This window comes from Furipterus horrens, unplaced genomic scaffold (genome assembly GCF_987537825.1).
Source record: "Furipterus horrens unplaced genomic scaffold, mFurHor1.1.pri manual_scaffold_7, whole genome shotgun sequence".
NCBI classification, from domain to species: domain Eukaryota; kingdom Metazoa; phylum Chordata; class Mammalia; order Chiroptera; family Furipteridae; genus Furipterus; species Furipterus horrens.
The window spans coordinates 136,294,606-136,412,280 of NW_028327177.1; the positions used below are offsets into that span (position 1 = coordinate 136,294,606).

At 48.0% G+C, this 117,675-nt stretch overlaps 4 protein-coding genes across 7 annotated transcripts; 3 read left to right on the forward strand and 1 right to left on the reverse strand.

The window, feature by feature from the left end:
• Positions 1-485: 485 nt before the first annotated feature.
• On the forward strand, positions 486-31,201 carry VIPR1 (vasoactive intestinal peptide receptor 1). Its single transcript, XM_090284572.1, has 13 exons — positions 486-658; positions 13,179-13,287; positions 17,782-17,889; positions 20,612-20,718; positions 22,109-22,212; positions 22,665-22,797; positions 25,043-25,196; positions 25,714-25,774; positions 25,974-26,052; positions 26,428-26,519; positions 28,558-28,687; positions 28,931-28,972; positions 29,641-31,201. The coding sequence occupies exons 1-13, from the start codon at positions 581-583 to the stop codon at positions 29,830-29,832; spliced, it is 1,389 nt and encodes a 462-aa protein (XP_090140698.1). The 5' UTR covers positions 486-580; the 3' UTR covers positions 29,833-31,201.
• Positions 31,202-43,769: 12,568 nt separating this feature from the next.
• Positions 43,770-62,954, reverse strand: SEC22C (SEC22 homolog C, vesicle trafficking protein). 4 transcript variants are annotated; one of them, XM_090284573.1, is made up of 7 exons: positions 62,697-62,954; positions 56,723-56,931; positions 53,328-53,491; positions 51,184-51,363; positions 48,812-48,930; positions 47,575-47,640; positions 43,770-45,515 (listed from the first exon to the last, which is right to left on the reverse strand). In XM_090284573.1, the coding sequence occupies exons 2-7, from the start codon at positions 56,902-56,904 to the stop codon at positions 45,315-45,317; spliced, it is 912 nt and encodes a 303-aa protein (XP_090140699.1). In that variant the 5' UTR covers positions 56,905-56,931; positions 62,697-62,954; the 3' UTR covers positions 43,770-45,314. The 4 variants fall into 4 exon arrangements, with proteins under 4 accessions (XP_090140699.1, XP_090140700.1, XP_090140703.1 ...); XM_090284574.1 differs by lacking the exon at positions 62,697-62,954 and adding an exon at positions 62,360-62,486; XM_090284577.1 differs by lacking the exon at positions 62,697-62,954 and adding an exon at positions 62,055-62,116.
• Positions 62,955-64,302: 1,348 nt separating this feature from the next.
• On the forward strand, positions 64,303-67,417 carry SS18L2 (SS18 like 2). Its single transcript, XM_090283054.1, has 3 exons — positions 64,303-64,505; positions 64,751-64,827; positions 67,145-67,417. The coding sequence occupies exons 1-3, from the start codon at positions 64,437-64,439 to the stop codon at positions 67,251-67,253; spliced, it is 255 nt and encodes an 84-aa protein (XP_090139180.1). The 5' UTR covers positions 64,303-64,436; the 3' UTR covers positions 67,254-67,417.
• Positions 67,418-74,348: 6,931 nt separating this feature from the next.
• NKTR (natural killer cell triggering receptor) lies at positions 74,349-116,370 on the forward strand. Its single transcript, XM_090284578.1, has 17 exons — positions 74,349-74,448; positions 74,621-74,701; positions 85,622-85,696; positions 87,212-87,319; positions 87,798-87,842; positions 89,571-89,658; positions 98,332-98,361; positions 98,842-98,987; positions 99,926-100,148; positions 100,588-100,743; positions 105,128-105,215; positions 105,723-105,868; positions 107,126-110,023; positions 112,908-113,003; positions 114,010-114,066; positions 114,585-114,686; positions 116,161-116,370. The coding sequence occupies exons 2-17, from the start codon at positions 74,644-74,646 to the stop codon at positions 116,246-116,248; spliced, it is 4,404 nt and encodes a 1,467-aa protein (XP_090140704.1). The 5' UTR covers positions 74,349-74,448; positions 74,621-74,643; the 3' UTR covers positions 116,249-116,370.
• Positions 116,371-117,675: the final 1,305 nt, after the last annotated feature.

Sequence of the window (117,675 nt, forward strand, 5' to 3'; positions counted from 1 at the left end):
GGGGAATAAGAAGAGTCCAGTCCTGTATCGGGGTCCGGCCCGCCCGCACCAGCCCTCCGAGGCGCACAAGTGGGAAATGGGGAGGCTGGCTAAGAGGCCTCCGGGAGGTGGCTCGGAAGGTGGACAGGCAAAGCGCCCTGGGGTGGGACTGTGGGGGCGAGCCGGAGGGGAGATGGCAGCCAGGCGCTTGGAAACGGCGTGAGCCAAACAAAGATGAATGAGGCGTTAGGGTCTAGAGACTCCCGGGATGCAGTCGAGGGGGCGACGGCCTGTCAATGCCAGGGGAGGGGTACTGACGTATGGGATAGACGGAGGGAACCCGGGGACTCCCTACTCGCGGGGTGCTCCCCAGCCCCGCCCACACCTGCGCTGAGGCCCCGCCCCTGCCTATCCATTGGCTGGACCCGCCGCCCTTCAGACGAGCCCCCGGGGCCCGCCCCTAACCCCGTTCTGTGTCTCTTAGCGCTGGGGCCACCGCAGCAGCTCCACTGTGCCAGGCTTCCCGCCGTCGACCGCGCGGTGCGCCGTCCGCCCGCCGATTGCTGGCGTGGGGCCGCCCGGCGCTGGCTCAGGGCGGACCATGCGCCCGCCGAGCCCGCTGCGGGTCCGCTGGCTCTGCCTGCTGGCCGGCGCCCTCGCCTACGCCCTCCGCCCCGCGGTGAGTGTTCGCCGGGCCACCTAGATTCCCGGCAACTGGGGTAGAGTAGGGGCGGTGGGAGAACGGCTGTCTGTGCGCACGCCTTTGTGAAGGGAATAAGGGCACGGAACACCCGGTCTCGCCTCCCCGCTCCGCCTCGGACCGGATCTAGACCCGAGGGGAGGGGTCTCGGTCGCGCCTAGTTCCTCCCAGCACAGCCTGGAGCCCGCTCGGCGGGGCGGTCTGGAACACCGGTGGGGGTCTTGGGGGGGGGGGAGCGGTGGATGCGGAAGGGCTCCGCACTTGCCTTCCGTGTTGTGGCTGCGGGTGTGCGTGAGGCGGCGAGGTCAGCAGGTGCAGGATTAGGGACTGTGGTTGATTGAAATAGACGGTCTGGTAGACAGTGGGCGGGAGGAAGCATGTGAGGATCATCCTTGTGTGCTGTGACAGTTTAGAGGTATTTGTGGGGCGTTGTGTGTTACGTAGAAGAGTAACGTCTCAGCGGCAGAACCAGCACTGGGGACCCCCAGGACCTGGGAAGGGACTTCGGGGATCAGGTGAATGATAAGCAGGCCCTTCCTGTGCCGTCTCCCTGAGCAGAGGTGGAAAATGGGGAGCCCAAGGTGGAAGGTGGTAGGCAATAAGGGCAATTAGGGGTGTTTAGCAGGAAGGGACAGCCACTAGCATAGGGAAGGCTGACAAGGAGCAAACAGCCAACAAGCAGTGGCCCCCTCTTCCTCAGCCTTCTGCTTCATCCCTGCATGGGTATGTGTATGCCCCTGACCAGTGCCAGCATGCCCCACGTGTGGGTGTGCCTGTGTGTGTCTGTGTATGGCTTACCGAGGCTGCAGGGCAGATCCCAGTTGAGGCAGGAGATGCATGGATAACCTCCCTCTGAGATCAGGGAAGAACTCAAGACTCACTGCGTCTACCCATTTTACAGATGGGCAAAGTGAGGCCCAACAACACTGGAGCCACACCTGTCCCCTACCAATCAGACCTGGACTGAGGTTGACTTTCTCTCTGGCCCTACCCCAGGGCTTGAGGAATCGGGGATTGCTGCTTGTGCAGAGCCTAAACCCCAGGTGGGCTCCAGCTCCAAGTTGGCTGGTGGGAGGGCGGACTATATTGATCTAATCTCCTCTACCTCCCTTACTGTCATCCCCACCAGGGCAGGGATCTGTGTTTCCATCTACTGATACCTTGCACGCCCTGGGAATGGGGAGCTCATTGCCTGTCCTGGGAGCAGAGCTTATAACCATTCACAAGAGCTTCCCCTCCTTTTGTTGCTATCCATGAGACCCACCTCCTGAGCACTCAAAGCCCTACCAAGTTCAGGACCCAAGGCCACAGCTCGGACACCACTTACAGCCACTTCGGTATCATGGAGCCTCCAGGCTTCACCAGCAATCCTCTGGCTCTCCCAACCGTGGTCTCCGGCCACTCGAATTCTCCTTGCCTGGGCCAGGTACCTTGGGACCACCACTGTCACCCCATTCCCCAACCCCTGGAGGCTTTTCGGCCCAAGTGAAGAGCAGTTTTAGCAAGGCCTCCTATCGTGCTAGATCACATGTGTCCCCACCTCTAGGGACAGTCCAAGTCTGGCTCCTCCAATGCCTATCCTGCCCTGTCTTTCCACACCTTATTCACTTTTTACGCAACACCAGCTCCTCCTATGGAGAGCCTTCCCTGATTGCTCCAGCCCACTCAGCCCTCTTTCCTCTGACACCTCCCTTCAGGCCTGCTCACCTCCCAGCCTGGGCACTTCTGACCATCCCATGGGATCAAGGGCTGAGGTCTCTCCCCATCCATGTCCCCCACAGCCCAGTGCAGGGCTGCGCCCCCAGAGGGAGGAGAAGGGACTCAGCCAGGACTGGGTGAGGGCAGGCTGGAGAGAGGGGCCCTGGTTCCCTCTACTTCTCCCCACCAACCACTTGCTCCCCCTATTAATGAACATCAGGCAATCCTGTTCCAGCCGGACTCAAGGTGGGGGGTTGGGGGGGGGCGGTTGCTGAGTTATCAGAGTCATAAAATGGCAGCTGCAAAGTTCAGTTTGAAGGCCCAAGGCCTTATCACTCCTGTTTATGGTGCCCTGACCTCAGCCTGGAACGGGAAAAATCTCTAAACAGGGAAGCAAAAGAAAAGGGAAGAAAACCTCCAGTGTCTCAAAGAGGAAGTCCGCCCCAAGGCCACCCGTCAGGCCTTCCACTGCTCCTACCCCCTGGACAGCAGGCACAGGGGCTCCTCACTGGTGGCAGAACTGCTCTGGGCAATGCCCAGCCCAATGGTGGGGGGAGGGGTGTCACAGAGGAGGGGCAGACTCAAGCCTGCCCTAGGCAGATTCTTAGGCTGGTAGGGAAGTGCAGAGCCAGTGACCCAGGTGAAGAAGAGCCCAGATGTGGGGTGCAGCCTCCCAGAAGCGGGTCTCTGAGAGGAGCAGTCAGGGAAGGCTCCCTGGAGGAGGCAGGACAATGCCCTGAAGAGTTCCACAAAATGGGCCAAACTTCCACTTGAAATCATAAAACAGCCTCTGTTGGCAGGACCAGTGGGCCTGACCTCAGAAGGAGGAGGAAACCCCCAGGTTTCCCCAGAGGCAGCATGGCCCAGGAGTAGGGGGAGGCTGGCTCCTCTAACTCCTCTGTGAGGCAGGTAGCTGACCACCTGTTCCTGAAGGCCTCACCTCGCCACGGGCATCCTGCCCCAGCCATCTGCCTCTGCCTCTCCAGAGGCTGTCCGCAGCTGCGCAGGCCCTCCTGGCCCCCTGTGGGCTTTAGGAAGCATGGCTGAGGCTGGGTCAGGCCTCTTCCTCAAGCAAAGTGACCACCTCAGTGGCCAGCCCAGGACTTGCGGGGCCTGTGCTGGAAGAGCGGGCTCCCGTCCGACATTCCCACTCTCCCATCCTGGTGCGTCAAGTCTCAGCCTTCCGAGACATTTCTGGAGCTTCCTTGAGAAGCCCGAGTCAGGGCCAGGAAACCTGGTCTTCATCCCACTCCATGACCATGGCCAGCTGGCCCTGAGAACTCGTGGGATCTCTGGAAGAACCCCAGTTTCCTCATCACAAAAGGGAGGGTGAGAAGCCTTGGCCCACCGTGCAGGAGAAATGGGCAGGGGCCTGGGCTGGAGGCCAGCTCCACCCCTGAGTGGGACATAATCTTGCCCGTGAGCCTGGGGACTCTGAAACGGGCTTGGTCTTCCAGTCAGAACTCCCGTGACACCTGAAGGAGACAAAGTGCTGAGTGAGCTGTGTGACAGGTCATTCTTTCCTCCTGATCCCCAGCTCAGGAGCCCTGTGGACCCCTATTCAGCCTTCTTTGCCACCATCTGCCCAGGAGTCCCCAGGGTTGGTGGGCATCCTGAGGACAGAGGGTGTACTCATGAAGTGGCCAGAGAATTGGGGCAGGGGTGGGGACCACGGGGGGAAGGCTTCAGGCCCAGAGAAGCTATGGCTCCTCTCACAGAGGCCTTGGTGGTAGGTGGTGGGCTTCCCCACATGGTGGGCAGCCTCCACCCCCCATGGTAGCTCAGCCTGGGTGGGCGGAGCCTGCCACCTGCCTAGGCCCCTCACTGTGGTCCCTCTGGCTATGGATGCAGGAATGGGGCCAGGGGACTAGACGAAGCCCTTTCCTTTCTCCCTGTCCCTTCTCAGCCTCCCAGACCCCAGCCTCCCCTGCATGACTTCCCAACACAAAGCCGCTGGCCGTGCACCCAGGAAAATGTGCAGTATGTGAAAACCCTCACACACCTTAGGTGTATTTCAGAAAAAGTGAAACACAGTTGACTCTCTCCACCACGTTACGGGGTTTATTTATTTGGAAAATTTCAAACATGCCCAAAAAAGTAGAAAATGGTATGATGAACATGGAAATACCCATTGCTTTGGAGTGACATCAGGAAAATGTTAGTATAGGAATTTCTAGTATTCATTCCCTTCCGATTCCTGGTTTTGACAGTTATTAGCCTTTAAAAATTAACATTTGCATCATTTGCTTTTCTGGTTGAAATATTTTAGGAGAAATTCTAGACATCATGACCTTTTACCCCAAAGGATTTTAAGATGAATCTCTAAAACCAAAAGGACAGTCTCCTGTAGAACTATGAGACCATCATCACAACTAACAAACTTAAAAGTGTTCCTTAATATCTAATATTCCAATCTCTTCAGGAAGCATTGAATCAAGCAGATGAGTGGTGATATTAGCAGGGGTTTTGGTCTTATTGCAAAGAGCTGTCCTGCCTGTGTCTTGCTGGGACTGCAGAGCCTCGAGCCGGGCTTCCCTGGCCAGGTCCGTCCTTCTATGCACCCCTGTCATGATGTGAGTCCATATCTCTCAGGAAGTGCCTCTTACTCTCTCCAAAACAAGTTCTTCCTGCGCAGCAGGTCATCAGAGGAGGGAGAGAGGTCACCCACTAACCCCTGTGTTTTGTGGCTCCCTGTTCTGGTACCCAGCCCTCGGCAGGTGTTCCCAACACCGACGCCACCCATGGACACCATGTTTGTAAACTGAGTCCTCTTTCCCTAGAGATGCCCAAGGTGGCTTTCCAGGGGCAGAGGATGTAAAACTGAGTCCCTGCTGACCCTGCTTTGCTGGCCATTCCCACCAGGATCCTCTGCATAGAAATCCTGGAAGACTTCATGCTCCTGAGTAAAACTTGCAAGAAAAGCCCTTAGATGGGACCAGGCTTCACCCCAAGCTGAATGGCTTCTCTGGTAGCAAAAGCCCTTGTCCTGGCACCAGTCTGAGCTATGGGAAGTTCTCTGCCCCAAGCCCACACCTGCACCTCTGTGTCTCCACCTCTTCCTCACTAACCACCTCTGTACACATGCTAGTTCGAATCCCACTCTCCTACCAGCCAGAGCCCCGCCTTCCCCACAGGGAGATGTGGTTGGCGAAATATTGATGTGCAAAGAGGGGAAGATTCAGACTACTGGCGAAAGGATGTAAAAATACAGGGCAAGGAAGAGAAATGACTACAGTATGGAGTGAGGGGGACTCCCAGACTGGAAACCTCTCCTCTGGTGGGCACAGCTGCCACGTGTCAGCAGGCGGGACATTCCCACTGCCTGACCCTATGCAGGGTGTTAGGCTCTGGCTAGACTAGGGTCTGGTGATGACAGGCCAGCCTGGCATGAGCGGCTGGGCTGGGGCTCTGGCAATGACTGCGAACGTCTTAGTAGTCTCCTACTGTACTTCACATGTGACATTTGACACAACCCTGGAAGAGGGTGGTCCTGTCCTTGTGCCCATGTACAGATGAGGTGGGGTAACCTGACCAACGAGGTCACCCATTCCGGAAGTGATAGACAGTCTGATTCCAGACCCTGTGGGCTTAACTAGGTTCCTCTGTCTCTCTAAGTAAGGGGAGCCGCTTCTTCCAAAGTGGCTACGGTATGCCACATGCTGCCCTGGGACTTTTTTTTTTTTTTTAAGTATATTTTATTGATTATGTTGTTACAATACTTCCAGTTTTTTCCCCCTTTGCTCCCCTCTGCCCAATACCCCCCCTTCCCCCAGCAATCCCACCCACCTTAGTTCATGTCCACAGGTCGTACATATAAGTTCTTTGGCTTCACCCTTTCCTATATTATTCTTAACTTCCCCCTGTCTATTTTGTACCAACTGATTATGCTTTGTAATTCCTGCACCATTTCCCCATTTCTTCCCCTCCCCCCTCCCAGCTGATAACCCTCCGAATGATCCCCGTACCTATGGTTCTGTTCCTATTCTGGTTTGCTTAGCTGAATTTTGTTTTTATTTTTTAGATTCAGTTTTTAATAGTTGTGAGTTTGTTGTCATTTTAGTATTCATAGTTTTGATCTTCTTTTTCTTAAATAAGTCCCTTTAACATTTCATATAATAATGGCTTGGTGATGATGAGCTCTTTTAGCTTTATCTTGTCTGGGAAGCACTTCATCTGCCCTTCCATTCTAAATGATAGCTTTGCTGGATAGAGTAATCTTGGTTGTAGGTCCTTGCTTTTCATCACACTGTATACTTCTTTCCACTCCCTTCTTGCCTGCAAAGTTTCTTTTAAGAAATCAGCTGATAGTCTTATAGGCACCCCCTTGTAGGTAACTCTCTGCTTTTCTCTTGCTGCTTTTAAGGTTCTCTCTTTATCTTTCACCTTTGGCATTTTCGTTATGATGTGTCTTGGTGTGGTCCTCCTTGGGTCTAGCTTGTTTGGGACTCTGTGCTTCCTGGACTTGTATGTCTATTTCTGTCGCCAAATTTGGGGAGTTTTCCTTCATTATTTTTCACATAAGCAAGCTTTCAATTTCTTGCTCTTCCTCTTCTTCTGGCACCCCTATGATTCAGATGTTGGCACATTTAAAGTTGTCCCAGATGTTCCTAAGCCTCTCCTCATTTTTTTAAATTCTCGTTTCCTCATTCTGTACTGGCTGACTGTTTTTTTCTTCCTTATGTTCCAAATCATTGATTTGAACCCCGGTTTCCTTCCCTTCACCATTGGTTTTGTGTGGATTTTCTTTCATTTCATTTAACATAGCCTTCACTTCGTGTCTTATTCGTCTGCCATACTTAAGGATATCTGTCAAGCCTGTGAACATCTTTATCACCAGTGTTTTTAATTCTGCATCTGTTAGGCTGGCTATCTCCTCATTGCTCTATTCTCCCACTGGAACCTTGATCCGTTCCCCCTTTTGGGCCATACTTCTCTGTCTTCTCATTCTGACAGACTCCTGTGTTTGTTTGCCTTTGTGTCTTAGGTAGAGTTGTTGCTCTTGCTACGTTGTAAGGGGCAGAGCCTTAGGTATTCATCAGTTCAGGGCAACCTGTTTCACCACGCTGTGGCGCTGTGTGTGTGGGAGGGGTCAGAGAGAGAACAATGCCACTTGTTCAGCATTTGTTCCATTTCCAGGCCCTTCTCCCACTTCCATATGGGCCTGATGCCTCTTTAGCTGTTGCCCTGGCCGTCGTTCCCACAATGGGTGGGTCTGTGGACGTTCTAGGACCATGGGTACCCTTTAAACAAGTGGACTCTGCTGAGAGACTGGCAGTTTCTTCCTCCACCCCAACCCCCACTGGTCTGCACAGTCAGAAGCAATGAGGCTTGATTTTCCCTGGTGCTGGGACCATGGGCTGCGCAGTCTGGTCTGGTACTGGGAGTGCTCCCAGGTGTCCCTCCTGACTTTTTAAAACATGTGACTGCGTTTTCCACCAGCCTGCCACTGCAGCCCCTGCTGCTGCCACCACACTGCGTCCTCTCCACCCTGGCTCTACCCCTCCTGCCTGTCTGGATGAGTATTTCTTCCTTATATCTTTGTTTGTTGGACTTCCATGCAGGTTTATTTTCTGGAACTTCTGGTTGTCTCTAGTTTTGAGGTAGTTGTATTCCTTCTTAGTTGTGGAGGGAGACCCAGCATGTCTGTCTACACCTCCATCTTGGCCGGAAGTCCTTGCCCTGGGACTTTAAAGATAGTTTTTAATGAGTTACATGCACAAATAGGAAGTAACAGCTCAGGGAATTGTCACACATGTGTATTCCTGTGTAGCCATCACCCAGATCTAGTGATTGCAGTTCTTATGACCATCCTCCAGAGTTCCCCTTGTGTCCCTTCCCAATAAGATGAGGTCCGATTTCAACTTCTTTCATGACTTCTGGATTCCATACTCTACCTCACCTTCCCGTGTCCCCCCACTACACTCAGCACCCCTCCTTTCTCCTCTTGCTCCTCTTGCTCCTCTTGCCACTGCCTCCTCTGATGCAAAAATCTCAGCTGCTTACCGACTCCAACACAGAAGTCAAAATGAAGGGAAAGCCAGGGAAACTGGCTTATGGTCCTGTGGGCCATTCTCTCTGGGTCCTCAGTGTCCCCCTGTTATTGCAATCGGCCTGAGCTTAAATAAATTATGGGATAGGAGACAGTAATGGGGAAATGGTAAGTGGGGACACTCCAGAGCCCCCTAGCCTCTTCTTTCCAATCCCAGCCTCCTCCAACCATTCCCAACAGGATAAAGCCCTCTTTTGACAAACCTCAGAAGCACAAATCATCCACGGCGGCTCCCAGTGTTTGGTAATTTGCAGGCAGGAGGTTCTTTCTCCTGTCTCACCTAATCCAGCCTGCTGCATTGTAGACACTTCTGAGGCCAGCTGCTCCTCAGAAGGACTCCTGTTAGCCCGGCACGCTGACTCTGACGCCCTCGGCTCCTCCTGCCACAGTTGCCGGCCCAATGAGACTGGGGTTCTGATTCAAGGCCAGTTGCTGTGCGCTCAGGCTGCCCTTGAGGGCAGTGGGTATGGCCCACAGCATGTGTGCTGGGCCCACCCTATCTTTCCGAGCCCCTTGTATGTAACAGCTTCAAATCCCACATCTTCAGTCTCCCCAGCCTGTGCCCCAAATCTCAGGAACCCCATATGCAGAGGAGAGGCTGTAGGGTTTTCTTCCAAGCCCTTTGCAATGGGGATAGAGAGCAGGGGGCTCAGCTGAGCAGGTGGAATTAACAAACTGGTTAATCCCAAACTTTGGTTGACAGGCTTCTCCTGCCAACCCTCTGTTAGTCACCTCCCACATCCAGCCAACACCATGGCAGGGGACACAGATGACCAAGATTGAAGGGATGCTGTGGACTCCCTCGCTCTTGCCTAGGTCCCTTCTGGGCTCAGGAACTCCTGTCATAGAGAAGGCGTTGGGGACCCAGGATGTCCTGAAACTGTCTAGCCTCAAACCCAACTGTCAGGGCAGGCTGACTTTAAGCCCAGCACAGGAATTGGTGGGGGCTTGGGAGAAAACCCTGCTTTCTCCTCTCCACCTGGGACGTCAGGCAACAAGTTGGGAGATACAGACATTGGTGGGATTAGGAAAGGCCTTGAATGGCAGTTTTGAAGTATGGGCTTTGACTCCCAGGCCATGGGAACCATTAGAGATTTGAGGCAGGAGAATGAGGATGGGGATACACGTTATATAAAGATCCCTCTGGTTGTACGTGTTGGGGCTGAAAGTGACTGTACCAGTCCAGGCAGGAAGTGATGAGGCCTGGCCCTTCTTTGTATCTCCCAGCTTGTCTCCTGATGCCTCTGGGGCCCCTTGCTGCGGCCATAGCAGGCATCTTGCAACCTGGAATGTACTGGGCATTTTCATGCCTTCCTGCTTCTGTACACATGGCTCCTCCTTTCTGGAATGTTCTTACTCCACCTCTAATTGTCCAGCTCCTACCCATCCTCAAAGGCCCTCCCATCTCTGCTACCCATTCTCTATGAAGTCCATGCCCCAGCTATATCCTACCCTGGAACCCTTCCAAGGATCAGCAGGCTTGCCTGTATCCGGCTGGGAATTTTCCAACTTTATGTGTCTGGAGTCCAGAGGGATAATGAGGATGTTTAGAATAGGGAAATAAGTGGAAGAGGAAGTCCAAAGTCTGCCTGAATTCCTCAGTGATAAGGGCTGGAGGGAGCTGCCATAGCCCCAAACCCCAAAGGGCAATGGTTGACCAGATACCCCGAGGCGAGGTGGTGGAGAAGGATTGATGCAGTCCAGACTGGTGATCAGATGTTTTGGTCCCTTCTGGGATCGTGCATTTGCTGGGTGACCTCAGCCCTCCTTGGGTTTCTGTTTTCTCTACCCTTCTCCCGATGGGGCCCAGCACTCAAGTACATTGTGGTGAAGTCAGAGCTCATCTTCCAGACCACCCCCACTTTATTCAGAGACACCCCCAAATCCCAGGATACTCTGGGCACTCCTACCCCCTCTGCAAACTGCCCTTCGGGAAGGGCTATATGACTGTGCTGCTGGGGCACTGGGGGTAGCAGGGCTGGCTAGAGAAGTTGACCCAACGCCCTCCCACTCTGGGATGGCAGACAGAGGTTGCCAGGAATCCTCTGATCGCTCAGGGATCAGAAGAGAAATGTTATTGGTCAAACAGCATGACCACAGCCCTGGCTTAAGAAGGCCCAGCAAGTGAGGGTGTCAGTTGTCCGGTCCTCAGAGCACAAGACTGGACTCTTTTGGTCACGGGGACAGAAAATGCACCTGGCTCAACTGGTAAAGAAAGGTATTGATTCGTGTTGCTGGAAGCAGGGCTGGTTTCAGGCATGGCCGCACTCAGGGGCTCAGAACATGTTAAGCGGACCCAACTTTTCTCCATCCTTCTATGCTGCCATTAGCTGTGTCGCCTTTGTCATTGTGTTCTACTTGGTGACAAGATGATGGTAGTAGCTCTAGAGCCTGCATCCCTTGAGGTTTCCAGTCCAGTGGGGAAAAACAAATCCATTTGCCTAATTGCTTAATTCAGAGTCCCAGGAATGAGCCTCCTGACTCTGAATAGCCTGACCTGGGCCATGTGCCGGACACCATGGACAGGAATGTTCTGACAGGCTCAAGTCTGATCACATGTTGATCCCCTGGAAGAGGGACCATCAGAACCCATGAACTAGGAGTGGGGAAGGAGTTGGCTTGCTAGGTAGAGTTGAGGACATGACACCCGAGGAGGGCAGAGGGTGGTAGACAGCAGCAACAACAGATGTCCACGACCATCCATGTTGTGGAAGGTAAGAGGTGAGAACGGGCAGGAGAGGCAGGAAAGACTGGGAAGGGGCCAGAAGGCAGAATGAACCCTGTTTGCTGGGGGCTGAGGACGGACTTTGGGGGAAAAGCATGCTCCAGGCAAGCAAGATGGTGGGACACAACCTGAAGTGGCCAGTCCCCAGGTTCCTTTTCCAGAGACCGCTTCTGGGATCCATCTGGCCACCCCTCTTCCCGTGCCTGAGCCAGCCACAGATCCCTTCAGACAGAGCATCTGGGGTGTTTCAGTCTGGATGACCCTATGTGCAAGAGAGGAAGCACGTGACCCCTAAGAGGGACCACAGCACATTTCCTTGAGGTCCCACATCCTTTCCTTTCAACAGTTATACAAATAACTATATCCTGTCCATAACAGAGCCATGTTACTTTCAATATACCAAGTGGTAAATGACTTACCAGTTAATGTCTTTACACCAATTGGCTGGTAAAGTTAATGGCCTGAGATGGAAGCCATGGTCCCTGTGTGGTTTCTGGGTCTGTATCTGAAAGACAACCTGGACAAGGAGGCTTTCCCTCGGATCTGGACCCAGTCAGCGGTGGTGCTCAGCTGGGGCAGCTGGGGACCTCCGTGACCATGAGGCTCCACCAAAGCTTTCAACAAGGGATGAGAGAGCTGTTGAGGTGGAAGGGACTCAGCTGTGTGACCCCCGGGCACTGAGTTGTCTGGCTTCCACTTGGACCCCCCTGCCTCTACAGCAGCGGAGAGCTAGCTCACTGGTACCTAGGGTGCTTATCCCTCCGAGGGGTCGACTCACTTAGAACAGTGGTCCAAGTCACACTCTTGGTGCCTACAGGCTAGACGGGGACCCCCTTAAAAGAAGGAAATAAGGGGAAACCCCTCCAATCTATGTCTCCCCATAGCCCCACTATAAGAACGCTTTGAGTCAGCAGGGGAAGTGATCAAGGCTCATTCAGCCTGCAGGGAAACTGAGGCCCCAGGAGGTGAAGACCTTGTCCCAGGGCGGGAAGGACATGCTGGAAGAGACACTGGGAATCTCTGATTCTGGAGCCGTCTTGCTGGTGTCTCCTCCCCCACCTCCCAGCCCTGTTTGGGACTGTGACATTCTCCTGCCAAGGCAGAGATGAGGAAATTGACATGGGGTTGCTGAGGGCAACAGCCACATCCCTAAAGCCAAAGAGACAGACAACAGCTGCCATCAGCCCAGCGGTTCCTCCATGGAGGACATCTCCCACCCTTAGCCACCCAACGGCCCCCAAGACCCGAGTTTTCCTGGGCATCCATCACCCCTACTCACATGTTGGCTCCAGTGCCAGTGTCCCCCTGGCCCACAGAGATGGTCCCAGCTGCAGGGAAGGGGAGGGGAGGAGCTTGAGCTTTCTCATGCCTTCTCCCCACTTCCCAGAGGCAGAGGAGGCCTGGTCGGGTGGCGAGCCAGCCTAGAAGGTCTTCTCCCACTTCCCTAAACCTCTCCTCCTTAGGTCTGATTCAGCTTGAATTATTCAAAAGCTAAGAAGGAGGCAGCTGAGGTCTGGGCAAGGAGGGCTAGTGTGCCCTTCCTAGATGGTGACCCAGGGGACTGAGCAGTTTCCTAGAATGGGGACAGAGGCTGGAAGATGCAGCCAGACTCCTGGATTCCTCCCAAGTCTGGCTCCAACCCCTGTAATGAGGTAGCAGTCGCTGGGCTCCACTTGGCCATAGGGACTGAGGCAGGGACAGAGGACTCCCAGCCCTCCCACCAAGCTGGACAATGGCAGAGTCCCATGGGCCAGCTCTGGGCTCCAAGGAGAGGCCCTCTCAGCTCTCACTTCTGTCCACAAAGAAACAAAGTTGTTATAGTCACCAGACTGTTGGGGGAGCCACCGAGAAACCATGACAGGGTCCTCAAGGCAGACCAAGCTGTGGGGACAATGAACACAATGTGGGTCAGATCCAGGTCAGGGTCGGAGGGTCGGACCTTGCTGGAGCCGTGCTTCTGGAGTCTGCGGACGGCACGTGGGCTCGGACAAGGCTGACCCCACCCCACCCCCGTCTCTGTCCCCCAGAGCGGCTGGGCCGGCGGGCTGCTCTGGGAGGTATGTGACTACATGCAGATGATCGAGGCTGAGCACCAGCGGTGCCTGGAGGAGACCCAGCTGGAGAACGACACGGCAGGTGAGCCCCTCCCCCGTGGGGAACCCCACTTCTCCTCACACGTCAGCCCGTTGCTGGGGGCTGCTCGGTGGTGAGGAGAGGGTGCTGGGAGAGGTCGGGGAGCCAAGCAGAGGGAAGGCCGCAACAGGCCACCGTGTTCCCAGCACCTGCCCCAGGTCTGGGGACCTCCCAGCTGTTTACTTGCAGAAAGCATAAAACTTAGGGTTCAGAAAAGTGAGTGCAGCCAACTGTGCTTTTGGGGGGTCCCTACCACTCTTCTCCAGGAAAAGTGGCCATGATGTCCGTGGTCATCAGCCCACCGGATAAGAGGCCCAGGGTGCTGCATGGTGGGGGCCGGGGACCATGAGAGCTCCGGTCGCAGCCTAATGAAGGGTTGGAGGAGCTCGCTGGTGGGAGCACTTCCAGGTCAGGTTCCTCAGTCCCTGACTTAGTTGGAGCTGAGACAGAGAGAACCGGCCCCAGAACGTCACACTCCAGGACTAAACCATTGTACTATTAGCATCTCAGAGGGAGAGCAGAGGACATTCGGTGACAGTAATGACCGCCGCAGGGACCACATGAAAGCTCAAAGCTGTCTTGGCAATCTAGAGCAAGAAGGGGCATACTGGAATACTCCTCATGGGGTGTGGGGTGGAACCTGTGGCCCTTCCTCCCAGCCCTAGGCTTTGCCAGTTGGCACAACACCCAGACGTCACAACACACGCACAAGCCCCTCGACGTACACACTAAGCTCCCCTTCCCAGCCCACCCTCCGCAGACCAGACGAACCGTCAGCCCGTTACCCTGCTGATTAGACATGTCAAGGTCAGACTCATGGCAGTCCAGCTACTCTTCCGCAGCGGTCTGGGGGGAGGGGGCTCCAGCCTGGCAGGGTAGGTCGATGCTGCCCAGGTGCCCAGACCCAGCAGGGTCATGAGACCAGATGACAGCACCCTCTGCTCTTCACTCCCCCACCCAAGTGCACCACACTTGGCTGAGCAGCCCTGGGGTGAGAATGAGGAAATACAAAGGGCTTCCTTCAAAAGGTGCCACTGAGCCAGACTCCGAGTGGGGGCAGGGCTGGGAGGAGCAGAGGCTGGGAGAGCAGCAGGCCCAGAGACAGGCTGCCCTGGGGAGTGGGCGGTGGTATGGGACCCCAGGCTCACTGAGAGGGAGGGGGAGGGCTGGAGGCAATGGGGTGTCTGGGCCTGCTCTGGGCCTGCCCCGGATCACCTCCCTCATACCCAGCTTAAAGTTCCATAAACACCTTGCTCAAGAGCAGGGAACATTTGGAACGTCTTCCCGGCTCCCCAGTCCCCTGCCGCCTCTGAGGCTGACAGTCGTGGAAGCCCTTCCTGGTCCTTCCTTCCTGGCCCTGGGGCCCAGGCTCTCTGCCTGCAGCACCCGAAGCGAGCACGTGTACCCTTGCCAATGGCCTTTGCCTCCCCCAGCTCTCAAGCAAGGTCTTGGGCCCCTGAGACAGAGGCCCGGGTGGAGGGGTAGCTGGACCTGCCCACTGCCTGTGCACCTGCCAGGATGGCGAGGCAGAACCAGGCCTCAGCAGGCCCCAGGGTGGGATCCGGGGTCATTAACAGCTCAGGGAGGCCCAGACCCCAGACCCTCGGTGCCCCCAACACCCCTCCCAGGCCCTGAGGGCAGGCCACCCTCGTGATCCTGATGAGGTCATTGCTGGCCCAGGGTACCTGTCAGGTGCCAACAAACACCCTGTCACCAGGCAGCCAGCTTGGGATCCGGAGGAGGACAGGTATGGGTCAGTGGGCAGTGAGTCTGCCCATGACCTTGTGAGGCTCTGTTCAGGCACATTCAGGTGTGCACTCCTATGCTGTGTCTGTCTGATTCTGCGTCTGTGCCTCTGGGGTCTGTAGCTCCATGTCTGACTCTGATTGTCTTGGTGTGTGTTTGTTTAGCCTGGACGCACCTAGATGTGTCTGCCTGGTGTGCTATGTCTCTGTTTGGGGTGTGTGTGTGTGTGTGATTTGTGAACGTCTATGACACGCTGTTATGTCTATGCATGTGTGTCTGTCCGTGTGTGTCTCTGAGCCTGTGTTTACTTGTGTTTGGTCTTTTCAGGTCCAAGTAAACATACATGTATGCATGTTTGTATGTTTGTATGTGTGTCTATGCTTCTGTGTGCCTGGGAGTGCTTGTCAGTCAGTGTGTGTGTGTGTCTCTCTCTGGACACACAGGTCTATAAATGATCCAGCACAGGTCCCCACTCTGCCTCACCATTCCCCACCCCAGGCCCGTGGTCGGGCTTTCTTTCCTGTTGAGGTGGCGGCCCCCAGTGGGCACATACAGCCAGCCTGCACCCTGTGTCTCAGTGGGCCTGGTTACACATGTGGCGGGACCTGAGGTCTGTCCCTGGGGTAGACACACAGGCAGTACTCCCAGGGCCCAACCCAGGACATCAGGCCCTCCAGAGGCCCAGCACTTGTGTCTGTGAGTTGTGTACGTCAGCCTCCTCTCTGCTTCCAGACCCTGCTGCCTCCTGCAGGAAGCCTTCCAGACCCATTCCCGGTACTGGCCTCTCTTCCCTGGCTCCCCCGCCCCGCCCACTGGCCTGTGCCCCAGCACAGTTCACAGCACAGTTCACAGCCCAGCCTGGCGGTGCTGAGATTCCTTGAGGCCAAGTATGACCTTCCCAAGGATAGGGCCTGGTCTCCTCCTCTGTGCAGCCTCTGGGAAAACTGAGCTCAGGGTCGGGCACCCAGCTGCAAATCTATTCCTTAGCCTGTGCCGCACCTGGAGACCCAGGGAGCCAAAGTCTGGTGAGGACCCAGACACAGCAGCCTGCCTGCAAAGCCGAGTGTGCCCGGCGCTGTCAGGTCAAAATTGCTGGAGAATCAGCATTGAGCCATTGAGAACAGGAGGGCAAGAAGTTGTGGGAGAGGAAGCATATGAGCAGGCAACACCAGATGCCCCTGGGCTACTGACCCCCTCCCCACCCCCTACTCTGTGCCTCAGTAACTCCTCTGTGAATGGGGAGGGTTAAGTCAGTCATTTACTGAAAGAGGGCGGAACAGTGCCTCCCACTTACAAAGGCTACAGCAGTCTTGGCTGACATCGTTAATGGGCTTGAACAGCTAGCAGGATTTGACTGGCCTGAATGTCCCCTACGTGGCCTCCAGAGAGGCTGGCACAGGAACGAAGGAGGGACTGGGAGCCAGTGATGCCACAGAAGCCTCCGGACAAGGTGGGGCAGAAGTTCTGGGAACCCCAAGGAAGGCAGGCTGTGCTCCCCAGCCAGCCCCTGGGAACCAGGTGTTCTCAGCCCTCCGCCGCAGGTACTGTGTGGCTACTGCAGGCCTGGAAGGTGCCCCTCCCACTGCCGGCCCATTCCAGCACTCAGAGTCCCGAGGCTCTTCCTCGAGTGGGAACATCCTTCCACCTTTTCTTCCCAGGCCCCCTTCTTGGGAACTCACGAACCTTCGGACTTGGGTTGGGCTGGGCTGGGCCCAGCTGGCGTTGACTTTGGCTCAGGGGTTGGGTTTCCTGAGCAAATCTATGGGACTGGCAGGGTTGCAAAGAGACAATTAAACCTCCCTGGGGGGGTGGGGGGTGGGTCCAGAGGAGTTCTAGTCCCCAAGATGCACCCAGACCCTGAATAGGCAAAACCATGGCATTTGCATCTGCTTACAAAGCAGACCCCTAGAGACACCCTGTGCGCCCCTCACCAGCCAGGTCCTCGGGCTAATAGGTGCATGCTGGAGAACCCAGCGTGTGAGGCAGGGTCTTCTCTGAACTCAACCCCCCACCCCAATTCCCAAGTCGGCCCAGTTGAGGGCATCGTGTTGCTTTGTGAGTTGCTGGAAGACACCTCAAAAACTAGCTGGACCCCTGTATATACACCACCTTTTTATAAAATATATTTTCTAATACCTCCTTTGCTATTACGAAATGAAATTCAGGACACACACATGCATTTTTTTTTTTTAATGATCTAAGAAAAATAAAAATGAAAGTAATTATAATCAAATACTGTCTACATATCCAGGCTCAATCACACTCAGATAAGAAGACACAGTCTGAAGGTTGTACCTATAAATATAAGTCCAGGGAATGGGAGAGCAATAGATGTCGGGTGGTATATGCAGTGGTTACACCCTGCGTCAGATGTCACAGACAGTGTCACCGTCGGTAACGTGATTTTCCAAAGCATTAACTCACCAAAACCATCTTCTCTCCCTTTACTCGGTAGTTGCACTCCTGGAAAATGGTGCATGTTAAACGGGCCTTAAGTACCTTGTGTTTGTATGTGAGCTGGAGTAAGAGTCCAGGCTGTGGTCATTGCAAAAGGATTTCACCTACCCAAATGCCCAGTCGCTCATTTGAAAGTCTTGCAGAAGCTCTGTATTTCATCACTGTGCAGGGCTGGGCCAGACCTGGTTCCTGCCCACCAAATGCAGGGTAGGGCCCCAGTCCGCAAAAAGGAGGAGGGGCTGGAGGCACCTGGTGGGCATACTGACCCATGTGTCCCCTGCCTTTACCCCCCAGGCTGTAGCAAGATGTGGGACAACATCACCTGCTGGCCAGCCACTCCTCGGGGCCAGGTGGTGGTCTTGGCCTGCCCCCTCATCTATAACTTCTTCTCCCCGCTTCGAGGTAAGAGCCGTGGGTTGAAGTGAGGGAGCTGGGTGGCACAAGTGGCACCAACTAGAGTGTATACTCACCTCTCATGGAAATGAGAAGAAAGGGAAAGTGTCAAAGGGACCAGAGCAATCAGGTGGACTTCCTGGAAGAGGATGCTCTGGCACTAGGTCTTTGAAGGACTCGTGGGATTTGATTAACTATTTACATAAAGATAACCATGTGGGAGGGGCTCACTAAATATTTGCTCAGCAATTAATAACTGATTAATTGACAGGTACATGATTAAATTATGGCTCCCGTGTTCCTGTTGTCTTGGCCTGCTCATGACTCAGTCTCTCACTGCCTGGAGCTGATGACCTCTCCAGCTCCATGAAACCACTGCATGGCCTTGCTTACACACCTTGTCATGCTCTGCTTAAATGCATATTCATATGTAGGCAAAAAAGAAAAGGGGAGCCTCTTGAAGAGGTGGGCCTTCTTGCTACTGAATCATCAAAGAGGCTTTCAGCATAATGTGGTCCGCCATGAATGGAAATTCAGTGAGTGTTTATTCAGCACATGCTAACATGACAGACACGGGGCTGGACAAGCACAGGGTGATGGGGGGCATAAAACAGCCCCACTGTCTGCCCACCGGGAGCTAACGTTCTAGTGGGAGAGGCATTTAGCAAGAAAACAGGTACACGTGCTCTAAATGGTAAGCAGTGCTGGGAGGGGGTGGGGGTGGAGTATGAGGTGAGGCAGGTGTTCAGGTGCAGGAGGCAGAGACCTGGAGTCAGAGGGAGAGAGCCACCATGCAGAGATCCTGCAGGGGGGACATGGAGAGAGAGAGTCAGCATTCGTGGGAGGAAGAGGGCTGGGGTAGGGAGGACTTGGAGAGGAGCTGGACCTAGATAAGGACTCAGAGGGAGAGCAGAACGGCTCCTGGGCACCTGTCCCGATGGTCTTTTCTCTCTGGGCCTCAGTTTCCCTGTTCGTAAAGCAGTCATAGGAAACAGACCAAATGTTTTGTGGGGGAAAGCCAGTTTCCCCCCCCCCCTCAGTGTTGTGACCTTGGCAGTGAAGGATAGACCCTGCCCGACGCCCTCCCTGAGGAATCTGGGAGCAGTCACAGGGGTGTCCTATTCCCCGGGTGGTGCCCCCCTAGCCCAGCACCCCTGCGGAGGAGCCCAGCATACGGGCAGGTAGAAGATGAGTTTCCAGGGCCACCCCCCAGTGCTCCCATGGGCAGAGCCTGGCAACCGGCCTTCTCTTGGATCCCGGGAAGGGCCTGCTAATTGCGTTCCTCCTGAAGGCTCTTCCTCCTGGCCCCGCTGAGATCACCAAGGTAGCTCGTTCCCTTGTGAGCCTGGACTGCAGCCCACCGTCTGACTAATCCCAAGGCCGCCAGCCTCCAGGGGGCCCGCGCGGGGCCTCCGTGCAGAGGAGGAAAAGGCAGCCCTTCCTCCGGCTGAGTCAGACTCTCTAGAACCTGTCTAAGTGGAGAGCTGGATGTGCAGGAAGCTTCCGCCCCACCCTCCACCAGCCAGGGGCCCCTCGGCCCGGTGGCCGTGCGCCGTGAACAACCTGCTCAGCTCTACATGGTGGCCCTTGTCTCTGAAAACGATGGCACAGGAGAGGAGACAGGGTTAGGGGCTGAAAACGTAAAGGAAATAAATAGGATGCGTTTTCCTGGGCAACTCTAGGGGGAAGCGGGTGGGTAAGGGGCGGGCAGGGGAGGGGTGAGGCCAGCCCCAGCTCATAGGTGCTAGGACTGGGGAAGGAAGACGTGTCCTCCCGAAAGGGTTGGAAGGGACCTGGTTCTGCAGTGAAAGTTGAAGAAACTTTGCAGAAGAGAAAGACTGTGGAGGGTTAGAAAGGAGTCATTTTACTGGGGGTGGGGGGGAGGGGGGGAGCTCATTATTCACCAAAATGTTCCTGGCGGCCTAGTCTTTTAATTTGTCATCTGCATGCCTTTAATCTATGGTGTTTTTTACCTTTAAATATTTGAAGAGATCTTTTTTAGGGTAGCTATTTTGGTAGAGAAAACTCAACAGTCTGTTAACCCAAAATCCCGCAGTGCTGTGGCCCTCGTACGTGCCTCTGCCTGGGCAGGTTCCCCATTTATGAGGAGTACAGATATGCTGCATCGTCAGGTGTCCTCCAGCCGCCACCCACCTCCTGCCTCACCTTTGGTCCCTCTCCAGAAGCACATCTGAGCCCCACCAGGTGTGGGAGGAAACCCAGGCCCATAGGTCAGGCAGGCTGACCCCAGAGGAGTGGGCAGGCCCAGGCACCCCCGCCCCAGCCAGAGGGCTGCTGTCTGGGCCCACAGAAAACATCTGCCACACCAGCCCGCCCCTGTGGCCCTGTGACAAGGGTCAACACGGAGCTCATGGCAAGGGTCAGGGACCATTCAGATAGCCAAGGACCCAGGCTATCTGTCACAAGGATCAGAATTTATATTGCACCTGGGGTCAGGTTCAGACATGACAAGGGGCAGGGCTGAGCCCAGGAATGTCTGCTCAGACTGTCCTCTGTGTCAGAGGGTCCCTTGAAAGCCCTAGAGGGGCTTCTCCCTGCCCCAGGTTCCCCTGCGATGCCCTGGGCATCTGGGTTGGGGCGCAGCTGGAGTCCGACCCAGCAGAGGTTAGTGGGAGCAGGCTGAGGGCAGAGACAGCCAGGCCCTAGCCCACTTCAGGGACCCGCCCTGCTCCTGGCCTCGACCTCTGTCCCCACCTCTGCCATCCCCCAGGCCGCAACGTGAGCCGCAGCTGCACCGAGGAGGGCTGGACACCCCTGGCCCCTGGCCCCTACCCCGCTGCCTGTGGCTTGGATGACAAGGAATCGGATTTGGAAGAGGTGGGCCTCAGCGCACCCCAGCCCCCAACAGAGTGCCTTGGCCTGCCAGGCTCCTTCCATTCTCTCCCACCATGGGGGGAGGTCGCCATCTGTATGGGAACCACGACTTCCGGGGTCTGCCCTCCGCATGCCTTCTTCCTCTCCAGGCCTGTATCTCTGGGGGCTCACCCCCTGGCTCCCCGTGACGTGAGAGTATTTTCACAAGGATGACCCATAGCAGCAAAAGCTGAAGCCTCACGCCCTGGCCAGGCCACCCCATTGCCCGGTGGGAGCCTTGCTCCAGCCCTGGACGTGACAAGGCAGGCAGACATGTCCTCCCTGTTCCGTGCAGAGGGAAAACCAAGGTGCAGATTCTGGAAGGAACCAGCCTTGGAAAACCAACAGCCAATCAGGGACAGGGATGATATTGTCAGTTCCAGTCCCAGGACAGGGACCTGCCCCAGAGCAGGTGAAGGCTAAGTAGTCACCAGCAGAATGCAGGGCCAAGAGCCAGGCAGGGATACTGATGGGGAAGCGGGAGAGTATTTGGAGTCCTCAGCTAGGAGCCCTCACTGCCTTGGTGTGTGGACCCATGTGTGTGTGTGTGTGTGTGTGTGTGTGTGTCTGTGATGACATCTGTCCCACCCCCAGACACCCTTCTCAGACAGGGCTTTCACTCCCTGCGCAAGGGCTGCACATTCCTCAGGGGCCTTCAAAGCCCATTAGGTCCTCAGGCAGGAGTTACATTTCCCAAATCCCTCTTAACTATGTGCCTCTACTGGTGGTGGTGGCAGGTGGTGGGAGTAGGGGGTTGCCCAGTGGCCACGGCTCTGGGTGTGCCACCTTGGGGAGGGCACCAGGTGAGCACTGGCAAGAAGCCTTTGGGATCCAGCTTGTCCCACCTCTGCTAAAGGGCCAGCTGCCCTCATTCTGCTGACCCAGCCCCCGAGAGCCCAAATGTGACATGACCCCCACAGTGTCTTCTTGACCTTCTCCATCCCTGTGTGTCCACATGTGGGGGTCTGAAGGACAAGCAGTCGGGGTTTCCCAGGCTGCCAAGTGCAGAGTGGGCACAGAGGGGGTGCTGGCACATGATTGAAGCGTGTAGGGACAGACAGACCATGTGAGGTCTTCCCCTCTTCCCCTCAGTGACTTTTCCCATGAAGGAGCGGAACGAGGGACTGAATTCAGCCCCCACACTAGGAGGCAGTCCTGTCCCATCTGTGGAAACTGGGGGGTCATGGGGTCTGGGTCCCCAAGGGAGCAGCTCAGTTGCCCTCAGGAGCCCTGGGTTTCAGCCTCCTCATCTGCCAAGGCAGGGTATGTGGGGCACCACACCCCTGCAAACATGCCTCAGGGAGCCCACCCCATGCCACTCCCACCCAAGATCCTCACCTCCTCCCTCTAACAGCAGCAGGTAATGTTCTACGGTTCTGTGAAGACCGGCTACACCATCGGCTACAGCCTGTCCCTCGCCACCCTGCTAGTTGCCACAGCCATCTTGAGCCTTTTCAGGTGAGATTGAGCCCCAGCAACAAGCCTCACAGCAGACCTAGCCAGGCCACTCCCAGGCTCGAGCCCAGCCTGGCTGGGCACGCAGCGCCCCCTCCTCTGTCACCACCCAGGCAGCACACGGGCCCTGCCCAGTCCCCCTGCCTGGCCGGCCTCCCTTTGGGACTAGGCTAGGCTCAGTGTTCCCCCATCCTAGCTGAGTCCCCCACCGGATGGCCTTGCACCTGGGCATAGGGCACCAGAGGGCGGGGCCTGTGCTCTGGACTGAGACGCCTGGAGGCTGGGGCTCACAGTGGGTGGGATACTGGGACAGGGCCCTCCTTTGGGGCAGGGCCAGCACTCAGGGCCACATGCTCCCTCTGTCCTACCTTTGCTCAGAGCACCGGACAGTGTTGGTTTAGGGGTGGGTGGGTCAGAGGCCCCTTCAGCCTCCCAGCTCTGCCCACCCCACCCAGGAAGCTCCACTGCACGCGGAACTACATCCACATGCACCTCTTCATATCCTTCATCCTGAGGGCTGTCTCCGTCTTCATCAAGGACCTGATCCTCTTCGACAACAGCGACTCAGACAGCTGCCCTGTGGCTTCGGTGAGGACCTACCAGGCCCCACCCTGTCTCTCCTCATCTCCTCTCACTACAAAGGTTTCTCCTCCTCCTCCCCTTCCCCCTCCCCCTCCTTCTCTCTCCTTCTCTCTTTCTCTCTCTCTCTCTTTCTCTCTCTCTCCCTCCCTTTCCCCTCTTTCTCTCTCCAAGGATGGCCAGCCCCCTAATCCAACCCTGCCTGGCAGCTCCGTGAATCCCACTCCTTTCCCCACCACAGGAGATGGAGCTCAGCCATCTGGGGGTTCACCGAACTGCCCCTGCTGATGAGAAATGTCTCTCGTTGGTAGGAAACAGGACAATTGATGGCTAGAGCCCACAGCCCCTGTCCCACCTTGGTGGCTAGCTCCCCATGTGACCTTAGGAAACTCCCTGCCTCGATTTCCCTATCTGTGCAAGAACTTCCAAGCTTTCTTCCAACTCTGCCCTCTGCCATTTGCCAACCCAGGGCTCTGCTCCCCATGCCACCTCCCTCCACCCCTCTTGCCGTGTGGATCTTCTGTTCTCCCCTGAGGGGCCTCCTTGAGAAGGGAAATTAAGAGAGCATCTAAGACTTCATTGCCATCACTGAGGGGTCCATCTCCAGATGATTCTGAGCTCAGGATCATCTCCCTGCGTGTCCTCAAGCTAGGACAGAATGCAAGAGCCGCCCTGGCTCCCACCCATTCCTGCCCGTCAGGTGCGACGCAGGGGCAGTGCCTGTTCCGGGGGTCAGCAGTTCCTTCTCCCCAGAGAGTTAACCTCTGATGGCGGAGTCCCAGGCATCTCAACAAGAGGAAGGCAGAGCCCAGGGGAGCCACACTGGCCGCGCCCAGAGCTCCTCAGAGAGTCCAGACACACACAGGTTCAGGACGGTCTGGGGAGCCGCGTGCAGCCTTAACGCTTGTTAGGGGTGATTGCGGAGACTGGCCTCCCGATCTATTAGCAGCAGCTCTGTGCAGCTCTTCCAGGGCTGGGAGAAGCACACACAACCATCCTGTTAAAGAGCTGAGTTAGTCTTGTTGTGAAGCAGATGTGGGAGGGTAGGGAAAGCAGGCATGCCTGTGGCAGGAAGGACCGGCACGTGACCTGAAGGAGGACTTTCCTGCCATAGGGAGAGGAAGGTAGGCTGCTCTTGGAGGATGTCTCAAAGCCAAGGGCACAGGAAGGAAGGATGGGAACCCATGTTCTGGGAGTGCTAGAGGCCTTCCTGAAGGAGGTAGCTTTAAGCTCTGGCTCCCAGGTATCTGGGCTTGATCTGAAATGGAAAACAGAAGACCTTCTCATCAACCCAGGGCCCCTCATTGTCCCACTCAGGGGTCGCCCATAACTCCTTCACTGTCCTCACCTACCTGGGGAACTCATCCTTTCACTGACGCCTCTGGCCCCAGGAGGAATGGCCAGCCCTCCCTTGCCCACGTTTTCCTCATTTCTCCTTCCCTCTCCACGCCCTCTTCTCAGTTCCCATCTCTCCTCAGCACTTGCATCTGGACCCACTGTCCGCAGCCCATCGCCCCCACCCTCACGCATTTTCCCTTGCGCCTCTTCCAGCCACCTTCGATCCTCACTGGAATCAGATGAAGGAGCAGGAGGCGGGGTGGGGGCGTGTAAGTGGGTGGGCAGGTGGATGGATGTCTATGCAGGTGGGAGGAGAGTTGTGTAAAGTAAGAAAAGGTGGATAGATAATGGGTAGAAGGGATGGGTGGGTAGATGGGTGGATGGATGGATGAGCAGACTGATGGACAGGTAGGCAGGTAGATGGGTAGGTAAGGGGTTAGATGTGTGGGTTGGTAGTAGCTGTCTACTAGGTGGGTAGGTAGGTGAGTGGAGAGGTGGGTAGGTGAGTGTGATGGATCGGTAGGTGGAAGGATGAACAGAGAGATGACGGATGGTAGATGGGTAGATGGGTGAGCTGGTAGTAGATGTCTAGTGGGTGAGTGGGTGAATAAATAGATAAATAGGTAGGGAGGAAGATGGATGGTTTGATGGTTAGGTGGGTGGATAAATATATAAATAAAAAGAAGATAAATTAATAGATGGATAATTAAAACCGCAAGCGTAATCTAAAGCATCAGATGATCTCAAATCAGGGATCGTTGGAAAAACACTGAGTACATTTTTAAGAGGATAATGAGGAAAATAACAAAGATTAAGTTGGCTCTACAGCAACTGTGTTTGTCACCCCAGACAGAGATGTGGGCAGGCAAGGACCGCAGCTAGCCCAGTGAGCCCCTCCGTGTCCCCTCCCCTGCAGGTGGGCTGTAAGGCAGCCGTGGTCTTACTGCAATACTGTGTCATGGCCAACTTCTTCTGGCTGCTGGTGGAGGGCCTCTACCTGCACACCCTGCTTGTTGTCTCCTTCTTCTCCGAGCGGAAGTACTTCTGGGGGTACATACTCATCGGCTGGGGTATGGTGCTGGGGAGGGCCACCAGGCTGGGGACAGAGGGAGCAAGGCTGGGGGAGCTCCCTAGGGGCGGATACCAGCACAGCCTGCAGTCTTAGGTCTTGCCGGGCTGCAGTTTGGGCCTGCAATGCCCTGGCCAAGGGTTAATAAAAGTCCCCCAAATGTGTGACCCAGGGCACATGCCCTCAGAGCTGAGCTGTGGGACAGACAGGTCCTCTGAATATCCTTCCACTTCCCCTTCAGCCCTTGAAACACACAGGGCCACTGCTGGTCTGTAAAGTGCCTCTGCCAAAATTAGAAACAGACTCTCCCCTTACATGGGCACAGGCCCTTGGGCATACAGTATCAGCCCCTCCGTGGGGTGCAGTGAACAGCCTATGCTACCCTATGAGGCCACCCTGGTAACCTGCCCTGTTCTCTCTCCCTCCCACTCTGCTTCTTCTGCCTTAATCTCTACCTCGTGCCCCTTCTCCCTGCCCCCCATGCCCGCTCCTCTCTCCCTCTCCTTTGGCCTTGACAGGGGTACCCAGCGTATTCACAGTGGTGTGGACCATTACCAGGATCCATTTTGAAGATCATGGGTGAGCTGCCACCCTGCGCCCTCCTCCTGGCTGCCATCCCTGGGGGCAGATCCCCTGGGTGGGATAAAGGGGACTTGGGAGCAACAGTGTTTGGACCCATGGCCTCTAAAAGGATTGGGGGAAGAGCTGGGGACAACCGGGAAAGCTGCTGACTGTCTCTGTGGCTGAGGACAACCTGTCTCCTTCCCCCCTGCCATCCCCTGCCCAGATGCTGGGACAACATCAACTTCTCGTCGTTGTGGTGGATCCTAAAGGTCCCCATCCTCACATCCATCTTGGTAAGACTTCCTCCCACCACTTAAAGATGAGGAAGGGGAGGCCCAGATTGGGTAGTCAGCTTGCTCCAGGTTGCACAGGAAATTCATGTCTAGGTCAGAACTAAAACCTAGACTTTTCAATGCCTAATGCAGGAACGTCCCCGCCCCTTCCCCCACAGTTCTTCCTGTGGAGTAGAGAAGATGGATTGGGAGACCCTGGCCTCAGGGGTGGGAAGCAGAATTCCCTGATGACTTGCCCAAAGGGGAAAAACTAGGGGACAGCTAAGACAGAGGGGCAGCAGGTCCCTAGGGGACAAGTCAGGCCATCAGCCCAGAGGCTGGACACCCTCTCTTTCCCTCTCTTGCTACTTGACCTTGCCCCCCTCCCCCTACCAGGTGAACTTCATCATGTTTATTCGAATCATCCGAATCCTGGTTCAGAAACTGCAGCCCCCAGATGTCGGGAAGAATGAAAGCAGCCCATACTCGTGAGTGTGACCCCAGTGCCCTGTCTCCTGGTATCCCCGTCCCCGGTCCTCACATCACCCCACATCCCCATGAAGGCCCCCTCCAGCATCACCAGCAAGCCACCTTGCCCCATGACCTGGCTCAGTCCACGAGTGTCCCCTGCCTCCAGCCCCACATGAGTCCCACATCTGCTTCTCCTGCAGTCACCTTACCTAGCACATGATCTGATCCAGGTACGAATCTGCTGCCAAGCCAGGGAGCTCGAGAAGACAGTGGATAACCCATGTCTTGTTCACACTGTGTGCCCAGCCCCTGGCTTGTGCCTGGCACAGAAACGGGGACAAGAAATGCAAGTGATGAATGCCCCGGGGGGGACATATTCAGGACTCAGCAATAATAATAATAAGGGCACCTGCAGTTCACACGCTAGGCGTGCGCTAGGGGTTTCCCTTCATCATCTCACTTCAGCCCCACAGTCCCCTATAAATTGTCCCTTCTTTCCGGGGGAGAAAACTGACTCGAGCTCCCTCTGCTCAAGGAGTATATCACATGGCAGGGGCGGTGGGAGGAGGGGCACTGTGTCCATGGGACAGCGGTCATGCCTCTGGCTTAGACAGGCATGAGGGCCCTTCCCTGTGCTTACGGGGCAGGTCCTCGGGAGAACAGTGGGCTGAAAGACAAAACAAAAGAAACGAGAAACCTGTGGGAGGTGGGAAGGAGTCCACGTGCCCACAGATGGGAACGGCTTATCAGGGCTGCACAGACAAGACAAGCCTGGGCATCCCACAAGGACCTTCTAGTCCTGGGATTCTAGAACGTTCTTCTGGGTCTGACTTCTCTTGAGGGAGTCTGGTTTTAAGGTGCCTGGCTAGAATGGCACGCGTTGACATTGACGGAGTTAGGATTCTATTCTGGAACCTGTGGTGTCTCTGATGAGACTAAGACTGGCACTCCTGGGTGACAGCATTCTCCCTGCGGGCCGTGTAGGCGGAGCTCCACTCCCAGTCTCTGGAGGGAAGGCCCTGCGGGGGTCTACAGTGTGCCAGGGAGTAGGTAGCCTCTCAGGCCTGTGCAGTCCCATCCTCTCCTTTGCCTGGAGGGGCCTTGCTTTTGTCCTTCCCAACATTCAACTACTTAAAAGGGCTTGAAGCTGAGGCCAAGAGAGCTGGTCATTGCCAGGTCCACGTGGGTGAGATGGAAACTGAACAGCTGTTGGTTGGTAGGCGGGGGGCGGGGGGAGGAGGAGATGGGGCTCCTCAAGGAGGGGCTGTCAGCTCCCACTCTCCACCTCCCCCATGAGCCTTCAATTTAAAGAAAGCTTCCATCTGTCAGCCTCAGCGCGTGAGATATGTTTGCAGCCAAGGAGGGGTGGGCAGTGCTCAGGAGCCTGGCATGGCTGGAAACCGGGTCGAGGAAGGAAGGGGAGAGGCAGGGCCCATTTCCCTGCCCTCCAGCTCTCTGTGGGATCCCAGGCTCGGGGCTAGGCTTCCCCGGGGCTAAATGCCAAGGTGGGAGAGGTCAACGCAGAGACCCCTCCACCCCCGAGACCTCTCCCAGTAGAGAACAGACCTCATCTGGATTCATGGCACTTTACAGCATCCAGAGCACTCCGGAGGTTACAGTGGGTCCCCTTCTGTAATTGGACCATGTAGAGCATGGGGAAACTGAGACCAGGAGAGGGGTGACCAGGATCTCATGTTGCCTGAGCACATCTCCCCATTATCTGCCTGAAATACCACGGTTACGTGTCCTCCTCAAGGTCCAGGTCCGACCGTCTTGTATACTCTGAGCTCCAGAAGGATGAGAACAGAGGGCTCCCTCTGTCCCGCATGCTTCCCTCCAGGCTGGGAGAACGGGGGGCAGGGCCCGAGGGCACAGGCTCTGCTGACACGGAACAGGACTAGATGTGGACGTAATCATGACGGGAGCCCAAAGTTCACCAACACGCGCCCTGGGCATCGTCCCCATCCTCTGTGCTTCAGAGGCCCCCAGGTCAGGCCCTCCTGTGTCCCCGTGTATGGACACTCCCACCCACCGCCCGCCCCTGCCTGTCCCCAGGAGGCTGGCCAAGTCCACCCTTCTGCTGATCCCCCTGTTTGGAGTGCACTACATCATGTTCGCCTTCTTCCCCGACAACTTCAAGGCTGAAGTGAAAATGGTCTTCGAGCTGGTCGTGGGGTCTTTCCAGGTATGAATTGTTGGCTGAAGGCTGTGTTCTCCTCTGGATTTTAAGGGAATTCAACCCGGGGCCCCGGCCTCTTGCTGCTGAATTCCAGTCATTTTACTGTAATAAGCATTGATGAAGCACTTGCTGAGTACTTAGTAGCCCTTTGCTTAACCAGGGGAACACAAGGCTGGGGCCCGGAGTGGGACAGGGCTGGGGGCTCCTGTGGTCTGTCTACCTCAGCTCCCCTATTCCCTTTGTCCCCAGGGTTTTGTGGTGGCTGTCCTCTACTGCTTCCTAAATGGCGAGGTGAGTGCCCCCTCACCCTGGACCCTGGAGGCCTGGGGTCTAGAAACCCCAATAGAACATGGGTGGAGTGAGGCTGGGTTAGACCTTGCTAGTCCACGTGAGGTCCTCAGACTAGTAAATCAGTGATGGCATCTAAGACCTGGTTAAGAATGGTGATTTCTTGGCCCACTCCAGACCTGCTGACTTAGAATCTGCATTTTAAGTACCACACCCCACCCCCACCCCAGGGGGCTCATGTGCTCCTCAGAGTTTGAGAAGTGTCTGGTACGTGGCTGTGTGCAGAGGGAGCGGGCCGGATGGGGACAACCAGTGAAGGTTGAGTTTGAGCGAAACTGTGGTTACAAAGCACAGAAATCCGCTCAGAGGAGGTCCAGTGAGCTGGAAGGCAGGGATGGGGAGAATGGGGATACAGCCACCCCAGGGAGCATCCCTCTCCATGCCCAACTGCACTCTCTGATCTTCTCTGCCTTCCACCTCCCCTACCCCAAGGCCTTGATGTGACCCCAGCTTCTAAGCATCCCAATTCTGCTGCCCCCATGGGAGCATCCAGGTCTCTCAGTTCAGGCTCCCCAAGCGAACATGTCGGCTGGCTCAGCAGCCGAGCTGGAGAACAGCCCGATCCGCGGTGAAGGAGGCTTTGTAGGTGTGACCACCCTCCGTTCTCCCAGGTGCAGGCAGAGCTTCGGCGGAAGTGGCGGCGCTGGAACCTGCAGGGCGTCCTGGGCTGGGGCCCCAGATACCAGCACCCGTCAGGAGGCAGCAACGGGGCCACGTGCAGCACCCAAGTCTCCTTGCTGACCCGCGTCAGCCCCAGCGCGCGCCGCTCCTCCAGCTTTCAGGCCGAGGACTCCCTGGTCTGACCTCCAGGCGCCCAGGGGCCCGGGGAGGTCCCACCGGCCTGCACCTAGCCACCCTGGGCGGCACCGCGGACAGAGGCCTGCCGGGGCGAGGCCCGCCCCAGCCCTGGGCTCGGAGGCTGCCCTGGCTCCCAGATCACTGTCCGGAAGGCCCTGGAAAACGCTGCTCTTGCACCTGCCTGGGAAGGGAAGGGTGCTTAGATCGGGAGCCGCTTCTGAGCAAGCAAGAGCCCTGAGAGTCGCACCCTGGAGGATGTGGGGTGGAGCTCAGTCACCAGACTCCTCCCTCAAAAGCTCTCTCTGCCAATCAATGGCAAGAAATTTCCGTACTCTCAAGGGACCCCGCCCCCTCTCATGACTTATTGAGAAAGGCAACCACCCGCCCCCAAACAATACATGGGAACATGGTTGACAAAGGTCTGGCCCTTGAAATGTCACCTGGCACCACCACATCCACAGTGCCTGAAGTTCCAACCTCGCTGTCACATTCCTTTGAGTTAAGCATTGCCATTCAGACATCTCTCTGAAGACGCAGTCTCCTCCCCCAGTGTCCTGCTCTTAGCTCTCCGCTGCTCCTCCAGGCGAATGATTTCTCTGCTCAGGCAGATGCCGTTGCAACATGGAGTTCTAGTTTGGAGAGCACAGCTATCTTCAGAGTCCCTGCTGAAGCGGGGTGGTCCCGGAATGTTTGGAACAGTTCGAGGAGACTGCCACCAAACCCACCCATGCCCTTGGCTGCCCACCTACGTGCCAGCTGTGGGCACGAGGAGGCTCAGAGATGTGCACTCATCCGTCCTTGATCGTCACGTCAACCCAGCAAGGTGGGAACTCCTGTCCCCTCTTTCCCAGATCAGGGAACCGAGTCTCCCAGAGAGCAGGTACCTGGTCTTGGCACACAGCAGGATTTGAACTCTGGTCTGGCTGATGGACAAGTGAAAACACAGACTTTTTACTGCTTCCTTTTATATCTTATAACACACTGGATCCTCTTGGTTATTTGTATCAGCCCGAATTGTTGTTACTGCCACGCCCTGCCACCCCCTTCCCACCAGGCCCTCCCTGGGGTGTGGCTGAGGAGTCCTCTGGCCCATGTGTCATCTAGGCAAGAGCCTGGTGGCCAGGGCATCGTGTGTCTGTCCTGCACCCCTGCGGCCGTGGCTTCCTGCCCACGCGCCAGCCAGAAGATCCATGCTTGTGCATCACTAAACCTTGTGTGGGATTGGCTTGGTTTCCCTGGTGTTTGGTGTTCCCGTGGGGCCTAAAATGGGGACTAGCTTCCCACTGGTGGCCATGTCCCCCCATTTGGAGAAGGGGTGCACTGAAGCCACCCCTCTGGCTTTGGGCGGAAATACATTCCATGTGAGAAGACACAGTTCTAAGGGTCTGCAACTGACATCTCTGTGAGGGTTATCTTCTTTCTTCTGAGCGTGAAAAAGTTACACCAGGGCCTGCTTGAGTGCCCCCACCCCCACAATCCAGCCAAAAAGAGACAGTTCTGTTCTCGGATCAATGCACAACAGCTAACAGAGCGCTGCCCGCGGTCCTAGAAATGGTTAAGTGGGAGCATGTCACAGGCCACAGTCATTCCTGCAGACAAGGAGCCCACAGGCTGTGAGGTGACCATGGTGCCATCGCCAGGTGTCAGCCAAGAGGAGAGCAGAACAAATGTCACCAAAACAAGCGAGTGAGCGGAGACACCACCACTAACAGAAAGGGTTAGGCCTGGACACAGGAGGGTGAAACAGATGACATCAGTCAGCAAGCGGTGTCTCCCAAGTCATTGCCTGATCTGACCTCCTTGGCTTCCACTTCCTACAAACTTGCAAGGAGATGGTCTTGCTGCAGGAGTGGGAGAGGGATGCCAGGCTGATAAAAAGAGGGCAGAACAGGCTGGCAAAGGCTAAGATCTGCCTGCAAGGCTCCTTCGAAGCCTCGGGCTACTCAGTACCATGCCAGGACCCACCAAGGTCAGCCCCAGCCCAGCACCTGCAGAGGCCCGAGTCAGGGCGAGTCCCCAGTGTATTCGGTCTGTGGTCCAGCATGTCCGGGAGGGACAAATCCCCTCCATTCGGAGCCATGCTCCATGCCTGCCCTGAGCATGTCAGCTGTAGGAAAGAGAAGGAGGCAGTGGCCCTGGCTTTGACTTCAGGCAGTCCCTGGCCTGCTGGAGAGAGACTTCTCAGCACCTTCTCTCCCCTCCCCCCGCTGGGCCAACAGGGGTGACCACCGATGAGGAGACGGAAGCACGAGGCAGGGAGAGCTAGGGCATTTGGGACACCGGGGACTTGTTCCTTCTTCCCTGAGTCTCACATCCCTACCACTCTAGAGCACGGGGGATGAGAGATAGAGAGCAGGCAGTATGTCCACACTCCCCTCACCCAGCTGGGATATGTTGCTTACGCTCTCTGGTCTCCTTCCTCCCCCTCCCTACCTGGGGACTCCCTGAACTGGCTCCAGAGACCTCGTCCACCTCCGTACTGCTCAGAGGGGGTCCAGAAGACCCAGCTCTCGTCTTTTACTCCTGATTCCACGTCAGACTTTCTCAGAGACCATGAGCAGATCCTTGCCCCTCTCTGGGCCTCTGTTTCTCCACCTGCACAGTAAGGGAGGGTGCTGGATGGCTTAGCTTAGTTTCTGGCTGAGGCTTGCTTGGCTAATGAGGAGGAGGCTGCCCTGAGCCCTCTGCCACTCACTCTGTCCTCTGGGCTTGGGGGGAAGAGAGCAGCTGGAGGGGGAGCTCCAAGCACCTAGGGGCCAAGGGATGCACAGAAGATGAAGGCTGTGCTGAGAACAAGGTCTAAGAGCTGAGGGCTGAGCTCAGGCTGGTAGAAGAGGGGGAGAGGAAGAGGAGAAACAGAAGTGGGAGGAGCCAACAGATCCTAGAAACAACGTATTTGCCGAAGAAAGGGTAGCACTCTGCCTTCCAGATTAGGAGCCCCACTGGCTGCCTGAGGGTCGTAAAGACCAGGAGGGGCCCCCAGACTAAGCTGGAGCCAGCCTATCCGGGGCTCAAAATCCCACCATTAGAGGCTCATGGCTCTGGGGTAAGGAGCGAGCCCTGGGGAGAGGAGCGGAGTTATCAGCCAGGGGGGTGGAAAGTAAATAAAACACAGAGAAACCCAAGATAGGGACAAAAAATCGGGGACATGGGTGGGGCCCTGCCCTGAGAAGTGGCAGGATGTGAAACGCCCAGTGGTGGGTGTTCAGGACTAGGGAGAAGTGGAAACACTGCCATGGGCTGGCAGCAGCCACATGCAGACACCCCAGCTGCCTGTGAAGTCAGCGTGGGGCGGGGGTGACCACAAATTGAATTTCACCTGCACCCCCTCTTCCCTCCAGCTGCAGGACCCCGCTCATGCCTTGCAGGGCAAGACCAGCTCATCTCCACTGCCACCTGGTGGGTACCTGAAGGACTTCACCAAGGTTGGCCTTAGGGCCCCAAACACTCTCTCCTCTGCTCCATTTCTGAGTGAGGTAGAAGAGGGAGGAGGTGGCCAGGCCACAGGACTGGTGACCCCAGGGATCAAAGAGACCCAGAGCCTGGCCCTCAGGCCCAGGCCCCTCACTGCTGTGGCACACAGTGATCCCTGCCCCAGACCCAGCTGGGACCCCAGGTAGAGCCAGACCTCTGTGGTTCGTCACAGGCTAGGCCCTCACCCTTGGCCAAGCTCTGACCCCAGTTCTTGAGGGCAAAGGCCAGTGAACTCAGGAAGACAAGGGCACGGAGCCTGCCACCATCCTGGCACAGAGGCTGCCATCGTCTTGACAGCAGTGGCCAACAGGTGGATGGTTCCTGCCACCCCGGGGCACAGGCTGCCGAAGGAGGGTGGCAGTCTGCCAGCAGAATGGATTGAGAGCAGCTTTCCATATGGGGTGACATCAGGGTAGTCTCTTGGGGCTAGGTAGGGGTCTCTGGGTCACAAGGGAGCACACAGTTGCCAGGGACACCTGAATCCAGGTAAGCAGGTGGGAGGGTGGGCTTTGCAGCAGGAACCCAGTGAAGGCTTTTTCAATGAGGCCAAGAGGATGGAGGGGGGTTTGGGACAGGCCCCTCCGGCTGCGGAGAAAGGCCCCAGGTGGGGAAGCCAGGCAGTCCCTGTGGGGGAGGGGGCACCACCATCTAGTGAGACGGGCCAGGGAGGGATGAGGGTGGTTAAGTGTCAGCCCCCCCATTCCCACCACTCAACCAGAGCCTGTTTGAGGGCAGTGACCCTGCCTCCCCCCACCTCCTCCCCTACGTGGGAACAGGAACTGCTCTTATCTCTCCCGGGGGAGGGGGCCGGAGCCACAGCTGGCAGTCATTAAACACCCCGATCAGGCCAGGGATGGCTGAGATATTAATAGCCAGGAGTCAATGGCCCTGGAAACACAGGCTCCCAGGAACAGGGACCGTAGCCTCAGGAGGCGATGGGGATGAGGAAGATGGGGCATCCTGGCGATGCCGCAGCCCCCGCACAGGACCAGGTAACCCAAGTCCAGAGAGAACGGAAGGGACTTGCTTGGGATCACCAGTAAGTCATTGGTAGAGCCCGGCCTTGAGGCCAGTTCTCAAAATCCCAGAGCCCTGCTTCAGTACGTGGCCTGTCACAGGGGAGAGTCTTTGGGTCCTTGCTCAGCTGCAGAGGTCCCAGGTCCCTGGGTCCCAGCACGTGGTATGGGGAGCGCTCCGAAGAGCTCTGGCCTGGCCTCCATGTGGCGCAGAGGGAAAGGGTCGCGCCGGGGGGATGCGGCTCCAGGGTAAGCCAGCAGCTCGGCAATGCCGCCACAGACCTAGGTGTTTCCTATCTGCCCGCTCTGCACTCTTCAGCGTGCTGATTCTCGTCGGAAGACTTATCACTGTATGACTGCAAGGTGGCTGTCGCTGCCCCAGTCATGACGTTCTCACAGAACCCTGTCCCCCGGCAGGGAGGAGAATGTTTCCTGTGCATCTCCTTGTATCGGGAAGATAGACTACACCCCAGAGCCCACCTTCTACACACTCTCTTCAGGCTCCTTGGCTAGGACTAGGCCATGTTCCCAAGCCCTGGCTGCAAGAAAGGATCACGCTTGCAGCAGCGAAGCTGGTCTGATACAGAAGAGGGCTGGTGAGTAGGCCACCAGCAGATCTGACTTCCGGTCTGTTCTCAGATGTCTTTGTGGGTAACTGTGTGGCCTTTCGGATTCCCTGCCCCAGAGCCAGGGGGTGTAGCACATGGTGGAGGTGAGGAAGCTGAATTGGCCATGGTTCAACGCAAGAAACAGAAAACGCCAGGGATTTTGTGCAGAAGGAAACTTAGTGTAGGAAACTGGATGCAGACGATCTGAAGCACTTCTTGGTCTCAACACCCCAGCCGCCACCTTGGAAGGAATTAGTGTCAGTGTCTGAGGTGCACATCCATTAAGCTGGTGACAGTAAAGTGGAAGGAACACAGTGTCCTGCCGCTGCAAAGTCCCGTGTGTGCCAGGTCCCACCCATCAGCCGCCACGCTGCGGGGAGAAGGGCTCCTGCCTCCTTTGCCTTCCCCCTCCCTCCCGAAGAGCTTCCCTCTGGCATCGCCTATGCTGTATCCAGACCCCCGGCAGCCAGGGCGTCTGGGAAAGGCAGGCTTTAGCCTCCCAGCCCCTGCAATGCAGGGGACTGCGGCAGGGGCCAGAGAGGGATGCCGTATGCCACCGACGATTTCTAGCACAGAGGGTCAGGTGGCCTGGTAACCTGAGTCCCCAAAGAACAGAGCCTGAGACAACAGCCCACGACCAGGAAACACAAATGGGGAACAGGGGAAGTGGGAAAAGCCAACATAAAGGAGGTTTATTGAGCTGGTCGCTCGTGTGGCAAGGGGACCTCTTTTCCACTGGGACCATCTGAGCTGCGGGCGGAATGTGCCTCAGAACCATCCTCCCAAGGGACAGGAGCACCTTAACCTCTGGCTCCCACCATCCGTTGCTCAAGGTCTCCCCATGTCAGCACCTCATACTTCCAGGCTTGGCGTGTATGAGTGACAGGCCAGTTCCTCCCAGACCAGGGCTCCAGAGGAGGATATAAGGCAGAGGGTCCAATACAGGTGGCTTCTAGGTGGCAGAGAAAAGGAGCCTCACACAAAGGTCCCTTTGCCGTAGAGTTTTCCTGGACACTCGCTGGCCCGCGGCTGAAGTCTGCGGCTGGGGCACGCAGTGACTGGGGCACTCAGCCTGTCCCCACAGCTGAGGCCCAGGGCCTGCCCTGGCTGACCCAGCCCCACTTGGGCTCACTCTGGCCGCTCAGACCGTCCAGTCCCTCCATGCCTCCACCCGGTCTTGCCTGTGAACCGCCCTTGCCTTGGCCTCTGTGGCGGGCCCTCCCCACCGCCGGCGATGGCGGAGCCGTAACACGTCCATCAGTTCCAACCCAGCCACCTTCTGTCCGCCCTGTGAGCACGCAGGTGCCCCCAGGTTCCTTCCGGGCTTCTGGGAGCTCAGGGAGGCTTGGTGGTGCTCTCTCAGACCTTCTTGCCATCAAATGTGTGACATTTTTATCCAACAGGGTCACCTGAGGGGCACAGGCTGCCCCGGGGGACCATCTTCCATATGCAGAGTAGGATACATACCCCCTCTGTTTTCTGCTCTCGATTTTTTCTCCTGAAGATTTCATCCCAGAGGGTGAGACCAGGACACACAGATGAAATGTTTGTCCCCTTGTTTCCCGCCGCTCAGCAGCTGGCGGTGGCCTCCCTGGCTCTGCCTGAGATGGCATTCATCCACCCCGCCCTTCCCCAGGGTCATCATAATGGTGGGGTGGCTGTAGAGGAATGTAATTTCAGGGGCTGAGGAAGAGAATTACATCCACTTAATATGTTCAAAGTACTAACATCTTCACACCTGTTCAGCAGAAAGTTACTGGCACCTGTGTGCCGAGCCCAGGCACCAAGGACACAGCAGTGACCGGGGCGAGGCCCTGCCCCCGTCTTGGAAAGATGACCCTGTCATGCAGGAGTCAGATAATAAATGAGAGAAGTTACAGAAGCAAGCGAGCAGGATGAGCGGCTAGATTAAAGGGGTGGTCGCTGGAGTCCTCCCCAAAGTGGGGACGGCAGAGCAGGAGCAGGCCATTCCGCCTTCCTGGTCATCAGAGGATTTCAGGCCACGTAGGTCAGAGCTGGGGCCCTGAGACCTGGAGGGCCAGGTGGGGACATGCGCCTGTCCCTGCTGCAGCCGCCTGGACAGCCGGTCAGGAGGGCCCCACACGAGAGGTTGGGGGCTCAGGACATCTGAATGTCCCCTGGGAAGGGACCCCAGAGCTCAGGTGACTGAGAGGGGTGCCTGTCTGGACACAGTGAGGCCTGCATCTCGCGCCCTCCATCACAGCGGTGACCTGGGCCCATAGACTCCATCTGGGTGTGGGGCCCAAGAGGTCCCCTCCACCCGCCCCCCGGCCCAGTGTCCTCAGTGCCGAGTGATAGAGAACAGGCAGCTCTTGAAAAGACTAATATTTACTCTTCAAACGGGAGCTGGCACGGGCTGTTTCCTGCGACTGGCGTCGGGCTCACCCCGTGGGGTGGACACACAGGAGGCACTGGGAGAGATAGGCAGATGTCCCCGCGGACACCAGCGTCCAGGATGGACAATGTCTTCGAGATGGGGACAGCCTGTTCCTAGGGCCCACTCAACACATCATAGCCCTGCTCACACACCTTCGGGGCGGAGGGCCAGCCACCTCCCAGGCCTTGCTGGACAGTCCTGTGAGAGAGTTCATCCCAAAGCTGGCCCTGCGTTCCTGGTCCCTGGCCCCTGCTCCCATCCCTGGGGCCTCAGCAAAGGAACCTGGAACAACCCCTCGGGGCCATGGTGGTCCTGCTCCCCTTCACCCCTAACAACTCCACCCACCCCGCTTCGGCTTCAGTTTCCCTGGGGCTCACACTCCTGGCTCTGGGGCCAGAACAGGCTATTCCTGGGGAGGGAGGAGGGCCTTGTCTTAGGGGCACCTCTGTCCCCCTGCAGCTGTGTTCTTTGTCCCTGGGAGAGGCCATCAGCTCAGGGCCTCACATGGGAAAATGTCTCCGCCAGGAAACTACTTGTCAGACAGCCTGAATCTTGGAAGGAGAGAGTCCCCGGTGGCCAGAGCCAGCGTGCACCCGCCTGCTCTCCCCTCTCAAATTCCCTGCTCTCTGCTGTCCCGGCCCCATGGCCCCATGGGTTCCAGAAGCCCTCCCTGACCATTATAGGCCCTGTCTTGGCTTCAGTTCCCACCCCACTGGCCCACTGAAAAAGCCCTGGAGGCACAAACACTCCGGCAGGCAGCATGGGGGAGCTTAGAGCCCCCCCAGAGACAGGGCTTCTCGGCCTCATCAAGTCCAGTCAGGCCTGCGAGGCACCTGGTTCTCCCGGGACCCTTGGGAGCCGGACCGCTGACCCTCTTTTATTATTTTTTTAATTCCTCATTACCTCTATAGCTAACTCCCACACTCCTAACCCCTTGTAGGCAACGCTTCAAAGTCACTGAACATGTATGTTTTTAAATATATGATATCCTTAAAAAATATTGTATCATTTTGTGTGCATTTATGTCTAATCACACAAATGTCATTGTCCACGCAGGTCTACATTTTGAGGCTCCGTGCACACTGCTGTGCCCCATCTAAACCTGGTTTCTGCTGAGGGGTCTCTGCTCGGGTGGCCAATGGCCACCTCCTCCGTGTCTGGCCATGGTTTCTCCGTGCATCTGCATCCTAATCTCTTCTTACAAGAACACCAGTCTTATTGGATTTGGGCCCACCCATATGACCTCCTCTTGCCCTAATTAACTTTTAACGATCCTACCTCCAAATGCAGTCACATGCTAAAGTACTGAGGGTTAGGACTTCAGTATATGAACAGGGAAGCCCTGGCTGGTTTAGCTCAGTGGATTGAGCGTCGGCCTGCGAGCTAAGTGTCGCTGGTTCGATCTTCCAGTCAGGGTACAGCAGAGAAGGAAAACTCTGACTCCAAAAAACCTCCGCTGCCTTGCGGCATACCTCTTCAGGGGAAAGGCTAAGGGAGTAAACCCCGACAGAAAATCCAGAGCCGGAGTCCCTAAGGCGGTTTGACATTGTAGTCAACACCGGCAACTCCTGCGGCGCACCTGAACCCAAGCTGTAACGACTCCGTCTTTCCCTTGGACCCTTCAGCTGCGAAGAGAGGGGGGGTCTGCTGCATGGGCAACAGCAGACCCTCCATATTACCCTGCCCAGGCTCTGTAGCTTCAGCGTCATCGCAAGATGTCGATTCAACACGGGAGGAGACAGATACCATGTCACTCCCGAGTCGGACTGCACAGCCATTCTCGGCGGTGCAGATAGACTCTTAAGAAGCTACACCATCGTCTCTCGAGACGGACGGCTGCCGACGACGATATGAACCAGGAGGGGCAGGACCCTGAGCCCTAACAGTATCACTGCTCTTCAGATTGGCTGCACGTGAAGTCTTACGTCTGCGTAGTCCATCAGCACTCGGTGCCACCCAGCTTCCTACGTTTTTTCTAAGCCAATAGGCGTAAGGTGATGCCTTACTCTTGTGATCATATGCATCTCTCTATATTTCTAATGATTTTAAACGTCTGGGTATGTTTATGAGCTTTGGGGGTTTTCTCTTCAAATTGCCTGTTTGTTCTTCTATTGAGGTCACTGTCTTTCTTGCTGACTTGCAGGAATTGCTTGCATATGAATCCCTTATTAAGTCACTATAATGATCTTCTCCTATTATTTCCCTTTGCCCATGAAAGCCTTATTTGTAAGTTACCAAATCCACCTGTGTTGAGGGTTATGCCTGTGACAGCTGTTTAGGAAGCACTTTTTCTTCCCAGGTCACGACTGTCCTTCACGTTCTGTGATGAGCTTCATAGGCTGTACCTCACACATCTGACCCAGCAGTGTCCCAGGGCTGCCTCAGCAGAGCCGGGTCATGCCTCCTGCCAGGTGCATGGATGGGTCCCTTCCTTTCTGGGCCTCATTCTTCTGCCATCATGGCCAAGGATGCTTGGGAGCTATCAGGCAGTACTTCTGTTACCTGGCCCTACGTGGGTGGAGCCCGAGAGAAAGGAAAGTGATTCATCAGCTTGAACTGGCACCCAGCCCTCCTGGCCCAGAAAAGGGCACACTTCATGGGCCAAGATCCCCAGGGGAAGGAGCTCTGGGCTGCCCTGTACTGGCTCCCTAGGGTGGGCCTCAACTTCCCCAACCCGAGCAATGAGGGGGTTGAACCAGATGGTATCTTTAAGGCTCTGCCAACTCCCAAATCCCAGAGCTCAATAACTCAGATGTTTATTTTGGAAGTCTTTGCTCTCCTCCAAACGATTTCGTGCAGGACAGATGGTGGAGAGAATCTTGGAGCGTGCATTTCCCAATGTGTTTAGAGAATGATCAAGAGAGGCTGGTGCATTTATATTTCCTTTCTGGGAATTTTACCAGCTGCCACACGACCAACCTCTGCAAAAGGGCCCAGTCCTGATGATGTGGCCGGCGACTGCGCCCCCTGGTGGCCATCTCGGGATGGGGCTGGTCCTGGGAGATAACTGATCACCCTCAGAGTCAAGGGGAGACCAGAGCCCAGAGCAGGGGAAGTGCCTGCCCTGGGGCACGCAGCCACAGAGGGACACAGCCCCCGCATGGAAGGCATGCCTCCCAGCCCTCAGGGCAGCGCTGCCACTGTTATCTTTGTTTTTCCAAGGTCTTTCCGGGACCCATGATTGCATTCCAGAGTCTGGGGTTGAGTGCTGAAGACGCTTTGAGCCCTTGCCCCTGTTTAGACCTCACTGGACAGGAGGACCTGAATTTTACTTCTCACGGCACATCCCCCTCCATTACGCCAGGCCCAGGAAAGGGAACCCATAACTCAGGATTTTTCACACAAACACACAAGTTAATAAGCACCTTAGATTTATTGTCCTCGCACATCTGAAGCCACCTCGTTTAATGTACATATACACAGTATATAAAGGGCTGTACAACATTCTTCACATACGTTAGCATGAAGTCAGGCTTCCCTGCTGTGTGGAAGTTTGTTAAAAGCTATCCATCGTTTACTCAGAATAGAGCTTTGTTATTACACGAGAACAGTAAGACGCTTGTGTAACACGGACAGCAAGCATCCAAAAGAAATACGTGAAGTGGTTGCTCCAGCGAAATCAGCCTCCATCTTTTATGCTCTTTGTAGAAAAGTCCACTAAACACAACAGAACCCTGGGTGTCCTGTGAATAGCTCATTAAACACCACTTCTGAAGCAAGCCCCAAATCATATAGGCATAAGGGCTCAAGAAGGTCCTATGTACCAAGCTCAGGTTAGAGGAACAGAATGGATTTGGTAAATTTACCTTAAGTAAAAGGCGCTTGTAGGCAACAGCTCCGCCGTCGGTACACACAGCCAGATGTTTCCATATCCGGCCATTCCCAGATCTAACTGTCAAGCCCGTTTCCACAGGTTCCCTGCCAATGACGTTGCCCCGGCAACGGAAGTTTGACATCACTGCTCCCAGGTGGGAAAACCAGAGCTCTCCTCATTTGGGGACAGACCTTGAGGTTTGGTCCCTGGCTCCCAAGGACAGGCCTCGACCACAGCCAGCAGAACCGGCCTCCCTGGATCCTGAAGGACCCAATGCCAACAGTACCAAGGGCTCCATGCCTGGAAGGCAGGAGGCAGGTCCAGTGGGCGGAAGAGAGGCCACTACCTTTCTAGGGCGACAGAACAAGGCCATTCACACGGCAGTACCATCAAATGCCCCTTTTTTGTAAAGGCCAGAAGACAAGGCCACACTGTGCTGCCTGAAGCAGGCAGAAGAACGTCTGTGCGGCGGATGAACTCAAGGCCTTCCTCCTGCCCACGAGAGCGGGTTCACCCAGTGCTCTCCTCCACTAGGCTCTGTCCTCAGGTCAGCGTGCCGAGGGAGCAAGATGACGTTAACACCATTTCCCAGATGAGGACACTGGGGCTGACGCTCAATGACTGTCCACTGTGGTGCAGGCCTGAGTGTCAGCAGCAGGCCAGGCCTTCCAGCCAGCTGACCAGCACTTCCTCCCCAGCCCCACCTCTCAAGGGCACACCTGCTCTCGCTTCCTCCATCATGAGCCTCACGGTGCACAGGTGGAGCTTTCCTGCCCCGGGGCAGGGTCCCGTGTAGGAGCCAGGCACTGGGAAATGTCAGAGCAGGGGCACACGCCTGGACGCCAACAACTCCCATCCCTGCCAGTCCTCGGGCCTCACCTGTGCGGAACTGAGCAAGCAGCAGGCTCTCAGAGGGCCACTGTCCTGCACGTTACAATGAGTGGCCGACTCCTTCACAAACAGCCCCGGATGGAGACACAGCCTGCAGCCCCACTTGCTAAGGGGCAGCTGCTCTCTTCCAGCAAACAGTGAGCCCCCAGCTCTGCTCCTCCGCAACCCTGCTTCCTGTGCCCCCAAACAATCGGCCTGGCTGGCTGTCGTCTATGACTGAGCAGTGCTGCCCACCGAAGTACTACTTCTCCCCAAGACCTGACCCCCAGGAGTGTGCTGAAGCTCCTTGGGGTACACGGGGAGAAAGCTGGGTCCCAGTGCAACCTGCCGCCTCTCTGAAGCACCTGTACCCACCCTATTGATTACAATTAAAGGTGGCTTTCCCACCCCTGCGGAGTCCGGTTCCAGCCTCTGGCCAGGGCTGGAGTGGGGGGGTGGGGGGGAGCAGAAGCGGCAAGAGGCAGGGGAGACTTGGAGAATGGTATCCAGGAAAAGAACAGGGAGCTCAAGGTGAGGGTGACAAAGTGATGATTAAGTCTTCATTTCAGCGCCCCTCCAAACACCTTTTCCCCACCTCTTCAAGATCTTTAAACTGTGGGCCTTGATTCACAATGCTTCTCAGCAGAGTTCACAGGTAACAGTGCAAGCCTGGGGAGCAAGATGGGGGGCCAAAGGTCATGCCCCTCCTGCCACAGGCAGCGAGGCCTCTAGCACCAGAGGGAATACCACCCCAAATGTGCCCAGCTATCTCCACCCAGGGATGGTCCTCGGCACAGGTAGGCTGGCCTGGGGAAGAGAAAAGCAGACTCCCTGTGCTTCCTCCCAGGCACACCTGGGGAAGGGAAGCCCTGATCCAGCCCACTGAGCCACGTTCCAGTGCTGCACCCGATCCAGTCCATGGCACGCAACACACTCTGACGGTCCGGATCTTGTAGCTTCTGGGAGCAGCAGGCACTTCTAAGGTTTTGGTTCCCACGTTGTCTCATCTGCTCCCAGATCTTGTCCTGTGAGGTGGGTTGGGCAGGTGGCATTTCACCACTGGGAAAACGAAGGTGCTGGAACAGCACTGAGTCCCAGGTGGAGTGAGAGTAACCACGGCCAGGTGCAGCCAGTTTTCTGGCATCGAGGGTGACACAGGCCTCAAAACCGCAGGCCGGGACCAAGTCAGCCCTGAGCCTGGTTTCCCTTGGAGGAAATCTCCAGACCTTCTTATTGATCAGTAGTTTCTTCCTCCAGTGAGCTGAGCCACTGTTCTGTGCTGCTTGTCTGGGGTCTCTTTCTCCTTTAACTTGCAAAAGTAAGTCCCAAAGCCCAAGCAGATGTTAACTGGTATGGCCCACATTCACCCAAGTGCGGGTAACACGCTCGCTAGTGCAGGAAGCATCCCCAGGGGGAGTCCTCACGCACTGTTCAGGACTGCCCGCTGAAGGGGGGGTCACAGGCTCCGGCGCTCTAAGCAGCTGGGGCACAGGGTTACCCAGCAACAGCAATAGCACATGGGCTCGAACAGAAAGCAAGTCATTTGTAAGCTGTTCTTACCAACTTTTAAAGCTTTTCTTGTGCTTCTACCATAAAAGGATTTGTCTCGCCTCCTTGGCTTCCCATTCTATTTTACCATCTCTTCAGAAGTATCTCCCAGAAAGCCTGAATGTTTCACCTGCTGGATATGCAGAAAATCATGCAGATCCAAAAGCAACAGAGAGACAACTGTGAAGCTTCCATCTGGGGATGCTGCCAGTAGAACTTTCATATCCAGGTATTTTATTTGATTAAAAATAAAAAATTGTAAGAAAATAAAATTACTCTGGCAACATTTCCCCAACCGTTCCCAGTCACATATACTTGCGACACCAGGGTAGCTCAGTAACAGTGCGCCACCAGTGATGACCAAGTACACCTGAATTCCCTGAAACAAGGCCCTTGCTTTCCCCATGTGCTCAATATCTCTTGCAATGGTCTTCAACTTTTAAAAACTATCAAAATAGGATTTTTAAAAATTTATCAAGACTACATAATTCAACTCAAAGTATCGCATGCAGTTGTGGTTAAGCTACTCGGATTCCAGACTTCTACCAAGAACCAAGGGCAAACTTCTGAAATGGCCTTCAGAGTGGTATTGGACAACCTATGGAATCTGGTGCAGATCCACATTTTGGAAAACTATGGTCAATCAGCATTTTGACAATGAGAGAAAGAAATGTAATTTTTCAGTGCACAGGATTAATTATATATTTGTAAAGCTTTTAAAAAGTGAACACCTAGTTAACTCTTGTTCACCAAAAATGAGGCCTTTGTTCTAATTAAGATGACTGGGGAAAGTGAAGAGGAGTAATTAAACTGGGAGGTCTTCTGGGAACAGGTACATGGGGTCAAGCATTCATCATCATTAAAATGACAGGCATGCGGCTGCCATGTGCAAGGCTGACGGCAGCAACCTCTGCCGCCTGCATGTGTAAAGTGTCGCTGTGTGAATCTGTGTGACTCCCCTACTCCAGTCTGTGACCCACTGCAAGGAATCCTGAAACGTTCATTTCTGCTCATGCTTTTAAGTTGCTCAATTAATTTTTAAAATATTCAGATATATCCTGGAAATAAATACAAAACATCTCTGTACCCACGGTCCCACCACTATAAAAGGTTCTACCTAAGTTAAATAAATTGAGCTTTCTAACCGTTTTCTCAGCTTAAGTCCATCCTTACCCCAAATGAAGATGAGTTCATTGATACCCAAAATATATTTAACTATTCTAAAGGTATCATATTGGACCTAAGTTATCAAAAAGCTGTAAACAAAATTTATCTTGCTTATTCATGAACCATATTTTTAAGTTTTTAATTCACCCTGTATTGACCCTCTAAAAAAAGAACCAATCAAGTCAAATTTAGACTGAAAAGCTGATATGGATTTCAAAGTGGCTCCTTGCAGACGACTGCCGATTGCTAACGCTAATATCATGGACTCTAGTGGTTTATTGCATCATTCAATTGAAAAGACTGAAACAATCCCACAGCGATCTTCCAGTAGTGCTCCTTCTGCACCGAGCCCCCTGCGGCTGCTGTCCTAGCAAGCCTGCTGCGCTGGAGAGCCTGCAGTGGCGCTCAGCACAAAACCCGGCCTGGGCGTCAGGCGACCTCGTGCCTCCACGTGCACCTGGAGAAGCCCCAGGTCTCGCTGTCCGTCCCGTTTAGTCGAAAAATGGACTCCAAGGATGGAAACCTGAGGTGAAGTTGAGGAGCCAAACGGAAACGCCGATGACCCTCCTATGGAAACGGAAGGGTCCATCCCTCACACTCCACAGTCCGACGGCTTCTCCCGAAGCTGCCTCGTCAGTATCTGGTGTGAGGACAGAAAAGCCACTCCCACGTGGAAAAGGATCTGCCAGACGTTCCTCAGCCCATGCAGGTACACGTTGCCCAGGCAAATGAAGAGCAGCATCAGCACCACCTTCGCCGTCCTGGACGGACTGTAGAACAGGTACAAATAGCACTGCAATGACACCAGGAGGGGAGGTCCAGTCAGGTAATGGAAGGGCCACAGGTCAGACGCAAGGTCACCTGCATTAGCTTATGACACCGGATTTATCACAATGAGGCTGGGACTCCCTGAATAAGTCGTTAACCACTGGGTGAAAGGGAAGGTTTGGAAGACAGAGGAAACATGACACCGGTATCACAGGAGGGATCAGAACATCACACTCTCAGGAGAAGGTTAGGAAGCACAGGCTGCGCGCGGCAGAGAAAGAAGAGACGGCGTGCGGGCCGAGCGCCAGGCCGGGGGAGCCTGGCAGGACCACAGCGGGTGAGAGCGTCGGTGTGGGGAGCTAGGCGTCCGCTCCGTTAGTTTTTCTGGAGTCGCAGGTACACAGGGGACCGCTGTTCCCGAGCCCTCTCCCTTAACCTGTCCTCAATAGCACCCCTGAGACAGACAGAGGTCTCACAGCGGGGACAGGGACTGATACTGCGCATAGAACTGCCACACAGCAAAGAGGCTGCTCTTGTTCTGCAAAAGGCGAAACAGCTTTTTGGTTCTATGTTTTTGTTTTTGTTTGTTTTCTTTAAAAAGCACATTCTCAAAACAGAGCAACCCGACAAAGCCTCAGCTACAGTGAAGGAAGTGCAAACCCCAGCGAAAGCGCTAACAAAACGCAGGCGGGTGGGAAGGTCCCCCGCAGCCCTGCCAGGCAGCTCCTGGGGACTTCCGCTGGCAACACCCGAGGCTCCCAGACGTGTTTCTAAAAAGTGAGTGCAGTTTCAATTTGGGGCTGAACATTTCTGTTTGCACAATCATGTAGCTCTTAAAAATAAACCACTTCAGGATGTATGTGAAAGAGAAAGGAAATGCACTAAGAACAAAAATTTTAATTAAAAAAAAAAAAAAAAACCTTAAGCATGAAGAGACAGTACTAAAATCCTAGCCCAGTGGGGGACAAGGAAAGAGAATTAGAGTCAGGTTTTTACTAGAATTAACTCTGCCTACAGGAGATTCAAACTCCTTTTTACTCCACTCCTTACATATGCAGCTTATCTGAAAATCACTAAATACTTTTCAAAGCTCTCTACTTAATGTTATAATATTTGTTTCGTTTCCTAAGGACAGATTTGAGTCAGGTAATATTACTATTAATAACAGGCTCTGACCAAGGTAGCAGTACAGTTGCTTGAGCATCATCCTGCAAAGCGCAAGGTCGCTGGTTTAATTGCCAGTCAGGACACGTGGCTGGGTTGCAGATTCAGTCCCCAGTCGGGGTGCGTCGGAGAGGCAACTGATCAATGTTTCTGTCCCTCTCTTTCTCCCTCCCCTCCCTCTCTCTATCATTAAATAAATAAAATCTTTAAAAACAAAAAAAGAAATAAAAAAAATTTTTTTTTACCTAGTCCTGTGTTTTAAAAACACATAAGCATACAAAGATGTGACTGCTGCAGAAGGACATTTCTTTCTTTTTTCTTATCCTCGTGTGAGGACACTTTTCATTGCTTGGAGAGAGAGAGAAAAGGGGGGGAAGGGAGAGAGAGAGAGAGAGAGCACACCAAACATCGATTGGTTGCCTTCTCATATGTGCCCTGACCAGGAATCAAACCCACAACCTTTCAGTCTATGGAACAAAGCTCCAACCAACTAAGCCACACCAGCCAGGGCTGCAGAAGGACATTTCTGTACTTGAATTGTCCAATAGTAAGGAAGCAAAACCCTGCCTCACACTAATCAGACCCAACCCAATCTCCACCCCAATCTCCATCCCTCCCTTCCTGGGAGTCAAGTCCAAATTCCTGGTTTCTGTCTGCCGCTCTGAAAGGCCCTGTGGCCCAGGGCAAGCGGCTCTCCCTTGCAGAGCCCAAGTTCTTTCTCTGGTAAATGAGAGGATTGGGCAGGATTGGGCAGGATGGGCCTAGGGTCCTCCCACTAAGAGCTTGGCATTGTCCGTGATGTGACCCAAGGCCATGGTGGAGCAAAAACAGAATCTAGAAACTTGCTGATAGTTCCAACAAAAGAACAAATTAAAGCCATGGGTTTAACCCACTCATCAAAACGTCCACGTTTCACCTACCTGGAAAATGCAGGCAACAAAAGGAATAAGGAAAGCCAGAATATTTCCAAGTTCCTCATGGGCAACCTGAAACAAAGACGAGCACAAGAAAAGGGACATTTAGATGAAAGGAAACACTGTGACACGAAGCACCAGACTCCTCCTCCGGTCTGGTATGGTTGATGGCACAGACTCCCGGGCGGGGTGAGACGAAAGGCTCTGTCTGTGTATCAGAACAGGGGCTGACATGCAATCACTGTCAACGACCTGGACGCACCATGTACCTTCTGTCCCCATGCGACTGTGCTAGCCCTCAACCTGAAATGCCCCCAACCACCCCATCTCCTCTCAAAACCCTACTCCTCCGTCACTACCAAGCCTCCCCCAATTCCTCCCATCCCCAGGCACTGCCACCTCCTTAGTTAGGTCACCACATTCCGCTTCGTGCCCCCAAGGCAGGGACCGTGTCTTAACCATCTTGCTGGCCAGGCACCAGCTCTAGTGTGTACAGACATAGTTAAGTAACAGGTTACGAGTCACCAGAAACAGCAGGAGTGGGAAGCACACCACACACGGGCCAAAGGCGGGCCGTGGTGACGGGCCATCACCTCTCTTACAGCACAGGCCAGCCGCGTCAGTCCCGAGACGCAATGCCACCACGCTTCAGACTCCGGCCACCATGGACGCGGGCATGAGCACTGTGGCTCTGTCTCTAAAAGTAATCTATCTGTTTAAGCTCATGATGGTTCTATACTTCTTCAAGTGTTTGAAATACTTCAAAATTTAAAAAAAACGTATTTAAAAAACATTGACACAGAAAGGTGGTTTGAGAGGAGCAGCTGGAGAGTCAGCTTCCCAGGGGCAGTTTTTAACTAGGACACAAAGAACTGGTATCTGCAGGATATAACTCAGACTAAGAGACAGCCTTTGCCAGGAAAAAAAGAGCTGAACTTCCGCCCTGGGTGGCAGCCCAGCCCCTGCAGCGGTGCCTGGGGTCCCCAGAGCGAGGGGCAGATTTCCTTGTACCAAGTTGTCCATATCTCATCAGTATCCTGAAGGCCCCTTTGGCTTCTTAGAAAAGCAGATACAAAAGAGCACGTTTCATATTTGTTCAACTGACTACAAAGAATAAAATTAGAAATTAAAATTCTATTCAAATTTTGAAACCTCAGTGCATACCAACCTTATAAAAGAAGCGCGTCCCCATCAGTTTCTCCCAGCCTATGTGCATCAGTGTAAGCTGTAGAGAAAAGGTTACCTGTAAAGAGTGCTCTGCCAGGTGAATTCCCCGGATGAGATTCAGAGCAGCACACAGGATGTTGAGGATCAGGGAGAGGACACCCAGGGCCGTCACTGGTTCCATTCGGACATTAGGAGCTTCACCATTAAAAAAAAAAAGTGTCTAATGAAAATAATTTCTATATGAAAGAAAAATAAACAAAGACAGTAACTAGACTTCCACTAACGATGGGTCATGCTAAACACACATTTCAATTTTAAAAGCAGCTGTAGTTAGAGGAGGGAAGGCAAGACATGAAGGACAGAATGGATCTGGGAATCTGAGGTGAGTCCCTTCCAGAAAGAGGCCCTTCTCTGAGCAAGCACAGGCTTTCAAGTGTTTAACTTCCTGTCTATTTAAGGCAGTGGTTCTCAGCCAGGGGCAATAGAGCCCCTCAATGGACATGTGGCAATGTCTCAAGACGTTTTGGGATGTCACAACTAGGGACAGGGCATGACTGGCATCTATTGGGGAAGAGACCATGAATGCTTCTAAACTTCCTACAATGCACAAGACAGCCCCCACATCAAAGGATTATCCAGTACAAAATGCCAACAGAGTTGAGAAATCCTGATTTAAAGCAACTTATGGCTTTATGTGTAAGTTAGTTATCAATTTCTGAAAGCATTTCTGTCACACACATCAACCCTCAGCTTGTAAGATGTTCCAGTCCTTTTCTGACAGGGACACTATTCAGTGCCCTGTGTGCTTTCCCAGCAATTCCCAGCAAATGAAATTTTTAGCATTCTAAAATAATTGGGAAGAGGAGGGAAACACCGATCATTTAAGCTACAAGTTGTTTCTGGGACTGTAAAAGGAATAAATGGCCATCCACTCTCGAAAGATAACCGCTGGAGTTGATTCTGGTTCACAAAATTAAAGGGTGTCCCATTCATTCTTTTGCTGTGCTCTTTCTAAATCATCCTCTCCGGTCCTTACACTCCCCCCCCCACACACACACATGCGCACATGTACACACTAATATCTAGCCACAGCCCCACTGATGCCTGGTGTTAGTGTGCTAGAGTTCCCACGGAACAAGTCCAAGTTCCTGTGGGAACAGAACAGGCTACCTGCACAGATTCTAGCCTCAGAACAATAGGGTGAGTCAAACCAGAGCCAAATGTCTTAGAAAAGTAGGCAAGTTGGCACTTTCTGGACTTGCTCCTCTTGTCTACGTGGTTAAAAACAGAACATATAATACAAAGTCACCCTGTCCTCAGATACAGCAAAGGAGAAGCGTGGAGTCCAACTACCCAGTCTTCTCCTTCCACAAAAGTTAAGTTCATTTCCAACATAAATTACAACTTCCTGATTCGCATGAGAGCCAATCCAGGAATTTATTGGTTGAAACATTAAATTAAAACACAAAGTTAAGCCAAAAACATGAACACTTTTAATACAGAACTTTTAAAATTCAAGCAATGAGTTTAGTATAAAAGAGTTGAAATAATTAGATTGTTATAGTATACAGCTCTTTCTTTCAGAGCACAATTCAGCTCTATACCATTACAAAATTCTTACAATGTAAATTCCCACTTTAATTATAAATTGGTTTAGTTGCGATTGTAAACAAGGAATGCCAACAATCATGCTTCGTTATACACTAGGCACCGAGTGACTAATGCCAGACTAAGTCACAAAATGCCAGGGCACTGTGATCACATTCATTAACACCTCATTCTTCGGACAAGGACTTGGCTACCTACCAGATGGACGGATGTCCCAGGTCTCCCAGAGAACCAGGCGGTGACAGCACTAGAAGCCCTGGCTCTGGCCCCTGCCCACACTCATCCCCATAGCCCTGCCCTCCTCCAGCAAGGAGGGCAGGGGTCTCTCAGCAGAGATTTGCAATGTTTCACTAAGTAATGAGATAAGGATTCACTGTCAAAGGAGGAGAGCTCGATAGAAAATAGGTACATAGATAGGTAGGAAGGTAGGTAGGCAGGCAGGTAGGCAGGTAGGCAGGTAGGCAGGTAGGCAGGTAGGTAGGCAGGCAGGTAGGCAGGTAGGCAGGTAGGCAGGTAGGTAGGTAGGTAGGCAGGTAGGTAGGTAGATATATAAAGATGGATGTACAAATCTGTATAAGCGGCTTCCAGCAACAGAGAATGAATCTCCTTTACAAGATTTAATCCTCTAGAATTCTCCCTGGTTAAGAAAACAACCTGCCAAGTCACTCTTCTCCTGATTTCATCATAAGAGTCACATCTCCTCGGCTCAACTCACTGTCATAATGCTCAAGTTTTTTGTCACAGCCACCTGGAAACAACATCAGTCCATATCCCACCCCTTAATAAAAGAAACCAATGTCCGCCATCTTCCCCAACATCAAAGAATAGCAGGCCACGTACCAGGCTCCAGGTACATCTGCGTGTGACCATTCATCACCCCATTTGCCACATCCGTGTCCTCTAGAGTGAGAGCTGCCGGAGGCTGGAACTCCAGCTCCTCCTGAATTTTGTCTAAGCTGCTCTTCATCTGAGGGGAGCTCCCACAGTTAAAATGCCACTTCACCTTCTGAATGATGCTGTCTGCAAAGAGAGGGCATCCCAAGTCGAGCATGTCATCACAGTGGGTGTTATAAGACAGCATGTACAAATGAACTCTACATTTCCAAACAAGCTCATGCGAGTGTCGAGCTATCCCTAAAGGTCCAGTGACGACCACATGGCACTGCTGGTCTCATCAGTCTCTCCAAAGCAGAGCGATTAAAACGTGACCAGCTACCTACAGAGAAGGCAGTAACACATTCCAGAACCTCGGCGACGAGGGAGTCAGGGGTAAGGACTTGATTCTTAGCTCAGCCACTTACGATAGTATAATCCTGGGAAACTCAGAGAATATTTCTAAGCTTAAAAATGGGAATAACTGTTCTTGCCCTGATTATCTCAAGAAAAGGCACGTGCGAGTAAAATTACAAATGAACGTGACTATGTTGTGCAAACTAGGATTATATATTTTAAAAGTATTAGCATTATTTCTTTTATTTATGTTAGTATTAATTTATTGCCAAGTATTAATAAGTATCTGAAGCAAAGTTTCATACATACTGGCAAAGCAAAACCACTTATAATTCTAATACCAGTGTATTTTTACTCATATTGCACTCTTAATCAGCCATGAGCAAACGTGGTGTTGGGGGAGGGTCTCCTATCAGATCAAGCACACCGCTTTCGAAGGATGGCACACGCAGAGACGAGGGGCGAGAATACAGGCCACCAGTTACAAATCGAATGACAGCCAAGGGGCGCAGCAGCTGTCACCTATTTGGGGGCAGCATGCCCTCTTCACAGGAAGACGCTGGGCTGAGAGCAGGTGTTTGACTAGGGATCACAGGGAGACTTGGGCAGAACTCTTCGCCTATGTCACAGGTGTACCACGCTGGGGTCTGCTTGTCAGGGAGTCCCCCAGCACCTTCAGGTGACACCAAAAGAGGGTGCTGGCCAGACCCCTGATGGGCCGGCCAGAAGACCACAGGAGGGACTGTGAGCACTGCGGCAGAACGTGAGGGCCACGGCTACAGCCTGAAGCACCAGCGGCAATACTTCTAGGTACTGGCCCTGCAGGGGACCCACAGGACTGACTACTGCCGCCCCTCCCCCCACAGCATCACAGAGACCGCAGCTGTCCTCCAACTCCAGCTGCGCTCCCCTCCTTCCAAGACCTCAGAATGACTAGGCTCACACCTGAGAAAAACGGTGCTTCCGCCCCAATTATCACACTGTGCTCCAAAGCCCCCAAGCGCCCCCCACCCCGACCCCGGGCCTCTGGCATCACCTAGAAAGCAGTACCCTCTTCCAGAGCGGTGCTTCTCAGACCTCTGAGGGAAGGACCAGTTCCTCCTTATTTCTAAACTCTTACAGACTGATACTTTGATAAAATACAACAAAACATGCTGCAGGAATGTCAAATTACCGCAAGAACTTCTAAGTACTTACTTGCACTTTCTATACGTATCTCATGATTAAAGGACAAGTAGGCACGCTCCCCCCGAGTCATGCAGCTCTAGAGCGGGGTTGGCAAAACTCTCTTAAAGGGCCAGACAGTAAAAATCTTAGGCTTACAGGTCACACTACTCTGCCACAACCACATACTCAGCTCTGCTGGTCATGGGCCAAAGCAGCCGCAGGCTACCCGTAAACGACAGAACATGGCTGTGCTCCACTTTATCTACAAAAACAGGTTCTGGCGCGGGGGCCACAGGGTGCTGACCCCTGCTCCCGAGGGCTATGGTGAATAAGCTGTCCAGGTTTCACCATTCCGCCACCCTGCCCCCGGGCTCTGGAGAGGGGACAGGCCAGAGAGTTAAACCACGAGGTTTCCAGGCCTCTTCCATCACTGCGAAATCTCATGATACACAGTTGTTCTCCAGTGATATCTTTCTGTACCTCCTTAGGTTTGACTTTCCTTGACGGTCAAAGTCAAAGTCAAACCTAAACTATACACCTATACACGCCATAAGAGAGAACAGCAAAGGCAGAAGCAGGTTACACACCAAATTCAAGGAAGGCATACGGCCTGGAGGCCAGGCCGACGCGGGTGGTGTCATAGGAAGCTGTGAATTCCCACCACAGGGTCTCCAGGAAGCAGAAGGCCATGGCTGCTGGACACCGGTGGGTGCAGATGGCCATGCAGGCCACATCCCCTGATGAAGAAAAGCTGAAACAAAAAAGCGACATCCACATTACCAGGAACAGACCCGCGGGTTCCCATCCCGCACCCAGACGCAACCCGGCCTCCACTCTCCACTTGCCCGGCCTCGAAGAGTCCCGACCTGTTTGTCACACGAGCACTGTGTCCTCAGCTAGACCCACCTGGGACTGTGCGCTTCTCACACCTCCTCTAACATGTACGGCAGTATCTGCCATCGACACTGTGTGATCACTCTTACTTATTCCTATGTGGGGTGCGTGTTCCACTAGAGGGAAGTAGCTTCAGGCTTCTCTGCATCTTAGAGGAAAATGTTTTCCTTCTGCAATCCACATCAAAAGGCTTTCTAACGTGAAATCATACTGGCGTCCTGAAATCACACCTGCTCCTTTCAGACTGCCACACGATCATTTCAAGTTCTGGGGATTCCAGTTCCCCGACCTGTGGTGTCTACCGACTCCCACACATTGTGGACTGTCCCCTCCAGTGTTCTGTCATTTTTGCTGCGAGCTCATCACTGTGGAGCCTGTTTTCCTCTGTAAGGCCCCCTCGAGGCCTGACGTGGGGCACACTCCTTCCACACGCTTCTGCATCTGCCTTGGCCTGCAGCTCCACGAGCGTCCTCAGTCTGGAACCAATACTGGTATTTGAACTGTGGCTTAGGAATTCCTGGACTGTGGGGAGTGTAAAGTATAAACTCAAGGCACAGGAGCAGGGTTTCAATCTCTTAGGTGAGATTTTATTTTTTCTTCCTATTCAAAGCCAAACAGAGATGAGTTACCCCTGAACTGGCGGGCTGACTATCTCTCACCTACCACTGCCCTGGGGCTGTAGCCTGGCAAGAACCCCACCTTCAGGCATGGGTCTTGCTCCAACACCTCACTCTATGGAAGCTCAAAGGCCTCTCACTTCATGGCAGCTGAAACGCAAGCCCTGAGCTGCCTATGACTGGTTTCCCCAGGAGCCTCGGTGTCAGCCCCCACACTTACTACCCTTGACATTCCGCTCCCCCTTCAGTTTGGTATTTGAGATTTCTTTCTTTCAAGCTCAGCTACATATTAAAACAAAAAAAAAAAAACTTTATATATATTTACCCACATTTCTGGGTGTTTCTGGCAAGAAGGTTTTTAGGTAACATTGATCTACCACCTTTTTGTAATTGGAAGTCTCTATATAAAACACGTTTTCCAATTTTAAAGAAGGATGACCTCCTCCTTATACAAGGAATTTTCCAGCAGGGCCTAAGTCTCTCTAGGATGAAGGTATTTCTATTTCAAAGGTGACCCCTATGTGTGGGCTGAATTATATCTCCCCGAAAGATATGCTGACAGTCCTAACTCCTAGTACCAGTGAATATAACCTTATATGGAGTAGTCTTTGCTGATGTAATCAAGATAAAATGAGGTCATAATGGATTGGGGTGGGCCTTCATCCAATGACTGGTATGAAATTTGGTCACAGTCAGAAGGAAGAAGCCCATGGAACCAAGGAGGCAGAGATTGGAGTAACACTTCTGTAAGACACGGAGTGACAAGCAAGGACCGCGGGCAGCCACCAGACAGTGGTAGAGAGGCACCGCAGGGTTCTCCCCTCGAGTCTGGAACAGAGCACGGCCCTGCTGGCACCTTGGCTTCAGGCTTCTGGACTCCAGAGCTGAGAGAGGACACATTTCTGTGGTTTTGAGGCATTTTGTGGGGATTTGTTATGGCAACCCTAGGAAAATAATTCAACTCCTTAAACCACAAAAGGAGCTTATGGTACTGCTCACCTGTAAGGAAAAAAGTCTCAGCTTCCTCTTGAAGATGATGAATACTAAATTCAAAATACAAACAAGCAGGACATTGTATACTCCGCTTTTCAAAAAACTGAAGGCCCAGGATTTCATTTGAAGTCATAGACTTTTTTTTTCTTAAATGAGAAAAGGTTTCCTATTCGAGGCTCAGCATACAGCTCCCACAGAACATTAGATTATCGCCGCATAATGAGGAGGATGGTTTCAGGCCCCAGAGAGAGGGGTCACAAGCACAGGCCCATGCAGCCCCGTATTTGCTCCGAGCACCCACAGCCCACACCACAGGGTGACAGCTGCACGTGCCTGCTACCCAGCACCCCCTTCAGCGCCTTCCCGTCCTGCCTGGCTCTACCATGGAGCCTGGATTCTTCCTTTTTTTTTTTTTTCTGATTCTGAGACTGAATTGCCCTAAAAGGACCCCCACCTTATCAGGTAAGCTAAAAATTTCCTGTTTAAGGGGAGCTAAAGGTACTTGGTACGTGAAGGCTAAATGCTAGAAAACAATGATGTAAAATCTATAATAAGCCATTTTGATATTTCAAAACCTGCCTTGCCCTGATCCCTGCACAGAACGGCTTTTTACTCTAAGCCCTAGAATAAGAAACAATAAAACATGGGGATCAGGCCCTGGTGCCTGGTTGCCTGCACTCAAATCCTGGCACAACCACTTCACTTCCTAACAGTATATCCCTTCGGTAAGTCACTTAACGTCCATTTCCTCCTCTGCAAAACAGGTGCAATGCTATTGGCTACCTCATAAGCCACAGAGAGCGCTTATACAGTAATACCAGTGCCTGGCCCAGAGAAGACACTCAATGATACTGGCTATTATTACGATGATCACTGTAACCACCTGATGCCTACTTCCATGGGGGCGTTTTCCCCACGGCATCATATTTAGTTATAGATTTCCCTCGTTCCCTCATTAGACTAACAGTCCCTTGAGAAGAGGGATCTACTTGTGCTCATTTTTCATTGCCCTGATCCTGGCACATAATTAAAACTTTTTAATATAGATTTTTTTTTCAAAGTGAAGAGTTAAGAAGCAAACCCTGAAGGCAAGAACTGGAAGTCTTTTTTCTCACTGTCATGGCTTTCTCACTCTCCTTTTCCTCCCCTGCCATCTCAGTCTGGTCTAGTGCCTCTTCCCCACCCCCACGCAGCACCCCGCTGCATCTAGTGCAGAAAACACTAAGGGCGTGAAAGCGGGTTGAAGCTGGGTCTCTGGACGCGGCGCTCATGGGCACTCCGTTAACAAAGGCAGCAGCAGGAGCTGCAATGCTGGAAGTCCTCCTGACTCTACTGTAAATACACCCAACCTCTGACCCCTGTCTGACGTCAGATCTACCTTTAACACACCATGTGATCAGCATAATGTTACCCCAACATACGGTTAAAAGTAACCCAAACTTTGCTGACGTTCTGGAAGAGTGAGCATGCTTGCTTACTGTATACTGAAGTCACGTCCTTGTGCAGAACCCCGACCTGGGTACTGGGCCAGCCGCGAGGCTAAAGTCTTGAGCCGTCTCCTGGATTCCAGAAACTCCTGGCTGTGGTAGAAGTCAGTGGAGGCCGAGAGGGGCAGTCCATCCCTCACCCTTACCACACAGGCAAAGAGGATCAGGGACATGGTCCGCAAGAGAAGTCATGAGGACACCTGAGGGAAGCAAGGTCACCTTGTTACTGAGGACCAGGAGACAGTGTCAGACACACGCTGCCCTCGAAACCTGCGCTGCTGCACCCTCACCCCCACGGTAATTGCAAATGCTGCTTCTGTTATTATTTCCCTGCACTCCATGGCTACGCCACTCCCCATTTTCCTCGCTTCATTATCCTCCCCATCTCTTCTTTACTTGTAATCCTCCTTTTCCAGAAATAAACCAACCGGGATAAGGGAGAAAGGGAGAGAGAAGCCAGAAAGTAGGACCCGAGGGCTGAGGAACAACAGTAATGACAATGGGAAGCAGGACACAGGTAGCAGGATGACCCCAAAGGGTCAGGACGTAGCTGATGCTGAAGTAGCAGGAATGGGGTCCAGTGACCTGTGCACATTTCAGGTCACCCAGGGAGGTAAGTGCTGCGGAGTTTAGCTGCCGTATCCTCACCTGCAGAGGAATTCTAAGCATCCAGCCTAAAGCAGGTAGGTAGCAAGGACAGCAGAGGGCAAACCTGGCACTGAGCGAGTACAGCATGTCCTCTTAAATTTCTGCAAATTTTTGATACAAAGCCAGTCTTCAAAACGATGACTGAGCTCCTACAGATGGCTAAAGGAAGTCACTTAGCAAATTATATTATAGTAAGATACTAAATATTTGGCCTTGATATGTGATCGCCACTCAGAAACAAAGGGAAACGGACTCTGAGCCCTCATGGTGCCTTTGGCACATCAAAACAAGGTACTTCTCTGTGCAGAAGCAGCCTGGGCCAGTTCTGCTGGCAGCACCTGGCTGGGCTGTGGCCCTGTCTGTTAACCCTGCAGGTGTCGTACAGGGCGTAACATGCACATGTGCACGTGGCAGCCCTGCGACCAGGGATTAGCGAGGTAGCCATCAGAGCTTTAATGGGTCTTCCCATGCACCCACACATCCCATCACGCAGATCCTGTTCATCAGTTCCTCTGCCTGAGAGGATGCTAATGGGTTCCCACACTGGTGGGCTTTTCTCCCAAAAAGCTCTATGGATGCAGCCTTAGTTGGCATCTCGGCTCCTGTGAGCTGCAGGAAAGGGGAGCCACCAGGATCCACAATACTCTCATCACCTCTGTGCCCCTGTGTATTCTTCGCCTATAATTTGCCATTTTTCTGATCTCCCCATATCCAAACTCACATCAAGGCCTGTCTCCAATCCACTCTTTCCATGAGACCGTTCCAGACCTGCCCAACGAGAAGTACTTCTCCTGCCTCTTGTTCTCTATTTTACTGATTTATCATTTCTACCACGTAAGCGTAAGTTCTAATAATAAAGACCATATATGAAATGGATGAATGAATGATTATTCCCATTTTACACATGTAGAAGCCGCAGTGGTATAAAAACACAGAGGCGAAAAGCAAAACTACTTAGTCTACAGCCAATAGACCCTACATTTGTCTTATCCCCGAACACCTTCCATTGAGGAGTAAAAATGTGAAAATCCCCAAGAAAGATACATCCACATCATTGTTCCCAGCACCACAGCAGGGCCAGCCCAATTGCTAGTCAATCCTGTGGGCTCTGCCCCAGCTACCCGGCCAGTGCTGAGATCTCTGGGATCAGAAGAGCATCAGGGGATGGATGGATGGAGGTTAATATCATTATCTTTTATACTTGTGTGAATGTTTGAAATACTTAATTTAGAAAAAAATTTTGACGAGCTATAGTGCATAAAGCCCCGAAAGAGATGAGGGAGACTACAAGGTCAACCTGAGACCAGGGCTTGGGATCTAAACAAAAACTTCAACTTGCCTGCTACCTTGAGAACAGTGTTAATCAGAGCCATCCTGTAATGCATGCAGAGAAGTGTTTAAGAACACACAGAAAACATGTTTCTAAGAACAGTATTTGCTTTAAAAAAAAATACAATGAACAATGAGACACGAAGAGTCCGAGAAAGGACAGAAGCACATCCAAGGCAAAATAAGATACTTTTTTGGAAGCTGAGTAAATTGTATGTTCTTCCAAAGGAAAGCAGTATGCATTTATTCCAACTGTCAACCCCAAAATATCCTCTCTAGTGCTATCTTTATGGAGCATCTCCTACATGCCAGGCATCACACTGAGCCAATAAAAAGGAAAGGTTCCTTTCCAGGTGACAGTAATCATACAAACCAGTTCTACCACTTTCTGGAGGGCCCAGAAGCCCATCCAGGCTCTACTTTATCCATTTTATCCTTTTGGTGATCAAACATGCTTCTCCTCAAACAATAGTATTCAAGATAAATAAAACTGCTTTTCAGCCCTGGCTGCTGTGGCTCAGTGGATTGAGCGCTAGCCTGCAAAATAAAAGGTCGCCAGTTCAATCCCCAGTCAGGGCACATATCTGGGTTGCAGGCCAGGTCCACAGTTGAAGGCATGCAAGAGGCAACCAATTGATGTCTCTCTCGCACATCGATGTTTCTCTCCCTCCCTTCCCCTCTCTCTCAAAATAAATAAATAAAATCTTTAAAAAATAAAAAATAAATAGATGTTAAGTTTGTAAAAAAACAAAAAAACAAAAAAAAAACTGTTTTTCAGCCCTGACCAGCATGGCTCAATTGGTTGGGCATTATTCCATAAAGTGAAAGGTAGCTGATTTGATCCCTGCTCAAAGCACATGCCAGGGTTGTGGGTTCAGTCCCCAGTCAGGGTGCATACGAGAAGCAACACATTGATGTTTCTTTCCTTCCCTTCCCCTCTCTCTAAAAATAAATAAAGAAAATAAAAAAAAAAAAACCCAACAACCTGGTTTCCAGTTACTAGCTAGTAGGACTGCAAACTAGTGAAACCCACACACATTTTTAATATTTTAAAATATTTACAATATTTAAATGATGGTGACACTGTGATGTTAGCTGCGGCCTGAAAATAAAAGCTGATAAAAAAAAGAGTAATTAAGGTCTTTATGCCACTTACTTAAATTATGCTCCTACTTTTAATGTTCAAATGTCATTTTTAAATATCTCTACTAGTAGAATAACCTTTTCTGCTAATTAACTGTAGTTCTGATGATTTATGCATGAACACTGCAGGGTGTGTTTTACAGCGAGCAGGTCCATAACCACATGACATTCTCAATCTGGAAGGTACAATCACCTCGGGACTCGTTAAAACAAAAGCCGCTTGCAGGTAACTAGTGTTTAGATTTAAACAGGAAAGCAGTGTAATGAATCTGGGAGATCATACCACAGTTACAGAAGAAAATATTAATTACACATGGACAAAAGCAGCCTCAGAGTGCTCACACAGAAACACTAGCCTGTCCTCCAGGTCTTACCAGCTCCTTCGACAGGCTGGTGGACCTTGTAACCTGGCACCATGCCTACCACGTATTAGAAAGCCCTCAATAAAAACTACTAAGCAAATGAATGAATGATCTAAGAGGCTGCCTTATTTTTGCTCACTGAAACAAGGAATGTGGGTTTGCAGATCCTGCCATATTCTGACCTGTACAGGGTGGGGCAAGTAGGTTCAGTTGTTCACATGGAAAATTATACAATAATAAATAATAATACAAGAATAAACTCTGTGTTTCAAGTCCTCACAACTGTAAATCTACTTTTGCCCACCCTGCACTGTGAACATTTTTCCACAATAAATCTTTAATTGGAGAGAAAAAGAGAAAGAGGTTTATATACATGGAATTTCTTACAAGTAGAAACTGAAGTTGCAATCATACAACACCCAAAGTACTACTAGGTTTGATTAAAATATTTTAATCTGCCTCCCTCATTTCCTAAATCCTCTTCTCAGCCCTATTTATAGATAATTCCTCTTCTACCAGCAAAGACTTCGTGCGGAGCTGGAGGCCACCCTCGTTCCCAACGTTTTTTTTTTCTCTCCCCTTTACTCTTAACCTTCTCCCAAATCCCTGTCCCATATACTCCTCTTCCTCCTCCTAAGAGAGGAAGAAACGGGAAGAGAAACACAGCAATTAAATGACCAGGCTGTGCAAAACAGTCATTTAAACAAGCAAAATAAGTTCCATTTGGCACACACATATTCCAACACAAGTTCTCACCGTAAGGCATAGTGCCCGCTCCTCACAAACACAACACAGAAGAGAAATGTGAGCCCGTCTCACATTCACCTTCAGTCACAGGACTTAAGGCGTGCAGCGCACGCACACAGGCTCCTCTGTTCCTCTTGGCTTGGGGATGGGTTGGGGAGGAGGGCAGAGGTCAGCTGTCATTTGTCAAGAGCTAAGGTTAGGGGACCGAACTGGATAGCAACGAATATCATGTGCCAGGCATTGTGCTGGGAACTTCTACACTGGTAACGTGACTGAATGCGTCCCCAATCCCATCGCTGGGATTACAGCTACTCTATTTCTCTAAGACAATTCCTTCTCTTGGGGCACCGATACTCGAGACTAATTAGTCCTGTTCATAGGGGCCAAGGCCTAGGGTTTCACTTATTACAACGGCTCTTACTCATTGTCTTACTTTGAATAGGTCAGTTTTCCTCTCTGACCATCAGTGACCTTTCGGATGCGGTTGATCTCTGAAGGTCTTTGAGGAATAAAAAAGCGCTGGGACCCCGAAATGTCATCTGCGCGTCAACACAAACACTTAAGAGGTAGAACCTCATCATCTAACACGTATTTTCCAGAGTAAACGCGATTAGGTCAATTTTCATCCCGTTTACCAATATTAAACCACTTCCAACTATTTACATTTTCATTTCGCTAAAATTATCTTTATCGGGATTCATTCTTTTGTCAAATTTAATGAAGACTTATCCTACTCAACGGTCTGAGCTTTATATGTATTTTTTCTGACCACGTCACTAATTTCACCAATTACTTTTCACCACTGGTAATATCTTCTGCGGCTTTGACTTACTCAATCCTCATTTTCCCCCGGAGCGCTCTACCCTGCCGGCTCCGGAGGTGAGATGCGAGCTTACAATGGCCACAGAAGCACACGCCTCCTCCTCCACCCGATGTTCAGAGAAGCTGCTCTAATGCCCCCAGTATGCAGTAAACAAAGTCTGATCACATCGGCCCGCTAAGGGGCGTTTGCTATTAAAACTAAACACTACTCGGACGGGACAGGGTCGTGGATAATTAAGGAAATAATGGTCCGCTCTCTCTTTCGGACACACCCCGTCCCCGCCCACAGGCGGCAGCGCTCCGCGCGCATCTCTCCGCTGAGGGTTCCTGCAGGTGCGCGCCTGGGGTCCTCCCGGAGTCTGGAGGGCAGCGGACAGAAGAAAAAGGAGACTGGTGATTTCGGAAAGCGCCGAGAAGCCCCGGGAAGCCGCGGGAAACCCCACGAAGCTCGGTGGGGCTAGGCTGGACCTGAGGGAGGGGCGGGCCCGGAATCGCCTCCACCTCCGGGCCCGCCCTGCGCCACACCCAATCCCGCCTGCTCTCAGCTAACGGGCCGCCTCTGCCCGCCAGCCCTCACCTCGCCCGGACCGCGGCCTCCAGGAGTCAGCGGCCTCCCTCCGCGCCGCCTAGCCACCTGCCGCCTCCTCTGCAACCTTAGCTCACAGGGAGGACACAACCCAGGCCACTTGCCACCCAGGCGCAGGTAGGCGAAGGTGCGCGTGCGCAAGTTTCCAATCCCCATTCGCTGCTGCTAAGCAACACCCGCACCCGAACTGACCAATCCTGGCGCGCCTCCACCCCGAGACCCGTCACTGTTTTGAATAAGGTGGTTCTTAAAGGGCTGCAACCCAAATGTAGAGGGGGCGTGGCTGGACTCGCGCCTCCCCGCTTTCTTCCCATTTCCCAGGTCTCACCCACGTGGGCTTGAGGTACAAGCCTGTAATTCCCACGTCGCGAGGTGTGAGGAGGCTTCACGGTCTAAGCTCGATTCCCGAGGGAGTAGCAGACAGGACTGAGGCACGAAGGCAAGGAGGTTCAGAGTGAAGGTGCGACACGCCCCGGGCGTGGGTTCCGACGTCCGTGCAGCTGGTTGGGAGGCCCGAGATAGACAAACCAAAGAGCACAACCTCCTGCCAGCCTGGATGAGGTGCCAAAGTCCAGGGACACACCTCAGTCTGAGTCGGTGGCGCTGGCACTATGCCAGGGACGGCGGCCATGGCGAGGAACTCCTGACACCAAACACTGTTAAGAGAGGACAGCAGAGTGAGAGCGTCCATCCAACAGTCATACAACACGTGTTTAAATACAAACTGAGATATGTGCACTCAGAGAGGAGCAAGGTTTTTTAAGAGAATTTACAGGAGCTTCTGCCCTGGATTTCGCTCCTTATGGTTCCTCCTCTACCCACTGTTTTCTGTAGAACCTCTGGGAACTTTCCGTGGGGAGGGAGCCTGCTTTGGGGATAGCAGTACAGACTGGGAACTAGGAAACCCTGAGTCCTGGCCCAGCTCAGGCATGTTGCCCCATTTCTCTCACTGGATTTACCCCTCTGTGAAATGGGTTGAAAGCTGCCTCCTCATAAGGTTGAGTAAAAGGATCGTGGACGGAAATCCCAGCAAAAGCGCATGAGCCTGCTCTGGTTCTGGGCCTTCACTGAGGGAAACGAAGCTCTAGAAGGCAGAATAGCACCCAGACCTCTTCTGGGGAGTAACGGCTTCCAAGATCGCCCATCTAAATGATGTGGTTGCTGCTCATTCTGTGCTGCAGGAAAAACCAAACTTGTTCCTATGTCCACCGTAGATGGGCTGGACAAGCCAGAGACAGCTACGTCAGGGTTTTATTCGTTGCCAACAGTAACTACGTGGCTCAGGAGGGCCGGCCCAGCTTTCTTCCTGTATCTTGCTGCGAACCACTTCCACAGAACAGCGCACAGGCAGGATGGGATAGTGGTCAAGAGTGTGAGGATTCTAAAGCCATACTGCCTCTTTAGATACTGGCTTTGCCCTTCGTTACTTACGTTTTCTCATCTGTAAAATGGAGGAAATAATGGTGCTTTTTAGGATTGTAATAAAGTATTATTATTGCCCAAAGGAAAAACAGGCGCATAGGTGAGTTTCTCCCTCCGGAAACAATAAAGCTCACACTAGTGTTTTGCTTGGCCCTGCGGGTTTTGGCTTGGCAGGATGCAAAGCGCAGGGCTCATGCTCCAGACGTAAGCCTGGAGGCACAAGAGTGATGTTGATAGAAGAGCGGACTTGGAGTCAGATATCTGGGTCCAGCCACGATTCTCGATTGAGCCCGGCACGGTACTCCTACAAATAGAGTGTACACGGAGCGATGAAAAGCAAGGAGCTGATGCCGGGCTCCGCCCGCAAGTCGCTTACCAGACCGCGCAACCGCAAAGGATCCACTAGCAATTCCGGAATCCCAGGGGCGGGGCCCGAGAGAGGCGCGGAGCTTCCCTGTGCGTGTCCAATCACAAGCGACGTTCCGCCGCTTCCCGCCTTCTAAGCGGGAGGACCCAATCAACGTGGAGAGCGTAAGCCCGCACCCATTGAAAGTCTCTGCTGCAGCCGCAGTGTATCTGGGGTTGCTGGTTGGCTGTCGTCCCGGATCTCGGGAACTGAGACCGGGTTCCAACCTGGCTTCCCGCAATGTCGGTGGCCTTCGTACCAGACTGGCTGAGAGGCAAGGCGCAAGTCAATCAGGAGACCATCCAGCGGGTGAGTGCTAACGCGAACGGATCGGAGGGGTTTCTTAGAGGAGAACCGAAGGGCTGCGGGTGCTGAAGGCTTCCTGGAGTGGGCAGTGCCCCGGCTGATATTGTACCGAGGGGCGCTGACTCTTAGGGGCAAGGAGTCAACAAAGGCGCCAGGGCAGGACAGCCTGGCATTGGGCTGTGACACCTTGGGCAGGTTACTTAACGTCTTGACGTCATGTGGCATTGACCCTTTCTCTGATTTTTCAGCTCCTGGAGGAGAACGACCAGCTGATCCGCTGTATCGTGGAGTATCAGAACAAAGGCCGGGCAAATGAGTGCGTCCAGTAAGTTCCTAATTCCCTCCCCTGATTTGTGAGTGGAGGGGAAGCCAGTATGGAGGAGATACAGCAGCTGTCCTGAACTAGTAGTGGTCTGGGGTGATTGTTTGCAGATGAGGATCAGAGACGTTGCTCACCTGCCCAAGACCATGGGACGGTACATTGTGAAGCCTGAAGTCAGATGTGGCACCCTTTTCAAAACTTGAATTATGTTCATTGCAAAACCTTCACGTGAAGCCATGTCAGCTGATGACAACGGGGATGGGAGGGAAGCACGAGGGAAACTAGTCTGAGGAGATGGGAGTGGTGGCTGTTTTCTTATGGATCCCTGGCTCATCCTTCTTCTGTGAAGTTGGGGGAGTCAGACCATTTGGTCGCTAAGTTCCCTCCGTTTGTGTGTATTCCTTTGTAATACACAAAGACCAATGAAAGAGTTCCAAGTTAAGCCAGAGGTAAATTCTGCACAGTAATTTAATGTGCTCTAGTCGTACACCAAAATGAGAGAAAATAGTCTGTTTTCTAAATGTAGTCCAGGAACTATGCCCCATTTATTATAGAAGAATGTATTCTTTCATTGTTACTTATGTTTCAGAAAGCCATGCTTTTCCCACCCCCTAAGAATCACCTCCAATCCCTCACTGAGCAGCTCAGTGGAATAGTGGAGATAGCCACTTTGCGGAAGTTTTTACATTTGACTCTGGCATTTGGTAATTTGCATTTTTACAGTTCATAGTAAACACTCACTTTTCCGTATGGAAAATAGTTGCAAAATTTTCCATTTGGTGCAGTGATTCTCAACCTATGGGTAAAGAAGTTATCAAAATCTCCTAGTGGGCTTTTTCACATTACACAAGCCATGATTCCTGCCCTCTAGTTGGACTTTTCTTCTTGCGTAGGGAGTTCTGTCTACTTCCTGATTGAGAAGCGCAGCTATAGGAAGCTCACACGGAAGTATTTCATCCCTGCTTTAAGTTCAGATATTTTATAACTACTACTGGGTACCAGGCACCGTTTCAGCTACTGAGGAATCAGTACCAAACAGCAGCTCTGCTGGTATGGAGTTTACCTTCCAGACGCTGGAATCAAGAGGGAGGAAATCATATAATTAGGCACGTGCTATTAACTTCGAAAAAGAATAAAATAGGATAAGTGTGCTGTTTTATACAGGGTCTCTCTGATGTGACATTTGAGTAAACATTTGGGGTAAGGTGTGTGAGGCAGAGTCGTCGGCAGCCGTTCGTCTCGAGAGACGATGGTGTAGCTTCTTAAGAGTCTATCTGCACCGCCGAGAATGGCTGTGCAGTCCGACTCGGGAGTGACACGGTATCTGTCTCCTCCCGTGTTGAATCGACATCTTGCGATGACGCTGGAGTGTCCTCTCCAGTGGAGCTGAAGCTACAGAGCCTGGGCAGGGTGATATGGAGGGTCTGCTGTTGCCCATGCAGCAGACCCCCCCTCTCTTCGCAGCTGAAGGGTCCAAGGGAAAGACGGAGTCGATACAGCTTGGCTTCAGGTGCGCCGCAGGAGTTGCCGGTGTTGACTACAACGTCAAACCGCCTTAGGGACTCCGGCTCCGGATTTTCTGTCGGGGTTTACTCCCTTAGCCTTTCCCCTGAAGAGGTATGCCGCAAGGCAGCGGAGGTTTTTTGGAGTCAGAGTTTTCCTTCTCTGATGTGCCCTGACTGGAAGATCGAACCAGCGACACTTAGCTCGCAGGCCGACGCTCAATCCACTGAGCCAAACCAGCCAGGGGCAGTGAGGCAGAGTATGAGGTGGAAAAGCCCCCAGGCTGGAGCGTGCTGGATAACTTTTAAGAGACAGCAAGGAGTCTACTGGAGCCAGAACTTGGTGACCAAGGGGAAAGTGGTAGGAGATGAGATCAGAGAGGTAACTAGAGGCCCCGATCATGTAGGGCTTTGTAGGCCATGAGAAGGGCTGGGCTTTACTCAGAATAAGATGGGAGCCTTTGGAAGGTATTAGACGTATGACATGATCTTAAATTGTACAGTGATCACTCAGGCTGCTCATGTGGAGAACAGGGGTACAAGGGAAGAGCAGGGGGACTAGTTAGGAGACTGGTCCAATACCATAGTCTAAGCCAGAAGCGATAGAGCCTTGGTTCAGGGAGGTAGCTATGGCAATAAGTGAGAAAAGGTAAAATTCTGGATATATTTTCCTTGAATGTGTTAAACAAGAAGGTTAATAGTACTGAATCATCCAGTCAGTGGATGAGCTATTCCACTAGAGTAGGTAAATTCTTTTGCATTTGTTTGTTCATATTCAGTAAAAACAAAACTAATTTTTGCCTGTTTTTCACCCATAGGTACCAGCATGTGTTACATAGAAATCTCATTTATTTGGCTACCATTGCAGATGCCAACCCAACCAGTACTTCAAAAGTAATGGAAGAATCTTCCAGCCGGCTGTTGTGAGGAGCAGTTGAACGTAATACATTTCCTATGAAATGGAAACAAGATCTTGACCAACTCAGTTGCTGAAAACATGAAGTGTGAAAGTGTAAAGAAAGCTACTAAATTAACTGTATTTCAATGTAAATAATTTATTTTTAATAATTAAGCAGATTCCCCCGATTAAATTGCCTCCAGGTGTTTTCTTTCCTGAAATAGGTGTGTTTGGATAACAAAGATATCACGGGCACCTTCAAGTCTACCTTTTTAGTTTCAGCCTGAAGAGGAAACTGAGCAGGTGCTTTTTGATCAGCAGGAACTGGTGAAAACTCCTGACTGAGACCCTGCCAGCTGAACGTGTAACTGTGTTCCCCTTTCTGCCCCTTAGTTGTGGACCCCCTGACTGCTCTTTTCTGGTTGCTTTTCAATAAAGCCTGCCTTTCCATGAAAGACTAATAGGGAGGTATAGAAATTTTCATGTAATAAGTCTTCCATTTCCCTTTTCAGGAAAATTGTAGAAACTTAAAAATATATGTAACACCACCATTATCATTGCTCACAAAATGAATAGTAATCCTAATTATCTAATATCATCTAATAATAGATGATGTTATAGGAGAGGACAAATATCTTTTCTTCTTCCATTCTTTTAAAGCTCTCAGCTGGGGCTCCATAACAAATGACAAATTAACGAAAGAAAAGCATACAAGCCCTGAACGATGGGGCGACGTGGCTCCACTGAGCATCATTCTGCAAAGTGGAAAGTCCCCAATTCAATTCCTGGTCGGGGCACATGGCTGGGTTGCGGGCTGCATCCCAATTGGGGCTGTGCAAGAGGCAACCAATGGATGTTTCTCTCCCCTCCTCCCTTCCTTCCCCTCTCTTAAAGATAAATAAAATCTTTAAAAAGAAAAGCATACACATTTATTTAATAAATGTTCTACATGACATGAGAGACTTCATAGGGAAATGAAGACCCAAAGAAGCATTTAAACCTGAGCATTTTTTACTAGGTTTGATAAGAGTGGAAAGTAGGACAAAGGGGTATGAGCTACGCGTAGTGAACGGGGGGAAACAGGCCTCTTTGTTCAAATTTTCTGTGTCCCACAGTTTTCAGAGATAAGGATGCTGCTTTGGGTATAGGGAGGCCTTCAGGGGAGGTCAGGGAGCTCTTCCAGGATCTGCCATTTCTCAAGTTCCTTCCGCTTAAAATAATATGCCAAGGTGCCATATTTTGGAGTAGTGTATCCTGGACCCTGTTGATGTTCAGTTTTCCTTAATTATCACAAAATGTCTTTTGGTTGATTTGAATCAGGATCCAAACAAGATTTACACATTGGTTTGGGAGGGGGTCTGCTCTGGCAGAATGGGTGAGGGAGCAAAGAACAGACCACCTCCCAGACTTGAGAAGGCCTAGAAAGGGCCAGAGCCCTCAGATAACATATCAGCACTAACACAGGGTTTACAGTGCGTGTGCCCAACTCTCAATCACATTAGTAGGGGTTCATTTCTGTTGGGACCTTGGAGAAGCATGCAGAATGTCTCAGAAGTGTCCACTTGAGAGACACTGGTTGGAGGGTTCCTGCAGGGGAGCTAGCTCCCACTAAACTAACAAGCCACCTTTCTGGCCAAGTGGGACCCAGGTGTCAGAGGAGATGGAATAAAGTAGAATGCAGTCCTGGCCAAGTAGCGTGGAGCATCATCAGGATATGCCAAGGTTGCAGGTTCGATCCCCAGTTGGAGCGCATACAGGAATCACCAATGAGTACATGGATGAGTGAAACAACAGGTCATCATTTCTCCCAAATCAATACATTTTTTTTTTTAAAGCTGAGTTTATTTCACAAAACGTTAAGCTGTTTTTTCACTTTCTCATGAAGCTCCTTAACATCCCAGTCTGACCTTTGAGGACTCCAAGTAACAACATGTCTAGGGAGGACATGATGGGCAGTGCTTTCTCACGTGACCTTGAGCCTTTGCAATAGTAAACTCATTAGTGAAGATGATCTGTGTATATTTCTTGAGTGGGGTATATAGTACCTTCATTTTATTGTTACTCTACCTCATGTATTTTTTGATTTCATTTTAATAAAAGCAATTCTTAGTTAATCTGTTCCCAATAAAAATCCTACAGAATCCCCTAGAATCTAGATGTTCTCTTCAATCCCTGGGACATTCTCTTCCTCAGTCTTCAATAAGAGTCTAGGATCCAAGGGGGATTTGTTTTGATTTCTGTCATCATTCACTCATTTGTTCGTTCAACAATATTTATTAACTAGCATGTGCTGAAGGTACAGCACAGAAGAAGCCATACATTGTCCCTGCTCTTACGGAAACTTTATTCTAGTATAAAGAAGACAATACAGTATAAGTAGTCTATTTATAGGGGAGACAGACAATAAAGCATAAATAATCAAGGAAAGCTTCACATGGTTAATAAGTGCTCTGCAGAGAATTACAACGGAATGCTCTAGAGAGCGGGCAGCTACTTTATGGAATCAGGGATGACCAAAGTAAATTGCAACTGAGATATGAATAACAAGAAACCTGATATGTGATCATTAGTGCAGGCAGAAGCAAGAGACACTTCATTCCAACTGTTTTTTTTTTTTTTTGTCCTCTCTTGAGTCCATTTATAGAACAGTGTGCAACTATGTGGTCATGGATTCAATTATAACGTGAGTCCTCGTTTGACCAGGACTGTGCTGGGCCCACAATGAGGCAAACAGAGGAGGAGAGGCCCTAGGCCCTGCTTTCAAGGGGCTCCTAATAAGCCTGGCAAGATAAAGGAGACTCATACCCGGGCACGGACCAGGGCACCGTGCAGGACCAGATGTTGAGGCTGCAGGAACTCCATGTGGACATTGTCAAATGCTTCTATATCATAGAAAGAGTATGCTTTTTAATTTCTGAGCACTCCTTTGTCTTCAAACAAAATTTGCCACTTGGAGCAGAAGCTATCAACATCCCACTCTCATTACTTGAACTTGACCCCAACTTCACTGAACTTTTTGGGTTCCAACTGATTCCCAACAGTCCGTATCTGTATCTCTAGTCTGAGGACTTTTTCCTAAAACTGGAAGTCTGCTTTTCCCAGGTATAGCAGGCCAGAAGGACCAGAGCATGACATCACCCTGGGAGCAGCTCTCAACTAATGACTCTCAGGAGATGGAGAACAATTCTGAGATGCCTCTTCTATATCAGTGGCCAGAGCTCCCCAGCAGAATTAAACTCTCATCACGCGCTGTGGTAACTGGCTTAACAGCACATACTTGATTGGCTACCTCCTTTGCTTCACTTCGCCGCTCCCCAAATATCAATAGTTTCCTGGGATCACTTCCTAAGTAGCAACTTGCACTCACATCACTGTCTCAGAGTCTTCTGGGGAAAACAGCCAAGATACCAGCTGTCTAATGCCTTACTTCTAGTGGGAAGACCCGGACGGACTGGCACAGCAAACATAGCTTCTGTCAGCACCAGGGCAGAAGAAAATATTTTTTTTACCAAAACCCAATCTATAGATACTTGCAAAAGCTGGTATTAGAGCCAGGGACGCAAAACAGAATCTAGAGAGACTGAAACAAATGAGTAGGATCAACAAAAAATGAATAAGGATGCTATCTGACAGGAAGCGTCTGTTGTAGTGGGCTTTTCATATGAGTTTGATGGGATCCAAACTACCCCCTAAAGAGACCGAAGCAGCAGACATTTACGAAGACACAGCCATGCTTTAAACCAAGTTAGTGGCAAAAGAAAGACACTTACCTAAAAGGCCAAAAGATGGGCGTGGTATCCACAATGAAGGGGATTCCTTAGCTGGAAGCCATTGCCCCAGTGGTCACCTGTGTGCTGCCACACCCCCACGCCTTTCTCCGCGTGATTGGCTCCACCCTAAGCAGATCAATCATATCTGCCCATTGCCCAGGCCATCAAGAGCTGGGCATATGAACCTCATCCAGCCAATCGGAATCTCTCCCCAGGATTTTGCTCACTGGTGCTGGCAGGAAAATGCTTTCCCTTCAGATTGCCAGGCTAGAGAGATACATGCTTGAAGATACCATGGCCAAGTTCCCTGCTCCACCAGAAGAAAGCCAATCTGATCTTGACTAACACGTGGACATTATTCTAGCAAAATAAACATTTTTATTTACTGCATAAAATGGTCTACTAATTTTACACACACACACACACACACAATACAGGATTTCAAAATATGTGTTTCCAAATTTTCAATATGGATAGATTTCGTTATCAAATTCTGGTAATATTTATTTTTGCATTGCAGGTCCCAAGATTCCCTCCAGGTTTGATGATTGGCCAGAAAGACTCACAGGGCTAAGCACTTAGTTTTACCCACAGCTATGGTTTATTAGCAAAAGCATGCAAAGTAATATCAGCAAAGGGAAAAGACACATGGGGTAAAGCCCACAGGAAATTAGGTTCAAACTTCCCTCTCCCAGTGCAGTCATAAGGGACAAGCTTAATTCAGCCACAGCCAGGGATGAACTGTGACAACATGCAAGCAATGCTGTCAACCAGGGATGTTCATTACAGTCTCAGTGCCCACAGTTTTTATTAGAGGCTGGTCATATATGCATCTTCTGCCTAGCACATGCCTAAATTCCAGATTCCCCAAAGGAAAGCAGGTGTTCAGTATAAACCATATTGTTTACACAAATAGTTTAGGCATAGTGAGACACTCTAATCATATAATGAAAATATTCTGTAAATTTAGGAAAATGATTACCCTTCAAGTCCCCAGATTCCACTCAAGGCCAACCTTGTAAGCAGGCCTTTCTAAAGATAGCAGCCTCGGGCTTATAATATTAATTCACTTCTGCACAATTTCTCATTTAAGACCTAAAATATCATTTTATTTTTTCAAAACAGTATAAGCAAATAAGGTAGAATTGTGTATGTACCTTCTCACTGGATTCCTTTCTCTCCTTTTGTTCACCTCTTTCTCCCCTTCTCTAAGTTATAAAAATGTAAGTTACTTTGGGAAGAGGTTGGAGCAGGAATCCCTGCTTGAAGCTGAATTGTGCATTACAGAGGATATACTGAAGGAGCTGAGAGGCAATAAATTGATAACCAATACACCACTGAGGTAATCGAGTGTCCTTCCTTTAATCTGTTAATATAGTAAATTATAGTAATAGGTTTTCTGATGTTGAACCATCTTTGCATTCCTGATTTAAAGCCAATTAGCTCATGAGTATTTTGGAGTTTAAAAACTGATAAACTGCCTTTTCTAATATTTTATTTGGATTTTAAGTTCATATTTATAATGAGATTGGTCTATAAGTATCTTGTCTTGAATTTGTCTGTTCTTGGTCTCAAAAAATAATTTAGGTAGCTCTCTCTTATTTTCTGAAATATTCTGATTGAGAAAGGGATTGTTGATCCTTAAGGCTCTGGTAAAATTTGCCTATGAAACAATTAGGAGCTTGAGTTTTTTGGAAAGGAAGACCATGGTTTTAATGATTTTATTATGAATAATTTCAACGATATACAAAAGTAGAGAACATAGTTCAAAAGTTGCCCTATACCTATCACTTAGATGCAACAGTTATAAAATTTTTCCACACGATTTACTCCTTATTCTATTTTAGAATTTTTTTTCCTTTGATGAAGTATTTTAAAGCAAATCACAGAGACATCATGTGTTTTCATCCTTACATACTTCAGTATGCATCTCTAAAAAAACCAAAGACATTTTCTTCCATAACCAACATTGCATTATCACATCTAGCAAAACTAAATATATTTCCTCGGTTTCATCTAAAATCTAGACCATCATAAAGCTTTCCATTTGGCTGTGTCAGAACGTCTTACCCAGTTGTTAGCAGGGAGACTTGGGATTACTAATGCAATTTCTCCAGTGGTTACCGGTTTACTCAGACCTTCTATTTCTTTTGAGTCAAATACGGTGATTTCTGTTTTCTAGAAAACTATTTCATCCAAGTTTCCCCACTCGCATTCCTAATTAGTTTTGTCAAAGTCCTATCCATTCAAGTTCCAGCTGCTGCTGTGATCCCACTCTCAGGCTAAATACCCAGAATTATTACCAGAAAATTCCTACTAAGGATTCTCTTTCCTGGTAATCACAGCCAAACTAACCTGGGTTTAGCCAATTTTTTACCGATATTGAGGATGAAGAAGGTATCAGTCCTATTGGTGGATGCTAGACCTGCCTTGTCATAGCAGTTTATTCACCTTAATCACAGACCAAATAGCATACCTTACCTTCAAATCATCTGAAATATAACTTCAACTCATGGACAGAATAAAAAACTTTTGAACAAGGAGAGCACTTAGAAGGTATTTCATCCTGCTTATTTTACAGATAAAGAAACAACTCCAGCGAAATCAAAGAAAAAAAAATCGATCGAATGACTTCAAATTAAAAACTGCTTTGCATAGCCACCATCAAAACAACCAAAAGACAAGGCCCGGACTGGGAGAAAATATTCGCAATATCATATATCAACAAAAAGATTTGGAATCAGAACATACATGTATCATCTACGTTACAAACATCTGCATTCAGAACTTTCGTATTCAACGGGACGAAGAACCCGATTTGAAAATGGGCAAAGGACTTGAACTGACTCATGAAAAATGTAAAATTGCCATGAACACAAACTATCCCAGTGACGCTGGTGCCACAGCGGAACGAACACGCATCTCAGCCTAAAAGGTCTTTGAAGTGAATTCTTGCGAAAAAGAAAACAGGCCAAAAGCCATGTGGGCTTACTCAAACCTCAACGACTTAATTCACACAACTGGCTCGCAGCTGTCAACAGAGAAGCCTCGCGATATCTGGAGATGCGCGGAAACTCAAGGCCCTTAAAGGTGGGGGACAAGAGAAAGTACAAAGCGCAGGCGCATCCAGGGCTCCCAGATTGGGCCACTGACTACAATGATGAAGAGAGAGGGGCGGGACAAAAAAAAGGACCAGCTTAGTTATAGGAGCGCCAGACTGGAGGCTTCGCTAGAGCTCTCAGACACGCCCACGTGCGTTTCCTTTCGGTTAAAGAGCCTCTTGGAGATTGTGTTCTCGCGATATTTGTCCTGACTCTCGCGGGGTTTAGCGTGGCACCGGGAGGCCGGGCCCGGGGAAGGGGGTGGGGGTCGGTTATCGGCGTTGGGCTCCTGCCGGTGTGGCCGCGTTTTCTGTTCTGTGCACGGGGAGCTGCTCAGGCTGGAGGTCAGCCAGGTGAAGAGCTCGCCCGCATGTGTGTGCGTGCAGTATGGGAGCTGGAAGGCCCGGGGCGGGAGAGGGCCCCGTCTCACCCTCCCGCGCTGTCGCGACACGGAGGCGCGAGGCGACCGAGGCTTGGGCTCCGCCCGGCTCCCGACCTGACCGCTTTCCTTCCCCTCTCTCATAGCTCTTGCCGTCGCCTCGGTAGCGATGGGGGCGCAGGACCGGCCGCAGTGCCACTTCGACATCGAGATCAACCGGGAGCCGGGTGAGCCGGAGACTGGGGAGCCCTGCTGGGGCCCGGGCTTGCCTTGGGGAAGGGGAGGGGTCTACCCTCGTCAACTCTCCCCAAGCCTTTTGGGGAGCGGGTAGGCACAGTCAACACCCCGTTTCTCCTGAGCCAGAATCTATAGATAGGAGGGTGGCTCGGGTACACCACTCCCACTGAACTCGGAGTCCGGGTCTCGTTCTCCCAAACTCCATGCCCCCCTGCACCCCCAGACTGAGCGTTCATACCATTCCTGGCTCCAAGAAAAGAGGTGCAATCCTTTGAGGATTTTTTTTTCTTTCAGTGTCTAGGTGGCAAACACTTCCAGCATTCTGTATTTCCTTATACTTGATTATCATTAATAGGTCAACTTGGCCGCTGGTATTCCTTAAGTATCTTTAGCCGGAATTTGTGTCGCGGGAAAATGACCCGGGGCAGTCGTCTGTGATAAACCAGAGCATTCTGTACCGACCGCCTTGAGACACGCATGCACTTAGCGTTAATGTTTTGTCTGCCTATCTTGCTGAAAATAAAATATTTTCTTCTAAAGGGTGGTTGTTTCATTCTGAGTAGCAGAGCGTGCAGGGTTTCAAACTGTTTCCTTGGCTTTTTTTTTAGAATCTGTAACAACTTTTCATTGAAGGCGTGTATACAGTCTTTGTGCACCTTCTTGGTCGGATTCTTACTGAGAGCCTCCTTCTGTTCTAGACGGCGGGGATAGAGCGATGAAGAAAACAAAGGCCCCGTTTGTAGGCTATTGGGGGAAGACAGACGATGAACCAGGGCGAAGAAATACAGTGGCTTATACTAGTTTAATAAGTTGGTCAGAAAAGGCCATTTTGAGGAGGTGACATTTAAGCAGATGAGGCGAGCCATGTGGATATCTTTGAGAAGAGCATTCCTGGGCGAGGGGACAGCTAATACAGAGGTCCCGAAGTGTGTCAGGCCGGAGCTGCTTAAGGAACCTCCGAAAGCCCAGGGCGGCTGTGTTAGGGGAGGGAAGAGTGGCAGGAAATGGCTGTAGGCCTTGGTATTTATAGTAAATCAAAGCGGGAGACAACGGGGCTTATGCTTATGTTTTTTTAAGAATTAAAAATAGACTCTTGAAAAGTAGAAGTAAAATAAAGGTTCTGTAGTCATGTACATTACTTCTTTTCTGGTACATGTTCATAGCCTAGATTTGTAAATAACCTTTGTTGTGAAAAATCTCGGGAGTATGTTTGGTAAATGTTGAATGAACTTCAGTCTCCAGCATCCAAGGTAATTTATTATAATGCCGTCCTGGTAGAAGCATGTGACACTCTTGGCGAAGACTGAATCATCTATGAAACAGGGAACACTTACACTGGGTTGGTAAAATTGGCAAGTTCATATTACTCATCTAGCATTTTTCAGTAAATTGTCTAAATAGTAGATACTTGATTTTTGCACAGCTTTTAAGGATCACTTCAGTCGTTTGAAGGACCCTGCTTTGTGGGATTTAACCGTTACTATGTTTGGGTTTGAGTACTATTCAGTTAATACTCTTGAGCTCTTGTATAGTTAATTCATTCAATAGAAGTACAAAGTAGTATTTTTGATTTAGTTTGATAAGCAAAGGTCTTTCAAGAGTGGCCATAGTGTCCACATTATGAGATCAAGAAGTGTGGATAAAAGTTGAGTTGAATACTGCACGGTATGTTTTTTTGTTGCTATTAGAGGAAAGGTGTAATTTTGTATCGGTCAAGTGAGACTTTTGAGCCATAAAGTCACCAAAGGCGGACAAGTATGTATCAAAAGAGGAAAAGTCTTTATAAATGAGTTTTTTTCTGTAAATCCAATAAGATTGTTCCTTTTAGAAATAATTCCAGGACTGTTCCTTAGAAATGTTTCTGAGAAGGTTTTAAACTAAGATTTTTATTTATTTAATAGTTAAAGAACTCTTCACACTATTTCTCCTTGAGTGAGTTTTGGTAGTTTGTGTTTTTTAAGAAGTCTGTCCATTTTGTCTAAGTTATCAACTTTATGGGCATAGAATTGTTTGACATAGTCCCTTCATTGAATATCTGGGATCTATAGTGATAGTTCCTCCTTCATTCCTGCTATTGATAATTTGTGCTGTTTGTCTTTTTCCTTGGTTAGTTTGGCTAGAGATTTATCAGTTTTGTTATCATTTCAAAGAACCAAATTTTGGTTTCATTGATATTTTTCCCCTATTTTCTGTTTTCAATTTCATTGATTTCTGCTCTTAATTTCCTTTACAATGCTTGTTTTGGATTTATTTTGTTCTAGTTCTAGTTTCTTGTGGAAATTTGTATGGTTGATTTGAGACCTTTCTTTTCTGGTATAAGCATTTACTTTTCATAAAGTTCCCTCTATGGACCCCAAACATTTTGTGTACCCCACTGTTTTGTTATATTGTTCATTTTATTTCAGTTCAAAATATTTTCTAATTTTCCTTGAGACTTAGTCTTTGACTCATGAATGATTTAGAAATGTTTTAATTTCCAGGTACTTGAATATTTTGCAGTTGTCTTTGTTAATGGTTTCTAGTTTAATTCCATTATAATCAAAGACATAACAGTTATGATTTCAGTTATTTTATATTTATTGTGGTTTTTCATGTTTTACTTTGGTGAAATTTCTGTCTGCACTTGAATAGAATGTGTATTCTGCTGTTCTTGTATAGAGTGGTCTATAAATATCAATTAAATCCATTTGGCTAAGTATTGTTAAATTCTTCTGTATCCTGGCAAATTTTCTTATCTACTTGTTCTATTTATAGCATTATATTTAAAGTGGGTTCCTTGTAGATAATAAGCAAATAGGTTTTGTTTTTAATCTATTCTCACAATCTCTTTTTTAATTGGTATATTTTGACTTTAAATTTAAGATAATTATTATATTAAATTTAGGTTTGTCTATTCAATACTTGTTTTTGCTTCCACTTTTCATTCTGTTTTATTGTCTTTTGGATTATTTGAACATTTTTTAGTATTTTAAATTTTTTACTGAATTTTTAATGCTATTTCTATAGTATTTTGGTAGTTATTCAAGAGATTACCACACATACTAGGCTTTTGTAGTGCACTTGGAATTACTATTCTACTTAATTTAAATGAAATGTTGAAAACATCCCACCATATAACTTTTCACCTTCTGCTGTATTTGTCATATGTATTATATCGACAGACATTGAAACCTTGTGCCTTCAAACATCACACATACTTGAAAGAGCTTAAAAGGAAGAAAATACTCATATTTACCCACATACTGTATTTACCCTTTCTGTTGTTACTTGTTCGCTCTTATAGTTCCGAGTTTCCTCTGGTGTCATTTCCCTTCTACCTGAAGGATGGTGTTTGTTTTTTGTGAGAGAGAGACATTGATTGGTTGCCTCCCATATGCACCCTGACTGGGAATCAAAAGTACAACCTTTTGGTGTCCCCGGGGGATGCTCCAACCAGCTAAGCCCTGACCAGGGCTAAAGAATGTGTGAAGCATTTTTTTTTTTAAAGCAGATCACATTCTCTTTTTTCCTTCACCTGAAAATTTTATTTTGCCATTTTTCTTGAAAGATATTTTCTCTAGATACAGAATTTAGGTTGGTACTTCTTTTCTTTTAGCACTTGAAAAATGTTCCATTGCCTTCTGGGCTTTATCGTTTCCGATAGGATATCCATAGTCATTCAGGCTGCTGTTCTCCTGTGTGTAATGGGTCCTTGTCTTGCTTTCAGGATTTTTTTACTTTGTCTTTAGATTTCAGCAGTTCAGTTGTGCTGTGTCAAATGTGAATTTCTTTTTGTTTATTCTCCTTTGGGGTTTGCTGATCTTCTTGAATCTGCACCTGTCTTTTGCCAAATTTAGGAATTTTTCAGCTTTCATTTCTTCAAGTATGTTTTCTCTCCAATACTCTCTAGTCTCTCTTTCTTGGTCTTTGACGACACAGATATCAGATATTTTGATGTCACCCTATAGACCCATTAGGCTCTATTTCATTTGTTTCAATCTTTTTTTCCTCCCCGTTTTTCATATTGGATAATTTCCATTAATTGGTCTTCAGGTTCACTGTCTTTTTCCTTGGTCATCTCCATTCTGCTGGTTAGCTCACCCAGTGAATTTTTAATTTTCATTATATTTTTCCATTAAAATTTGTTTTGGTTTGCTTGAAACTTCCTATTTTCCATTTATTTTTACTAGTGTTTGTCTTTCCTTAGTGGAGTATGGTTGTAATACCTGCTTTAAAGGCTTTGTCTAATAATTCCAACATCTGTATCATCATGGAGTTGCTGTCTTTGGTTATCTTTTTCCTTGTGAGGTTTTCCTGGTTCTGATCAAGAAGTTTCAGAACATTACTTATTTTGTAATTGTCAGAGACTTAAAGTTGGTTTCGAAAGTGAAAACCAGGGTGAATGCTTGACTCTGGAATTTTTCTTTATGTGGACCTTAGAGCAATATCATAAAACCCTGACAGTTTATCAAAATAGATAAAAATGGGGATATAGCCCTGGCTGGTGTGGCTCAGTGGTTTGAGCACCAGCCTGCGAACCAAAGGGTCGCTGGTTTGATTCCCCGTCAAAACACGTGCCTGGGTTGTGGGCCAGGCCCCCAGTTGGGGGTGTGTGAGAGGGAACCACACACTGATGTTTCTTTCCTTCTCTTCCTCTCTCCCTTCCCCTCTCTAAAAATAAATAAATAAAATCTTGTTTTTAAATGGGGATATAGTTGAAATGGGTATTCTTACCTTACTGCTTAAGATTCACATGGACCCAAAACACTGTTTTGAAAATGTATCCTTACTAAGCATTGTAAAGAATTTGGAAGTGATACCAAGAAATGTGTTTAAAGTAGGGGCAGACACATGTTTGAGTGCTACTTGTGACCTTGGACCAGCCGCTTGTCCTCTTTGTAAATGTGACTCTGAAGATAGGAGTATGGCAAAGTTTGCTTATATTCAAAACTACCCTGTAAATTTTAGTCTCACACTCAAGGTAGCTCATGCTTTGAGAGGGTGAGGGGCCTGGTTTGTACTGAGGAAACAGGAGGGCTGTATCTCCCAGCTCAGGCTCACCCTGGATCATAGACTCATGCATGAGGAGTGTCTGCACTGTTTAGTAATTTCTCCCCTTTTTATGTACTCATAAGTTATATAGGACTGCAGTGTAATAGTGCCTGCATAATAAGGTTGTTGGGAAGAGTAATTATATACTACAACTGCCTGTCTTACATACAGATTGTGTTTTTGTAACACGAATTTATTCTAATGGGATGGGTTAATTAAGGAGCACAATTTTAATTAGGCAGACTACTGTCTGTGTTATAACATGATCAGATAACAAGGTGGGGAGCTAGTGGGGTGGGAGGGAAGGACACTTAATCAGCACTGCTATTCTGATTTATCCTTGTCTGTCCTGACAGTAATTTGAAAGAATTATGCTCATGACAGTGCTGGGAAAAGAGGCCCAAGTGAAGTGTGATCAGTTGTAGGATTTTCTCAGTAATGTTTACGTTTTATAGCATACCTTATAGCTAACAATATGCCTTTATTATTAATATTCCTAAAAGGAAAAATATCATTCTTACTGCAGTCTGAAATTCCCTTGTCCCCCAACTCCTATTTTCCTATGGAAACAGTTGTTCTTATATGTGATTTTGAAATGCAGTGTTTCTTTAAATTCTGTCATGTTATGGTAGAGCAGACTGTATTTGTAAAAAGCACAGTAGCACATTTGTTACTTATTTTTACGTTATTTTTAAAAAATTTTTAAAGATTTTATTTATTTATTTTTAGAGAAAGGGGAAGAAAGGGAGTGAAACAGCAATGTGTGGTTACCTCTTGCGCATCCCCCAGCTGGGGACCTGGCCCGCAACCCAGGCATCTGCCCTGACTGGGAATCGAACCGGCGACCCTTTGGTTCACAGGCCAGTGCTCAGTCCAGTGAGCCACACCAGCCAGGGCTTTGCTTTATTGTTTACGCTATTACAGATGTCCCCATTTCTCCCAGTGTGCCCCGCTCCCCTCCAGTCCCCGCCCCGCTTCCCTCAGGCCACCACCACACTGTTGTCTGTGTCTGTGGGTTATGCGTACGTGCTGACATGTGTTTTTACAGTTGCTTTACTTACTGCGTGGGCACAAGCACTAGCACTGAATCAGTATGAGGGGCTTTCATATACGGGGATTATGCAGACAGACCTTTGTAGGCTTAGCTTTTTCACATTTTAGGAAAAAGGCGTTTCAGGATTCTGTAAGCAAGAGGGCTTGGGATTCCTGCCTCCCACCCCCCCTTGCTCCCCCTTTTCCTTTTTTTCAAAATTTGGCCTGGAGAATCCCATTAATAATACCAGTCCCAGTTGGATGGTCTTTGAAGGCAAACTCATATGGATTTTTACAGGGACTTTTATCAAGAGAAAGTTCACTTCCTAGCACCTCCCTTTCCTTTCCCTTTCTCTGCTTCAAAGCTCAAGCGAAATACACAGAGATTTTTCTGTCTTGAACGTAAGATGGCTGCTGCTTGTCTGATTGTCACCACCTACCCTGTGTGAGTCCCTGTACTTTCTGTTATTGTGACACCTTTGTGGCGTTGCAAAGGGAATGATGACATTGGTGGCATGAACTAGCTGTCCAGTATGAGTCCTTTCCGTTCTGATTGGCACATGAATCACTTCATCTCTGGCTCTGGAGAGTCTAAAGGTTTTCCCGAGTGTATATGGTTTAGCCTGAGTTCTTCATAGATAACGCACTTCCACAGATGGTCAGGTATTTAGCAAACACTTCTCTTCCTGGGAATAAAAAGCAGATGGGAACTAAAAAGATTTCTTTAGATAGGCAGAAGAAAGCACAGGCTGGAAGGGGCAAGACTTGGGTACTGACAGAATTATCTAAAACTAAGGAATGATTTCAAGATTATCTCAAAAATTACATTCAAAGCCCCTGGCTGTGGCTGCCTTACTGTGCTAGTTGCTTGATTTTAGTCCCACTGTGTTCCAAGAGCCTTAAGTAGGTTGTCATACAGTGAAACCCTGTTCCTGCATCCAACCCTTACACTCAGCACAAACCACTGGCTCCTGATTCTTAACTAAGTAATGTGTGAGTAGAGGGGCTTTGTATGCAGGTTGGGTTCCCAATAGGAAAAGGGAAGAGTTATGTTCCTAAATTAAGCTGCAGGAAGGGGTCCTTTTAGGTAAAATAGTTAATGCAAAGACCCTGACATTTTCTGGGTGAAAATAGTGAAGGGATTGAGAATACAGATGGTTAGTTACAAACCCGTCACAGGGACGTAAGGTACAGCACAGGGAATGTAGTCAGTGATGTGACAGCTGTGTGGTGTTAGGCAGGTACTAGAAATATCGGAGGGGACACTTCGTAAAGTATGTAATTTTCTAACCACTGTGCTGTACACTTAAAACTAATACAAAGTAATATTGAATATAAACTCATGGAAAAATAAAATGACAGGGGAAATAAACACTGACCTTTTCATCACAGAACTGCAGTGACACTATCAGATTGAAAATGGCCCGAAGAGACAAACCAAGCCTGGTGCACAGTGCTGCGCCCGCTCTGTCTCTGCCTTCCGTGTCTTGCATACCTGTAATCACTCCCTGAAAAGCTTGATGCTTTCTCAGAAATCTGATTCCAGGAGTAAAAGGAGACCGAAAAGCGGGAATGACGCCAGGGTAGCCAGCCTCTGTCCCCAGGTAACCCTCTTTCCCAGAGAGCCTGAAGGTTTCCATCTTTCTGTTACATGCTCACCTGCAGTTCTGTTGCATTGAGATAGGTAAGTATCCTCTTTAAGAATGCTGTCACCTTTGGGAAGGTTCATTTTCATACTTGACCTGAGATCACGCAGCAAGGCTGCTTTCTTAACTGCTCGATGAGAGCGCCTCTCTGGGCGATGTGTTTGGGGCAAGGGAGAGTCAGGCTCAGTAGAACCTGGGAAGGCAGCCAAGCGGATTGGAAAGAGCATGGGATGAGGCACCGCAGCTGGGCTCTGGTTCTCCCTCTGCCCGTTTTCACACAGGTGGCCTTCGACAAGTCACATTATTAATAGCAGAATGTGTTGGAAACCAGGGGTAATAATCTTGGCTCTGATAATAAACCATATATTTGCAAGGTGTCTTCACCCACAAAACATTGTGATGTAGGATTTAAACCCACTTAACAGAAGACTCAGAGTAGGGAACAGACTGATCCAAGATCACAGAGCTAGCTAGCAATTGGCTCTAGCCTAAGTTTTTCTCTCATCCATTATACAGTGGCAGCTTTGGGATTTATTTATCAAGTCTAATATCTTTCTTTTTTAAAATTTATTTCTGCTTTTACCTTCTTTATATTTTTCTTAGGTTTGTTGCTTTTTTATCATCCTGAGTTGAGTGATTAATTTATCTTGGCCTTATGCATTAACGAAAATACTTAGGACTGTAGGCATTGATTGGGACAAAGAAGGATGATAGTACTTTTTGCCTTGTGAGACTTGGCACCTCTAAGATCCGGCCTCATTCTCCAACATCCTGGTTCTTACAGCTTCTCAGTTCTCTGATCTGTGCCAACATCCTTGTCAACTAAGTACATGAGCCAATAAATAAGTTCTCTTTTGAGCTTTTACCTGTACTATCTTCAGGATACCTTTAGTTGGGTGTTGAATGACGTGGGAAAAGTTTTAGGTGCCTAAATAATTATAGAGCTGTTTAGGTCTTCTCTTACCTTCTCTTACATCTTATTTATGTTCTCTTACTACTTCCTTTTACGTGAGTTGCTCCAGCAGTAATTCGAAAGACGCTTAATACATTTTTAATTCTGTAGGTGATTATCTTTTATGTATTCCTAAACCCGTATTTCTTCTTCCATCTACTTTAAGCAAAGTCTGAAATAGCAGGAAATGTACGTACTTCTCTTACCAACTCAACTCTTTCTTGTTAGTTGTATGTATACTGTGATTTCTTTTTTTCTGTGAGTAACAATTGTGCCTGGATGATTGAACGAATCTTTTCCTTTTTATATCTGAAAATGAAGATATGTTATTAAGCTATGTCTTGATGTTGTTCCCCTTATAATAACTTCCGCAGGTACATAACGAATACTTTTGATCTGTGTATTTAGTTATTCCTTCATTTATATTATGTTAATCTCTATCTTTGTATAATTTTGTTTGAAGTGCTTATATTGCTATTATTATTCAAGTATTCTGTACCGAGCACTGTGCAAATCAGTGGGGACAGAGAGGTGAGTAGAACAGACGTGATTGCTGTCGCGCCCTGCCTTCGCATGTATCAGTCAGGCCAGGTGGATGTACGTGTTCCTCGTTTGTACCACTGGTGGCTCATCACACTGTCACACTTTGTGTCTGTCGCTTCCAGCTAAGACTTGAGCTCCCCAAGAGTCTCACATACTGTTGGGACAGCTTGAGTCAGAGGGGGGATATCAGTAAATAATGTTTGAGTAAAGGGCCTGATATCACCTACAATATTTTTCCAACTAGTGCTCATTTTTAAAACTCCTGTATCTTTTATGTCCATAATGTATATCTCCTTTCTCACCACTGCACCTGCAATTCCAGCACAGCTGTGTCTGAGAAGTAGGAACAGTAATATTGAAAGGGGATGTTGATTTTATCTAGAGTCTGGGTACTTGTTGATTTTATTCCCGCCACCTGGTGGCCAAATCAGGATCACAGCATGACAATCTTGTCTGGGCTTTTCCTGTCTGTAGCCAACGTTTAAAATGGGTTGATAGGAACTGATTAATCTTAGTGTTGTTCCCCGTCTTAGTTATTTTCAAGGATCTGCATGTTGGGATTAAGGTCAGAAGCCGTTCTTACTCTGTTATTTTTGTCGTTAGCCATGTATTTTTTACCTTAAAAACACCATACTAATGCTTACAGTAACCAGTTTTAGATTTTCGTCTTACCCTTATAGAGCAGCGTATTTATTGGCAAACCAGTAAGTCTTTGGAAGAAATCTTAGTATATATAAAAGATAATACTGACAGTGATGACTGATTCTACAAGATTATTAAATCCCACTAAATTATAAGAAGTGTTGAATAACAGATATTCTTGAGATCTTATTCATTTGTTCAAAGGAGCATTAGTTTCCAAAGAGGCATCAGCAGAGTTGATTAACTCAGGAGGCAACATGCAATGATGTCACCACTCTGACAGCTGATGGAACATGTGCTTGTGTATTCTTGTGTTTTAAAATGTGTGACTTTTAATTTATAAGACAGTAAGTAACAATAAATATAACCCACGTTTTAAAGGGGCAATGATTTTAAGAGTTTATATGAGTCCTGAGACCAGAAAGTTTGTGAAGGGTTTCTCTATGGCATGGATAATCGAATTTACAGACTTGCTCCTTCTCATTTCCTGTTTATTGCAGATGTGTGTTTTTTTAAAGGACCGATAACCTATTCTCTTTTCTGTGAGTTTAGTTGTGGGTAGCAGTTCAGGAAGTTGTCTCTAAATGGCTCTTGTGTGAAGGGAGAGAGCTGAACGTAGAGGCCAGGACTTCTTCTAGCAGCACCGGCCCGAATGGCTGTGCTCGGGCGTGGTGTGCTCTCTCCCCTGGAGAGGGTCAGGCACAGACTAGACACCCGTTTCTGCGTGTGTTCTGAAAGCAGATGAGTAGTTCCGGTAAGGGTCTGTCCTACGAGGGACCCAATAACATAAGGCCCCTGTAAAAGACACTTAAAATCCTGCTCTTTTAGGGCTGAAACCACTTGGACTGCATGTGAATTCTAATCCTAACAAATAGAGTGGAGTTCTTGTTAGTTGGTATTGCCCAGTTAAATTCTTTCCTATTAAATCTGTTTTAAAAATTAAAATGAATTACAAAAATGGACTTTTCAGTTTGTGAAGTCTGTGTATCTAGTGTATTCCTCTCATATAAATGTGTTATATTTAATCAACCCGATTACCTTTTTTCTTATGTGTTTTATTTCAGTTGGTCGCATTATGTTTCAGCTCTTCTCAGACATATGTCCAAAAACGTGCAAAAACTTCCTTTGCCTATGCTCAGGTAAATGAATCATTACTCATTTCCAGTGGGAAGTCATGGCTTACAGTTCTTCCTTGCTTAACAGAGTAGATGTTTTCCTTAAAAAGGGAAGGGCCTTGAGCCCTGACGGGTGTGACTCAGTTGGGTGTCGTCCTGCAAAGCCAGGGGCTGCCGGTTAGATTCCTAGGCAGGGCACATGCTTGGGTTGTGGGTTTGGTCCTCCTGACACGTACGAGAGGCAGCTGATCGGTGTTTTTCTCTGGCATCGATGTTTCCCTTCCTCTCCTCCCTCCCTCCCCGTGTCTAAAAATAAATAAATAAAATCTTTAAAAAATAATAGTGGTCTGTGAGATGAGTTTCACAAATAAAAAATGTTTTCACCTATGTGAAATCGGGGAAGCATTTTGTTTTTTATTTTTAAGGGAAGAGAGAAGAAAGAAATGGTCTTAAAAATGAAAACTAAAATACTGCTGTGTGTAATAAAGTCTTCTGTATACATTGTAGCTTATAAAATAATAGCATTTTCAAAACTGATTTGGTAGAATTTTAAAAGTTTCAGTACTCTGAACAAATTTAGCAATCCTGATTTCACAAATTTAGGATTGAAAGATAGAGGGGCAAAAGATAAGTTATTCTTTGTTATATAAAATCGGGTTAATATTTTTTAAATGTAGAAAAATGGAGAGGTGAACATCTATAATGTTACCTTACAAATAACAAATTAATTTTTTTTAAAGATTATTTATTTATTTTAAAAGAGAGGGAGAGAAACATCAATATGTGGTTGCCTCTCATGCACCCCCAACTGGGATCTGGCCTGCCACCCAGACATGTGCCCTGACTGGGAATTGTACCGGCAGCCCTTTGGTTCACAGGCCACTGCTCTATCCACTGGGCCATGTCAGCCAGGGCACAAATTAAATTTTTAAAATCCATACTTGGGTATTCATGTGTGCATATATAATCTTTGCACCAATTCCCTGATTACCTTCTTTTTTTGGAATGATAACAATTTCTTATCTGTCCTTTCTGTTGTAGCATATAGAGTCTATCTATACCACACAATTAAAATTAAAAAAAAAATTTTTTTTTAAAGTTCTCTCTTCCTTTCTTTTATTTTAATTTACCTTTTTTTTTTTTTTTTTTAGAGAGAGAGGGGAAGAGAGGGAGAAATATCAATGTGTGAGAGACACCTTGATCAGTTTCCTCTTGCAAACCCCCAGTTGGGCACCTGTCCTGCAGCCCAGGCATGTGCTCTGACTGGGAGTTGTACTGGTGACCTCTCTGTTCCCAGGCCAGCGCTCAGTCCACTGAGCCACACCAGCCAGGGCTTAATTTAACATTTAAATACTGCTTTGTATTATTTATTTGGGGATGTGTATGTGTGTGTGTGTGTTTTAAGTTGTCACACTGTATACCTCTTGTATTTTAGTACCATACAGGAGTGATTTGACAAAGGAGTAATTGGGTGGTACTTTCCATGGAAGGGTGTTTGTACAGCTGAACTTCATTTCTCCTTTTTCTCTCTTTTTCCAGGGGAGAAAGGCCTTGGGAAAACAACTGGGAAGAAGTTATGTTACAAAGGTTCTACATTCCATCGTGTGGTTAAAAACTTTATGATTCAGGGTGGGGACTTCAGTGAAGGTAGAGCTAAAAGTTATACTCCTAATAATTCCATCTATCAGTTTTTAAAGTACTCATTATTTAATTGTAAATATTGTCATTTACAGTATAATGTAAATATGATGTGGTCATTGAATAGTTGTTGGGTGAATAATTGTAGATTAAGAACGTATGAAAAAGCAAAATACCAAGGTATTTGGTTTTTATGCAATTTCAATAACACAGCTATTTGGGGAATTACCTTATGATGAATGCCAAAGCACTGTCTTATTGTATTTATTCTTCTAGAATTTTATTGGTGTGATTACTATTTGAGATAAATGGATTAAGGAGATAATTAATTTAATAGTGTTTATTGTAATAGGATGAGTTTTGTTAGAATTTTGATTATCTGAAGTACAAGGAGTTATCTCCTTCAAATTAAAACCATAAAAAGTAATTTATATGTATTAATATGTTTTAATTTTCATTATAGTTTAATGTAACTTGTTATTTTCAGGTAATGGAAAAGGTGGAGAATCAATTTATGGTGGCTATTTTAAAGGTAAGCCTTAATATTTTATGGTCTCTTGTTTCAGTTCTGATATTAAAGCAAGTTTGATCATGTACTTTTAATGAGAAGAGGTTTACTTATAGTTCACTTTTTGCATGAAACTAATGCTGCATGAAAATACTTTATTTGCATGAACTTGGGGATAAATTATATTGTAATATATAACTTAATTGACAAGATTAATTAAAGCTAACGTTATGGTTAAACATGACTTTCAGCATGGAGGTTAGGCAACTATATACATGAAAACTCCTATCTTCCTGCCTAAAACTGTCAACATATTCTTTTGTTTATAGAGAATGTGGTCTTTTGCAAAATGAAAAGGTAAGAGAACGAAGCTCAGTAACACAAACTCCAATTCTGTTCCCTTGCACCCTTCCTAATAAATTTATGGACAGTCTGGGTCAGGTTGTGGCTGGATTGCAATATTGCTTGAAGACTTGGAAAATTCTTTATACTATTTTATACATCTGTATCTTTTTTCTTTTCCTGATGGGCTATTAGTTCCACATCAGGGAAAGGAATCTAGTTGTTTCCTTTTTTTCCCCTAAACCAAGCCATTTCTTTGAATAAAAGTTGGTATTTCTTTCTTCTCCAAGGTTTGTATATTTTCTTTCGTACACTAGAACTATATGATTGTGTATTATTCCTATAGTAGTAGCATTTGCATAAATCTAACTATTGCACTTGTCCCAAAAAGCCTTAGAAAAGTCAGTTGCAGAGATTTATAATGGGATCCAATATTACTAGATTTTAATGTCATGATAGCTTCAGTGTTATAATAGTCTTTTATATTTCTTTTGGGGGAAAATGGATTACTACTCTTTTTCAGAAGCCTGTTCCCAAGGTAATCATTTTTTAAAGTTTTCTATGTTTCTGTTTGTTCTAAAGAAAGATTTGTTGTATGACTGTTAAAAGCAAATTTAAATTCTCATGATATATCTGCTGGAATTAAAATCATCTCTTAAGTTATCTTTGTGACAGTTTTTTCTTTAAACTAGTAAGAAACAGCTTTTGGCTGGTTCTGTTAGCATGTAGCTATGAAATTAAAGCTGGTAGACCACTTTAATGTGGTTCCCTGTGGCAAATACCTGTGCATTTTAAAATTGTATTTCGCCATGTAAGCTGTTTTTACAGGACTTTCTTCCTTAGATGATTTTGTGATCCTGTTGATTAGAAGGAATCCACATAATTTAATTTAGGCGTGTCTCTACAACTTAATTTATATGTAATTTTTTGGTTTTTGCTCTCATAGTCTAGCTTCAGTTCAGTGAATACTGAATTTACCATATAGAAATTAAGCACATCAGGATTATTAAGTTTCTCCCATGTGAGTACGTTAGGCAGTATAATTTGGAGGAAATGAGCTTTACTAAATAGAAGGGGTTTCTTCCATTAAATTTCTTTTTCAGTCTTCCCTGAAAGTTATAGTTTACATATTTAGCCAAAGTGTATTACTACTAAAAGTGACTGTTCTAAGGCTGTTTGCATAAAGTATTAAATACATATTCTTTTCCTCAAGGCTTTAAGTAGTATTTTTTGGTCTTTTTATGCTTCTGTTATTTGATTAGTTGAAACTTTTTTCTAAATATTCAGTCAAGTATCTGTACTGACCAGAAGAGGAATTTCATCCTTTGCTTTCTATTTATTTCTGTGAGCATTACACTTTAAAAGCGGCTTATAACTGGGGACTGACGAATTTGTGTTTTCTTCAAACAGATGAAAACTTTATTCTCAAACATGACAGAGCGTTCCTTTTATCAATGGCAAACCGAGGGAAACATACCAATGGTTCCCAGTTTTTCATGTGAGTAGGCATAATTCAGAGATGAGTTTTTCAACAGTGAAGCGCTGTTCATAAGAAAGATGATATAGTTAAACCAAATTTAATGCTAGAACTCTGAACTTGGATTTTATTTTTAATTTCTGATGTTGCAGTCACTGGTACGCTCTAGCAGCCATTTCTGTGTTCAGCATTTATCCTGGATTTGAAGAATGATGCTTCAAAGACGTAACTTGAAGGTGTACATTATTTTCAAAGTAGATTGTCATCTTACAAAAAGACATGGGCTTTGACTCTTTAACTAATTTGGGGGCTGAGTTTACCAAAGCTAGATTGGAACAGCAACTATTGATGAACATTTAAGGGAACTAGACGTGCCCTTATATAGTTGCTTTTCCTCCTTCTGTGTCTCTGAGCCAGTTTGAGAGAGATACCATTATTTCCTGATATTGTTTGGAAATAAGTGATTTGCTGTAAAGCCAGTATTTTAAAAAACTCAAACCGTGTGAGATCTCTATGCATAATTTAACCCAATGTTGTCATTTCTACCAAAAGTTATGAGATTTTTCACTCAGGAAACTTAAGCATGCTAAATTTGCTCTTTAAAAAACAAACACCTTTATATATACATGCATGCACAACCTAAACCTTAATAACTTATTTCTTGTCTGAAAGACCTTTGGCATACTTTTAATTTTATTCTGAACTATAGCTACTCCAAAACCTATTTTTACTATAATCTCATGATGTAAAATGTGATAGATAACTGTCTAGCTTGAAGTTTAATGTTTTAGATTGTGAGTAAATCTCTATAGTTGTGCTACGTATATTGGAGAAATATTTTATTCACGGTTTATCAGAAAAAGTTTTATTGGGGGTCATCTTTCTGAATGGCGCTTCCCTGTCTTTAAAGGAGTTCGTATATAATAAATTGCACATTTTTAATTTGATGAAAAATAGATTTTCAACATGATCTGATAAAGTTCAGATAAGGGGCGTTCTGTTCCTAAGAATGTCCTAAAAATGGAAAGCTGAGAGAAAATGATAATACTTGGAGTTGTACAGTAAAAAAGGAAGACCTTAAGCAGAGAATATTAGTTATTATATTTCTTTATATTTTTCTATTCTTAACCTCCTTTGGGGCCAAAAGAAAAGTGGTGGGAAATATTCTGAAAAACTTCTTATATGGTAAATACATGGAAGCTGTTTTCTCTATGATTCAGTTCTCATTTCCATTTTTAAGCTTATCTGAACTAAACATGATAAACTAATGATTCATTGGTCAAGAAGCTAGCATCTGAGGGCTCTAAAGTTTCTTTTAGATTTCCCTTTTTTATATCAGTACATGTAAAATTTGACTTATCAGATAGCAGCAGCTTCTTCCCATTGTTACTTACTGATTAGCTTGTTTACGAAGTGTTAGCGTTTAAAGCTGGTACACCTACATACATTAATTAAACCCAGTATGTGAGATTCTCCCTTCAGAAAATTTAGTGTCTTGTTTCTGTGTTATTTAGTACTTGCTTAAGCCTTTCCTAGGAATATTTAGTGTCAAAATAAAATTAAGGCCATTACTTAATTTTACATCAGACTACTGTTTTTGACAAGGAATGCCAAATGAAAATTTTAACTTCAGTAAGTTAAGATGAAATATTTTAAGCTTGTTTTCATAATTAACTGTAGATGGCATTCAAATAACTGTGAACCCGTGATTAAAAGAAAATTGCCTACTTTTAGTTTGAAATTTAATTCTGGGAATGAGTTTCCAGTTAAAAGCCATCTCGGAAGTAATAGCGTGCTTTTGCACACCCAAAAAAATCCTGATCTCTCTTTTTTTTCTAAGACGTTTTTATGAATGTGCTTTTTAATGCTGGCTAAAAGTACCAGTTCCCCATGGGTTGCAGTGTAAAAATCAAGCCATCAGTTACCTTTCTAAACAAGACATCTCCTTGCTTTTATATTTTATAGAAAGGCTAGTAAAAGGGAGATGGTTTTCTCCCTAAGAGAAAAATCTTTGAAAATTCATGTTTTGCAAATCCTTTTGGAGTCAGAAATAGTAAAATAGTGTAATGTGCTGTTTTCAAGTTGGGTATGTAGTCACAGATAACAGCTCTGCAGGCTAAGGTTTCGGGGGTTGATGATCACGGAGTTCTCTGATGACTCTCCTGCCTTTTACCTTCTTAACCCCAGCTCCTTCTGTAGCACCTGGAGCAGTAGTTCTGCAGTTTGAAAAGGAAAGGAGAATGTGAGAATAGGTGTTAAAAGGCCAAGAACTGCCTTTATAGTCCTGTTTCATAAGCTTAATAAGGACTTCTAATCTACTCTTGCAAAATTGGATTTGTAGTTTACGTTCTAACTGTTACTTTGCAATTCCTAAGGAGTAAATTTAGCGCTATTAGTATGGGTATTTTCCAAATGTTCCTCAAGGATTCTTTTGCTTTGTGCAATAACTGTTGTCTTCATTACTTTCACATTTAAAATTTCCCCTTCCTATGCCTTCAGCATCTTTATTACACATAATTTTGCATATATTTCTTTGGGCGGAACAGTCACATATATGATGAAAATGAGGTTTTCTTCTATGAAGCTATTTGTAATTTTTGCATTAACTGCTTATATCTACTACTGTATTAGTTATAATGATTTTGTTTTCAGGGGGCCTAAATAGAAGAAAACTGATTCTTTTTGATATAGTACTGCTCAAGAAGCATGAGAGAAGTGACATATGGCACTGTCCCCATGAATTGCTGAGGAAATAATGGTTCATGTTGAAGTATTTTTGAAGGAATTCAAAGAACAGAGACCAAAGTAATAGCTAAGTTAACTCAGTGTTTAGTCATTTTGTCCATTCATTTCTATTTTAAGCTAAAGATAGGAAAAACCACAATAAAAGCTATTGAACTACAAAATCTTAGAGTGGGAAGGATTTAGAGATCTAGTCCAATCTTTTCATTCTATAGATAATGCTAAAGACAAAAAAAACCATATAAAGCCCAGGTTCTATAGAAATTTTATTCATATTGTAGAAAAAATGATAGCCAAAGAGAATGCTGCACACTGTAAGCTACGAAATCTCATTGGCCACTCTGCTCTGAATTTATTTGAGTGAGGTATTAGAAGCATCAAGGATTACTGGGAAATAAAATGACATGTTATGAAGAGCCTACCCTACTTTCAAAGATAAAGTAAATATTTTCATGTGAAAGTGTGGACATAAAAGGAGGAAAGTTCTGTAGGTTGATGCTAAGTTTCTGCATATATGGAGTGATTTTTAAGCAACCGTTGTCTTGTCTGAAGGAAAACATTGTCATTGCCTCGTTTTCATGAGTCCGGAAGGTGCTGCTGAGACGCTTTGAGCTCATCGTGCCTGACCGGGGCAGCGGCAGCAGCGTTTCTGTCCGCTGCCCTTAGGGCTCGGTCTGTGGCCATGGCCCTTGTCCCCTTTGCTCTCGGTCTGTGCAGGCCTTAGGTCACAGCGCGGAGCAGACCCTCAGGGCTTTGGAGAGGTCTCGGTCAGGGGTCATGATCATTATAAAAACAGAAGAAAATGAGGTAAATACAGAAAAGCCAAACTTCAATCAAACAGCGTTTGCGTTGTAACAGCCTAAGTAGGGCTAGGGGAGGAAGACAAGTTCTAGGTATGTTCTGCCATTGAAGAGCCTGCCTTGCAAGGGGCCCGTCCCCTGAATGGGAGGGAGGTGCTGCTCACCTCAGAGTAGTGGAGCGGAGGGAGCTGGGGGGTTGGTTCCCAGGGTTTGTCAGGCTTTGTTGACATTTTGGGTAGCAAAAGTAGATTTGAGAAGAAACGCTAGTAAGTGGTAATAACCTGAGAAGTTCTAGCTTTCTCCCTCCATTTTCTTGGCTAATACCTTCATTGGTTAATTTCAAGATTTTTCATGAGCAAAGATGTTCATGAAATGTAACCGTGAGCCAAGTTCTCTGAATATCAGTGTCATCCCCAATTCAGTGTTAGTATTACTTAGTATTTATGTGGTATGTCACCACTGGATAGTATGTTAACATGAGCGCTGACTTTTTTGAAAGCTCTTCTATTTCGGTGACTCGGGACACGCATGTGGAGCGCCGCATCGTGCCTTGCACGGCTGCCGCTCTGTGCGGTTTGTTCGGCTGCCAGCGTGCGGTTCGCGGGCGCCTCCCCCACGACGGTGTGGTAGCGTCAGGGGTTGCAAGGAGAAACTTGCGTGTTAGCGGGTCCGTTAGACCGAAATATGTCCTCTTCTCCCGTATTGTTCACACCTAGAGTCACTTTTTTTTTTATATTCATTGAAGCTTCACATTATTTGGAACATATTTTTGGCAATAATTCATGTATCAATGCCTTTATAAGAAATTCAAGCTTGTTTTTAAGTATTTTAGTATTTAATATGTTCAAACCCCCCATAAATAATTTTGTCTACTGTATATAATAAGGTTTTTGATCTGAGTAGTAATAGGTGTGTTTCAGGTTTGAGTTAAAATTGGTCAGATGGCATACTCTTTGAAAAAATGTATATAATGGGGCAAATCAGAGACAGACAGGAAAAGAAAGTACTGTCTGTGGCCAGGATTTGATACGCTCTTCTACATTCATCTCTCTTGCCCTTTTCTCTTTTGAGAAGATCCTTAAAATTCTAGTTATGGCGCTTTATTATTTTATTATTATTTTCAGTGACTTAACAGCTATAACGTGTATGTCAATGAACAGCAACTATAGTCCAGACATTTACTTGTTAACTTCTGTTGTGGTGTGTGACGGAAAAATTGTTTCAAATGTGCAAGCACGCAAGATTCTTTAACTGAAGTAAATTAGTACAAAGTTGCCTGAAATTTTGTTTTGATTTCTCTTAACTCAGTTTTTTCCATTGAAATCTTGGCTTTCCACTGGTATTAACAGCTCCCGGGCATTCAAAATTTATGTCTTATGTCCTCAGGATACATTATTCTCTTTTTGAGAAAGGTATTAGTTGATTCAGCTAGCTTCTAGGATTTGTGAAGAAAAATGTAATATTTTTTAATAGGTATTAACACTCTAGTGTAACAGTATTAAAGGTCTGAGCAGATCCCGACTTCAGCTCCAGAGCTTCTGAGTGTAGTTCATCTCTACGTGCACACCTATGTGAAAGAAAATTTAGAGCCCTCCATTGTAAAAAGCTTTCTTGCTTTGCATAAAACTTGAAAATATTTAATTTCAAAGTTATATTGATATTAAAACATAGATTCAGTCTTGTCTTAAAAGTGTATTACAATTTATTTCTTGCCATTTTTGTGTAAAATTTACAGAAAGAGTGTTACACCGTGCGCTCCAAAGGTAATGTCTCATTACTCTAAGGCTCTCTTTTTCTTTCTTTGCCTTTCTCTCTTTAATCTGTTGTTATGTGCATTGAACAATTTTAAGGGAAAAAAAAAACTCTGCTTGATCTGTATGGCAACAATACATGTAAAACAAATGTGTTCTTGTTCATGGTTAACCCTGGGAAGTATGTTTTAATTTCCGTGGCTTGTTTCTGCTAAGTTTCCACACACATTTGAGGTGGGGGTGTTTCATTTATATAATGGGTTTAGATTTCATTTTAGCACAGAACAATTAAATTCTGTATAAAGCCAAATGCTTCTTTGATAATGGTGTAAAAATGTAGATTGTTCGTGTAACAGTAACACTTTTCAATTTACAAGGTTTAAATGAACCCTTGCACATATACAGGAGTGGGCAAAAGTAGGTTTACCGTTGTGAGTACATGAAACACAGAGTTTATTCTTATTATTATTTATTAATTATTGTGGCACTTATTATTATTTCTAACCTACTTTTGCCAACCCTTGTAACTTTAAAGCAGATTCAGAGGTTGGGGGAACCTGGAAAATCAGTGTCTAAGTGACAAGAGAATATGAAACTATTGAAAGCTTTTATCATTTGAAATGTTCTTTGTGGTTGTTTGCCCTTCAGATATGTTTCACAAGCATAAACAAGTGATGGATAGTCTCTGGCCTCCTTAAGGTTCTAACTTACTGAGCATGTGCCATCACTACATGGGACTTCCCAACTGTATAGTTTTGAAAGATCGGTACAGTTAAGAGTTGGTGGGATGAGGTCTCTTTGTCCACTTTAATAGAACTGAATAGCTTGGACTGAGCATATCATTTCCACCTGCCCTTCTGTTACCCCGTTTGGCAACATCCTCTTTTTGTCTGTGTCTTAAGTGTCAGCCCAGTGCCAGGAAGCCTGCTTTACATTGGGATTTCTACTTCCGGAACAGAGGCTGAGAATCCCAGAGGGCTTTCTTTCATTAAGATCTTTCAGTATTCTTAACTTGTAGTCTAAGCCAATTAAGGTATACATTTGTATCATTGCATCCTGAATTGCAGATGTGAGTAACGGACTTAATTACACCAGTTCAGGCACAGTGGGCCATCTGAAATTCGTCCTGGAAAGAATTGTCCCTGTCTTCATTTGTTTTCTTCACTGTCGCAGTAAAGGACCAAGTTCATTTGTCTTCAGTTTTTATTTGAATTAAAAACAAAACTTGAATCTATCATAAGGGCAGCTGTTCCATCCTCAAATTTAGTCTCAAGCAGTATGTTCCTGCATCATGCAGTTAGCTGGAATATTTTAATTTTACCATTGGCTCCAAAGATTTGCCATAATGTGTTTTTACAGCACTTTTAGTAGCCAGTGTGGCACGTTGAGTTGGGTTCTGTGTGTTTTAGAAAAATCTGTAGGCTTTCCCCAACCCCAGAAGATTGGGAGTCATGAGAGAAAGAATCAAGGAAGGAAGAGGAATAAATCTAACCAACAAACCATCCATTGTATTCACTGCTACACATTTGAGACTGAGCCTTTGCATTTCAGAACATTTTTGCCTTTAAATTTTTTACCTCCTTATATCTTTCACACAATGGAAATATTGTCTAGAGTACGGACTGATTTCCTATCTTATGTGTGCCTTGGTTAAGTTTTCCATTGTGGGAAGCACATTTCTATCTTAAAGATACTGTCCACAGTAGTTTCATCGCTCCTGTGCGGCCCAACTGGGGGCCCAACCTGCAACCCAGGCATTTGCCCAACCAGGAATCGAACCAGCAACCCTTTGGTTCATAGGGCGGTACTCAATCCACTGAGCCACACCAGCCAGGGCTATTTTTTAAAAAAAGAATTTTTAAAAAATGGATTTTAGAGAGAGTGAGGAAGGGAGAAAGAAAGAAAGAAACATCTATTTATTGTTCCAGTTATTTGTGCATTTATTGATTGATTCTTGTATGTGCCCTGACCAGGGATCAAACCCACAACCTTGGTGTATTGGGACAATGCTCTAACCAACTAAGCAACCCAGCCAGGGCTCGCTTGCTTCCTTTCTTCTTTCTTCCATCTTTCCTTCCTTCCTTCCTTCCTTCCTTCCACCTCTTTTTATTCATGTTTATTATTGCATTAGCTCGAATGACCACTTCTCAGTCTTCTAAGGAAAATTTGAGATTAGTGGTTTTAAAACTCAAGATTCCCTTTAAAATTCTGAAACTACTTAATTGACATGGTCATATAGAACTGAATTTTCTTAATATAAGTGTTAAATTCTTTGTAGAGTGAAGATTTTTAGCATTGTTGTGAAGAAGGTTAAATAGTATTTTGTTGACTTAGGTGTCATAGAATTGCCTTTAAATAAATATAAAAATTGATATGGGAGCTTCTAGTACAATTGACTGCCTTAACATGGCCTGATATCCAGTGACCTGTCTCTCAAATATATATTTCTTATTCTTAAAAACTACAGTGTTTGTAGCATATACTTCTGAGTCTAGATATATCTGCTTTTGGTTTTCTTTTTTCTGCTGCAATCACAGGTATGAAGATCTGTAAACATGCTATGGGAAAACCAGCTTGGGTTCAAAATATCTTAGCCAAGTACACCCATAGTCTTCCCAGTAGTGACCACCTGCCAGTTTGTGACTGGAAGAAGCCGGTTGAGTGTCTTCTGGGCCCTGGAGATTTGAAATGCCTATTAATGTTATCCATCATTATTTACTTTGCTGTCAGAAGCATTGGCAGATGGAAGGTTTGCTCCCGATCACACTTTCAGAGCTGCTGTGGGTGGTGGCAGAGCTTCACCTTAGGTGAAGGAAGAGAGGCAGGAAGTTCTGGAAACAGAATTCCTGAGGCCTCACTCCCATGTGCCTGCCTAAAAGATGCACTCTGGCTGAGAGTGAGAAGTAACGAAGGAGCCCACGCTCCCTCCAGCAGCACGTGAACAAGAGAAGAACTCATTTAAGTGTGTGGAACACGTGTTGGTCACACTTTTCCTTCCGTAGGGCAAATGATAGGTATTTTTTATTCCTATTTACCTTAATAAATTTTCAGTTTGTTTTTGTTGTTATTTTGGAATTGAGAGTAACTTTAACATCTATGCTGTATATTTCAAACCTATTTCATATATATGTATGTATACATATGTAACCTTCATATTGGAGAGATAGATATGGTTTCATAATTCATTATAATTTTTAAGGTTTTTATCAGTAAAATGGCTGCTATTGCTGTTTTTAAGGTTTACATGTAAAAGTTCACATGTATATCATGTTTAACTTTTTCCCGTCTTTTTATCTTTACCTCTTTGTTTTCTACATGCTGTGTGTTAAACCGTTCCGCTCTGTCCACCCGGACACCTGGTCTCTGCCGTCGCCTTTGTATTATTGGTACTTATTACGCAGCACCACAAAGCCCGCTCCGCACCTGGACGGGTAAGAGTTCCCTTCTTACTACCTTGAGGAGGTCTTTGGGTGGCAGTCCCTGATGCATTGGACCTGGGTGAGCCCTCAAGGGGGCGCTCTTGATCTCTGGGTTAATCTCACAGCCAGACTCTTCCTTAAGGATCCCTTGGTGTCATAGTCTTGAGACACCGTGGCTTTCATGCCCTGAAGGGGTCCTAACTGCGGCCCACGGATGGGCCTTTCAGCCGTGAAGTGACCACGTGAGGGTGGTTCTGAGCAGCAAGTGCACTCTGACTGGTATAGGGCTCTTTGCCATAAAATAGTTAAGAACCGTTATTTTAAAGGCAGAAAACTAAGGCCCTGTTTCGGTAATTTTTTTTTCTTTTATGAAGCAGATCTCAAGTTCTATTTTCAGGTCTATGGACACATCATTTATAACAGTTGTCTTGATTATTGCTCATGGCTTAATTATCAGCAAACCAGTTCTTTCTTGAATTTGTGTTGGGACAGGGTTCATGTTGTCTTTGGACTAGTTATTTCCGGTTTTGAAGTAATCGAGCAAATTGAAAACCTGAAAACCGATGCTGCCAGCAGACCTTACGCGGACGTGCGAGTTATTGACTGTGGGGTGCTTGCCACGAAATCAACCAAAGATGGTGAGAGTTTGGGGAGTAAAGGGAGCTAGGGTACAGGTGACTTGTGTTGAAGATTATAACTTAAAGATACCTCCTGGGTTTCAGTGGTGGACAAACCGCCTACGAGGGCCACAGCAATACCCTGAGAGCCCTCTGTCATACCCTGTACCGGCCCGTCAGCAGGTGTCATCACATGTCACCTCTTCTTCTTACTCCCCTGCTAACTGGTCCTCGGCACCAGTATCTCTTACCTGGCTTGTTGCAGTGGCCTCGTAAGTGCTCTTTTGCCTCTCTCTTGACTCCTCTGTAATCTTTTCTCAGCAGCGGTAGCCTCCTACTCAGTCTCCTTGTTTACACTTCTGGCCCTCTACGGCCTGTCCCAGGCAGGCACCAGAGTGACCGTCCCCTAAGCCCCCCTTCTCAGTCAGCCAGAGCGAGTGTCTACAGTGGCCTGTAAGGCTGGCTGGCTCTCTGCTCTTTCTGCCGCCTTCCCCATCATTCATTGTCTTCCAGCCACCTTGACCTTGACTGTTTAGACCTGCCAAGTCCTCGGGGGCTTTGTGCCAGCTGTTTACTCTGTTTGGAGCACTCTTCATTCAGAAATCTGTGACCCCTCCCTCACTCCCTTTACGTCTCTGCTCAAATATTACCTTAAATTAGCCCCGACTCTCCCCATTCTCTTTACACTGCTTGCCTTTTTTCTTTTTTAGCACTTATTATTTGTCATATTATGCAGTTACTTACTTTCTTATATGACCCCACTAGTCTTCATGAAGGCATCTGCTTTGTTACCTTATAATCTCATCAGATTATATTAGCAGCTTAAAAAAAAGTTCAGTTAAGTTTTGTTTTTAGTTTGCTATACATAAACCTCATTTTACAGTATTTGGTAATCAACATTTTTTTACTTTGAAAGGTAGACACTCCAGTACTAATATTTTTGTTACGTTTTTTAAAAGTTTTTGAGAAGAAAAGGAAGAAACCAACTCATTCAGAAGAATCGGATTCCTCTTCCAATTCCTCTTCCTCTTCAGAGTCATCCTCAGAAAGTGAGATCGAGCAGGAGAGAAGCAGAAGGAGGAAACATAAGAGGAGGCTGAAAGTTAAACATTCGAAGAAGAGGCGAAAGGAAATAAGCGGCTCAGAAGAGCCGAGGAATAAACACGCAGTGAGCCCGAAAGGGTACGTGTGGCACCCTAGAACAGGCTCGCCTAAAATAAATAAATAAACTCCCTGGATGGGGAAAGCGAAGTGTGTAATTCTGTAAACTTCACTTTGCTCTCTGTTGCCGAGAAAGGGTAGCATTTGTACGGAAATTGAAATCTGGCAAGTCCAGGGCAGCAGAGACATTTCGTATTGAAGAGTGAGTGGTTTGCAGGGGAAAATAATCCCCGAGACTCAGAAAAGTTAGGATTCACTTGACAGTTTTCAGAATTTTACTCCTGTGTTTTTTCATTTGGATTGATGTTTTATATGTTCTCTTTGAGAACACTGTAAATCTTTCTAGTGAGACTTGTAAGGTATCAGTAGTTTTGCTATTTATGATCTAATTTTATGTACTTTTATTATGAAATGCAAACATTACACATCTTTATTGGTGACATGGTACGTTCTCTCTAAGTCACTCAGAGAGAAGTGATACCAATGGAAAAAGGTCAGTCGAGTCAAATGCTAAAAGGGAAAAGCCTGTGGTCCGCCCAGAAGAGATCCCCCCAGTGCCTGAGAACCGGTTTTTACTGAGGAGAGATATGCCTCTTGTCACAGTCGAACCTGAACCGTAAGTAGGATGCTTACTGTTTTCATTTCTAATTGGTGATGTCATCAGCTCCACACTCATTGATTGAGCACGGCCCACAGTCAGAGCACTTTGGAAGGTGACTGTGGGAGATACCAGATTAAATAATGACATGGACCCTGCCTTCCAGAATTCACATTCTGCTTGTAGGAAGAGGGGGTTGGGCAAGTTGGTCAGGGGAGAAGTTCTCGTTGGAGGCCTGGAAAGGTTTCATTACTAATCTGATTTACTTGGCTTTTCATTAGAGGTAAAATTTTTGTTGTCAGAGCAAAGTTAGTTGAACTCTTTGGATCCTATAGAGAAATAAAACATGTGTTCCAATTTGAATAGTGTGAACTCAATTGCATGGCAGTTGGTGATAGAATTTAGTATCATAAATGTGTTACTGTCGTTAACTTCCTTGGTGATAACTTCTCTGCTTTGGAAAAGCTAATGTGTAGCTTTAGATTTGGTCTCAAAAGATAATATTTAATGTATTTTGTATCTTAGATTCAAGTTTAGAATTACTAAAAGAAGTATTGTGTGAACAGTGAACAGAAATATAATAATATTGCTGGTGCAGTTGATAAATTCCCTATGAAAAGTTAGATTAAAGGCTGAGAAGTTATGCAAATATCCCTGTTCACAGCCAGATGTCTACATAAGTTTATTATGTAGTTTATTAAATATTTTTAAGCCTGAATCGCCTCATTTTATAAAGCTATTACAGAATAGGATGTATCTTTGAATTAATAGCTTAAGATGCTGGTGTTTTCATTTTTGAAATTTCTGGATCATACCCTTCTTTCTTAAAAGACAAGATATTGAGTCATTGATCAAATCCATTGGCTTTCAGAAGGTAGGAAACCTGAGAGATCAGCCTCAGTGCCCTGTGACAGGGGGTGGCAAACTATAGTCCATGCACCGAATTTGACCTACTGCCTGTTTTTTTTGTGCAGGCCGTGAGCTAAAAATGGGCTTTATATTTTTAAATGTTCGTGGGGGAAGATATCAAAAGAAAAAATAAGATTTTGTGATACTGGAAATATATGAATACAGTGTTCCCAAGACGTTTCACTGGACCTTGGCCAAGTCATTTGTTCAGGATTTTCGTGGCCTGTTTCTGTACAAGAGCAGAATTGAGTCGTTGCCGCGGGGTTTGTGTGGGGGGCTGTTACTGCTTTACACTCTACTCGGGACACTGCACACCCCAGGGATGCACTTACAGCTCTCCAGTATTGCAGGTGCTCCGCATACAACCCATGATGTGGAAAGACATTCTCAAATGAACCGTGTAAAATCTAATTACAGATCAGCATTACCAAACGAACAGCATTGACATGATCTATTTTGATAGGAAATACTATGGACCCTAATTGAGTGAAATGTTATCACCCCCAAAACGAATTTCAGTCCTCTCATTAGTAGATGTGTATTACAAAAGAAAAATGATACTCAGTTATTATATTTTAAATTTTGTTAATAAAATATTTATGAAAATTGGGGGTTTTTTTTCCTTGTTATATAAGTGCCTATATAATAGCCTTAAATTTATGGTTTACAAATCCTAAAATACTCATGGGCTCTTTACAGAAAAAGTTTGCTGCGCCCTGTTATCTGGTATTGTTTAAAGTAGTTTATACCACTGTCTCGCATTTGTGACTGAATGCTGCTGGTAAGTTTATTGGGTCGTTACTCTTCTTTGGTCACATCTCAGGACGTTATTTTGTGCAGAATTACTTTAAATCATAATTGGCTGGTAGTTGTGTCATATAAAGATAGCATATTGATCTAGCTTGTTGGGGTCTTTGAGATTTTGACCAGTTGTTTGGGAGCTAGAACTGAGTGTGCTTCAAGAACTCAGCACATGCAAGGAGGAGAAACGGGTGACCAGCCCGAGTGAGCGTGCTGCCGTACTGCCTTTCCAGCAGTTCAGCTCATTGTCAGTTACAGTTGGCTTAGCAGGAGCTGGGCTCCATGCTTGCTCTGGTTCATTTGTTCTCAACCCCAGTTGCACTTTACGGTAATTTAGCAAGCTTTGAAAAGTGGCAATTTCTGGGCCGTACAGCAAATCAAATCAGAATGTTGTAGAGAGGTGGATGGTGGGGGCAGTGCTGGATCGATATCTAAAATGTTCCAGGCAGACATTAATTCTTGCTGAACACCTGTAGGCCAGTCGATTGGTGTTCATTGCTTGTTTTTCTTCATGAGGAACATGAGTCCCACCCTTGTCTGCCAAGAGCACCTAATTATCTCATAGTGAGGATCAAGTGATACCAGGAGTATGAAATGACAGAAGAAACTGTAACATAGTTTATAGTTAGAAGTATCTGGAGCCAGGTTTCTGGAACCTTAGAAAACTCTATATAATCGTTACAGATGTTAAGTTTCATTTATGTCCGTGACCTTGGGCACGATCTTTACCCACTTAATCATGAAATTCTTCAAAATGGAGATATAATAGTATCTACCCCCTAGTGGTGTTATGAGGATTAGTGAGCTAATGCCTTTAAAATGCTTACTAACAACAAGCAACAATCAGAAAAGGAAAGTAAGAAAGCAGTTCCATTTAAAATGATATCTAAAAGAGTAAAATACTTAGAAATAAATTTAATCAAAGAGGCAAAAGACTTAAGCAGTGAAAACTACAGAATATTGCTGAAAGAAATTAAGACCATAAATAAATGGAAAGACATTTCATGTTTATGGATTGGAATATTGTAAAGATTTCTAAAGTGAACTATGGATTTTAGTGCAATCTCTATCAAATTTCCAAAAACCTTTCTGTAGAAATGGAAAAGTCAAAACCCAAATTCATATGGAATTGCAGGGGACCCTGAATAACCAAAATAATCTTGAAAAAGAAGGACAAAGTTGGAGGACTCATACTTCCTGATTTCAAAACTTACCACAAAGCTACAGTCATTAAAATAGTGTGATACTGACATTAAGAAGAGACACAGAGACCAATGGAATGCTCAGGCATCTGTGGCCAGTTGATACTAGACCAGGGTACCACATCCACTCAGTGGAGAAAGAATATTCTTTTCAATAAATGGTACTGGGACAACTGGATTTCCACATGCCAAAGAATGAGGTTGGACTCCTACCTCAGAACCTATACATAAATTAACTCAAAATGGGTGAGCAGCCTAAATGTAAGGGTTAAAACCATACAACTAGAGAAGAATGGGTAAATCTTCATGGCCTTGGATTTGGCAATGAATTCTTATATTGAAGCTATATAGATGGCAAGTAAGCAAATGGAAAGATGTTTAATATCATTAATCATTAGGGAAGTAACAAATCAAACCCACAATGAGATAACTACTCCTAGTCCGCGCATGTACTGCCTGGCCCATGCCCGATTCCGGACAGGAGGAGCCCATTCATAGGTCACTGTGTTGATGGAGACACTCTTCTTGGCAGCAACTGGACTGGTCAATATCATAACATTGAATTTATACATGGGAACTCCATCTGTTTTTAGCTTTGCAATCAGGGTGATATACTTGGTGTCTTCAAAGAGTTGCCCCACTTTTCGATCATCTTCATTGCTCAATAGGACATCATGCCCTTCTTGGCTGCACCTGCAGTTATGACATATTTTTCTCCAGAAGTGCAGTTCAAAGCCTTCACATTTTTCTTTGCATTTTAAACAGGGGGCTCCAAATCCTTGCTCATGACCTAAGCCCATCTTCTTCACTTTGGCCTCCAGGTCCATATTTGTGTGTCAAAAATCTTCCTTCCTCCTGTCCAGGATCTCACATCCAGGTTCGCCTGGCCTCCGACTTCCAACTACGCCGCGCGTACTGGGGTTCGGGAGGGGGGACCTGCGCGGACTCGGGCGCCACTGCAGCCGCCGCTCATCTCAGAATAAACTTCTTATGCACGGAGAACTGCAGCCACCACAAAATCTGTACTCGTAAAATTGCCCATAACACAAGGCAGAAGATTCAGAGCACTGAAGGGGAGGGGCAGTTAGTAGTAGAGAGGTGAAGACAGATGAACTATAAAAAAGTAGAAAGTAAAAGAAAAACCGCCTGAAAAAGCACGATTGAGCATGAGTCAGGAAGAACTCAGGACTCTCTCAGGACGCTACTGTTCTGACAGGAGACTTCCAGAACAGGTTTCGTTTAAAGATAGTACTGTGCTCAAAAAGGTAAATACTAGTATGTGTTTCTACCCAGTTGGGATACTTTTTCCTTTTTTTTTTAAGTTTTGGCATTTGAAGGGTTAGAAAATAAGGTCACGTGGAATGCCTCATTCTGCATGAGTATTGGATCTAAATGAGTGTTTTTGTATTACAGGAACATAAACTCTACATGTAAACGTTGAGAAAACTGCCTACATTTGCTTATTTTTAATTGTCAATCACCTTTTCCAGGAAGATTCCTGATGCTGCTCCCACTGTAAGTGATCAGAAACCATCTGTATCAAAGTCTGGACGGAAGATTAAAGGAAGGGGCACAATTGTATGTTTGTTAAGACTTCCTTTTTCAAATCATCTAAGTAGTAAAATGTTTTTACCTGGAGGCAAAATGCTAGCTTTGCTTTTAAGTATAATCCAAAGCTGTTCAAGGAGCTAGTTGTGTTCTCCATAGCTACGGCAAGGTATTGCTCTTACATCAGAGTTTACTGAGTTTACTGCCATGTTTGAGTGGGTTTAAGTATGAAATGCACATGTGAAACAGTCAGCGAGTATGTTGAGAAATCTTAGTATGCTGAATACTCTAGGCTAATGAATGTAACCGTTTGGACTTCGAAGAGGAAATTTTCACGTGTGATTACAGGTAAACCTCAGCCCTTCCCATTTCTCTCAGTTGCTTCTGTTTGACGTAACTTCATATCATCCTTTTGGTACTTCGGTCATTCTTGCCTTTGGGTGGGGCCTGAGATTGGGTCTTACACCTAGCTCTGTCCTGTAGCAGACTGAGTGGGGGGTATTTTAAAAACAGCGATTCCTGTCTTTGTTTTGAAAGCGCTATCACACGCCTCCGAGACCCAGGTCCTGCTCGGAGTCGGACGACGACAACGGCAGCGAGACGCCGCCGCACTGGAAGGAGGAGATGCAGAGGCTGAGGGCGTACAGGCCGCCCAGCGGCGAGAAGTGGAGCAAAGGAGACAAGTAAGAGCGCGGAGTCTGCGCGCAGGCCAGGGTCTGCTGTGCTTCAAGTGTTACGGGGGTAGAGACTGACTTTGGGACCTTTCATTAAAAATTTAAATTTAAAATGAGACGGTGACAGAGAATACATTTGGGAATACTTGGTGAAAGTGGGGCTGTTCTCCAGGAGGCCTTCTATTTTCCCCGCACGAGACTATAAACCTCCTGAATCTCTTAGAGATTTCCTGTTCAATTTAGAAATAATCAGAACTTAAGATCATATAGCAGGTACCTTCACAGCCAGGTTTCTTAGTTACTGATGAATCGATCGGTAGATGGGGAACTCTGTACCCAGTGTGTTCATTGACTTCTGACCCCAGGAACTGTCGCTTCTTCAGAAGTGTACCCACCTCTCTGCCTCAGTGACACCCCACAGTGGAACGTTTATTTTAGAAACAGGGCTGGCCTTGGAACAGCTCGTGAAAATATACTAAAAAAATTAAAAAATGAAAGAAGACCAAGGGGATCCTCTGTAATTGTTCATGGTAGCATTTTCTTGATGGGTGTGGGCATCCTGTAGTGTGTTTGAAATTGGAAGAGGAAGGAGAAACTGGGCATCTGCTGTGTGGGCGTGGCCTAGACACAGTGGCACTGAGGACTCTCACCTCTCAGCCCTGGCATTGCCAGTGAGATTGTGAAGCCTGCGTCTACTTTCGTGTCCTTCTTCCTCTGTTTCCATAGTAAGTAGTTTAAACCTCCAGGGAAGGTCTTGATTACCTTTGTGAGGCTGAGAGCAAACAACAGCCTTGTGAGCTTCTTTAGCGAAAGAGGTTTCTCTTCTGTTCGGGCAGCTGTCCTCTTACCTGCAGAGACTCAGCAGAATTGCTTGGGAACTTGGGACATTGTTCCTGGAGGCAGAGGGTTAGGGGCTGATCACAGCCCGGAATTCGGTGTGTCAGAAGGGCTCTGTGGTTAGTTGCTTTGGTTTTTAAAACCACTTTCCTATCAAATCTGAAATTCTTTGCTTAGCTTTTGGAAAAAATCCTTTTGTAAGTGGCTCTGTTAGCGGTCGTCCCTGCATCTGCAGTTGTAAGGTTAGGACCAGGCCAGCCACTCTTTGCTTTATGCTTCCCCCATGTGCTTCAAGTGTCGACAGAGGCTGTACTTTGTTGTTAACTAGGCTTTTGTCAGTGCATTTGTATTGACAACGAATGCATTTTAACTTTAAAGCTTAGAAAACGTGCTTGCAAATAACACATGCGTATTATGTTCTTTCTGTAGGTTAAGTGACCCCTGTTCAAGCAGATGGGATGAAAGAAGCTTGTCCCAAAGATCAAGATCATGGTCTTACAATGGATACTATTCAGACTTTAGTACAGCAAGACACTCTGATGGTCACCATAAAAAACACAGAAAAGAGAAAAAGCTTAAGCATAAAAAGAAAGCAAAAAAGCAGAAACATGGCAGGAGACACAAGCAGACTAAGAAGAGAAGGATTATTGTACCATCTGACATAGAATCTTCAAAGTCTTCCACCCGACGAATGAAACTCTCGTGCGATAGAGAAAGGAGGTCGCGTTCCTCCTCCTCATCCTCCCATCGCTCATCAAAGAGGGACTGGTCGAAGTCTGATAAGGACGACCAGAGCTCCTCAACTCATTCCAGCAGAGACTCATACAGATCAAAGTCTCACTCGCAGTCTTACTCCAGAGGAAGCTCAAGATCAAGGACGCCATCAAAATCCTCATCACATTCTCGAAGTAGATCCAAGTCCAGATCGAGTTCCAAGTCGGGGCACCAACGGACAGCATCAGAATCACCAAGAAGAACAGCCTCTCAGCTAAGTGAAAACAAACCAGTTAAAACAGAACCTTTAAGAGCAGTAGTGCCACAAAATGAAAACATCATAGTACAACAACCAGTGGTGGCGGAAAATATCCCTGTGATACCACTGAGTGACAGTCCCCCTCCTTCCAGGTGGAAGCCTGGACAGAAGCCCTGGAAGCCCTCTTATGAGCGAATTCAGGAAATGAAAGCGAAAACAACCCATTTGCTGCCTATCCAAAGCACTTACAGTTTAGCAAGTGTTAAAGAGACTGGTAGTTCATCATCCTACCACAAGAGAGAAAAAAATTCAGAAAGTGATCGGAGTGCTTACTCAAAATACAGTGATAGAAGTTCAGAAAGTTCACCAAGGTCAAGAAGCAGATCCTCCAGGAGTAGATCTTACTCCAGGTCGTACACAAGGTCACGAAGTGTAGCTAGTTCACGGTCGAGGTCCAGGTCTCCCTCGTCTAGGTCTCATTCACGAAATAAATACAGCGATCATTCACAGTATAGCAGATCATCTTCCTACTCTTCTGTTAGCAGTGATGCTGGAAGACGAGCCAAGAGAAAATTCAGGTTCAGTGGGAAAAAAAACAGCACTTCAAGTAAAAGGCGCAGCAGCAGCTCTGAGAAGACACCTCGCAGTAAATACGTGAAAGGCAGAGACAAGTCTTCGGGTCGGAGAAAGTATAGCGAAAGCAGGTCATCTTTAGATTATTCTACAGACAGTGAACAGTCAAGTGTGCAGGTCACTCAGTCAGCCCAGGACAAAGGGAAGCAAGTCCAGCTGGAAACGAATGACAAACCAGAGAAAAGCAGAGAAGGAGGGAAATCCAAGCCTGAACGGGAAGGCCCTCGTTCAAAAAAAAGGACTTCGAAAGGGAATCTTTCCGATCACTTTAGAGATGGCAGTAAACCCAAAAGGAAGCATTATGCTGGGAGTAAATGGGACTCTGAGTCAAATTCTGAACAAGATGTAACTAGAAACAGTAAAAATAATTCCCGGCCATCTTCTGATAAGGAGGAAGGTGAGGCCACATCAGATTCTGAATCAGAGTTTGGTGAAATTCACATCAAAGCCAAACCCACTACAAAGTCCTCAGCAGGTACTTCACTGTCCGATGGTAACGGTGCTTGGAAATCAGGCAAGCAGCGGTCATCGACCTCTGATTCTGAGGGGTCCTGTCGCCAGGCAGAAAGCCCTAGAGGGAAGCCACAGAGGCACAAGCACGGGTCAAAGGAAACTCTGAAAAGGGAACACGCCAAAAAGGCGAAGGAGAAAATTAAAGGGAAGAAAGACAAAAAGCCCAAGGCTCCGAAACGAAAACAAGCGTTTCGCTGGCAGCCTCCACTAGAATTCGGGGAGGAGGAGGAGGAGGAGGAGGAGATGAATGAAAAGCAAGTGACTCAGGAGCCACAAGAGAAAAAACCAGTTTCTGAAAACAGTGAAACTGCAAAAGAAAATAAGCCTCAAACTGAGAAGCCCTGTGAAGACGGCAGCCCTTCGGGTAAACAGAATGCAGTGACGACGTCACCGGATGCTGAGCAGCCTGCTCAGGACGATGGTAAACTCAGCACGTCTCCCACCCCTTCCCACGCGGAGGAGAATGTGGCCAGTTCCCCCCCAGACAGTCAGCGTGTGGGGGAGAGTGTCCCGGGTGGAGCGGAGGACGTGTTTCAGGCCGATGACAACATGGAGATCTGCACTCCTGATAGGGGTTCCCCAGCGAAGGTGGAGGGGGCGTCCCCGCTAGAAAATTCGAGGCTTGACGCCCTGGAGATAGGCCTTGTTGTGGAGCAGGAAGTGCAGGCCGGGCCTGGCGAGGCAGAGGCGGGGAAACAGGACAGCGGGGTATCGGACAGCCCCGCGGTGGGCACGGTGGGGAGGCCGGACAGCTCTGCGGGCCCGGCCGGTGCTGTGGAAAGCACAGCGAGGACCGAGGTGGCCGACAGGGGCCAGCTCAGCCTCCTGGATAACAAATGGAAGCCCCTGCAAGGTGCGGGGAACCTGGCGGCACCCGCAGCCGTCACATCCGGGGCTGTGGAAGGTAAGGCATTGACTACTGTGCCTGAAATGAAACCACAAGGCTTGAGAATAGAAATTAAAAGCAAAAATAAAGTTCGACCGGGGTCTCTGTTTGATGAAGTAAGAAAGACAGCACGCTTAAACCGGAGGCCAAGAAACCAGGAGAGTTCAAGCGATGAGCAGACACCTGGTCGGGATGGTGACAGTCAGTCCAGGAGTCCGAGTCGATCTCGAAGTAAATCCGAAACCAAATCGAGACACAGGACAAGGTCTGTCTCCTACAGTCATTCAAGAAGTCGGTCGCGAAGTTCCACATCCTCTTATCGGTGAGCAATGTTCTCTTTCCTTGTTTTCTCCCAAAGAGAGTCTGGTATTGTTTAGCTCAGAAGAACGTCAGAATTAGGGACAAGATCATGATTTCCAAATATCTGGAAGGTGAATAAGGAGAAGCCTTGGGCCATGTGACTCAGAGAGCAGATTCAGGACACGGAGTAGATTTCAGGGAAGAAATTGGGGCTCGGTGTAAAAAGCTATCACTTTCAACTAAAGCTCTGGCAAAAGAAATCAGCTGCCGTGGCAGGTGGCGAGTTCTCCATCTTGGCAGGTGTGAGGCTGTTCGTTCACAGAATGGAGGGGATTCAGAGATGATCAGCATAACCCTCCCCTTCACACACGCGGGAGGTGAGGGCCTGAGGGACAGTTGTCTGCTCAAGACAAGCATCTAGATGATCTTTTTTTAATTTGGTTTTTCAATTACAGTTTCTATTCAGTATTACTTTGTATCAGTTTCAGGTGTACAGCATAGTGGGTAGACAGTCATATGCTTTACAAAGTGTTCCCCCTGGCATTTCCAGTCCCCTCCTGGCACCGCGCACAGTTGTTACAATGTTATTGACTCTGTTCCCTGTGCTGGACTTTACATCCCTATGTACATGTTTTTTAATTGCCAAATTGTATTTCTTAATCTCTGCCTTTTCCACCCAGTTAGATGATCCTTATTCAAGGTTGGGATGGGCTGGAGGGGTTGGTAATCACCATCATCTTCAGATATATTTATTTATTTTTGGTTCAGGTTGTATGTAACTTTTGTCATCAGCATAGACTGAGATTCTTTTTTAACTGAAAGAAGTGGTGATGGCGGTAAGAATAACTAATTTGTATTCTTTTGTGTGGTCACTATTTCTTGGTTTGACCTCGCTGTCTCTTAATTACTCATATCCCTTATTATATCGTGCTTGGTTTTCATCCCTTTAACTTCAAATACAATCATAGTCTTGGACTGTTCTTTCCCCCCCTTCTAGTTATTTGTCAGTCTTTCTCTCCCTTTACCCAGATTTCTTTAAAAATAGGAACGGACACTTGCCACCTGTAATAAGTGTCTCCCATTTACTCCTCAGTTGCTTGCAGTCTGTCCTCTGTGCCTTCCCTCCCCCACCTCACTGAACTGATGAGGTTTTCAGGTTCTTGCACACAGCCGGCCGGTGTCCGGTGTCCGGTCCTCACCTTCTGGAAGCTCCCCTCCTCCCTTGGCCGACCATTCCATGCTCTTGCTCTGGGCTCGTCCTCCTCCTCCTCCTCCTTCCTCCCCTGACTCCACCGACTCCCAGCGGGCTCAGAGAGCTGGTGAATCCTGGCGTTTCCTATTCCTGTTGAGCTACTCCAGCCTCCTGTCTGCTCAACGTCTGCCTTCCCGTTTACACTGATAGCTCTGAGCTATTGGTGATGCTGGCCACTCTCATGTAGTACTTTCCTACGACTGCCTTTGGGTGGGTGGTATTTCATTTCATAAATGAAGACAGGCAGAGAGAGGCTGAGCACTTCGCTGTCAGCTCTTCAGCTAAGGCAGTAGACTGAGACAGCTAAACTCCGCCTCCCTGATTTGGGTACCCGCCTGGGCCTGACCCCCCTGCTAGGCTGTGAACTTGTAGAAGTGAGAGACTGCCTTGCAGAACATCTGGGTTTTGCCCAGAACGTCCACGGAGACATTTGGTCCCTGTAAGCCCCTCTGTCTGGCTAACTCCATGTGCCATTACCACCTAGGCAACCAAGGTGAGAGAGCGGTGGTTATTGGCCATAATTGGCAGTATAGCCATGCTACAGTTATTGGAGCACTAAGACGTGATAGATGTGTTATGCATTAAATCAAAAATATAAATAAGAGAGCTCTTTGAACCCAGGGATGTTTTCTCAGCGTGGACCTTTTTGACGGGACCGCGTATCAAGGACCACTTGGCATCGGCCAGGTGTGCTTAGGGACATCTTTGATGGACTAAATGCCTGCTAATCCACATGCTTCTCTACTCATCTTTCAGTCACCTCCCAGCCTGCGTTTTCATTGTTGAGTACATGACTGGAATCGTATTAGAACATAATGTGTTCAAAGCTGAGCGACACCTGTGAAGGTTTTAATGAGTCGTCTCCAGGAAGGGTTATTGTCCTGATCCTCGGTGACAGGCCCAAAGTAGGGGAAGGGCAAGGGCCAAGTGAATGCAGAGGGCAGGATTGCATTACTTAGATTTTTGTTGTGTTATTAAATGTTAAATAGATATTAAAAATAAAATAAACAGTTAAGGCATAACAAGCAATTTAAAATGTCATCTAACCTGAATAGAGCTTTGATGCACCTGATGTAGCCCTGCCCGGCGCTGTCCTGCTTTCTCCGTTCTCTCCCCGGGTTAAACCGTATTCTAAGCTTCTGTTACAATTCTGTTGCTTTTCAGTATAGTCTTACCTGAAATGTTTTTGTCCTTATACAGTGTTGCTCTTGCATGTTTTCAAACAAAATCCTTTTACATATAGATGTTCTACATTTGCCTTTTTCTCTGTGTTCCAAAGAGATATCTCAGTTGATGGATGGGGCTGTCGCTCATTCATTTTCCTGCTTCAGACTATTTCAGTTATGTCTGCGAGTTAGTTTTTTTAACCTGCTCTGCCGTCGATGGAGCTAGGATTGCTTCCTCTTCTGGTCTTGCTGACAGGGCCCCTATACACGCACCTGTGCCAGCCCTTCCTGGCTTTTCTTTGTGTCGTCTTTCTGTTCAATGTAAATGCTCATTCACTGTCACCGTCACACCCACACCGCGAGGAGTCATGAGAGACCTTTCCAACAACCTTTCCTCTTACTGTGTGTTCCCCTTCCTGCCCTATAAGTAATTAATTTTAACAGCATGGGGAGTTAATATAATTATAGTTTCACGCTCTTAATTGTAGGTCAAGAAGCTATTCTAGAAGTCGGAGCAGAGGGTGGTACAGCAGGGGCCGCACAAGAAGCCGGAGCAGTTCCTCGCGAAGTTACAAAAGTCACAGGTGAGCTTGTGAATCCCGCCCTCCTAGGTGGCCTCCGTTGCTTTTCATGGCTCGGTACCAGTCAGGCCTAGTTCCTCACCTGGTTCTCTCTTTCACAGAGCAGTCAGATTCTCCCTGGCTGTTCTCGGGACAGGATCGTCCTAGAATGAGGAAAGAGAAGCAGTAGAAATGGTTAAGAGAGGCCCCGGGCACTCCCTCCACCTCCTCCCCACCCCCAGTGAACATCTTCCCGAACCTGCGTCCCCGCCTGCAGTCACCTCTGGACTTGGGTTAGAGACTAGGATAGGTGTTTCTTTTTTTCAAAGTAAGCTTATAGCTGTGAGTACAGGAAACAGTTTATTCTTGTATTCTAGTTTATTAATTTTTGTATTTATTTGTATTACAGCTATAAACCTACTTTTTTCTTAAAAGATTTTCTTTATTTTCAGAGAGAGGGCAAGGAGGGAGAAGGAGAGGGACAGAGACATCGATGTGCAAAAGAAATATCAGTTGGTTGCCTATCACGCACCCCAAACCAGGACCCTGGCCCGCAGCCCAGGCCCTGACGGGGACTCAGACCATCAACCTTTCAGTTCCCAGGCCAGCGTTCAACGCACTGAGCCACACCAGCCAGGGCAGGATAGGAGGAGTTTTAAAGGGGGATCAGATGAAGAAGTGGGGTGGGGCAAGCCCCGGTTTCTAGTTCTCCCAGCTTCTTCGAACCCTTGTTTGCCTTTCAGGCGTTTTCCTCAGCTGCAGCTTCATTTTACTTACAGGTGTCCCACCTGGGCAGCCCTTCATTCCCTGCACTCTCCGCCAGTCAGAGCCTAGGAGAGGAGCGGCAGACTCAGTCTTTCTTTGAAATCCAACATGCTTTTCTTAAAAATCCAATATACTTGGTATAAAAACTAAACATAGCTGCCGGGTTTCATTGTGTTTTCCTCTTGATGGGTAAATAATTGTCTAGATTTTCGATGCAGCCTGTCCTGAGCCACAAGATGACGGTCCCTCATGTGATTAATACTAGGACGTCCAGTAGGAGCAGATCCAGGAGCAGCTCATACGATCCCCACAGCCGGTCCAGGTAGGGGCAGGGCTGGGGAACCCCCGCAAGGGCAGAATTGAGAGGCTTTGTTTCATAAAACGCTGTTCCCTTTAAATGTGTTGTGTTTTATTGAGAAACTGAAACACGTGGATTTGTCTCATGAAGTCACGTCCTTTATCAGTGAGGCCTCTGACAGTTTTTTCTGTTGGCCTGTTGTACTCTGATGTCAAAAGGCACAATTGATGTCCCGTTGTAATGGCAGGTGCTACTGAATATAGTGCCTGGTACCTGCCAGATTCAATCGTACTAACTCAGTGTTAATTTTGTGATGTTTTTCAGTGCAGAAAAGAAATTAACATATTTCTGTTTAACGTGGTGAGGCCGCCTTGGGGCGGTTGTTCAGGTTCTCAGTACTTGTTAGGCACATGTGCCCCCCCCCCCCCCACATCGGGCAGTGCCCGTGTCCTAAGAGAACGCTCTGCAGCTCCTAGAAAGGAATGGGAGCGTGGGAGTGTTTGAGGAGGAAACCTTAGTGTCTCGTGTCGCTGTTCAAGCAGGTCCTACACGTACGACAGCTACTACAGCAGGAGTCGAAGTCGCAGTCGGAGCCAGAGGAGTGACAGTTACCACCGCGGCAGGAGCTACACCAGGAGGTCCAGGTGGGTCTCTCCTTGGAGCGCCACGTGGTGCTGAGGCGCTTGGTGTGTGAGGCGACAGGCTTAGACGAGAAAGCACACTCTTCTTAGGACAGAAATCCTTTCTCCTCCTTGAATTTCAGCAGCCCACAGGCAGCCGTAAATGCGGCCTTTGTATTAAGAACTGCTGAGTAATGTTTGTTAGTTATTGTTGACGTTTGACTCTAAAATGGATTTTTAAATATTCAAATATCCTTAGACAAACATTTCTCTTGGAAGAAGAGAGAAGTCCACCCAAAGCAAGGCCCGCTTTTTAAAATAGGGCTCGTTGCTAGAAATAGCAAAGCCAGTTTGTCAAATTTTTTAGATTAAAAAGTGTGTAATAAAATGTTATAGTAATTTGCTTCAGCAACAGGATTGAGGTTCATCCATCTTGACATTTATTTGAGGGAAATGTATTTTTTTATAATTTATAAATATGTTTTAGGTAACATTTTGCCTAGTACTACAGATTTTTATGGTGACTTTATAATGTTCATTTTTTGGTGGCTTTCAGTCTTACCCTTCCCTCATTCACTGCAGGGACAATCACCAATCCTTGTAGAATATCAGTGTTATCGGGACACTTCCTTGTTCGAAAATCTTCAAGGGCTCCCTCCACACTGTCCTCTGGGGCAGGTCCAGGCTCCTTAGCATTGCACCTAAGGCCCAGGCTTTTCTGTCCCTCACCGCGCACCCACCCACCCCACACCCCCGCCCGCCCCTGTTAATGGGCTGGAACCTTTGCTTCTGCTCAAGAGACACCCCTCCTGCCTCTTGAAATGGCCAATTCCCACCTACCCTGCAAGTCTCCACTGCAACCCACTGCCTCTGGGAAGCCCTCATGCCTGCTAACCGTGACGTATGCCACCCCACCCTGTGTGCCTTGTTTGTCCTGCCCACTGTCCTGTATTACCCTTGAGCCCCGGGGACAGTATTTGGTGTGCCTCGGTGTGTGTGCGTGGGGGTGTGTGTCTAGCAAAGTGACTGGCTCTCGGTGAATATTTTTCAAAATAACTGGATAGGGACCAAAACTTGTCCTCTTGACTCACTGTCCCAATGCTCCTTCTGAGCCTGCCCCCCCCCCCCCCGCCCCCTCATTGGGCACCATTTTGATTTCCATATCTTCAATGAAGCTCTCTTCATGCACCTTTTCCCCTTCTTCCATCTAATTAAGCATTGATGTTCGTTTGGGTAATATGGAAAATTATTCTGCTCATTTGCATGAGTGGATTTCAAGTAATTTACCAAGATGTGATGTTTCACTCTGTACCATGTAAAGCACCTCTGAAAAGCCCACAGCATTAGCACAACCATACCCCACGGTCCGCCCCCCGTGCTGTGTGCCACGTCAATGTGGCCGCCGCCAGTCTTGTGAAAACAGAAGGTGCCGGAGGGATTCAGAGGGCTGACGGCCGGCTCAGAGGTGTGCGTGTGTTTGTTCTGCTTTGTTTCACAGGAGTTGTAGGTCCTACGGCTCTGACAGCGACAGTGACCGAAGTTATTCTCATCACCGGAGCCCCAGTGAAAGCAGCAGATACAGTTGAAAATGTCCCCTTTTTTGATACAAATTATCTTATTTGTAAATATCTGGTAACTTAATAGTTTAAGAAACTTAAAGGCAGTCTGTTGTTCTATTTCAATATTAGAGATGAATTTCAGAAATAGACACTTCTTAATTGTTACTTGTTCCTTTACTTGTGCGCAGAATTTAAAATACAGATATGTCTCCTAAAACTATTTTTATGCAACATTTTACCGTAGCCAACTATGGAAGTGAAATATCATTTTCTTGAATCAAGAAACCATGAAATTTTAGTATAATTTGTGATATTATTTTAGATAGACTGTTTCTCTCCATCTCATGTATTCCTTAGAATACAGATTCTTTTTGCTCGTTTTCAGGTTTTAGTATATATGCTGCCAAGCACAGACCTGTGGAGAACTGTTAAAGGTGGCCAAACGTGTATGTACCGTTCACAGAGTCTAATACACACGTGCTCTTAACAACAAACCACCAGATCCATGCTGACAAATAGCCAGGCGTATGAGGCAGTGGCTTTGGGGCTCTTAATTCCTTCCTTCCTTCTCTGTTGTCTTCGAGGATCAGGAAAGCGTTCACACGGCCTGCTGTCTGTGACTTCTGGCTGGCAGGCGAGGTTAGGAGGAATAACCCAGCCTTAACTATAAGTACCTGCACTGTCTCTGAGAACCTGATGTTTCATGTGCTTTCTAATAAATACGATCAGAAGTTTAGACTGTAAAACAATCCTATTCCAATTCACCCTTTGGTGCTTGGTGCCTTTCGGTGCCTCTTTGAGCATTGTTCTTCGTTACACATTACAATCTCAGAAGAGAGAGGTTTTCTTTTTTTTTATTCACTGGCACCAGACATGGTTCCTTCTGAGCTGTATTCACTTTGAATATTTGGAGGGGTTCTCTCAAGCCACAGGTGTGGGCTGGGGGTCCCCTGGACCGGGCAGGACTGGCGTAGGGGATTGTGTGGCCGCTCAGGTCTGCTGCACATGACTGACATGTGTGCCTCTGGAAGAGTGGACTGAAGAATGGCCTTGCAAAGTAACAGCAGAACCTAACTGCCTCCATCCTGGATGCTTTGCAGGGCTTTTCAGTCAGTAAGAGGCCACAGTAGTAGTGGGACGGTTCTCGGCACCAGCGTGTTTTCCCCGTTTCCGCTGCAGCCCACGCGGACTCAGTTGAGCCTTGCGTGCCACGAGTCAACGCAGGACAAAGACGGGGAAGAGGTGTATGGGGCGACGTAAACTGCGCATTTTTACCGTTGCGGGTGGGTCCTCCAAAAATGATCTGGCCTGTAGAAACCGGTGTGTGTTTTTTTTTTTATCTAGTTGGAGTTTTTTTCCCCAAGTGTACTTATTCACCTTAGTGCCAGTTTAGTCCAATTATGGAGAAGAAATTCATATTGGACGTTTGAGGTAGAACTCGGTGCCATCTTACC

Excerpts from the sequence above, each read along its gene's own strand:
- VIPR1 (XM_090284572.1), top strand. The coding sequence starts at position 581 with ATGCGCCCGCCGAGCCCGCTGCGGGTCCGCTGGCTCTGCCTGCTGGCC. Across the intron at positions 26,520-28,557 it reads AATGAAAGCAGCCCATACTC|GAGGCTGGCCAAGTCCACCC; the intron begins GTGAGTGTGACC and ends GCCTGTCCCCAG. Across the intron at positions 28,688-28,930 it reads TGGTCGTGGGGTCTTTCCAG|GGTTTTGTGGTGGCTGTCCT; the intron begins GTATGAATTGTT and ends CTTTGTCCCCAG.
- SS18L2 (XM_090283054.1), top strand. The coding sequence starts at position 64,437 with ATGTCGGTGGCCTTCGTACCAGACTGGCTGAGAGGCAAGGCGCAAGTC. Across the intron at positions 64,506-64,750 it reads ATCAGGAGACCATCCAGCGG|CTCCTGGAGGAGAACGACCA; the intron begins GTGAGTGCTAAC and ends CTGATTTTTCAG. Across the intron at positions 64,828-67,144 it reads CGGGCAAATGAGTGCGTCCA|GTACCAGCATGTGTTACATA; the intron begins GTAAGTTCCTAA and ends TTTCACCCATAG.
- SEC22C (XM_090284573.1), bottom strand. The coding sequence starts at position 56,904 with ATGTCCCTGATCCTCTTTGCCTGTGTGGTAAGGGTGAGGGATGGACTG. Across the intron at positions 53,492-56,722 it reads GGACGTGACTTCAGTATACA|CTTTTCTTCATCAGGGGATG; the intron begins GTAAGCAAGCAT and ends TTTTTGTTTCAG. Across the intron at positions 51,364-53,327 it reads GTATGCCTTCCTTGAATTTG|ACAGCATCATTCAGAAGGTG; the intron begins GTGTGTAACCTG and ends CTCTCTTTGCAG.
- NKTR (XM_090284578.1), top strand. The coding sequence starts at position 74,644 with ATGGGGGCGCAGGACCGGCCGCAGTGCCACTTCGACATCGAGATCAAC. Across the intron at positions 100,744-105,127 it reads GTCACAGTCGAACCTGAACC|GAAGATTCCTGATGCTGCTC; the intron begins GTAAGTAGGATG and ends CACCTTTTCCAG. Across the intron at positions 105,216-105,722 it reads TTAAAGGAAGGGGCACAATT|CGCTATCACACGCCTCCGAG; the intron begins GTATGTTTGTTA and ends TTGTTTTGAAAG.